General features: G+C 41.8%; 3 protein-coding genes and 2 long non-coding RNA genes across 16 annotated transcripts; 1 reads left to right on the forward strand and 4 right to left on the reverse strand.

Moving 5' to 3' along the window:
• The first annotated feature begins 7,137 nt into the window (after positions 1–7,137).
• Positions 7,138–36,372, forward strand: CD99L2 (CD99 molecule like 2). 3 transcript variants are annotated; one of them, XM_068204967.1, is made up of 11 exons: positions 7,138–7,294; positions 21,674–21,739; positions 23,750–23,788; positions 25,215–25,310; positions 25,520–25,600; positions 26,520–26,612; positions 28,254–28,316; positions 29,349–29,384; positions 29,460–29,573; positions 31,995–32,060; positions 34,266–36,372. In XM_068204967.1, the coding sequence occupies exons 1-11, from the start codon at positions 7,219–7,221 to the stop codon at positions 34,274–34,276; spliced, it is 741 nt and encodes a 246-aa protein (XP_068061068.1). In that variant the 5' UTR covers positions 7,138–7,218; the 3' UTR covers positions 34,277–36,372. The 3 variants fall into 3 exon arrangements, with proteins under 3 accessions (XP_068061068.1, XP_068061066.1, XP_068061067.1); XM_068204965.1 differs by having other exon boundaries at positions 7,139–7,294; positions 32,497–36,372; XM_068204966.1 differs by lacking the exon at positions 23,750–23,788 and having other exon boundaries at positions 7,139–7,294; positions 32,497–36,372.
• Positions 8,064–10,312, reverse strand: LOC137482561 (uncharacterized). Its single transcript, XR_011004136.1, has 3 exons — positions 10,142–10,312; positions 8,578–8,699; positions 8,064–8,202 (listed from the first exon to the last, which is right to left on the reverse strand). It is a non-coding gene; the product is annotated as an uncharacterized lncRNA (long non-coding RNA).
• LOC137482562 (uncharacterized) lies at positions 25,501–29,032 on the reverse strand. The gene is made up of 2 exons (XR_011004137.1): positions 25,930–29,032; positions 25,501–25,872 (listed from the first exon to the last, which is right to left on the reverse strand). It is a non-coding gene; the product is annotated as an uncharacterized lncRNA (long non-coding RNA).
• Positions 36,373–38,868: 2,496 nt separating the features above from the next.
• MTMR1 (myotubularin related protein 1) lies at positions 38,869–77,009 on the reverse strand. Of its 5 annotated transcripts, none has more exons than XM_068204960.1 (17): positions 76,780–77,009; positions 73,994–74,099; positions 71,476–71,499; positions 69,229–69,282; positions 67,783–67,858; positions 66,862–66,956; positions 66,548–66,655; positions 66,053–66,154; positions 65,279–65,362; positions 64,545–64,694; positions 63,623–63,811; positions 62,948–63,133; positions 59,704–59,910; positions 58,858–58,950; positions 53,826–53,939; positions 52,251–52,427; positions 38,869–40,150 (listed from the first exon to the last, which is right to left on the reverse strand). In XM_068204960.1, the coding sequence occupies exons 1-17, from the start codon at positions 76,908–76,910 to the stop codon at positions 39,986–39,988; spliced, it is 2,061 nt and encodes a 686-aa protein (XP_068061061.1). In that variant the 5' UTR covers positions 76,911–77,009; the 3' UTR covers positions 38,869–39,985. The 5 variants fall into 5 exon arrangements, with proteins under 5 accessions (XP_068061061.1, XP_068061062.1, XP_068061064.1 ...); XM_068204961.1 differs by having other exon boundaries at positions 69,229–69,279; positions 76,780–77,008; XM_068204963.1 differs by lacking the exon at positions 69,229–69,282.
• A 181-nt stretch (positions 77,010–77,190) lies between these two features.
• MTM1 (myotubularin 1) lies at positions 77,191–120,022 on the reverse strand. 6 transcript variants are annotated; one of them, XR_011004138.1, is made up of 17 exons: positions 119,901–120,022; positions 117,803–117,952; positions 109,492–109,563; positions 108,560–108,632; positions 106,992–107,086; positions 105,891–106,001; positions 104,882–104,983; positions 95,305–95,388; positions 94,001–94,150; positions 92,004–92,192; positions 88,743–88,928; positions 87,507–87,713; positions 84,047–84,139; positions 83,085–83,198; positions 82,589–82,765; positions 79,914–80,327; positions 77,191–77,422 (listed from the first exon to the last, which is right to left on the reverse strand). XR_011004138.1 is itself a non-coding variant. In XM_068204973.1 (16 exons), the coding sequence occupies exons 3-16, from the start codon at positions 109,552–109,554 to the stop codon at positions 77,390–77,392; spliced, it is 1,677 nt and encodes a 558-aa protein (XP_068061074.1). In that variant the 5' UTR covers positions 109,555–109,563; positions 117,803–117,952; positions 119,901–120,022; the 3' UTR covers positions 77,191–77,389. The 6 variants fall into 6 exon arrangements, 5 of the variants coding, with proteins under 5 accessions (XP_068061074.1, XP_068061072.1, XP_068061069.1 ...); XM_068204973.1 differs by lacking the exon at positions 79,914–80,327; XM_068204971.1 differs by having other exon boundaries at positions 77,191–80,324.
• Positions 120,023–121,896: the final 1,874 nt, after the last annotated feature.

Genomic DNA, 121,896 nt, shown 5'->3' on the forward strand with positions numbered 1-121,896 from the left:
TTAAATAGTACCAGAGACTTACACTTATAGTCACCCCTAAGTGTTTCACATGACAACAGCAGGGAAAACACAGTCCAGACTGTTGTTTTAATGTTGATAATATTCCAAAATCCACAGTGCTTACCAATTTCTCAGTGGAAATAAAACCTTTGACACCAGTGGGAATTCTGTCTGGGCATGAAAGCTGGTTGTTATATTATGATCCAGCAATAAGAGTCTGTTTTGATTGTCAGCTGTTTAGCACCATTCCCTTCTAAGCCTGCCCAGAGCACCTGGACTGACAAGCAGAGGACAAAACTTCAGTGGAATTGCATTAGACATGAATACATCCATGCACTCACGTGCTTTCTGCCAAGGCTTGTGCTGGTGAGGAGTTGATTCTGTTCTCCACTACAGGCAGGGTTTATTTATACTTTGCAATCACCCCCCAGCAGCTGGAGGGCTGCCTGATGTGTCAGCCTGCTCTGATGCAGAGTGTTGGCTTTTTGCATCTCAGCTGCTTTGTTACTGCTCGGATGCTGACCAGGACTGAGCTGCTAATTTCTCCCAAAATCATGAATATGTTAAGGAATATAGGGGGAGGGAAGGGGAGAAGGAAAGCATTATGAAACAGCAACAGTAAGAGGGAAAAGAGTTAAAATGAAGACAGGAACAAAATTAAAGGCGCACGAGTGTAAGACAGCATCACTTCAGGCATGTGTCAAAATAGTGTCAGATTTTTCTCTGTTCATTAAGTCAACAGTTAAACACCCACCAGCTCTGCTTTTTACTAGCCCTGGAGTTTTGCTGCACCTGAAGAATCTCTATGACATCAGCAGTAGAAACAACTGGCTTTGTCAGCAGACAAGCTCATTCATGAGTAGGCTGAGTAACCCCTTCCACTTGTGTCACCATGGGGGCCACAAACAGGGGTAAGGTCATAGACTCCATATGGTGAAGACCAGCCCAAGTACAACAGAAGCAGTGGAAAAATGGCCTGAATTTTAACAAATTTTCCTAGTTTTAAATTACACATAACAACACTGAGTATTTTTCCCCAGAGTTTGATAAAAAGAAAATTATCCCCAGAATACTAAATTAAAAGCATCAAATTCGTATCTATCCAGCTAAGGTGGTGGTGATCACCAGCCTGTGGTGAGGAATGGTCCCAGCAAGGGAACATCTGTGCATTCTGGGAAAAATCTCCCCTCTCCAGCACTTGGGGTTCTTAACTCCCTCTCATTTATAGAAGATTCACAGAGAAAGAACCTGACACGAGTGCTTTCCAACAGGACTTTGAACCTGTAACAATATTTGATATAAAATTACTGCCCAATTATAAAATTTTGTGCTGTGGTTAAAGAAAATCCAAACAATCCACATGCAATAACTTCAGAAAAAAAAATGGTAGCTTCCCTTTTTGTACTTTTCTTATACTCATTGGAACTTTTCCATTACAGGTAGAAGGATGAGTAAACAAGCAAACCCTTATTTACAAAAGAGGGCTAACATTGTCCAAGGGAGAGTGCATATTAGATTGAGACTATGGTAATTTCCTAGGACTGTATTTAGATGAAAGAGTCTGGGATTTTTAGTGGTTTTGGCCTCAAAAACCTTCCCAAGGGACATGTATAATTTAGCTGTGATAAGTCTCCCTTAAGTTTAGGAGCCAAGAAGACAGACTCATCTCTCTTCTGCAAGAGCCAGCATCCAGAATTTGGCAATAAACACACTTTCCTCCCAGGCAGTGTCAGCCCTGAATCGTACCTGCTCTTTGCCATTATACCAACCCAGGCACATAAATCACCCCTGCTCAGTCTGAGGGAAAAATCTCACACAGACACCTCAACTGCTCTGACACTACCTGTTCTGCACTCCAATTTCCACACTTCTCAGTCCAAATAAGGCTGCTTTATGCACTGTTTTATTACTTCAGGTAATACTGCACACTCTCAGCAACAGGAACAAAGACTTTGGTGAAAGCAAGCTTGTTTGTATGAAGGTTTTGGGGTTTTTCCCATTAAAAAAAAAAAAAAAAGTTCTCCCCATTTTTAACTATGAACATTCCTCAACAGTCCTCACCTCACTCAGCCAAAAATCACATGAGGTCTTTCTGAAAAACTAAGTTCTTTGCAATTAAGTTATTAACTGCTGGGAAAGGCAGAAAAAGCTTTTTTACAGCTGTTCATTGATGCACTGAATGTCACCTTACACTCTATAGCCCTTTTGGATTCTGCAGACTTCTGGAACAGGCTAAGAAAAAACAAAAATCTTGGCCAGAGCAGTTACGCTGCTTCTTGAGGCGTGTTTTTTTGGGTTCAGGCCTCAGATTCTCCGCCAGCAATTTCTGTCCCTGGTGGAAATTAAAAAAAAAACCAAAACAAAACGCCAAAAAAAAAAAAAAAAATCCAAACCAAAAAAATATCAAAAAACCCCAAAACAAAAAACACACAAAAATACCAACAGGCAAAAAAACCACACCACAAACCACCACCAAAACAAAACAAAAACCACCCGCAGAACACACCAGGTTTGTCTGCTTTTTAGGAATCCAGAGAACAAATATGAGTTCCTAAGGCATTTACAAGGGATGTGAATTGACCCTAGAGCCCCAGCATCCTTCCATGGAAGATCAGTCATTCTGACAAAAGCCAGCAGTGCCTGGCTCTGGACCAGAGAGCTCCCAGACACACAGTGCTGGCAAGTGGGAGAGGAGCAGCCTGGCCATGCCAGCTCCCATTTGGCATGCTGTGAGCCACATCCCTGTGCACACTCCAGTCGTGCTCCCACAGAAGGGGACAGCCTGGTCCACCTGCTGCTGAAGTCCCCATCACTGATGCTTGAGCCTGTCCATGCAAAAGCTTCAATGACTCTCAGAAACCTTTCACACAGGGACCACGGCTTTGTGCTGCTCACTTCAGTTTCAGACAGGTGCACAAACCCCTTGGTTTAACCAATTGGCTGTCATCCTGCAGTGAGTGAGGCCAGAATTAATTTTCTCTGTTTAATTTATGTTTCAACATTCTTATTCTAAAACTGTACAGGGATGCTTGGGTACCAGCAGGTGCATTTCACTGGTACATAAACCATACCCAAGCAGTCCTGTTCTCATCCCTGCTCCTGCAGGAATACACCGCTCCTCACACCCAGTCTGCTGCTGGGCTTCCTTTCCTCTTTCTCTTTTAAATGGCACAGACAGCAGATGAAGAGCCAGGCACTCACCTTGACCCAGACTTGAATCTCCACCAGACTTTCTCAGCAGGAACAACCGGGTTTGAAATGAGAGGAAATGCTTGGCAGGTGCTCCCAAGGGACTGGCCAAAAATAGCTGCACTCTCTAGTTAATGTCCATCTGAGTACCACTAACATTTCTCCTTTAAGAGTGCAGCTGAAGAATTTGATTTACACAAGGTGAGGCATTTGTTTGCAGTTGCCCGGCAGACCCAGCACACAACAGGGAACAGTCAACCCATTTTAATCACCTATGTAAGGTGCCGGTGCTCTCCATAAAGACAAGGCATCTTTTAGGGTGTGATTAACTGTAATTAGGAACCTACCTCTCACCTTTGATTATAGCAGTAGTCTAGACAGCTAGTGTTGGCAGAGAACTGACAGACTTAAAATTACCTCGTACAAATATTCCCCAATGCATCGGTTATGCAAGAAAACAGACCGGAGGCTCTCTGGGAAGAGGGTTATACCGACACTTGGCAGGCAGTGAGGAGCAGGTAAGGCTGTTTACAGGGAGCTCTACTCAGCCGTGACTTCCACGAGGCAGCTCCCTGCATCCAGCACAGAACGCCGCAGGCTGAGCGAAGCGGGTCCCGAAGCCCCCGAGCCGCTCCTTTCCGCTCAGCTGCTGGCGCTGGAGGAGAAAAGTCTGCTGGATGTCAGCTCTGGCGCAGGACCAGAGCCAGCAGCATGGCCAGCCGCCAGCCCATCGCTCAGGAAAACCTTCTGAAAACCCGCTCCTTCCTTGGCACGGGGATGCAGCTGTGGCTGAGGAGCCCGGCAATATCCTCAAGTCCTGTAGCCGCGGGCTGCTGGGTGGTGCAGGCTGACGGCTGCTTGTAGCTCTCATCTCCTACTACTACTTGCCTTTTTTCCTTTTTTTTTCATTTTTCTTTTTCTTTTTTTAAAGGAGCCTCTTGGATCATAACTTTAATCAAGACTTTAGAAAACAAGGCATTTAGGAAATTTGGCCAAATGCATTCCAGCTTCATTAAAGAATTTAAAAGCTGCCCCCAAATTAGCAAAATTTCTACTTGAAAAAGAATTGTTGTATTTGAAAATACTGCCATAAAACAATACCTCAGGCAGGAGATAGACTAAGGTCAAAACACAGTCCAGCCCCTGAAATTACTCGCTTTAAATTGCATATTTTCATTTTCCATCTCAGATAACTGTGTGGCAAGGCTGTGCATTGCTACATGACAGCTCGTTCAGCTTTTAAAACAGCAGCACTTCAGTGGTAGCTAAATTGATGCCTTTTATGGGTCCATCCCTTCCCGAAGGAAATTGATTAGTGCCTGTGAGGGGCTCTGAGATCTAACAGATTACATGTTCTGAGCCTGGAAAATTATTTTAATAGATTTAGGAAGAAAAAGATTCAGAATTTTCTGTGATCCAGTATTACCTTTCCCAATCAGCATTTCCCCTTCCCATATATTTGCTAAGTTAGAAAACAAGTGTGCTAAACCCACGGAGCAAGAAGAGTTGAGCATGACACCTGTTAAAATATAATAGAAAGCGAGTATATTTTCCCACTGAGAGTTTCTCTGATGACTGTTTATTCCGCTGTTTAAAGATTACAGCTTTAATCTAGCTCAGGAGAAGAAAATGGAAAGGTCACAGCTCCGTCGAGCTCGGAGCGATCTGCCGGGCAGACGGCACTGCAGCCCCAAACAACACGCTACGTTCGAGGCTCCAGCCTCGCAACACATCCTCTGTGGTGCAATTTGGAACCATTTGAGCTCAGCTGCCTTAAACACAGCCCGAACCAAGAATAGCCTCGGCTCCCGGGCACAGGTCAGGCGATGCTGAGTCACTTGCTGGCCGGGGCCCAGGCTTTCCAGCTGCCTTGGGCTCGGCCTCTTTAAAGACACAACTTGTGTCTGCCGCACACAGCTCCAGCTCCAGCTGGGCATGACCAGCCAGGGATGGCACCCTTGGACGCCGGGGGTTTAGCCAGGTGATTCCAATATGAATCCCTGGTTCGTACCTCCCTGTTTCCCTCCAGCTTCGGAGCGCAGCGCTGCTGCTGCCTTCCTGCTCATTCAAAGCTACACTCATACATCTCTTTGTAATTATGAATCAACTCCCAGGCATCGGTGCACACCCCAGGCTCACACAGAACGGCAAACAATATACTGTCACGGGTTGCATCAGCTGCACGATGCTCTCTCATGCCTTCAGGCTTGCTAAAGCTGATCCAACGCTAATGTAATAATAGCCTTTTTACCCGCCTCCTCCCCCAACAATTACCGGAGGCTTGGAAGGCCATTGAAATGCAAATAGCACACGGAGAGGTTATTGGGAATCAGGCTGGGAAGACACAAATGCTGTCCTGCTAGTTTCTTTTAGTTTGACACGAACGGGACTGTAGTCCTGAATTCCTCTCTGTAGAAACAGGGAGAGGGGCAATATCGTAGATGTACAGACGGCCAAGTGTAGAAGATGAAGCGCATCTTTTGCAGCACGGCTTCTCTTATCTGGGACCACTGTTACTGCCCTTAGCTGCTGCAGTAGCAGAGAACTGCACAGCACAGAAGTGTCTGTAGCTCCGATAATACGAGCGTGCCCAACTACACAAACTCACAGAAACGCGCTCAGTGTGGATTTGAAAGATCTTGCCCTCACAGGCAATGCACTGTGGAGCCTGCAGTTTGCTCTGTGGCCACCGATGGAAGTCAGAAATACAGCATCCCTCTCCCTGTTATCCCACCGCATCCTTCAGCCCAGGCGCTTGTACAGCGGACAGGACCCCCTCCCTCCTTCCCACCCCATCATGGTCTGTTTGCCTACTATATTTTCAGGTAATGTTTCCACCAAGAACAAAAAAGAGCTTTCTGGACCCAAGGCAGTCCTGACACTCGGCTGGAGCAGCCGCGAACAGCAGCGTGTACCAGCTGCTGTGTTGCGACATGGGACTACGATGACCCAGACACTTCTTCAGCCTCTCAGTCCCCAGTAAAGCTTCAGGAATACCTCCTAAAAATAGGCTGCATCCTCATCCCCTTTTCTGTAGCAAAACAACCTATAAATATCACAAAGAAGATGTTTACCCTGTTATTAACAAATTCCTACCCCCGTTCAAAAGAGCCATAGAGGAGAGAGTCCAGCACCCGGTGCACAAGGGGTAACTTCTTTGCTTTGGCGAGAAGGCAGCTGCGGCAAATCTAACGGCAGTGTACAGCTACTCAAGCGCGGTTAGTAACACGACAGAGCCAAGGCAGCTGCGGGTGATGGCTAATGGGTCAGTGGGAGGGGCAGACTGAACCCAGGAGAATCTTCCTGCCGAGTTAGTGAGACAGCACGGCCATGGGTCGTCTCTGGGGAGGTAGGGGAGCTTTCAGGCCTGGACGTATTCAGAGGTGGCTGTGGCCGATGTAACCTGGTGTCCACGGGTCCCGCTCCGATGGGGCCTTTGGGCTGGAGACCTCCAGAGGTCGCTTCCAGCCAACAATTCCATAGCTCCGTAACCTCCACGTTAAATACTTGGCAGTAAAGGGTGAAACTGCAGCAGCTCCTTCCCCTGTACTTCTGTACTTTCCCAGGAGCAGGGCCCAGCGCCCAGGCCGCACCACCGCCCCACGCCAGCACCTCGGCGGCCTCCCGGCGGGAAGGCGCGGCCGTCCCTGCCCGGGTGCGGGCACACGGGGCTCCCCCAGCGCCGGGGGTGACGGACGGCGGGGGCCCGGCAGCAGCAGTCCCCACCCCTCCCTCGTTCCCTCGTTCCCTCGTCTCCCCATCGCTGTTTGCCGCCCGCATCTCCGAGCGCGGAGATGCGGCAGAAGGATGCCCGCCGGGGCCACGTTTTCGGCGAGAGGAAAAGGCCGGCAGGTGCCGGGGCTCGGCCGTCCTCCGGGGGCCGCGGGGCTCCTCGCAGACACCCCCTCGGCTGCGCGGGGACGGGGCGGGGCGCGGCCCGGCGGGGAGGGCGGGGGGCGGTGGCGCGGAGCGCCCGCCCCTCACGGCCGCGTCCCGCCCCGGCGGAGACGGGAGCCGAGCCCGCGGCAGATGCAGCCGTGCCGCGCCATGGCCGGCCGTCGCCTCCTGGGGCTGCTGCTGGCCTTCGCCGCGCTGCTGGGCGCAGGTAGGGCGGCCCGGGCCGGGCCGGGCCCGGCGGGGCGGCGGCGGGAGGGGGCGGCCCAGGGCAGAGGGGCCCGGGGGGTGCGGTGCGCCGTGCGCTGTGCTGTGCGCATGATCGCGGCGCCGGGCTCGGCCCAGGAACGGCGGACCCCCGCCCCCGGCCGGGCTCCCCCCGCGGGGTGCTCCCCCCGCGGGATGCAGGCCTTGTGGCCCCCTCGCCGTGGGGGCTTCTCGAGCTGGATATTCTCCCGGTAGCACGGACCCTGCCCCGGGGGGGGCTCACGGGGCCGGAGAGATGCGCCCCGAGGAGGGGCCGCAGCTGGGAGGGTGCACCCCCGGGGGATCGCCTCGGGGAGGGGGCTGCACCCTTCGGGCCGCACCCTGCGCAGAGCACCCCGAGTCCGCAGCGGATGGCGGGGTGCCAGCCTGTGCATCAGGGCCGGGCCGCAGACGATCCTTGTCCCCCCTCCTTCTCCCGACCCCCACCCTGGGCTCTGCCCGCCTCCGTCCCCCTGGCGCTGCTCCCCCGCTGGCGATGGGGCCGGTCCCGCAGCGGTACCCACAGGTAGGGCGGCTGGAGCCCGCCTTAGGTGACAGTGCTGGTGACGGGCGCATCTCGGAGGGCAGCGTCTGCCTTCGGGTGACAGTGTTACAGCAACGCTTAAGAAGCGCGATGCTGCAGGTATAAAGCTCTGGAGCAGCCTGGGGCTCAGTTAATCCTAAACAGAGGTAGCCATGGAGTCTCCGCGAAAGGAGTTTCGGTTTGTCTGGCTGAACTGATGGATTAGCAGATTCTCTGTGTGACCCAAATTTGTCGGGCTGCTGGTTGTATTCTCACTCTTTTTTTGTCCCAGTGTTGTTTCTGCAGATCAGAACAGTCTAACCCAGAAATCGTTCCCAGATGAGCAGCAGCTAGGAAGGAAAAAATATAATCCTCGTTTTAGGAGGGTGGGGAGGAAGACATTAAGATCAATGCAAAGTTTACCACAACTCTTTGTCTCTTTAAAAAACCCAACAGTACTCTTAAAAAGCTGCGTATTTGAATTGCAAAGAAACGTCCTTCTAAAGGTTATACAGAGAAAATAGACAACAATTTCGTCAAAAGCCTCAGGAAAGTTTTTCGAAACAAAATCTGCTATTAACTAGGAGGCACCCAGCAAGCACAGACTGGTTAGAAGATATCAGCATCAAAGCAGATAGCGAACTGAAACCCAAGCAACTCTTGCTGTTGGAATTAGGTTTTCCATGAGTCAGCCTGGAATTAGTTTGTTTGTATTTGGTGCCTACCTGTTTGTGCACCTCGAATGGTAACAGCGTGGTACAGAGTTGCTTATGCTGTCCAGGTTAGGGCTGCATTTTTAATTGATGGATATCAGTTTGACAGGCTGAGCTGAGATGGTGCATAAAATCTTGATTTTAGGTTAAAAAAAAATTCTGATTAGTCAGTACTAAAGCTATTTGCATTTTGTGTTTTTCACAATGTGGGTAAACAAAAATGCTGTTCTGTTTCATTTTGGAGCTCTCGGGCTGCAGAGTCCACTCTTAAGTATCCTTGGCTGTGTTTGTATCAAAATGAATTTCACTGAAACATTCAGAAATCATTCCTGCCAGCGTGAGGCTTCACAGGTAATTGAACAACATTAAGTTCGTCTCCTCTCCGAACTGCTTTAAATTGCCTCTCCGTGGCAATCACTGTGTCAGGGGAAGCGGGCTCTGCTCTTGCCTCCCCTCCGGTGCAGAGCCTTGCCGACACGGGACACAGCGAACCGGGGTGTGCGGCACGGCCTTTCCACGTGGCCTCTGGTTCCTCCCCCGGTGTATTCGGGCAGTGGCTGTCCCATGGGTGGGTGCCTGCTCCTCCCCGCCCTCCTCTCCCAAATGTGTTGGAACAGTTTTGCAGCACCCTGAGAGAACCTTGGGAGCCCTTCCCCAGCTGAGCACTGAACTGGCCTTTTGGATACCAGCAGAGCCTCCCTGCCATTATCCTGTACCCACGGGAAAAGAACAGGTGGTGGCAAGGCAGTGGGTTTTCCAAGCAGGGCATTCTATGCCATTTCTTCAGAACAGCAGCAATAGAAATCACACTTCTTCATTGCCTCTATTCCCTGGGTGGATTTTTTTTTTTTTTTTTTTTTTTTTTTTTGCTTCTTGTTCTGAAACAGTTGCTCCAGTAGTGCTGAAGGCAGGCTGTGGACAGCCCAGTCTCTTGGAAGCTCAGAGATTTACAAATTAACAAGAACTAAGAATAACAAATAAATAATAAAATCAGTACCTAGCGTGATTCCTGCTATTGTGGTTCAGCTCCACTACTGACACAAGACTGATGTGTGTGTTGTCTGTGATTTTCCAGTAAAGTAGGAGCAAACTTCACTTTTTAATTGGAAAAAATGGCTTTGGGTTTTTTTTTATCAAATTCTAGCGCATTTCCCTTCATTTATGGCTGTGTCCTTCAGTGCCCTATCTGGGCTGTCAGATACAGCTGTGCCACATCTGTCTGTGCCTCCAAGCTGCCTCTGCCCACAGCCCGTCTGCCTGTGGCTGCAGTGCTGGAAACAGGCATTGCCTGTACGGCCCCGACCCACTGGCCAGTGCTGCTAAACTCTGCCCTATTCCCAGTGTGCTGGGGGGCAGAAGCATTAAAGTATTTTGAGACAGTGGAGAAAACCAAACACCCTGCAAAGCCTATTGGCTGTAGCCAGGGGCAAGCATTCCATGTGCCAGCAGGTTGTGTGGTTTTTTAGATTCACAGATCTGTGACTTTTCCAGAATGCAGGTATGTTTCATGTTTATGAGTCACCCAGGGTTAACCACATGCTCGTGGAAAACAGTAAGAGTCGAGCAAGAAACTTACCACTCTTGTTGTTTTCCCCTCTCCTGTCCTCAGTCTCATAAGCCAGTACAGAAATGCATTGATGGATTTTCTTAGAAATCTGGCATATTTGACATCTGAGGGCTTTTTGGAGGGAGCACAAGGTTTCCTCTCGCAGGCCAGGCAGAAGGGGCACTGCAGTTTTTGTGCTTTACGTTTTGTAAGAAAAGGCTGAAGAAAAACTTCACTCACGTACGGCGATAAGAGCAGTTGGGCTGTCCTCCAAAAGCTGCCATCGCAGCACTGACAAGCTGTGTTGTCACCCGTGTCTTCACAGGCAGCATCTCACAGATCACCTCTCCTCTCGAGTGTGACTACCAGCAGCAATAATTACTTCAGTGTGAAGGCAGTGTTGGACAGTACAATTAGCTCTATGTAACTGGTGCACAGGTGGCTGCACTCACTGCGGGCGGCTCCCCTGCACTGGCTCCACACCACAGTGCCCAATGGAGAGCACGGAGAAAGCAGAAAGGAGCCATCTCTTTTCCAGATGTTTTTAAGGTGTCTGGACTCTGTTTTGCACTGGGCAGCTGTGGATGCAGCTGGCAGAAAAGGGGTTGCCAGTGCCAAGTGACCATGTGTCTCTGTGTCCCATCACTTGCTAGGGTCACTTGCCATGGATGTTCCAGAAGAGTTGCAGGGGGGAATTATTTGGAGTAGAAGAGAAAGGCTGGGTTTGGCATTGTTGTCGAAACTAAAGGAGATAGCAGCAGTGTATAAAGCTGCTAAAAATCTTTGTTATAATACATTATTGTGTTATTAAAGTTATAATTACCAGGTATCAGTGGCGAGTCAAAGTAATACATTTAAAGAATAATTTTTACTTAGATAATGTCTTTAGTGTGTATGACAAAGCAGGAGACGCCAAATTGGTTTTCTTACAAATTATCTCTGATCTTTGAGCACATATGCATTAATTAAATGTGCCATGCTCAGATATTTATGTACATAGCTGTAGAAATAATTAATTTCCATGGTTCTGCTTGTATTTGAATTTTTTTCTTCTACCAGCCTAGTGATAAACATGCTTGGAAATGGCTGTTTAACTCTTGAGTCTTTTCCCCCTCTACAAAAATATGAATATTTCCTTACATCTGATGCAAACATTTCAGCCCTTAAAGCACATAAAATAGAAGTGTCTATTGATCTCCTGAGCTGACTAGAATAAACTTTTAAAACTACTTTGTTTAAACCCAAATTTATTTTCTTTTGGAAGACTATCCCCATGAGATTTAAGGCATTAACTTTACAATTAACTGAAGGAAAAACTGGGGTTTTATTAGACATTGCTTCTGAAGCCACTCTAATAACAAAACATATGCTTAATAAACTACATAACACTGATGGCAAAGAGAAAAACTTTGCAATAATTCCTTTGTAAGTTGATTGATACAATTCACAATCAGTGGAAGTGCTCAAATAGAGGAAAGTGGGAGAAGATGGCACATCAAAATGTAGAGCATGAAAGGACTTTGAAAAAGGAACTTCAAAGTTAAGGATTCAGATGCTGGAGTAACTAGCTGTGATTTAGGATGTGATCACAGGAACGTGACTGCTGAGGGAACAACGCTTTTGAGAAGAAAACAGAGTCCTGATACAAGCCCAGTAGCCATGGCAAAGAGAGAGGTGAGTGCTGCCTCTGCACTCACAGGGATTTCAGTGGAGCTGCTCAGGGTCAGCTTTGGGTTTGATCTTCTGTGAGCTCAGCCTGCTGGTGTGATGGAGGTGAAGTTAATGCTAATACATATTTATGAAACTGCCTTGCAGTCACTCCAAAATCTTTTTCCTTTACTTTTCAACCTTGTCTAGGAAATCCAGAAACTTACTGTGGGAGAAGAACTGGGGCCACAGGCAGAAAGCTGATGCTGAGTGTTAGCTTTGTTTCCCAACCACATGAGCAGCATCTCCAAGTAGGGTCAGAGAGAGCAAGAGACCTGTTGCTGGACTTCTCTTTGAACTCACTGAGCACCTAGTTTTATGTTTAAATTGTTTCATGCCACATTAATAGCACAAAATGCTCTGTTTATACAGCACCTGGTCCCCCGGTGATGGGGATGCAGCATGTGCTGGGCATGGGAAGTAGCAGAAGCTGGATACATACCCCAAACTCCCCTTTTCAGAGACTTTTCCAGATTCCTCTGTGAAAACAAGGAGCCAAACTCACCTTATTGAGAACAAGCTGTTGGAAAAGGCTTGTGAAGGATGTGACACAGCTTCCCTTGCTGTGGGTGAGCCAGGAGGGGTAGTCTCACAGCTGCCGGCTGGGTGGTTAAAAATCACCACCAGTTCCTGCACCACCTGCTCAAAATTATCTCCAGCAGGTCTCTGTTGCTGTTTCCTACTTGGAGGGTGCAGCCCCCCACCCTGCTGTCTCTCCGTGCTGGCTCCTTCCCATGGCAGCAGCACCTGGATCAGGGATGCTCCAGGAGCAGCAGAGCCGAATGACCCAGGGCACAGTGGGAGTGTGGGTGGGCGAGGAGGGTGCAGACAGTGAGCAGCACAGGCTGGAGTCTCAGCCTCTCCCCACCTGACCCGAATAGCCCACGTTTGCACGGGGAGGAGGGGCTGTGAGAAGGCGGGGACAGCAGTGGCCAGGGAGCCCTGCAGTGCAGCTGACAGGGCAGACAGATGCTCTCAGCCCGAGGAGCAGGCTGAGCCCCCCATGCTCTCCCAGAGCCCTGCTCCATTTGTCAGCATTACCCGAGTCTTCATTCCCACTACTGCTCTGCTTCTGATTTTAAATAGCACAGTATGACAGGAGCATCACATCCCAAGTGATGAACCAGCATTTTCACTGTGTAATTCCCTATTTACCTACTTTTAACTACAGCACCACCTCTTGTTCTTTATCTGATGAGAGCAGTCTTTTTCCACCGGGAATCAGGTGATAAGCATTTAATCTCCTGCTTCAGTTTTCTTTGGGCTCCTGCATCACTGACTTTGTCATCAGTTGTTCCTGCACTGAGTTATGAACAAAATGCTTTCATGCCACAATTTGTTGTCTAGTTGATGAACAGGCATCTTTGGCAATAGACAAATTCATAGCCATTACTTAATGTGTAAGTAGAAATCATATGGATAATGTGAATGTACGTTGTAATCTTTCTGGGTGGACAGCAGGCAGGAAAACATGGAAGCAGCTGTTACGGTGTAATCCCAGCTGGCAACTCAGCCCCACACAGCCATTTGCTCACTCCCCCCACGTTGGGATGGGGGAAAGAATTGGAAGGGTAAAAGTGAGAAAACTGAGTGGGTTGGATAAAGGCAGTTTAACAGGTAAAGCAAAAGCCACGTGCCCAAACAAGGCAAACCAAGGGCACCTCCCCAGCTCCCCTGGCAGGCAGTGCTCAGCCATGCCCAGGACAGCAGGGCTCCAGCACCTGTAACAGTGACTTGGGAAGACAAACACCATCACTCCAAACATCCCCCCTTCCTCCTTCTCCCCACATTTAAATGCTGAGCATGGTGCCATATTATGGGATATCCCCTGGGTCAGCTAGGGTCAGCTATACAGGCTGTGTCCCCTCCCAGCTCCTTGTGGAGCCTCTTGCTGGTGGGTGAGGAGCAGGAAGAGCCTTGGCTCTGTGTTAGTGCTGCTCATGATAATGAAAACAGCCCTGAATTATCAACACTGTTCTCAGCACAAATCCAAACTAGAGCCCCATACCAGCTTCTATGAAGAAGATTGACTCTACCCCCACCCAAACCACCACATGTCCCAATTTTCAGCCCTGCAACCACAGTTACAGGAGGAAAAGGAACTTGCTGTGCTTTTGGACCTTCACTAGGAGTCACAAACCAAGCGAGCTAGGGTCCATGTCTTCCTGTCTCTGCCTGGTAAGGCTGGGTGAGGGCTGGGGGCAGTACACTTGGGCACAGGGAGTGCCAGGTTTGCCTCTAGAGTGGTTCCAGCTCAGATCCTGCTCCTGTCCCCACCACCCTGCCCCTGACAGGGCTGGCTCTCAGCGGTGCTGCACCAGACCGTGTCTGTCTGGGGAAACCAGGCTGGTGCCTTCTGGGCAGTGATCATGGCACCCCCACATCTCCCCTTCCCTTGCTGCCAGGGCAGTAATCCAGTTCTCCAGCAGAGGCCTGCACACAGCATCTGGTGGGGCAAACCTGAGCCCAGGGTGACACTGTTGCTTTTTTCCATCACTGAAAAGTCATCTTTAACCATTCTCTGTCCCGTGCAGTTGATTCAGTGGTAATTTCCCCTTGGCCTTTTGCAAAGTGGTTGGGCTGGGAATAAAATAATGATGCTGTCCACATTCTTTACCTTGTTCTTCCTTAAAAAATTCCCAAGCATCAAGAAAGTGGAAAGGAAAACCAGCTCCCTTTCTTACAAGATACACCTTTAAGTTATTGAGGGCTACACCTGGGGCATTTTCCCATGTTCCAGGGAGAATCAGAGATTTGCAGAGCTCCTGTAAGGGTTGAGACAGGCTGAACTCTTCCTGCCCTCCTTAGTCCTTGGCTGCAATGTCCTGGTACCCACTCCAGGCACACAAAGTTGGGCCTCACCCCATCCTCATCACAGGTAGACAGCTGGGTTCAGGCATGCCCCAGAAGGGGAGGAACCTTAAATATTTCTGCTCTAAACCTTTCAGCCTTTTCCTCCGGGTGCAATTGATCTGGGACTAATTGAAAGCAGGTTTTGGCAGTGCTGTGGCAGAGCCCTCTTTGACACAAACCTCAAAGAACAGCTATCATATTAAAGTTTCTTAGAAAACATCACCTGCTCCATGCGCTGAGATGGCAGAGAGCCCTGGAAACCTGGAAAGCTTTGAGTGCTTTGTTTCACGTGGGGTCAGAGAGAGGATGCTGCTGTGGAGCCAGAGATGGGGCAGACCTGGCCAACAGCTGCCAGCCCAAGGCATTTCAAGGGAAGCCCCCATACAAAGCCTTTCCTGGCTTTGGTCCTGCTGACCTTGATGGGGCTTTGCTTTCCCTCAGAGCTGTTCAGGGTTGCTGCTGGCACCTGGAGGTGTTTGTCGGTCTGTGGTAGGGACCCTCAGCTTTCAAGGGTTCCTTGCAGCCTCTGTGCCAGCCCCTGGTAAATAGGGCAGGCTCTGTGAGAGCCAGTTACCAGATGCAGCTGTTGGCAAAGACAAGTCAAGGGCACTTCCCTCTGGGGTTTTAAATCTTGCTGTGGAGGAGTGGAAAGGCTGTTCAAGAGGGCAGCAGATGAAAAACTCCTCCCTGCTGTGTTTTTGTCTGGTATCTGCAGAAGGACCTCCTGGCATCTCCCTGTATGGCCATGTCAGCACAGACTGAGTGCCCAGCTGCTCCCCCGGGGCTGTGGGACATGGCAGGGCATGCAGGGTGGTGCTGCTTCTTTAGGTGCTTTGGAGGCAAGCTGTAGGACTGTCCTTCCACACCAGGTGGGGAGAAGATGCGTTCGGACCTTCATGCTGCCCTCAGCATGGTGCAGGCTGGATGGGCACTGCATCCCTTGAGCATCCAGTGTGTGGCCAGGCAGGTCCCAGTGAGGGCTCACCTTCTGCTCACCAAGACGCCCTTTTGACCCTGCCCTACATCGTGGTGCCAGTGATGTCTGCTGGGAAGGAGCCTGATGCAGGATGGTTTTGCTGGTCATGGAGCTGGTTTTCCTCACCAGCTCCACCACTCCTGCTGGGTGTAGAGCTTATTGGATACCACTGCCAAATAATTTATCTTATTCCTAGTAAGCCTTGAAATCAAATTGCAACAGACACCTGCTTCTCATGTGGCTGCTGTGGCGCACAGAACCACGGTGTTATCCTGTGGCTTAGAGCCCAAGTGAGGTGTTGCCTTGAGCTGCAGACTTCAGAGCTTGCACTGGGGCTGTGCTGCCTCTCCTGCTCTGTCCCGGAGCACTGGCTGGAGGGAAGGGCAGAGCTGGGGTTCTCGTGGGGCTGAGGTTCCCAGCAGGGGCCTGAGGGCAGCGTGGGTGCTGGAGCTGCACGGGTCAGGACAGCAGTGCCCTGGCTGTAGTGGAGGCTTTTAGGCATTTCCCTTAATAGGATTCAAACACAACTACCATCAGTCCCTCCACAAAGAGAAAGTCTTCATTATGCAAATTCTCATCTTAAAGCTTTATTCATGTGCTTCCTGGCAGGCTTTCCTTTAATCTCACGAGCGAGGTTGCTTGGAATTACCATACACCCTTGTTAATTGCATTAAAAAAAAATTCAGCAGAGGTTGTTTTTGCCATAATCAAGAGTGATTTTTGATTAGTACTTCTGAAAATCAAAATGTTTCACTGAGAATAGAAAGCAAGGACAGCAGCATTCCCTCATCCCCTGTAAGGAGTAGGGATCATCCCAGCTGGGGGAATGTGTCCCACTGCTCTTTACTGGTCATGCCCTGGGCTGGATTGCTGTATCCCCAAAATCATCTGTTGGTCTCACTGCTGTGGTGAATGAAAGGAGCTGTTTCTCTCACACTTTGCTTCCCAGCAGAGCTCTTCCACCCCTTGCCCTGGCAGGCTGCTGACAGCTTGTTTGTTCAGGGCAGCCAGTCTTCCCCAGCAGCAGCTGTGGAGATAAATTGGAAGTTCAAAGTCTGCTTTTGAAGGCAGAGCTACCTTGAGGAGGAGGTCTGTGCTGAGGAGGCAGCCTGGTCTCTCTGCAGGGAGCAGTGCAGCTGCACAGAAGCTGCCTTTAGCCACCTGCTCCACTCTGGTAGCACTGCTACCAGAGACTGTCTGTGACACCCCAGCTCTGAGGAGCACTGTTCTCCCTACACACAGGGAACTGTGCTTTGGCCTTAGCAGTCAGCAAGAATTTGGGATTTGCAAGTAAGTTTCCCACCTATTTGGCAGTGGCTGGGGCCAGTGCCCAGACAGCAGTGGAGGCATTGGTGGGTGTGAAGCTCTGCTCTGTCCTGGCTGGGATCTGCTCTGTTCTGGCCGGTGGTGTTGTGCTGTCACCTGCACCAGGAGAGGTCCCTGGGCATGGACACTCAGTGCTGCCCCAGGCACCCCAGCTGCTGCAGGGCAGACCCATGCCCATGGAGGAGCAGCTGTTTACTCCCCACAGACTTCTGGGGCTGTGTCTCTTCTGAGATAGCAGAAACCCCACTGCGAGGATGCAGCCCAGAGGTCCAGCAACACGGCTCTGCTCCCAAACCCCTCCTTCCCTAGTGCCCTGCCCAGAGGTCCCAGCACAGCTGTGGGTGCCCAGCCTCAGGCCCACCCACCCATGTGTGCCAACATCATAACGTGGAGCCAGAGAGATGAGGTTGGTCACTGGGGATACCCTTTTGGCTACCACAGTGCTTGCTTTCCTGCTTTCTTCCTGCTCCCCTACCTGCTGTGTTGCTCCTAAGGTGGATGCAGTGCCCATCCAGCCTGCACCATAAAAGTCAGACAGTTGGAATTACTTTCTGCTGCCCTTGTACCTGCTTTGCATTCTCCCGTAATCTCCCGGGCTGTCAATCTCGTACCGTCGCAGGCTCTCTACTCCCAGGGAAGCTAAACACATATATATTGCACAAAGAGATCCGTGGGCTGGCACTAAAAATGGAATACACCTCGCTCCGAGTGCTGCAGACAGCCTGGCAATATACTGGGTGTGAATTATGATACTGTAATTCAAGCTTTGTCAAACACAGGGGCTTAATTAGAATATATATATAATTGTAAAAACTAAAAAGCTGACGAGTACAATTGTGTGTTTGAGCTGCCTGCTACAGAAAATAATGAGGAGAGAATACATTAAGGCACAAAAACCTACCTTCAAAGAGCAGCTAGCTCTGATTAAAAATACCCCCAGCAAGGCGAGGGGATGCAGCAAGAGGTGGGGGAGTCTGCAGTGCTGGCTCGGCCATAACTCTCACCCCTGTTCTACAGCTTCTGCTGGACACAGCTGCTGTTTTGAGGTCCCCCACCTGCTGACTCTGGCTTTGGGGGATTCATATTGGGTGCCATGTGATGTCCCAGCTTGGTCTCTGTGGATTGCCAGATTAAATAAAAATATGGAAAACATATCTCATTTGCCTATCCCCCCCTCACCATAGAGCTGCAGTCCTATGGGTGCTCCTCTGCCCTTTTCTGGTGGCCCAACGGGGCTGGAATTGCCCCCAGTTGCCCCAGGGGATGTGCGTTTTCTCCTACCAGCCAAAGGGCAGAGTTCTTCCAAAGACTCAGTGCAAGAGTAGGGAAAAAATTGACCCAAACTAGCCTAGTCATCAGCCCCAACAAGGATCCCAATACTGCTCCCCAGCACTGAGCAACCAGCAAAGGGGGATTTTGGGTATCACTGCTGTTGTGGCCCTGTAACAGGTTGTAGGTGGGGATGTCCTATGGGGGAGGTGACATGTCAAGGCATGCACAAGCCTGACTCTGCTTCATGGGCATTATAGACAAAACTCTGCTGCAGCTCAGCAGCTTGTGAGTGCTGATGTATAGGAATGGGCCTCAAGGTCTCACGAAAAGTATAAACCCTTACTGTAAAGATACTCTGTGCTGTGCATGATTTCCCATCAGTGGGCTTTGGAAACTCCACTCCTGCAGTGACTGTGGAACAATGTTAAGGCCCCAGGAGCAAAGGGATTGCACAGGACACTGCAGGGACAGTGCCTCCAAAAAACTGCATGTGCCCGGTAAACACAAATACCAAGAGATGGTGGGTTTTTCAGTGTCTGGCCACAGAGTACCAGATTTGTTACCACTTAACAGAGTGAAAGAATGAGGAGAGCATTCCAGTCTTATCTGTTGAAGCAAGCAGGGGAGTTTGTGTGGCTGTGATGGCAGCACTCAGTTATTGATCTATAAAAGATCTAATACATCTCTGTAACACCCTTTGCATGAAATACAGATGTTGTCAGCTCCAATTAACTGGCAATCTATTATTAATCCTTGCTAACGCCTAGGGGAATCTGGAAAAGGATGTTGGTTTGCCATGGGCAGCGTCAGGAAAGCCCTGGGTAACGGGCTGTGCCAAGCACTGCTGATCCGTGGGAAGGTTTTACTGGGAAATTCAGTGCATCCACAGTTTTCCCATCCCTCACTTGGGCAACATTGCCTCCTCTCCCGCCAGGGCGGGGAAAGCCCCCAGGATGCAGCTACAGCCCGACTCTTCAGCAGTTGTTGTTTACCTCAGCCCCATGAGGATAGAGGGCCCTGAGCACCTTTCGTCCCCCCTTGGCCCCCTCATGTGCCAGCTGGCTCTTTGGAGAGTGGTTTTGGAAGGGGCATCCTCCTCTCGTCCTGTGGGGAAAATTGCCAAGGGAGCTGTCACCAAACGCAGGGAGGTTGTGCGTGCTTCTCAGCTGGCAGGTCCAGTGACCCCCTCAAAACCAGGTGGAGGGAGCCCATTTTTCGGGACACTGTGTTCCCTGCCAGGCCCATGTCCCCACTGGGGGGACATCTCTGTGCAGCCCCACAACCCCCGCAGCCCTTCATTAGAGCGTGTGAGCTGCACACACCCCGCAGCTCTCCACTCCTCCACTCGGAGTTTGGGCTCCTGCACTGAAGGCGAGCATGGGGAGGATGCACTAACACAGGGCTCAGCGTGCAGCAAGTCAGTGCCTTAATGTTGATTTAATCGTGGAGAGCAGAGGGAGAGGGAAGGGAGGGCTCCTGGCATGTTGATGCCAGTTGGTGCTGCCACCACATCCCTCCTGCCAGCTCACATGGTGATGGAACATTTTCCTTCGGGTTGGTAACGCTTCTCATCCCACCAGAGATGGAACATGGGCTTCCCCTTCTGGCTATTTTTAAGCATGCTTTTAAATAGAAAGACAAAAATGGTGGAGTCCTGTTAGTTCCTGGAAATCCAGTAAAGACTGGGGAAAGAGCCATTATGGCAAAGGAAGACTGCACAAAATTGTTAGACTGACAAGGCTGGGGCAGTTGGCCAGGACAGTGATGAGTGTGTTGAGTCTCAGCAGAGATGGTGGTGGTTTGGCAGCCCCCCATGCAAGCCCTGGAGCTGGGCAGGTGTTTTTCAGCACTGTGGATGGTCTTGCACATTTCTGACTTTGCTCCTTCACACTGACAGAGCACTTGTTAACCCTGCGGCTTCACCTAGGCTGTCAGAGCAGGAGAGCAATGCCTGTCTCACAGTGCCAGTATTTCACCAGCAGTAAGGCCCAAGAGGGAAGGATTTTGGGAAGGGAGGCGGGAGGCACGGAGGGAGGCTGAGGGTGGCAGACACAGCCCTGCCGTGCTGAGCAGGGGCTGTTCGCGTGCCTCTCCCTGTGGATTTCACACGGGTTTTCCTGCATCGCCTGCTGCTGGCCGTTCCTCCGGGCTCGCAGGGAAGTGCTGGCACCATTCAGCTCGATGAGAAGCACAGCGTGGGCTGGGACACTCATTCTTTACACACCCCCTCCAGCAGCGCCTAATGTGGAGCCTTTGCCGGGGGGAGAAGCCCGCGGCACTTGCCAGCCCCTGCCCCTGCACACAGATGACATCCATCGCCCTCGGGGCTGCTGAGTGTACGTTTCACAGACGGCAGATGAGATGGGAGGTGATGTGTGAGTAAGTGGAAAAGGAACTGCAGCTGTTGCAGTACTTAGTGACCACTCTCAGTGAAGTTTTTCACTGAAACGCTGATACCTGCTTTCTGATGGACTGGTGCCTTCCCATTGTTATTGTCCTTGTCAGTAAAGCTTTAAATTTATTCATGAAGCACGCTGGAGCTCAGGTGGCAATAGCTAAATCCATTTAGCAGTAGGAATAAGAGGAAAGCCATTTTAATGTTCTCTTGCAGTGCTGCAGTACTTAGCAAACCCAAAGGATATTAATTACTCAGCATGCTCCGAGATGTAAAAGCATGAATTTATCAAGACAAATACATTCAGAACTAGGGTAAGTCAACAGTAATTAATGCCATGCAAAAAAGAGACAGAGAAAGGAAGGATTAGCTGGCCCTGTTGCAGGAGAACATGATGTAGCCCTGAGTTATCCCTGGGATATGGGACTGGAGCTGTGGTGAGGCATCTCTAACAAAAAAATCTGCCTGTGCCTGTCACGTATATCCCTGGGATGGGGATGGGGGTTTCGTCCTGGTTCACATTTCCAAGGCACAATGATGCAGGCAGCCTCTGAAATGCTAAGTCGTGCTTGGCAGCCAGCAACAGCTTTTTTATGCAAAGCCTTTGATGTTGGAAGGCACTTGAGAAGAAGAGGGGCATAGGGCTTTTTTGTTTGCCACCGAATTTGTCTGCACTGTCCCAGTGTTTTCATGGTGTTTAGCAGTCATATAATCATGAGCACAGCCAGAGATGAGTGGCAGCTCAAGAGATGAATTGGTAGGTTGTCCTTGACAAATTTAAGCATAACATGTGTCTTTATACCACATCCATTAGGGCAGACAAATGGAAAATCCAGAGATGGCTGCTCTGCATTTAACAGTCACACCGTTTGGAGAGGGCTGATGTCTTCCTTATCACCAGTGTTGGGTCAGGCTTGGAAAAAAAAAGCAAAAAATGAAAGCAATTGGAGCAAACAAGTCTAGCCATGCCTTACTTAAAGGTGATTTACTCTGTGTGGAGCAAGTATAGCCAGTGCTGATTCTTTGTCTCCAGGTCATGGGGATGACACAGATGACTTCAACCTAGAAGATGCCCTGTTTGACCCCGTCACCAGGCGACGTAAGTCACATTTATGTATTGTTTTAAAGAGGAGAAAACAAATAGGTGTTAATAGATGCAGTTTGTCCTTTGGATCTGATGCTGGAGGGAGGGTGGTAGAGGATACAACTGTCTCATCCTCTCTGCCTGGGAGACACAAGGTCTGGGTTGCACAGGTGGAGCTGGGGGACAGTTCTGGAGAAGCTGCCTGCTGACCAGGTGCCCTTCACTTGCTGGCTCCTGTGAGGAACCACAGAGGCAGAGCACACCTGTGCTCTGAGGTAGCAATGAACTTGCCCTTTTGGCTTCCTTGCCTCCCTCAGTAATGCCTGCCAGCAGGCCTGGAACCAGTGCATCATGCCATCCCTCCCCCAGCTGGCAGAGCAGCTCGCTGTGCCCGGCCAGGCAGGGGCAGCGCCCGCCGGGCCCTTCCCTGCTGCCATTGCCGTGTGGTGCCCAGGGAAGCACACGGTGCCTGAGGTCACTGCTCTGCCTCACTGCAGTTCCAGTGTAGCCCATCAGTCCAAGGAAACTCACTTCCTCAGGGAGTGCCCCGCTGCTGGCATGCAGCGTTCAGTATTTTGGTGTTTTACACCCCAAGGACAAAACCTGACTGCCAGCACAGCCGCTGAGGGATGGGAGGAGGCTCATCTCCCTCCCTGGGAAATGTCACATGCCTTACCTCAGTGCCAAGGGCTGAGCTCAAGACCATTGTGCACCCACACACATCTCTGGCTGCATTTGCTACCCAGCCATGGAGATGCTGTGGCAGAGCTGCAAATGCCAGCACCCAGGAGCCCTCACTGCCCAGCACTCCCCATGCAGTTCATGGTGGCTGTCCCCAGGCCTAGCACCTGGCAGGGCGCCAGTGGGAATTGCTCCACGAGCGATGCCAGGCTCTGGGATCAGGCAGAATATACCCACATGTATGGAAGGGAAAGCTGTAACAGTGTTTGCAACCTCTTGTGCTGTAGTCTAACCAGACAGACACTGGTGCTGTGTTACTTTGGAGTTTATGTGGAATAGAGGGTGCTCTCTGCAGCTTTCCTGCATAGCATAGGCCATGGGGTATCAGACTTGGTCACAGGGCTGATGCAGCTCATCTAGGATTTTGCAAAAGCCCTTAAATACAGCATGTGAGGAGACCTGGTTAGAAATGACTAATGGCCACCTCAAGTGGAGGGAAAGTGGTGTTCTTCAGGCTGGAGTCCCTGCAGTGAGGGAAGGGAGAGGCAGCACTGTCCCCATGGCCTCCCCAAGTGCTGCATTCCACTCTGGATTCATGTCAGCCCCAGAAAAAAAGCAAACCAAGGGTCTGGAGTTGGGTCACATCAAACCATACCAGCATGCTGGAAATGAAGCCCAGCAACACAACTCCAGTCTAATGGATATTAATGGGAATGGAGCAGCCACAGCTCTTGCTCATAATTTATTCATATACTTGGTAATGCCAGCCACTATTAATAGTCAGTGGTTTCCATATTGCTGCCTCCCTCCCCCCTCAGTGGCTCTCCGTAGCTTGTTTTAGCCCAGGAGCAGCCAGGGGGGCTGGATCTGGGTATCAGGGTATCACTGAAAGCTGACAGGGAACCTCCTGTGCACACCACAGCAAGGGTAATTATCTGTCATTGGACTGACTGACCAGGCCAGGGACACCAAAACATTGGCACCTCACTGCTGTTTTCCACTCTGTTCTGTAGAGTGTCTGCCCTTCCCTGTGTGCTTCTGGATCCTGGAGCCTTAGAGCAGATTGTTGCAGCTCCCTGCTCTCCACCAGCTGGTGTGGGATGCTGGCTCAGCTCAAGGCAACAGTGCCCTGTGGAGCACTGGGCTCCATTTTCACTCCTGGGCTGTCCTGAGTCCTGGGGCCACACACTGTGTGCAGGGTGTTTATGACCCTGTGCCCTGAGTTTACAAATGCAGGTGTCAGAAAGCTGTGGTAAAATCTTTGCCATTCATTCTCAGTCCAGAGGTGACATTTTTGGTGATGCCTATGACTAACGCTTTCCCTCCCCATCTGTTTTGTCACAGCCACTCCCAAGAGTCCCAGAAAGCCAGCAGGTGGGACAGGTGAGACCTTGCATGCACATCATCTCCGCTCAGTGTGGGGTGCTTTCCTGTGGGATTGAACTGTGTGAGCCCCTGTGGGCTGCCTGTGTGGGGCTGAGTGCTGCTGCCTCAGCAGCTGCTTTGGGACCCCTTTACTTGCCCATGGGGAAGCTGGAGCTGGTGTGTGCACCTGCACTGATCCTGTGCAGCCAAAGAAATGCAATATTGATATTTCTGTCCATGCTGAAGGCGAGTGGCAGCGGAGCATTTACAACCAAGGCAGAATTTTGCACACTTTGCACTATCCTAATGGAGAAGGCACAAATCACTGCTCAGCTACACAAGAGCTTTTGTTCCTGTCTGCATGGCACCTACTAGCTTTCCTTCCAGGAGGAAGTCCAGAGAATATTTTCCTTCCTTTTTTAATTCTAAGCTATCCCTAGCCTCCATGGAAAGTGCCATCTTGGTGACACTTTCCCATCCAGGGGAGAATGGGTCTCTTGCTGTTGGTGCACATCAAATGTGCTGTCTGGCCAGCTCCCAGCAGTGCCACGGTTGAGGAAGCTTCCTTAAATTCACATGAGTTTTGTTGCCAGCAGCTCCTCTGGCTCAGTTTTGGCCAAAGAGACCCTGTTAAATATAGCATAGTAACAGGAGCCGAAGGGTTGCTCAGTCCCGCTGGAGAAGCCTGCAATAAATTGCATCAGAGGAGGGCTCAGAAGTGAATCCACTCACCCCTGTCCTGTATGAGGATCTTGGCACACATTTAAGCAAATTCAGCTGTCTGGCTCCTTGGCCACCATGGTCTTTGGTAGGGACAAGAAAAACCAAGTGCCAGAGGCACACGCAAGGCTTCGGTGCTTGGATCGCATTTCATACAAGAGGTTGTTCCAGCCAGTAAACTCCCCTTGGGAAAAGGACACATGTGGAGGCTGAGCCTTTGTCTCAGCCAGTTGCTTCTTCCCCAGGGAGTGTTTTTTGGATGAATGATAGCACTGAGAGGCTCCTGCAGTAGATTCCTGTGCCCTGGCCCCTCTCTGTGCATGCCCTGTTCAGCTCAAGGTCACTCACAGGCAGCTGCACAGGGAGCAGCATCCCAGCCACTGGCTTGGTTCCACAGCCCCTTCTCATCTCCCCAGCTCTCCGGAGATGCTGCAGGCACCAGCAGGACTCCCCCAAAAGTGAATTACTTCGGGATTGCTGGGGCTGGGCAGCAGCCACAGCTTGGATGGGGAGACTGGAGAGGTGGCCAGGCTTTTCTGAAGCTTTTGTGATAGGTCACGATTGAGCAGCAAAGTGGCTGGATGCCCTTTACAGCTCCAGCCTGATGTGGGAGGCCCTGGCAGTGGTGCAGCACCATTGCACAACACCCACAGAGCGGGATGTGTGCCAACAGCATTGTGCTGTCCCCACAAACGGGAGTGTAACAATCCCTTCTCTCCTGCAGACTTCGATTTGGCTGATTTCTTTGACACGCCCGTGGAGACTACCACCAAACCAGCCAAGCCAACTCCCAAGCCCTTCCCCAGGCCAGGGAAGCCAGGTAATGCAGAGTCCCTGCAGGCTTGAGCATCCCCAGGCACCTAGAGGGAGGGGTGCCCCCAGTATCAGCTGGACCTGTGTAAAGACTGAGCTGGCCCAGTGCAGCCCCAGACTCCCATCAGGGTGGGGGTTTCCCCACACAGCACTCACCTGAACCCACCTTTCAGAGGGTAACATCATTTTGATCTTGCTTTTTATTCCTCCCTTCAGACAACGGCTTTTGGGATGTCATTCGCACCACCACGACCAAGCAGCCAAAAACTACAAGAGCCCCTCCTAAGCGTAACCCAGGTGAGCGTCATCTCCACAGCCCCTGCTGCTTCACTCTGGCTCTGCTGCTGGCACAGGGCGAGGATTTGGGATGTGCCATGATGGTGGCACTGCCCTCGTCCTGGTATTTCCAACCTCTGGTTTGTTTGCTCACCTGAGACACCTTGAGAAAAAAAACGAATATCAAAAACCATGGAGAGGACAGGACATCTGAGCATTACCCTGTGTTTCCCAGGGGACCTTGGTGGTTTCTGGCCCATGTTTTGTACCCATGCTTGCTGGAAGGCTGTGAGCTGGTTGTGCTCCCTGTGATGGCACAGGTGTGTTGGACTCTGCTAGCAGATACCCACAGGCTCAGGGCACCCTGTTAGCTGAGCATTCTGCTGCCTGCCCAGGCAGGGTTTTGGTTTGAATCAGAATAAACTCAGGAGTGCATGGGTAGGAGGGCTGAGGAGCTCACTTGGCTCCCTACCAGGCTTTTAGCTGCTGTTTGTCAGAGACAGTATCCTCTGTCAGCCAGGCAGCTTGGGGGACCAACTGAGCACTCACAGAGGAAAATAGGTCCCAAGGAATCGAGTCACAGGCCATTCCAGCCAGCACGTGAGCATGGTACAGCTACTTCCCTCCCTTCCACTGTCTGGGCCCTCAGGGCACAGTTTGGCTCTGACTTTTCCTACTGGCCTCATTTATCTAATTGCCTGGCACTCCAGCCATGGGGACCCTGTTCCTGCAGGAAGGACATGGTATTTCCCACCACAGCAGTGTGGGGGTGTGGAACAGGATGGGTTTGGAAGATCTGCCATGAGGCCCCATAGCAGAATTGGGAAACGCTTGTGTCTGGAGCTTCATCTCTTTCAACAGTATTTTTCCCTGACTGATTAATTAATTGCAGAGTTCCTCAGCCTATCACCACATTGCTAACCCTGGGCTTGTTTTCTAGAAAAGGATCCTATGGATTTCGACTTGGCTGATGCCCTTGATGATAAGAATGATAGAAAAGATGCTGGGAGGCCGGATGTAAGGCCAGGTGAAGGTATGCTGACCTCTCCTCTCTGTCCTGTTTGCTACCAGCCCTGCTGTTCCCTGGGGCCTGCAGGAGATCCTTCTCAGCCTGACACCATTCTCCCCAAGAGATGGGATAAAGACAAACAGGTGCTGCCAAATCCAATGTCCTGCCTGCTGCCAGCATCCACTGCCCCTGTCCTGCCTGCTCAGAGTGGGGACATTTCCACAGGCAGCTTGATTGTGGGGAGGGAAGGAGCCTCTTCCTCAGTGGTCCCTAGCAGAGGGGAGCTCTTCCTAACAACTTGCTCCATGTCTGTGTGCAGGTTTTTTCCCCCAGGGTCTCTTCTGATCCATTAAGTTGCAGTGGTTGTGTTGAGTTCCCCCCATCCCCGACAGCTCTTTAACCGAGGGCATGGGCTGCTGGGGTTCACACTCACGGCCAAGGTGTAAATCTAGAGCAGGCTCAGGTCCTGGCCTAACACACCTTGTGGGCTGGGAAGCTTCTTTTTCCATCTCTGAAGGACTCCAGTGAATGAATCATTTGTCTGTGAGGATTGTTCCCCTGAGCACTTGAGCTGGGAAACAGACTTCGCACGGCTGGTTTATTGATGTTGGAATGGCTGTATACCCTGCTCACACACGTAATTAACAAGCAGGTATTTCATTACATTGTATTAACTAGGTGACTTGTCTGCACTTTGGTATTCTGGGCTTGCTGAGTTTTTGGGCTCCTGCAGGAAAGGTTGAGGTGTTGAACTGCTAGAACGTGGCACTGGCCACAAACCAGCACACATTTCCCCCAGTATCGCTGCTCCCTGGACTGCCTGGGACCTCTCCAAGCTCTGGCATAGTCAGGGCTTTCATTCTTTTCACACTCATTACTAAGCCCATAAATCTGTTTTTTGGGGTAAGCTGATGAATAAGGCAGTCTCTTTCAGTTAAGGCAAAGGAAATCCTTCCCAATGCAGGGCATCAGAGGAGGAGCCTTCTGCTGTCTCGCCGTAGGGTCTCTGCTCCCATCACTCACCTTGCTGCACCCCAGGGCTCCCTCTGGGACTGGAGCTGAGACGTTCAACAGCACCACTCATTCAGCTGCAGATTGACAGGCCCTGTTTCTCTGTACTTACCCTGCATTAATTAGATTTGCCCACTACAAGATAACTTTGTCATGTGTACCAAAACGTGCTGGTGCTCAATTTTTCCCCTGGACTGTTCTGTCCCTCTGAGAAGGATAAGGGTCAGCTCCTGCCTGCAGGACCCCAGGCCCAGCTGGTGCAGGCAGGGGCTCACTGATCCACAGCAGCATGGCCACAGCACACACAAACCACTTCTTCCTGCCTCCTCCACTCTCAGCCAAGGCTGACCACCAAAACATTTAATGAAATCTTAAATTATCAGTTATTTGTGATTATCAGTCATCATCACTCCTAAAAATCACTCATTTCAGTTAAAAAAAATAATACAGTAGCATTTAAACTAGTCAATTATTACCTCTTCTATGACCTTAAAGTAATTCAGGGTTAACATCTGGTAATTGTGAGAGAAGCAGTACTACTTTTTGACCAGTCCCAGTTCCCAAGGGGGGATGCAGCAGCCCATGATCCCAACCTCTGGCCCAGCTGTGGCTCCCTCAGGTGCCAACTGCTGTTTGTTCCTGTTCCTTTTAAAGGATTTTCAGATGATGACCTGGCCAGCATTGTGGACGGTGGCTACAGCCCAGACAAGAAGAAGGGTAAGTGGTGACTTACGTAGAGTTATTTTCTTTAGCAGTTGTAGCTTGGGGTTACCCCCAGCTCCTAGAAGGAGCCCTGTGCAGAGCAGTGCTCACCTCCATGGCAGGGGCAAAAGGGGTCTCAGCCTTGGAGCCAAGGGAAAAGTTCTTGTCTTCTGTGGTCACACCTGGTGCCAGCCATTGGAGATGCTTGGTTTTGAGTCCATGGAGGCTCTGCAGCTCCAGCTGCCACCAGGGCAGACGGGACCTGTGTCTCCCCATCGCCTCGAGGGCACCCTGGTGCCATGCATAGCTACATGCCTTCATTTGCTTTTCACCACATGACCACCAATGTCTGGAACAAGGGGGAAATCCAACAACAATCGGATAAGCTGTTCACAAGCATCCACAGCATTAAATATTAAAAGCAGTCACATAAAGAGCTGAACACCATGGGCCTAATCAACATTTAATAAATCCCTGTGCCAAGGACAAGATGCATCAGAGGCATTAATATAGTGCTGACCTGCTTCCATAAATCAGGATGTAAGTGACTCGGCAAGGACTGCAGTTTCCAGTGGGAGCAGCTTCTGCTCCCAGCCCAGTTTCTCCAGGGAAGGTGATGTCAGAATAGACTTCAAGCTGATTGAGGGTTCCCTGACGTGATGGAGCTCAGCCAGTCACCTCCCTGTGATGGTACCCATGTGCTGTGTAACACTCTGACAGCCCTTCAGGTGTTCCCTTGACACTAAGCAGTGGGGGCAAGGGTAATTGTCAGACACAGGCGGAGGTGTCCCATGCAGAGGATCCCATAAAACTCCCCCCACAGAGGGAGAGGAGCAGCTTCAAAGCCCTCAGAAGCAAAACCAAGCAGCCCAGTGGAGTCTGGGGCAGCAGAAATGCTGCAGCCCATGGAGGCATCTGCCCGCTCCCAGGCCAGGGCTGCCCTGCCACCCCTCTCCTCTGTGTCCCCTCCCTCCCTCCCAGCACAGCAGTGGGAGGAGCAGAGGGGCAGAGAGGTGCAGGGACACTGACAGGATTGTGTCTCTGCAGGTGCCAGTGGCAACACCGACAACGACTACAGCGGAGGTGGGTGTCCCGAGGACGGTGAGAGGGGAGGGGTGGTGTGAGTGCCCACCACAAAGCTCTCTCTGTGCCCCACAGTGGCAGAGACAGGGACGATCGCCGGCATCGCCAGCGGCCTGGCCATGGCGCTCATCGGGGCCGTCTCCAGCTACATCTCCTACCAGCAGAAGAAGTTCTGCTTCAGCATCCAGCGTAAGTCCTTCCCTGAGCACCCCAGGGCACACAAAGCACACAGCTGTTTCACCCTGAACCCCACTGCCATTCTCCACCCAGTGCCCCCCAGCTGGCAGAACAAAGCCCCAGCCACAGATGATTGAGCTCGCCCATGTCAGACTTTGCACAGACAGGAACCCACCAGCAGCGGCAGCCCCAGGACCCACTGCCACCCCCAGGGTTCACACTGCCCCTCACACGCCACACAAACACAGCCCAAGACCAAACCATCAATGCCAAACACAGTGAATATGATAAAAAAAATCCCACCCCAAAATAAACAAACCAAACCCCCCCAAATCTCAGCAAGCAGTAAAAACTGACTGGGCTGAAGGGAAGGAAGCAGAGGCAGTGTCTGCATCTGGGGCTTCAGCCCACTGCACCCTTAGCAGGTATGTGGCAATCATTGCAGTAAACTGCAAATTAAGTAGCAAAACTTACCATAAAACACCTTTGCACAAGCTGCTTGGTGCAAGAATTTAAGGAGAGTCCTCTCAGCCCACAACACTCACCTGACTGTGGTGGGCTCCTGCAGCTTTTTATGAGAGGGAAGTTACAAGCAGCTGAGTTACAAGCTCTTTTTTTAAATTAATCAATTGAAATCTCCTGTGAGTCCCATTTGCTCTAGGGAAAGGGTGTTTGGGGTTGGAAATTTCTATTGGGATCGTGCTATTTTCCCAGTTGTGCCTGAAACAAACAGCATTTTGGTAAATTAGATCAGCAGGAAAAGTCAAATGAATGTGATGGAATGAAACACTCTTGTATATTCCCCCCCACTTGAATGATATTTTGGCAAGAATAAATAATAAAAAAATGGAGTAAAGGCTTTGATGAGGAGGAAGCTGAGAGACACAAAGCCCCAGAAAGGCAGCAGGAAATTAAAGTTAATTATAAAGGAGGATTAATTTAAGCCATCAGACATGGCATGCTGGGCTAATGTCAGGCCTTAGATGCATTGCAGTGCATGACAGAAATCTAAGAGTCATCAGCTGCTGCTTTTTCCTGAAAAACATAAATTGCATTTGGTGTTATTCCAGCAAAACATGTCTGACCACTCACTTGATGCACGGAGGAACAGGATCACTTCTTTCTCTGTCCTTCAGCTTTGAGTCTCTTCTGAGGAGCATTTGCTGATAGTTCCTCTCAAGGATATGCACAGTGCTGCCTAGAACTCTTCATCCCACTTTCTGTTCTTACACCTCACCTCGTACTCGCCAGCCATGCCCTGGGCTGTGGCTCAGCCTCTCGCTGTGCCTGGGCAGGGTGGGAGCTGTACCTCTCCTGCCTCCTCAGCTGGGCCAGCCGCTGCCTGCACTGTCCCTGCTGGCCTGAGGGCTTTATGGGGGTTTTCTAGCCAGCTGCAGAACCCTTTTCTCCTGTGTCTTGGAGGCAGCAGCTGCCCCATTGCTGCGTAAGGCTCCCACCACACTCCTTTGGCTTGGCCCCAGGACCATTCCCAGCCTCCCTCCTTAGCTGGAAGATACCAATGAGCCCTATCCTGACCTGGTGGTGAGGCACAGCCACAGCCTGAGCTATGTTTAGATGTGCAAACAAGTTATAGATGCCTAAAAAGAGTGTGCTTCATGGCCCAATCTCCTCAGGCTTCATTTGCAGACCAGCACCCGAATCCCCTTCCCTGGTCCTTCTCCAATGGATGTAGTTAGCACAGCACTCCCGCCTCTGCCTTTCCCCACAGCTGTCCCTCAGAGGAGCTGCTGAGGAGGCCTGAGGTCCATGGCACACCCCAGACTGGCTTAATTCACCCCCAGCTCTGAGGTGGACCACCCCCTTTCTCCTGCCCACCCTCCTGCAGCCACCTCTGCCCACCAGTGCCCAGCCTTGCTCCATGGCCTCAGCTCCACTTGTTGATAACGGTGGAAACTTCTTTGCATTTAAAGAAGGGACTTATTCGGGATTTGACACCCCACTGGGACCCTGCTTCGTCACCACAGCCCTGCTCTGAACTGCTTCTTGAAGCTCTGCATAACTTAGCTTTTAATGAGGCTGTGGCGCATCTGTGTGCTGAGGCGCAGCCCCCACACACAGCAGTCCTGGCCGGGAAGCCTTCCTCCCTTCCCCTCCCGCTCCTCAGAGCTCAGCGCCTTAGACAGGAATTAGCTGGGCTGTCTCGCGTGATAAAGATGAAGCAGGAGCCTCAGACAAAAGAGCTGCTGCTGGAGCTGTGTCTGCCAGGAGCTCCGTGGGCTCCAGCAAGTCTCCGTGCTGGCTGTAAGTTACCTTACTGGCTGCAAGAGGCTTCTGTGCTGCTTCACTGCAGAGGTTTCAGAAAGGCGTCTGGCTGTTACAGCTCCGTGCCCATTACCAGAGTTTTTAAGGCCTCAAAGCAAATGATTTAACTTTCTACCCTTCCCATCTCACTCTGTTTATTGTACTTCTCAGAGGGACTGAACGCAGAGTACGTGAAAGGAGAAAACATGGAAGCTGTCGTAAGCGAGGAACCCCAGGGTGAGAGCCTTGTATCCCTTACCCCTGCCTGCATCCCTCCACAAAAACAGCTTTAACTGAGGGACTTCCTGAAAGTCCCCGGTGCTGCACGCAGCTGCTGTGTCCCTTTGATGATAGCACCGCTTAGGTGATGCTACAGCTTTTGTGAAACGCCCACCACCGTGCTTTGGCCCTTTACTGCACACAAAGGAAAGCCTGGTAAGAGCCCAAGGAGCTCGTGCTGCAAACGATGGCAGTTAACATTTAGCTTTATGTAACCAGCCACTGAGAGTCTTGCACAAGAGAAGCACGATCCTTCTTTCAGTGACAGACAATCAAAGCTGCTGCAAAGGCTTTTCCAGTGTCACATACAATCAGCCAGTGCTGGGGCCCTGTTGCTTGTGCCCTGGTTCCATCGTGTGCTATTGTACTCATGGGTTTTTTTCTTTCTCCCCAGTTAAATATTCAGTCCTGGAAACGCAGTCAGCAGAACCACCAAAACAAGACAGTGCGAAGATGTAAAGCGTGACCCAGGGCTAGAAAATAATCAGTCAGCAGCAACAGAGATCTTACATGCTTGTAATTTAGCTTTTAATTTAATTTGACTCCAAAGCTATTTAATGTGTATTTAGGCTTGAACTGGCTTTTTATTGCTCTAGGCTTTAGGGTTAGACTGGTAGCATGTGTTTATTTTTTTGTGAAGAGGTTTATGTTTACAGTCGAAGTAGTAGTGTAGGATTGGTGTGCAGCTGGATGGCAATCCACAGAACGTCCTTCAGCTGTGGTCAGTTTTCAAGAGCTTACAGGTATGAGGACAGTGAAGTGCCTGTAAATAGCAATCCAAAGCCAAACCCTGCAAAGCCCTCTGCAAAGCACCTCCAGCCACCTTCTGCCTTCAGCTCCAGGCAGTGTCACTTCCAGTGGTGGGGACAAAGCTGCACATTTCCTGAGGGTGGATTGCAGTCCTTCGTGTAGCTACACCTAGAAATGAAGTGCCTGTGGTGGGTCCTCGTGTGGGGCCTTGGGCTGAGCCAGGTGACTCCCTGCTCCCAAGCCAGGAGTTGAGGATGCTTCACCACCACTACCCAGCGCCTGGCTTCTAACCAAAGGACCTGATTTTCACACCAAGTTACTAATACAGTTGATAGTAGTGTGGGCAGTGTTCACTTTTACCAAATGCCATTTGAATGCTCCACTGTGCTGCAGATCAGAATGGAACTGAAATGATACAATTTGTCTTAAGCTGCGCCAGGGGAAGTTTGGGTTAGGCATGAGGAAAAAATTCTTCACTGAGTGATTGGGCACTGGAACTGTCTGCCCAGGGAGGTGGTGGAGTCATTGTCTCTGGACTTGTTTAAAAAAGACTGGACATGGCTTAGTTTGATGAGGTTTAGTTGATGAGGAGGTGTTGGGTCATAGGTTGGACTTAATGATCTCAAAGGTATTCTCCAACCTAGTTCATTCTGTGATTCTGTCATTCTGTCTCTGGGGCTTGAGATACCTACATTGTCACCACAGTTAAAGCTGTGTGCATATGGAGGCTTTCAAGGACAGGTTCAGATCTCAGTCACACTAGAACAAGTGACTGATTTAACCCAAAAGAACATAAACAAAGCAGGTATCTGTTAAGACCTGTAATGCTCAGTACAACAGAACTCAAGCTTAACAAGATACAGTCCATTCCTTCTTTTATCAGCAACTATCAGGAGTGCTCCCAGAGGCAGCAAAAGGATTTAAGCTTCACTCTTTGTGTCACTGGCTAACCTTTAAAATAGGCAGTACCTCCTGAGAGGGCAAATCCTCCATCACTGTCCTGCATGGGGTTCCTGCAGCTGCCTGGAAGCACTGGGCTGTGAATGGTGCTCAGCAGGACACCAGGCTGCACTGGGACAGTGCACACGCACCCCTGCCACGCTGCTGAACTGCGGCCTGCCTGCACCTGACCTTCTCTATCTTGCAGGAATTTCTGTTTCAATTTCTAATCTGTCCCCAGCAACCTTTTTGCTGCTAAAATATGGATAACTGCCACTTTCCAGTACATTTTTCCAAATCAATGATTGCTTAAAAAGCATGCCTTCAAGTGAAGGAAATTTCACTTTACATGGTGTAAGAGGTACTCGCTGTTTAGATATAAACCTGAAATGTGAGCATTTTGTATGGGTTTGCAAATTCCGTATTTTATGAGCGTGTATTGAAAAAATGTACAAATGGTGTACAAATTCACAGTTTTCAGGTAGAGATGACTTCCAGAAGGCCTTGCCAGGAGGTGAATGAGCCCAGGAGCATTGCTGTCTTAACAGCTCCATTTGGAATGAAATTGCCTAGTAACTTGGTTAAGTATTTTGCAATAGCTGCACAATTCTTTATGCTCTTTTTAACACTTGCATTTTTAAAGCCTTATACTAGCTCTGGCAGAACAGCTACACTGGTTTATAAGGTGCCTCACAACCATTCAGAATGCTTAGGCTACAACAATACTGCTCTGAACTACTGCTGCTTTGTTTTATGAATGTCTGGAATAGGAAAGAAATATTAATTATTGGCTTAGATAATGGAAGCACAGGAAAGAGATGGGATACACTGTTTGCTTACTCCCAGTGAAGGGTTTTCATGGAGGAAGTGTGCTCTGCAGAACTGGCAGCAGGAGCTCAGATGCCAGCTAAGCCACACAGCTGAGTTTGTGTATCTCCAGTCCCAAGCACCAGCACTTGTTTTTTGTTCTTACCCAAACACATTTGAAAGCTGTAGCATGAAATGTGTTTTCTCTAAGTTATTGTAGATGAAGTGTTACAACAAGGCACTGATGATCACTAGAAGCTGTTTTCCCAGCTTAGATCTAGTGCCATAATGCCTCCTCTCTCTTTTCCAATGACGGTGTCAATAGTCAGTGTGGTTTAAAGAGTACAGCACCTACCCCTCCTCTGGGAACTCTTCCACTAGGGTACAGAGGGAGCACAAGTCTAATTCAAAATCCTACAGGTCACAGATTTAACAAGGAAAGGCAGCAAGCTGTTTCACTGGAAAACCTACCCCAGTTTTTGGGACTCAGAGGCTGCTGCTTTGCTCGAGGCTCTTCTGTAACGTTGGTGCCTACTTAAAACTTAGTGCAGTGTGTAGATATGTGGAAATCCATAAATGCACTGTGAAAGAAGTGTTCCAAAGTGAATAGTGACAGAATTCAAGACTTCTTTCTCTAGGATTTCAAGTAGGAAAATACTTGCAAATTCTGCAGTAGAGAAATTAGGCTTGGCCTTCTCTTCAAAACTGAACAAAAGTCAGAGTCTTAGTGATAAATGTCAGCAAAGGCGCACGTGATTTTTTATTGCTGTTTGTCCTCTCTTCCATCTGAACTGCCACCAGTCTCTGAAAAACAATGAGTTTGTATCATCTATATTTTAGGCATTATAGCAACTGAGAGGTTTCCTGTGTATTTTCCTAGTAGTGATCCAAGTTCTGGAACAGCTGACACAGCACTGACCTCTACTTTCACTTAATTATTATTTATTCACTTTAAATTGGGATATGGATTTTTAAAAACTCCTGCATTTAAGTTCTGTATACATGGCATGAACTTTCTTGTCCTTTATTAAAAAAGGCAATAAACCACTAGAAAATTGGTTTGCTTTTTTTTTTTAAGGAGTCCAAAATCTATATATACGGATGTCCTGAGAGTTTTTGTGCTATGTATGCTGTGAGCTCTTTTTCTTATGACACCTCACTTCTAAAACTATTTTAAATGGCAATAAAATGATTCAGAAAAGGTTTGTCAGAGGTTTGACAGAGAAAAAAGAGAATTGAAAGAACTCAGCTGGCTCTTTTCATGTTTATTCTTTCAATTACTTGCATTTTACTTTGGCAGTACTTTGTTTCGGATTCCTCAGCTGAGAATACTCTGACACAAATTTCAGATCTTTTTGGCACTATAAACTCAGTCATTTTCAAGCAATCCCACTAACGAACCCTTACAAGTGCTCCACTGTCATCCTTAACTGCTCATTTGTTGTGATAAAAGTGGAATTAGTCCATAATACGGTTTCAGATTCTGAAAAAGAAGGATGAGTCGGCAGGCTGAGGCTTTAAAAATTGCTTCTCTAACAGATGAGGCTGAGGAACAAATGAAGTTCAGAAATAACAGGGTTGTGAAACTGGAGAACTCCTCCTTTTGAGTGCAGATTCCTTGCTGCTGAACAAGTGACCTGTACCAAATTAAAGTTCAATGTTAAGCTGTAACAAAATACATTTTGTTAATGTGTGTGTAAGGGTCACGGGGGTAAAAAACAGAATTTAACTACCTTTGGAAAACACCAAATAAACCAAGTTGACTAAAAAGACATTTTAGTCTTGATTTTTTGTGGTTTTTTTTTTTTTTAACATTGGAATTAAGCTGCAAGTGTTTGGCTATATCCTTATGGTACATCACCTCTTCTCTAACTACACTGAAGACTTCATTTAAAAAAACAATCGAAATTGGATTTGTAAGAAAACAAATACCACTATGAAAACTTTAATGTTAAAAATGGAGTATTTGCACGCACACACACACACACTCTCTCTCCTCAGGTCATCAGCAGCTGAACTTCAGGCAGTGCCCTAGGTTTCCTGCAGTTTTCTTACATTTTCACACCCAGTAGGATTAATCTCCTGTGCAGTGCAAGCTAAGCTTTGTATAATGATACGATGCTCAGTCTCAAAGTCAAAAAAGGTGGTTTATATTTCAAATGAACTATTTCTGACTCATGTTTCTTAACTCTTTCCTCCCAACTGTCCAAGATATGGCAGTTAAAAGCTATCAATACCCTCTTAGTTCAGCAGATAGAGTCTCAGCAAATGGGCATTCCTTTTTGCTTTTTACCAGAAATGTTTCACCTGGGGAATAGTCTGAATTGCCCATTTTACTGTGTCCTCTGTTGTGAGGCTTAGTGCACATGAATGAGAGCTCTTGATTCCTTGTTTTCAGCTTCCAGAGAACCAGCTGTTCTTGGTGTTACTACATACAGCCCATGAATTAGTACAGCTTCTCTTGGAAAATGAAAGCAATGAAACACTTCTTGTTTAAAGCTCCAACTCCTTGAGAAGACTGCCTCTGCAGGGAACAGAACCAGGCAGTTAGGAGTGTTTACTGGCTTTAAAAGCCTTCTTCCATTTTAATGAAACAACAAAACAATTACTTATCTACAAAGGGGAAAGAAGTGTAAATTCAGCTCTGAAACAGGACTTAAAATGGCATAGTCTCTGATGCTGATGATTCACTTAACTCACTTTACAAGTAAAAAATGTGTCAGCTGGTTACCAAGGCTTCATCCCCTTCTGGGACACTGGATTCAGGATGTACCCCTCTCATATGCCATTGACAATAGGAAAATCCTGCAAGCCAAATGTAACTGCATTGCACGTTCCCTTTATACTGAGCAGTCAAAACCAAAAACCAAAGCAGAAGATCTAGTGTTTGAACCAGAAGTTAATAGCTCTGTCCAAGGTGCAGACAGGGAACAGGATTCTGCTTATCCCTTGCCTAGTGCAATACTGCCTTATTGAAAAAGGAAAAAAAAAAGGGACAGAATTAGTTGTAAAATCAATAGGAAAAAATCTGATTATCAGGAAGCAGACTGAGTACAACAGTCATCTCTTCAGTGTGAAGCTATGCTCTAACTAACCCAAATGAGCTACAGAATACCTCTGAATATTTCTGTGCTAAGAATGTACAAATGCATCCATTGTGCTGACACATGGGACAGCAGGACCCTCCCCCAGAGCTCTCCCTGCACATCAGAGACTCACTGAGCTGTGTTGAAACTGGTGGATACGCAGCCAGTCAGCTGAAAAAACTGATATTCTTCCATGGAAAACCAAATTCTCAGAGTTTAGCTTTAAAAATCTCAGAATGCCCAAGCTAATCCAGTCATCACTTTTGCAATAATTATAGAGAAAATGTTGTGATTATTAGTACAAATATAGAGAAAAACTTCAAAAGATTTTCTTTAGCACTGCATTTTGGAGATAATGTGCTTTACTTTAATATACAGTTGAAATGTCAAGGAAATCTGAAGTATGGAAGAGTTTAATTCAACACCAGCTCAACATATTTTGGCAATGTAAAATGCACTGCTGGCACACTGTTCAGCAGAACCATTTTAACAAGAAAACATCTTTAATCTATTTATAAAAACCTTGAGGTTGATTAAGAGATGCAACATTGCAAGCCTTCCCAAACTGTGTTTGTGTAGGTGAATATTTATTATAAAAAGCAGTCACTACAGTAAAAAGGACATGCTGAAATATCCTGCACTGCACAGTGAATGTGTAAGACTGGATACAGCACTTCAGCCTCTCCAGCTGAAGTCAGGAAGGTGCTCAGCAGCTCACTTGACTCATTAAATGTGCTGGGTAGAGTTAATGCAGAGAACGAGACACAGAAAGGCGCCGTCGTGCACTGGGAAATGTGCAGCAGCAAATGAATACTCACAGTCAGTAAAACCCACAATCACCTAGAGAAACAACTGGCTCTTAAAAATGGGGCTTCATTCCCGCCAGCAGAACCCAGAGCAATACAAGCACGAGTCAAAAAGCAGAGCTGCAATATTTAAGTTTCCTAAGGAGAAGAATCAGATTTTCATGAAACACAGCAGGAAAACAATCCAGGGAAAATTTGCAGCATGCACCATTTCTAGGCCTTCCAAGAAGGCCAGTGATTAATTTTCTAAAAGGAGGAGTGTTACAGTAATCAAATCTCTCCAATATGAGTATTTCTGGGGGGAGATGCAAGAAAGTTGGGAATGTATATTTAACATATAACACAGTTAAATTATTACAGAAAAAATGCTAGTAGGAATTTAAAAAACAAAAAGCCAAGAGGCTTTATTTCAAGAAAAACAATTAACAGCATATTATTCAAAAAACTTTGTCAAACAAAGTCATTGCAAGTTAAGGTCCTCAGAAGGGTTTGGACAGGCAGGATCCATTTTCTGAATGTACAGCTTAAACCCACGGGAGGATGCATGTGTTTAACATCACATACACATGGGTATAAACGCACACAGCTTTGCATTTTGTGTGTACACTTAGAAACAAAACACACTTCACAATGTGGAGCTATACAGACTATACAATTTACACAGCTGGGTGTCATTCCAACCCCAAATATTACCATTTGCTAGAAAACAAACTTTTACTTTGTACAAGACCTTGACATGAGCAAGTTTACCCCTTGCTCAGGAGGCTGAAACTGAACAATAAGCTAAACAGTCAAAAGACTTTATTTCAACTTGTACAAAAGGCATTAAAAAAACCTAAAATACATGCTTTACCAAATATATTACATCATACAAGTCGGTGTGGTGTACTTGATAAACCCAGCTCAACTTCATCCACTTTTAATGGCATATTTAGTTCAAAATGTAAAACTGACTACACTGGAACATTTATTTTAAAATCAATTTCCAAGTGCATTACCTACAAAAAATAAATTGCTCTAGCAAAAAAAAAAAAAAAAAAAAAATAGAAATATATATATATATATATTACTGAGAGAAATAAGGAGCTCCCATTCAGAAAAACATTTTGTGTTCTGTGTAAGCATCATGTGGCATTTCATCTGATTCTCTCAACCAGGCATAGTACTCTAGACAATGTGTGAGGCATTCTTCTGTCTGCTTGGCAGATGGATTCCTTTTTAGAATGGTTAAATTGTTAGTTGCTCAAAACAAAGTTTAATTTCACGATTGGTGACTTAGCTAGAGTGTCAAAACACATGTGGGAACTGCCAACAACAAAATACATCACATCTATTGAAGCTCTTTTTGGCCTCATAGTGATAGTATCAGACACAGAGTAAGGCATGTAGATCATAGCAAGCACAAGTCACTCACAATCCTTTTGAGATGGGAAAAGCATTTCACCCTCCTCTGTGTTACCTGACACTGATTTTTCCCCATGGCTTTCGCTCCACATCACACAGAGGTGTGCACCGGTGTGGCCGAATGGGAAGGAGATGAACCTCTGTCAGAGGAGGAGGAAATGGAACGCGTGGCAGCTTCCCGCTGCAAATCCTCAACCTTCTTCTGAAGCTCTGTCCGGATGGCCAGCAGTTCTTTAAGATTTTGGTGGATTGGAACCTGCCAGGTAAAGAAACAAAAGGCTTACTTTGACTCTCACAGTGAGTTACCTTTTCCAGCAATGCGTCTGCTGCTGCTTTCAATAACAAGGAATTCAGCACTTCTGAATTTCAGTATGTCAGTATTTAGGGAACGTGTTTCTTTAGTCATTTGAAATGAAACATTGCAGGAAACTGTCCCTTTCTAACAACACAACTGGCAGAGAACTACTAAAAAGTGCTTGCAAATGGTTTTGATGGGATACCAAATATACTCCAATAAATGTACCTGAATCCCTTATCAATACCACTGTCAACTAAACTTAAAATGCCTTTCCTGGGAATGATTTCTCTGGCCTGTTGGGACAGGATTTACTTTATACATAGAGTTTAAAAAGCTGGTTCCATACGGAGCATCTTGTTACTCTTCTAACCAGGCATCTTTCCAGGAGTCTGACCCCTTCCAGTGAGAAAAGTGCAGCAGCCAAGTGAATGGTGCCTGGACCTCCCAGAGTCTTGCTCCAATAAATCTTTCACAGAAGTGAATTGTACAGGTTTCTGCTTGTGACATTACCCAACAAACATCAGAGATGCACCAGAGCCTTTTCATATTCATCTGAAACATTCAAATATATTGTGGCCAAAGGAAGATTCAAGCCATACTGGATTTTGCAGCTGGATTTGTTATCTCAGACAAGCAGAGAGAACCCTCCCCTTCCAAATTCCACAACAAGGCCAAAAAAGTTTTACTGTAAGTTGCTTTTAATTTATTTTATCCTGTACAAACTCTAATTGTTTATAGCTTTTGGAAAGAGCAAGATGGGAAAAGAATTTAATTGCACTGATGCAACAGTCATGGGGAAATGCAGCACTGGGAGACCCATGGATTGCTAAGTGAGTAATTTATACCCTGGGATGCACTCCTGAGCCTGCCATCTGCACATGGTGCCATGTGAAGGAAATAGCAAAAACCAGAAAGGGTTTTACTTGTTATCAATACACAACTGAGTCACAACTTACATTTTTCTGAATTCTCACTTTTTAAAGAACATACATACAAAATCCATGCATTTGATAGTGGTATTTTCAAAACCTAACACAGAAAAATACAATTTAATTTTTAACTCTTGTTCTAACTTAAAACAATGAAATAGTACAAAAGGTCTTTTTAGGTCTACAGTTTTTTGGCCATATAGTTTTTTTCTTGTTTGTGGCTTAGCCCATAAACAGAACGTCAGTGTATTGAGAAAGTGCTGCTCCCAGTACCCTGGGAGTCATCAGTTCATCCAGCATGTCATCTACAGCAATTTTAAAAGCATAACTTTTGGAGTCTTCAGCAGAACAACTGCTGCACACCACCAGCTCCCAATGACCCTGGAGCCCTGCCCTCACTGTGCAATGAATTCCCTCTCCTGCAATTTTACCCTCCATCCTCTATACAAATTCTTCAGCAATTGAGGCCACAAATCTACAGATCTCCCTCAATAATCAAACACAAAGCACACCCTCCAGAAAGCCAATCTCATTTTTCTGAGGTAGACTACAGAAAGTAGAACACCTAGAAACATGGCAAAACTGAGCCTGCTGATGAAGATTGTCCAAGATGCTGTAATACACACTGTGGAAGCTTCAAATTTTAGTAAATATTGAGATTTCTGGAATTGGCAACCCCTGTATTTGTTTTCCCCCTCAATAAGATATCCCTTTCTCACAGACTCCTAGTTTAGATCTCTTTAGGAAGACATTTTTCTGAAACATTTAGGTCCCTAACAGAATGATTTACCATTGGAATCATCAGTCACACAATGGCTCCCTGGGTCATGGGAGATCTGTACACCTGATTTCTGCACAGCTTAACCATGACTCAGTAAACCAGGCCAATTTCTCTCAGCCAGATTTCACATGGCATCAGCTGCTGGCTTCCCCTGCAGAGCTCAAACACTCAAAAGGCAGCTCCACACAAATGGCTTTCAGGGAACCTACTACAAATCCTTCCAGACACAGCACACAAAAGCTGCTGCAGGACTTGGCATGCTCTGGAAAGTGCTTTGAGGAAGAGAAGTGTGGCTGCACCTCTCAGTCCCTCTGCATGCCCAGAGCCTAATTCAACAGGCACCTGCTCCAACTTTGACGCAAGTGCTGTTCTCCCCACAGGTCCATCCTGAAGAGCAGAGCTGCCTTTCCATAAATTGGCTAAATAACAAGAATGACATTTAAAAACCCTGTGTATATTCAAATCACACACTAAACTCTTCAACATTAAGATTGCAAAATTATGCTCTCAAAGAATTAGGAGGTGTCAGAATGAAGATTACTTCTCCAACCTCAATTCAGCCTACCAGTACATCTGTATAAAATCATTGGTCAAATAAATATTAAAATGCTAGCTTCCCCCTTGTATTCCTCATTTACTTGGTGCACAGGCTGATGCAACTTAATTAATGAGAAATTATTCAATATTTAGTTTTCTTTGCAGTGTCTGACCCCATCTTTTATTTATTGTTCTGAACTTGAAACGCTAAAGTTTCCTTTTCTGTTCTTTCATCTCACGTCAAGAAACAAATTTATTTCTGCAGCACCCTAATGAGATATGGGAGTATTAACACTCTACTTTTACAAACAAGGATCTGAAGCCAGCACCTCCTAATTTTGTGTACTTTGGATCTCAAATTGATTTAACAGAGAACTTGGGAATTCTGCAGCTGGGGCATGTGGGTATCAAGCAGGACACCCAGAAAATAAGGACACACAGAGGAACCATTCTGTTCCAGGTGAGCTCCCTTACAACAGAGGAATCCTGTGGCAAAGGCAGGGAGAAACTTAATTTCTCTCAGGGGACAACTCTTTCTCTGCCTGCAGCCATGTCCCCTCCAGCCATACTTTCCTAGACTCTGTTCCATGGGTTGCATAGAAAGAAAAACACCTCCAGCACCCAGAGAATTATTCACTCCTAGCTCCTATTCCCAGCAAGCCACAGCTCTCTCATAGACCCCCTATAAAATCTATCTCTCAGTCCTTTGATTTATTCTCAGTTCTTGAGAATTCATTAAGATTATTTCAGCCTCAGACCTCCACACTGGAAGAATTTCCTTCAGGATATGAGCAGGACAGTTTCTGAAATATAATCTTACTAAAACCTCATGTTTTCCCTAGAGATGGAACATTTATAGAAAAACAGCCCCTTGCCCCAACAGAAGTCCCATAAGTTTCCCAATATTTTCATATGGGAAAACATTTTTCTTAGTCACATTATCATAAGCAACTGAGCCTTCTTGGATTAAGTTTTACAAAACAATTCGGTCAGACACACAAACTTGGGGACTCAATGCAAACCACTAGAGCCCAGCTAAGCTGTAAGAAAGGCAGAGTAAGGTCTTATAGCAGGGAAAAAAAGGGGTCACCTTCAAAATATTGGCCATCTCTTAGTAAGGGCATGTTACACTGCATGTAAACACTGCAAGAGAGTTCCACACACGTCTCATCATGCCATTTCATCTGGTAGTGTAAACACAAAGGGTTTTCTGATACGATGCCTTTCCCAGGAAAAGATTCTTTTTGACTGCCATTAACACAACATCAGGTAGATGCACACAATATTAAACAATAAAATTCCACAAATAGGTTTTACATATTGAACTTCCAAAACACACTTTAATTTCATGAAATAACACGCCAAATTCAGTCTAGAAAAATGTCAAGCAGCTCAATTTTCAAGCAGCTGACAATAGCTGATTTTTTAGTAATAAAGGTTCGTGTTCAAATTACATTATCACAGGGTAAGGAAAAGGTGGTATAGGCAGGTGAAGTATCACTGAAGTTCCTACAAAAAGACCTGAAAAGCAGCCTGGGATGAGGAGCCATGTTTTCCTCCAGATGTCTTCAGTTCTGTTACTGTAACTGCCTTTATTGGAAAAAAAAGCAGCAAATTCAAATGTGTAAGAAGGAAAATACAGAGTGAAAAGGGGGGGAAATGCCCAAAACAAAGCTTCAACTTCAAGTTACGTGTTTTGGGGTCTTTTTTTTTTTAACAAAACCCTTAAGAGAACCATGGAATTATGCCGCTTTCTGGAAGCCTCCTTCCATCTTAGATGGAGGAGGAAGAACAAAAAGATGAAACATCATGAATTCAATTCTGTCATGAAAAACATTAAAATGTCAGTTCATTTTTACACTTCCTAAAGACTTATTCCCATGCAGACCTGTTGCTGTCAGTGTCTCCTCAAACCATCCCGCACAAATTCTTCAGATAACCATCTCCATTTTTGTCACTTCACCCTGTTCTATTTCATCATGAGATTCCTCTCTCAAAACAAAACCTTCTTCAGAAGGAAATGGATCCAACAACCTTCACAGTAACACCTGTAATGGCTTGCTGTGAACAAGGCTCTCCTTCACTTTGCCACTGTTTAGAATGAAAGAAGTGGAAGAGTGACAGATTCTGTAAGGAAGAAGTTTGAAGAACATTGTTTATTACAAGATCTTGTTACCACCTTAACCCTAGAACTGTGTACTTGCACAGCACAAGTAGCATCTCCAAGGCAAGCTTTTATTACTGTCTTGTTAAGAAATCATGTAATTGGTTTGCCTGAGATGAATTTGTTGGGAAGCTGACAGCAGATGTACTGTCTTCTACTCTCTCATTTTGCCTCTCAAATTAGGAGTGGAAGCTCAAAGGATGACTCTGGACCTTTCACCCAGCTGCATTCAACTTATTTTTGCTGCTCGAGTCCACAAATTTTCAGCAGAGTATGCATCCTTTCCTTTGTCACACCAGTGTCCCCACAGTGATGCTGCCAGGCAACACTCTACAGCCATCATTTCTGTCCATAACCCAGCTAAAAGCACAGAACTACTGCTGCATGAGAGGAGCCTACACAGATGAAACTCTATCCAGCAGTGCATCTACAGTTTGGCTGGGCTGGAAAAATTCCTGGGCCATTGCTCTTCAGGATGTTTTTCATATGCTATTTAAACTATTATCTCAATGTGCTGAAAAACAATACATTTCATTTCTGTCATTTAACACAACAGTCCAGTAAAAATGAAGTAGAAACATGAAGTGGACAGGTGAATGTACAACATACCTTTTAATGATTTTGGGAGAGTGAACTTCATTAAAAAAATCTGCTATGTACTATTTACAAGAAATAGAAATAGATTTCTCTAGTCACATAAAATTTACTATGAATTGTTAGAAGCTGATCGCCCCCCAAAAAAATTGGCACTTGCATCTAATATAGCTAGCAGCAGAACGAAACAGGGACAAGAATATGGAGTTTGACAGCAGCACTAAGTAGTGGGGAAAAGGGCCTGGATCCTTGGGAAGTCTGACCTCACTCCAGGCATTAGCCAAAAAGCTGGCCCAGTAAAAGCTGCAGAAGAATCTACTTGCAACGCTTCAAAAAGACTTTTCAGTGCTGGGGCTTTTTTTGTTTTGTTCCCCTCCTCCTTTTTGTTTTTGTTTTGTGGGTATTTTTTTTTCAATTGTTACTATAATATCGACTCAGGAAGTCAGACTACACGCCACTCCCTTACCTCATAACTAATTTTTCCCACCACTTATCCAAACCCTGTGCCCCAAGTCCTTTTACCTGTCCTGAGCAATACCCTCAGCGTTAAATATAAGCTTTATAGACTTCTCCCTGTTGTCCATGGTTGTGGCATCTTTCTGTTTGGCTTTAAACTCTAACCAAATTTTGTACCATCACATTCAAATCCCTAGTTTTATTCCATTACCTCTCTTTCACTGAGTTATCTTAAGGAACTATTTTTCTTTTTTTTTTTTTTTTGTAAACAGAAAGTAAAAAGAATATTAACTCACCAGGAAGATTTTATTTAGAGAAGTTCACATTTTTTCCAGTTTCTTCCCATTTCAACGTTTCTCTAAGTTTTTAGTTCAACTTCTCTCCACCAAGCCACAATTCAATATAGGACCTGATTCCCTCCTCATACAACCTATTCAATCACTGTAGCTACTTTCAACTTCTGCAATTCTTCCCTGTGACTTGCTTCTTCTCCCTTCCCCTTCCCAGGATAATGCCAGTTGCCCCATCCCCCCAAAGAGTTTCTCCTGTGTGGTACATGCAGTCTCTCTCCCCTGCCAGTCACGAGGATTCTCACACTGCTAATGGTACCTGCAATATCTGAAACCCCATTCCCAACCAGTGAAAAGCAGTAAAATGCTGCGAGCCAAGTAACATTCTTCACTAAGGAAGAACTGATTGTAGGTTTCTGCAAAGTAACCAGTTAAAATGGGTGGTGCTTGTTTTCCTACTTTAGCTTCCTTTGCTGCCTATTTCATTCAAAAGCAGGTACTTTTTCTCCACCTTAATGGGAGGGTACCTACTGCCTACGTTTACCAGAAAAATATTTACAACACTGCTAGAAACAGTCTTTATTACTAAAAGAACCATTGATATGAAACCATTTTTTAAACTGAATTATCCACATATATCAAAAGCAGAACCTGGTTCAGTGTAATGCTGAGCACAAGCCACTCCACAGTTATGATGAATTATTCCTGCTAGGGAAGGATTTGAGGAAAAATAAAGTTTTTTTAAAACTATGCCCACTAGAGAAACCACAGTTATGCTATACCATATACATACTACATCCCAATAAAAACCATCTAGACATAAGACAGCTTCATTTCCTCAGAAATTCAAGCCTTCCTCTTCACAGAATTATTACAGTTCACTTTCAGTATTGATTTTCAGGTTTTCATTTCCAAGGAATCCTTCAGGATCCTGAAGTGCTTTTGGATAGCAAAATTTGTCAACACAAGGATAGATATAAGAGAAATTATAATAGTTATTCACTTATAGTACCACCAAGTCTTAATTGGACGGATATCTACCGTGTGTTACTCTACTAGCTCAAGGACAGCCATTCACATGAAAATTGCTCAACAGTGAATGCATTTTGTCTTGCTCAGTGAGCACACTTTATCTATTTTAGCAACAGGGAAGAAAAGCTGCATAAGAAAATGGTTATTTTAAATTCATTGCTCAACTTAAGGCTGTGAGTTTTCCAAAAACCTACTCTGTGCATTGGAAAGACAACAATATCTTTCACTTGAGCTTTTTTGTTCCTCTCTGTAAAGAACTGGAACTCTGACAGCCTAGTTAACAGGACACATGTAGCAAAAGGCAATCTCAAATGATGAAGACAGCATTTTTCAATAATAGTCAGTATTTCCACACTTCTCGCAGAGGTGTGCTCCTGAGGAATCAAGGAAAAAGCCCTGGCCTCCTGGAAAAGCAAGGACAGAAATTATGGATGCTACCAGGTGGGAACTGGAACAACTGATAGATTTCCAGACTCAGAAAACTGTACATGCTACAAGCTGATGCCATTGCTTGTTAAAACCTACAGCCCACTTCAGATTTAGGTATCTGAGACGTGAGAGAAATGGAGTGCTTACCCTTCAAAATGTGTTAGAAACTCCCAAAAATGAAGATTATTTGCACAGTACTAGCTTCTCCCATTCTGAGCACATTCTGATGCTCACTATAGGATACCAGTTTCTTTTTCTTGGGTAATTACAGTTTCTTTCAGCATCCAGGATAAGCAGTTAGTTTCTATTTTATTCTATACTGATCGAATACTGAGACTTTTATCTGTAGATGAAAACTTATCTGCAGTAAACTAGACTCAGGAAATCTTTACTTGACACTCAACTAGACAGAAACTACCAAGTACTGGTCAATACCTGCCTCCTCTCACAAGAAACTTTTTGTTAATTGCAGGGATGAAATCTGCTTTGTTAAGGTAACACCCAGCTGTCTGACCCACAAGGCAATTCCTTGTCCTGACATCTCCTGCCTCACTCTTTCATTCAAAGACAGGGACTCAGGACCAGCAATGCCAAGAAGTTCCAGAGCTGTATGATAGCTCTGTCCTGCCACAAAATGGTAGTAAATCAAATGTGTGGACTTTCAAAAATATCCCAATGTCAACTTGCTTGGAGGGGAACATACCAGGCAGTGTGACTGAAGGCAGGGATAAGTACATGAGCACTCCATGTGCCAGACAGTAAGTTCTAAGCAGTGAGTTACACGTTATCCTGTTACATGCAGGATAAAGCATTTCAGTAATTATGTTTTCCAGCTTATTGTCAGCAATTTTCCCAGTGACACTGAGGATCTTATTTGTTGTTTTCACTATACAATATTCTGTGTTTATTGACACTGAAGCTCAGCTAACATCTGATAGCTCAACTGTTCAACACATCAAATCCTTCAGCAATAGCATCAAATAAAAGCAGCAATTGTAAGCTATTTATATACTTTACAGCCATTTCTTTATATACTGAACAAACAGCTTTACTTATTCCTACCTTTCCTTTCATGTCTTTAAGTGAGCTGCTAACCAGCCAACAGAATTCCCCTGACAGAAGTCAGGGAAGAAGTTTTTAGATTGCCTTTATCAGATGATCCCATCACAGTAGCTGAATTGAATTTCTAGGTGATGGATGGTGCTAGCCTTTTACTCTGGATGACAGTCCACACACACAAAGAAAAGAATGAATTTGAAAAATCACAGGGATTTCTATGGTATTAACATGAGCACTGTGGCCAAATTCACAGAACCGACTGAAGAAAAATTACCAGGCATAGAAAAATGAAAGAAACCCACATAAAACCAAAATTAAACTAAGCCCTGTCCTCAAAGGGTTAAAACATAATTTCCAAGAAAGCATAAAAAGAACTAAATATATCCTAATGGACTTGCAAAGTTTGGTGACTAAAATGCATTCTTTTCCTTGCCTCTCACATCTTGACTTGAAAGGACTGGAACTTTTACTCATGCTCTGCATATATGAATGATGGGGTATATTAGTTCAAAAATACTGCCTCTGCAGAGAACATATGCATTGTTGTGTCCTCCCCACCTTCCAGAGATTCCCAAGGAGACACCTAATGACATCAGGCAGCCAGGACTCCTCAAATCAGTGTCAAGAAGAGGATGAAATGACTACATAGAAAAGGGAAAAATATGTATCAACTGAAAAAATTCAGAAGCATCATATTATCTAATGTATTCCAGACTAGAAGGGTCATCTGTAAGACCATACCCACAGATCCCACACCGCTGTATGACAGAATGGAAGAGCTTCTCTTCCACATGCCACATACAAATACACATTTCTTCAACTCAAAGAAAGGGCAAATCTGAAAAAAGTCTTCTCAGTCAATGAACTCAAGTAAGACAGAACTTAAATCTCTCTAATTTTCTTGGGATAAGAAGCAATAATGGTGTAACGCCTCCAAACTCAAACCAAAGAACATTTTATTTCACTTAAGAATTAGAATGACCTTGTTGAAGCACAATTTATCAACAAGAGATGTCCACATTTAACCTAGAATTTTCCACAATGCTCACTTCTCAGATTCCTGAGCTTTGAACCATATGGCAAGGGGGTGTGTGTCCTTAAGTGCACAAGATCTATTGCAATACAAAATAAACAAGGTTCTTGATGCAAATAAACATGATCAAAACCACCATCTCAGGCTTCCACAAAGCTTAGACAGAACTGAAGTTATATCATTCCAAGCAATCTTTATAGAACATAAAAATAATGCTAAACTCTGCATGTCCCTGAGCAATGAAGAATACGCTCAGACCGTACCACACTGGCAAAGGCTGAGACACAGATATTTGAAGACAAAGTACAATAACACAAAAACAAATAAACAGTTACATCAAGTTAGCATTCAGTAATTTTCAAATTAAAAAAAATTACCTGTCATATATGCTCATTTCCAATAGAAAAGGGAATGAAGTGCAATAAAACTTCTCTCAGTCCGTTTGAAAATCAAGCTCACTAATCAAATGGAAATGAGAAAACCAAAAATACTGCCTCCAACCAAAACCTGCCCTTCTGCTCCTGTGAGATTTCTCTCCCATAACACCTAGTTGGTTGAAAACAGGAATCAAAGATCCATTCTGATTATACTCAAATTACTATTATTCACCTTCCCTTAAATTCACCTGTTGGACTTTTCCTCCTTTTTGGTGAGCTCATCAAAAACAATAAACATGGTTTCATTTTCTAAAGACGTTTTTGCAGCTGATAAAACTGCACAAGGTTGCCTTGAACTCATTATCAGAGAACTTATTCATGTTAAATATTTAATTTTCTCTTATATTTAGTTGAAAATCATGATAACACATTAAAAGGTATTCAACTAAATCACCTTTTATTAGTAGGCAGGGATGCCCCTTATTTTAATAAATCCACTGATTAAGATATTTTTTCACTGAAGATATGTGAAGACCTGCTGGGTGTCACAAGGGTCATTGCCTTTTTTTCTGTCACTGAATGCATCTGAATGTTACTGAATTGGTTAAGAGGGTGTGACACCAGACAATGCAAACACAGAGGAAAGCAAACTGTACAGTGTGATTGCAGAAACTGTTTATTTACTTGCTTGTATGAGTTTGTGCTTTCATAATTAGATTGGCAGATGCAATTCTACAACAAAAAATTTTAATTTCTGCTGCTAATTTATTCAAGTAGATGTGAAACACTCCCAAATGCTGGTCATAAACATAAATTCATGCCAGAAACAAGAGGAAAGGGATGTATCAAGACAAAACTTACATGGCAGAATTAAAAGTTCAAACACTTTTTTAAGTACTTCAAGAAAAGCAGGTGGCTGGAAAGTTAAGGCAGTTACCAGGACCACCACATTTTGCTCCCTTCAGCTGCTGATGGAGGATGCTGCTCTCACACAGTGAATGAGCATCATGTGCCAAAGTGACTGAGGAGCATCTCCCAGAGAAGCAGGCAGAGCACTGAGCAGTGAGCAGAGCTTTCACTAAGAGATGACAGCTCTGGTATTTCCTCATTATGTCATCTCTTCCCCACCCTCCCTCTTTTGGACCACGACTGGCTTTCATGTGGTTCACAAAGCCTGCTTGCTCTCAGGGCCTGGAGATCTTAATCAAACATAAGTCATAAACCAACACTACTGCAGCTAGTGCAAACACTACCCAAATGGTATTCAGCAAACAGGCTGAAGGAAAGATGGTATTTTGCTAAAAAGCAGCTGACAATTTCACTTGAAAATTATATAACCTAAAATACACCATCTTTCAAAGTTTTAACACGTAAGAGAAACAAAGCAGCTCAGAGGAAACACCTCAGTGAGAAAGGCAAACAATCCAGACTTTTCCAGGACCTTAAAAGGTATTTCTCAGAAACACGGACTTCTACCAGTGTAGTGGCCTTCAAACTTACCTTGGAAAATCATCTTTTACAACAGCCTCTGATTTGTGGATGTCTAATAAATCTGACACTCACACCTCATTCTAACTGCCAGAAGATGAAAGCAGCTTTTGAGCAATCACTTAATACAGGTAATTGATCATAATATGCTTGGAGGTACCTTGGAATGTTACCTTAATAAAGAGATGGTGTAGCACACTCAGATATATTATGGTTGTGACACAGTCTGAATGTTCTTTCTTCAGACTTCTAAGCATGAGAACATATGGAGCATTTGTCTGATGAGATTTAGAGATTTATCTCAATAGCAGATATAATAAAAACAAATACTGGATGAATCAAGGAGCATGTATAGGGAGCGTTTAATCTTTAGTGTGCCAGCTTAAAACTATAAAAGTCAATTGAAAACAAGCATCCATGGGATGCTTAGTTTAGAGAGCCTGCAAAATGAGTTGGTATAGTCCAGTTCTTTCAGAAACTGCTGCTGTATTTTATGTCAGTGCTGGAGAAAGGGCAAAACATGATTAAATACAAAGGTACACAAAAACTAGGAGAAGGTTAAGGCAATAAAAGTATTAAAAAGTGTCACAAAGTATTATAAAAGTATTATAAAAGTAATCTTCTGACAAAAAAATACTGTTAATCATTACAAGCCAATACAGTGATACTGTAAACTCCCTAATCTGTGGGTGACTGTAGAAAAAGGAAAACATCCTTTTTCCAAGTTTGACCACATCCTGCATTATCTTCACGACAAACACCTTTTTCCCTATCAGCTGAAATATGTGCAACAGATGAGCACTTTTGTATTAAATGCTGCATTTGACACTAGGAAAAATAAAAATTTCTCTTAATCTCTGTAACACTGAAGACATGTGAGAGCTCATACCTGAGGCCGCATCCTGGGGTTCCACCTGATGTAGTAGTTCACCCACAGCTCCAAATGGTTCAGACTGGCAACAGGATACAGGACATGGTTTTCATAGTTTACATAGAAGGGATTTGTGAATTCCTCTAACTGGCTGTTTATATAGGACCACAGAGATACAGTCTTTGTGCTCACCTCCTGATTGAAAAAAGTTAAAATAATAAATTAATGACGTGGATTGCAAAATTTTAAAATGTGATGTTAATATCTACATATTACTAATTCTGTCAGAATTTTACCTTATCTTCTAGAAAATTACATGCAGTCTGAGAACACTTCCAGTAGCTGCTCACTGAACAGCCTTAAACTTTAGCAAAACATCTGGACACTTATTTTGGTCCAAGGCCAATAGATAAAAGGAAATTTAGACATATTATCTTCAGAGACACTAAAGTCTAGTTGAGCAAAAGCAACCTGTACTGCTCATAATTTACAGCAATATATACAGCTACTTAAATACATGGTTACACACTGACCAACTAAACTAAAAATATTAGCTTTAACAAGAATATCAGAGAAGAGACAGGGAGTTTGAAAGATCCAAAACAGTGTCTGTGAAAAATAATTATTCCATCTTCCCACTCATAGTATTTGCTCCTAACAAATAATTGATATTATGCTTTAAACTGACTACTTGTACCTTTATTTTATACTTCTGAAAGTTGTATTATTTTAAATGTAATCAGCATAATATTGGTTAGCTCAAAGATTGGAAATCTGAACTTACATCAGATTCATCTTGCAAATTTAAACTCCTTCAGTGTTGCAAAGCATGTGTTTCTACTACCGCTGTGTCTTAAATTGCATTTCTCTATTGAGAATTACATCTGACTATTTATTTATGAAAGAAAGCTGTCTGGAAACCCTGCATTTGCTGAGAACATGTTATTCAGCTCCATCTTGTGGTATTTACATGCAACTTTTCCCCTACAGAAGCAGTGGAGACAAATAAAAAAAGAAAAAAGCAGAACTAAGTATAACAAGGAATTGCAACTTGCTCAAAAAAATGGCACAGTAAAAACAACAAAGCCACAAGTAAGCAAAAGTGCACTTGGAATAGCAATGAACTTCTATTTTTAATTCACAAACACATAATATTTCTTTGAATCCTAACTTCATTTAGATCATTTTAATTTCTGTACTCCTCAACCACAAGTTCCATCCAGTTATGTCCTATAGTAACCTGCCAGATCATCCATAGGAGTTCCTTTGGAAATAGTGAAAGAAATGCTAATATAATTTGATAATTATTATTATTTTAAATTTTGTATTTTGGCTAAAAATACCTGCAAGAGGACTTATTAAAACCCTCAACCCCCCAAACAGATGATAACTAAAGAAACCTAAGTGCCACCTCACTTAATAGCAGGGCATTCAGTATATATTTCTCACCATGAAATTTAATGTCTGCACTTTTTTTTAAGACTATGTGACAAATGTATTTAAAAACACACCTCAGACATTCTTAAGTTGTTTTCTAAGCATTGTAATATAACAATTAGAAAACCAAGAATGTGCATTATACTAATTATTTACCTCTTTTAATCTCTCTTTTTCACAGTTGCATAAGAAAGTCCCGAAGAGACAACTATAAAGGTGATCCAGAATGGTGATCAAAAATAGCTCATTGAATTCAAAGGCTGCAGGAAACTGTTATTAAAAAAAAGGGTAAAATTACTTTAAGTGTTATTTTAGGCAGCATAGAAAGGAAGAAAGTCAGACATAAAAAGTAACCAAATAATCCAGGTAAGATTTTTGTCCTATTTAAAGATTATTTGCAGGAAAACTCAGCAAATTTCAGTAACTCCCCCTTCAATAATTAATTTCACCGACGTACTTCTCTACAAATACTTCTCAGAGCTATACTTTACATTGATTATCCAAGTATACCAGAATACAAACATTAGCTGATGTGAAACTGGTGATATAAAGCAATCCATTTTAAGAAGCTCTAACAGTGTTCTGTTCTACCCCAAGCCCTCTTAAACATATGCTTTATATTTCTTATTACAGAACAAGAAAACATTTTGAGGAAAAAAAAGAAAGAAAAAATAAGATAATGGCATTTAAGAGTTTTATTTCCTATTTCAAACATGCAATTAATTGAACAATAAAACCAGCCACTACACATACATTGTACTTAACATTTAACCAAAACTTTTCTTTCACTTTCTACTCAAGTTACTTTTCTCCATTTCACCCCGAGTTTACCATCAGCTATATACAATGAGCCTTTAATCCCTCTTCTTCTGTATGGGAAAGTAAATCCTCTACATCTGAAATGCAAGAACTCTTATTCCCCTGAGCACCATAAGGTATTTTATTCACAAGCAGAGGTTACCTGATATATTCTAAGACCAACAGTCAGAAATCTAAAAATATTTCTCCTAATCTGTAGAGCTATAAAAATTCATAAAGAAATTACTGCAAAATGCATGGGCTGCTGCCCATTCAGATGGAAAAAGTCCTTCCTCAACCAAATTTTATGGTAGGACTGCACGTGGCAACTGCTTGATGTGCCAAAACAACTTTGTGTCCAGTATGACAAGGGTAGCAAATACAGACATGGAATGATAGACATTTAGAAGAATAAAAAATTGAGAAGACTTATGGAAAACTTAAGAGGCAGCATTTCTCTCATTAACAATAAAGAGCATGTAATAAGAGAATAATGTTCAGGACAAACAAAACAAACTTTGTGCATTCCCTCTAAAAGAGTACATCTTCACAGAAGTCTAAAAGGCAAAGTTTCAGATTCATAAGGCAGAATTTCCTGCTATATGGAGAAATCTTAAGTCAATATTTCAGATGTGCAGAAAGCAGAGGACTGGTTTCTGTTTCGTGCTACTAAAGAACACTGAATACCTTGGCAAGTGAATCAAGAGCTACTTAAAATAAAGATGACTCCTATAGTTAGGAGGAATAACAGCAATTGGGACTGCAGGTGAACTAGCTGATCCAGAAATTCCTCTTCAGTGTCAGCTGTGATTTATGAAGGGCAAATGTTTATTCATAATTAAAATAAAGGGCTGAATAACACACAATGGGTGTGCTTGTATTAAACCCAGAAATACCTTGTTTTAAACAATGTTTTATAAAAAAGAAGACTGATCAAAGCCAAACATTGAAAAGCATTCTCTTTCCAAGACTTCTCAAGCTAATGCATACCACCTTTCGACTGAAAATTTTGAGTAAGGAGATTATCAGCACCATGACACAGAAAATGAATGGGAGCCTTCTTATGACTCTGCTATAGATTGTGCACTGTTCACCAGCACAGTGTGCTCACACTGGGGCTTCTCTTGCAAATCATGGGTTGTTTTCAACCTCCTCACCATTTGTTTTCATAAGGCATAGAGGAAACTAAGATTATCAAAACCTCTTTTTCAGTCATGTTCATAAGTTAACTACTTTTAAACTTCCTTCTCTCTAGGAAATCATGCCAAAATTTAATTACAAAACAATGATGTAAAAAACACAGCTATTACTTTAAGGAAGTATGAACAGAATTTGACAAGCAGGTGTGCTGAACCAAGTCAGGAGAAAATTCGATGGGTCTTAGATCTCAGCCTGCTGTGTCCAGCTCAAAGTAGCAATCAGATACAGAGAGCAAAATAATTTGCAAAGCATCAAAATGATATTTGGAAAAAACTTTGAAGACAAAGTGTCTCCTAATGGGACTCTCTTTAACTGAAAGCATTTAATGAGCCTTGTCACATCAGGGTTCTGTGTTGTGACAGGTCTATACTAATCAGAACGATGCCGACATGGCCACTGTTCCAATCCAGTGAAGCATACTCAAAATCCCATACATCAGTGGTTGCTTTCCAACTAGTTTATTAATAAGTGATAGCACTTTATTGAAACCCAGTCTTTGGATACAAGAGTTGTACTGTTGGAGCTGATGTATCAAGACTGTAGAGCTTCTATTACTGCTGCTGAAAAATCACTGACCTAAAAATGCCTTTCTTTGTAGTTCCAAGCCTATTAGCGTCTGCTTGAAGATTCAGGTGGAAAAATTCCCCAAATGGAAATTTACTTCTTCTCAAATCCACTAATTATGAGAAAACACACGGGTCACTAAAGTCTCCCACTTGTTGCTGTGGAAGTTATTGAGAGTTTTTGTAAAGTGGCATTTAAAAAAAGAAATTATCTTGTTTTAGTCTGATGATGACAAGCGGCATTTAATTCAGAGACATGCAAAATACACTTGCTTTTAATCAATGAACTCGTTCTGTACTACAGTAACACTGAAACACTTGGCAGAACAACTGTGCAATGGACAATAATGTTAACTGAACAGAGGAACAGTGCACTGCTGAATCCAGTGAAAAATGCATCTACAGCAACAGCTGGCACCCAGTAACAAAACAGGATGAAACGTTCTGCTGACTTTCTGCAGACCTTCCTTCTGTGAGGGCTCAGTGCATGAAAGGTAGGAAGTTAAACTGCAGTGCTACATGCAAATTTTACAGTTCTGTTTCATTTTTAACCAGGCATCAGTATTTCATCAGCTCACATGTGGCCTCTCCAATTTGACATCTGCTACTCAGTATGACCAGAATTTACTAACAGAGGAGGGAAATCACTTCACCAAGAAGTTTTTTATTAAAATCTGATGTCAGTGTACTTCTGTCAAGTTCTCCGTTGTTTCATTTGTGTGTCGTGAAGACCATAAACCCAAGGGAAAATATAAGGCTGTCAAGGCCTAAATTTCATTGCCTGAAGCTATCTGGAAATTTGTATCTTAGTGGGAAGTTAGAGATTCTCTCACTGTTTTAAGGTGACTGTTTTAAGAATGCAACTCTTAGACCCCAAAGAGTCTATTTGCTTGCTTTAGCCCATGCCCAAACCAGAGCCCTTACACCCTCCTCCAGTCACTGAGCTTTGGAACATTTCATATATGTTTACCATGAATTCTAAAGCAGAAAACTATCACTGTTTTATGAGCAAATGATCTGCACAGTGATAAAAAGAATCCTGTTTTTCAAAGGTGTGTGTCAAGGTAATCACAGTCTCCACATCTATTCTCTAAGTGTTCAAGTCAACTGAAAAATTAAAATAAGTGGGCAAGAACTGTTCAAGAATAAGTTTTTCTATTTTTTTTTCCTGTGCAACATTAATGATTTTTCAATGTTACTGCTGTTCATGAATTTCAGAACAATTTCTGGATCCAGGTTTTGAACAGATGTGGTATTGGCAAAATGTTTCACAGATTCCTCCTCTTCCCCCATCCCTTTCTCTTTTTTAAACTAGAGGCAACTAAACTGTTTATAGCAAGAAATAGGAAGCAGCAAGGGAGATCACAAAAACAGAAGAGGCTGCTTTCAATTAAGGATCTCCCCAGAGGACTTTTGTTCCTACCAGGTGTTTAGAACTGCTCCTCTTTGCTATTGTTATTAGCTTTCCTCTGAAAGAGGGAAAGAATTTTTCACTTATTTTCTCCAGCCACACTAAACAGCACATTAATGCTGAAATATAGATACACAGAAAGTCCACACGACCCCCTGGACAAGGGCCCAGTATAACAGCAGGCAACTTTCATAACTTTCATCTTTCACCAAAGATGACTGTTTTGAATACAAGTTTTGGAAACTATGATGTAAGTTTTAAGAACCTCAGAACAAGAAGACTAAGGTAAGAGATCTGGGAATGCTAGGATCATATGGAACCAGACTGCTACCCTCCTCCCTTCAAAACAAATCACATACTAGAGAGATTTCAGTATAACAGCTTTTACCATAAAATCACAGACCCATGTTAGGCTTCAAGGAGGTAAAAAAAAAAAGGAAAGAAAAAAAATAGAGGGGAAGGTAAAAATCAAAGGAGTCAAGCACCAAGAACTTCTAAATCACTTGGAAATAAAGCCTTCAGGTGGCCAACCCATTTCAATAACACCATGAAAGAATGCCAATATAAAACAACAAAAAAAAAAGCTTAGGTTTTTGCTCATGGAGGCACAAATAAGGGAAATGAAGACTAAATCCATCCGATAACATTTCAGAACAAAAATGAGAATCTGAGTATTTTGGTATCTTAAGAATCACTAATTTCAGACATCTCCCCTGATCTAGAGGTAAGAGCAGTGATGAAGTAAGAAAACTTATCAGAGAAGAGGCTTGTGTGGTATAAATGCTGTCCTGTATACATAAGGATGAAAATGTTCACATTTGAGACATATAAAAGAACTCTCTACTACCCTCAGTTCACAATCAGCCCAGATTTTTGCTGTTTCTTAAGGGTAATATAAATCCATACAAACATTTACTCCACCAGTGAACATGCAACACAAATAATTTATTTCATCAACAACTCTTATTTATGCAAACCCCTTGTAAGCCTATTTTAAACAGAAAAAAATTGCTGGTATTTTGGTTTCAAGACAAAATCTCTACTCTAGCTCCTTGTACCTTTCAACAGAAATTTCCCTCTGTGTACATAGTGCAGCCACAGAGCAACCAATGTCAGCTAAACATGCTACTACTCTGTAAAGGAATGTATTCTACACAAATCATGTTTCCAAGATAAAGACTGATACCTCACAGAAATACACTCTTCAGCATCTTACCTGCTTTGTCATTTGCCAAACACAGTCAATGAACTGCAGGAAGATGGGAGATCTGTCAGCATCGGCATGATCATCATCTCCATGTCCCACTCGCTGGAAGTCAGAGCACAAAACACTGATTTCAGTCTCCATCCCAGCATTGCAAAGCTCAGGAACTCTTATATATGTTCTAGCAGTGAACAAGACAAGCAAGTAGTTTTTAACTACTAAAATGCATCCCAACATTAACTTATGGACGTGCCTTCAGTGCTGAGCAGAGCTGGAAAGCTCTACCAGTTGCTTCCCCACCTTCTACTGCACAGCCACTGATTTCTACCAGTGGGTGAAACAGGTAGTAATTTATTAGGACTGGACTGAAAAAATGGCTATTTCATATCCAACTGTCATAACTACATGCCATTTCTACTAAATAATCTTAAGAGTCAGACCCCACAGAATGTCATAACAATTTATTCTAATTCCCCACTAGCCCATGTGTTAAATAAACACTTCAACATTAAATCAGAGTAATAACTCCAGTCATTTTACACTTTAGAAACCTTAATTGTTTTCCTTGGTTCTCCATTTATAAGCTCCATAACATAAGTTACAACCCCTCATTCTCATAAAAAAGCCACATGACTTTTTCTCACCATTGTATTCAAACCACTTCATTTTTATTTACTTTATATGTCACATAGAGGTTTCTTGTTAAAAATGAATGGATCACAGATCTCTGACACACTCAGACCATTAAAAGGACACCAGAGACAATAACTAAGATCTAGCAGAGTACTGTGAAAAAACATGATATTCAAAGCAAAAGCTCTGAAGGTGACAAACTGCACACCAAATTTTCCAGCTTACCATTGCAAAGCGATGTCCAAAACTTATCCATTCTTTCTCTACAAGAACTTCAAAGCCCTTGATGGTTCTGTAATAGCTGTCCAGCATAAGCATGGCCAGTGCAGTGAGCTGTGCAGTTCGATCCCAGCCATCACTGCAGTGCACCACTACAGAGGTTTTACCAGATTCAATTTTATCTGCAATTCTTACTGCTCCAGCAAGAAGCATCTTAAACAGAAATGAAGAAACAAGCATATTAAATACTACCAAAACTTTACCAAAAAAAAAGAGGTTAAGATTTTATACTCTTTACATCGTTATGTTTTAAAATTTCAGATTAATTACATAATCATCCTGATGACAATGCTTTAAATTAGAGATTTCCAAACAGTGGTGTCCATGTTCCTAGAGGTACAAAGACTGTGTGCACTCTCTTGTCCAGAGATCTTACCAGCTCTCCATTACTAGCAGCACATAACAAATGAATCTGGGAATCCTTTCCCTAAATTAATTGATATTCTGTATTATGATGAAAACACACATACTGTAATCTATTCCAAAGAGTGAAGTTTTGAGGTTTTCAAAAGTTCATTTCACATTAATCAATCACTCTTTCTTGCTCTACTTTCAAGTTCAACTGAAACTACTGAGTTTAGAGAAAGGGACAAATCATACAGCTAGTCTGTACCAAAACACAACCCAAACACAGCCAGAAACCCCTGGCTGGGAGCCAGTTCTGATTTGTGGCTGCATGAAGTGTACATTGTATTCAGCTTCTGAGCTGACCATCCATAGCCTGGATTCCAGAGCAATGCAGGAGAGCACAGGACAGAGATGGCACAGGACTGAGGTCACCAGTGTGAACTTGTTACTCTTCTCCTCACTCAAAACCCCACCTGATGTCACTCTCTGATTTTTAAAAAACTTAAATAATCTGTCTCCTGTGAAGACTTGTCTCTAACATGACCTATCATGGCGCTGAAAAATATGTGGAAAAAAACCCCTATGACTAGAAATGGGACCACAGAAGAAATCCTATACTGCATTCCATCATCAGAAAATGGAATCTTGCAAAATATTTGCACTTTTCCCTTCCCAGGCATGCAAAAACATTTTCTGGGAAGTAGGAAAGCCAGCATTTGCTGGAGAAGCTGTGCACGAGAGCAGTCTTCAAACTTATTTCAAGAACCCTGTTTTAGAGACAGTTTCCATTGATTCTCTCTTTCATTGAACCTATCTTTTATGGTAGAACTGAAGGATCCCAGAGGGGAAATATCAAGAAACAATACAGAAGTGTCTATGAGAGAACAGAGTTTGTGGTATGAACTAGTTAACTGCCAATCATTTCAGTTAGAAAGCTCTATTGCATTAATATTAAAACAGTTTGGTCTTCAATAAAAGCAGAATATGAATCTATTTAACATACAGGTATGCACTAGCTTGCTTTAAAGAGAACACAGATGCCTCTGAAGGAAAACAGCTGGAAATAAACAACACAACAGGTACAGGAAATGACCAGGGAATAGGAGACAGAAAACACATTTACTATTACTTCAGCAGATATCTGTGGAGTATGTGAAGCACTTTATTCCACTTCAGACAACAGCCTTTAGAAAACAGCTTCCTCTAGAAATTTAATATTCTTTACAGATTTTTCAAAACTTGGTAACCATCACAGTATTTCAGTTAGGGCTCCTAGCGAATAACTGCCTTTGGACTGGTTTACAAAATGAGAATTGAAAAATAGTTAATAGCACAAGTTCTACCCTCAGACAGAAAATACTCCGGGTTTGCAATAAGCACCAAGTGTCTCATGTTGTTATCACTGTCTTCACACAGAGAGTTCTGGTGCCTTCACTCCTAGACCACCTCTGAAGCACTGTGGGTGCCAGGGGCTGGAAGGTGAGTTTCCAGTAATGCATTGCATTCAACTGGGACATGTCCACACGTTTGAGCCCAGAAAACCACAGATGTGTTCAGAGTAAAGCTGTGGATTGTTAGTGATACTGCAAGCCAAATCAAAAGCCAAGGAACTCTTGGAAGAAATCTCAGAGAGATACTATCAACACTGTTAACACAATAACGGCAGCCTTTAAGAAATCAGCCTGCAGTTTCTGCTGTCAGTACCATTAAAGTGAAGTAGCATGTAAGGGACAGATCCATGAAGAATGTCACACGTGCATCAACTCTTCAAAATCATTTAAATGAAATTTCCAATTGCTATGCTATTGTCACCTATCTGACAGCGGTATGAAAGTTCACTCCTGACACTGCCTAATCCAGGAACCCCACCAGAGCCAGTGGCAATGAAAGGTGACCACAAACACAATAAAAAACAACTGTATAAGGCCAGGCTGATAAGAAAAGCTTTTGAGATGCTTAGATTCACAAAGCTGTTTCAAATAGCTCAAATTCAAGCTAACATGAAAATTACACTGTTCAAAAAATAGCATTAAATTTGGCTCTTAATTTCGCGTTTGCTCCCTCTACTGGCTCTGCTGCAGTTGTCAGCAGGCACTGCTTAACAGAGTGTCAAACTAATGAACAATCCCAAACATGTTTTGCATGAGTGACAATTGAGCCAGCTGCTAATCAAACAAATTACACTCCATCCATATTATTCATAAACAGGGGATTGAATGTGGTAATGAAATAATCCACTCTATAATAATTTCAAAGGTTAGTGAAACTGACTGTAAAACTGAGTGTGGTAGTGATTTATTTTAATATTATGTTAAATAATAGGGCAGATGAAAGCCTGATAGATCACTGGTTACCAACAGCTCATGAAAATGTAGGTGCCCATCACAAGAACTGTAACTCTGCACTGAAGGAGGGAAGGATGAGAAAGACTGTGGAATTCACAGTCAAGTTCTTTTGGCAGTGGCTCAAATATACTCTGAAGTTCCCAGTGCATTCTTCCAAACAAGAGGGATAACCCTGGAAGCCCACAAACATTCCTTCTCAAGAAAATAAAACAGTGCAGTAAATATGATACTGTATTATTGGGAATTAACTCACTATCTGCCAGCACATAAAACTAGAAATACTAAGTTATTATAGAATTCTTAAAATGCTGCATTCTAAGTGATTATTTAAAAATAATTTCACAAGGTGAACTAATTTAAAAATAACTTTTTCACAAGGTTATGCTGATTAAAGCAACATGCTTTAGTTTCAGCATTATTTTAGCAATATTTTCAGAAGTGCAAGTTAAAAACATGATTTAAAAAGTAATTGATTTTCCACATCAAAAGCATTTTACCCTTATATATTCCAGCCAGTGTGTGGAGTCCACGTTTGACAGCCACCGAGTCTCATCAATAGTAGGGTAAACAATTTCTTTAAGTTTCCGCAGGGATTCTCTCATGACGTGTATGTTATGAATCTCCAGAAAGACCAGCTCTGCATTTGGGTAGGCACTTTCACTTTCATATCCTCCACCTTTAGCCTGTCATTCAAAAGGTAAAAACAGACAATGAGGAGGACATGTACAAGACTTCAGTATAAGGGGAAGAGAGTTATTTTACTCAAGTTACAGCATTTTCTCAGAGAAGTGATTATTTTAGTGCTGATAAAAACGTATTTTTGGCTTCTATTTTTCAAAAAAATCTGGATTTTTTTTTTTAGGTGAAAGAAATTCTAATTATAAGAGGCTACATTTGATAATACATCCACATATCCTCCCCTTTTTATTAATGAAAGTTTTGGTCTTCTGTGAGCTTTACTGCATAATTTCTCAGCTATATCTTCATGATGCCTTTAATTCCTGCCAGCCTTTCCAAAATGCTACAAGCAACTTACCTTCCTTCCCCTGTCCTCTTTAGGCACCCTTTTGTATCTCTTTTCAACATCAGATTCTCCACATTCTGATATCTGGCTCAAGCTTCAGCCTTGTAATAAGGCTGATGAACCAATGCCAGTTATGATACAAACCTACCTTGTTTGTATCTGCAACACTGTTTTGCCTGGCATCAAAGATGATAAGTTTATGTGACTGAGCATTGGCATCCATAATTGTCTGCAAATATTTTTCATCTTCCTTGCAACGTTTATCATTTGGGCCAACTGATGGCTGGCTGCATCGTGTTATTGTTGCTTGACTCTCAGGATGAATCCAGGATAACACCTGGAATAAGAGAAAACTATTTCATTTACTACACTACTATAAAAGCAGCAGGCCAGAGAAAACTAGACAATCACATTGCCTATCTGGCATTATCTCCTGGCAAATCAACAAATGCAAGTTTAAGGACAGGCTGATGCAAAAGCATATTGACAGCACACTAGCACTGACTGCTCATCCCAAATCTGAGCCTGAAATACAGAGTGATTCTAAACATCTTAGCTTTTACTTCTAACAGCAACTAAGCCTGTATTATTCTACTTGGGAAAAAAAGGGCAATGGAGGAATAAAAATTGCTTCCATGTGGAAAACTATAGACCTATACACTACCTTGCTAAGCATGAAAACCAACACAATCTAACATATTTAAAGGGGTTCTAATGCTACCTTGTCTATTCTCAAGCAAAGCACTATGGCTATGACACATTCTACTCTAAATCAGAACACAAGCTAATACATGCCAGAGCATGACAGACCATTGTGGCCTAGAAGTGCTAATCCAAACAAAAAACTTACCACATAGCACAACAGTTGTGCAATTAAACTCACACTTGAGTTGCTCCCTTCAGTTCTAAACCCATTGAGTCTAATTCTTCTTTCTTTGCCCCCCACCCCAATTCAGGAAGGAAGCCATCCCACTGTTGTTTAAAAAACAAACCCTAAAAGAACACTAATAATTTCTTAAAAGCTACAAATTTCTAAAACACTTCTATTCTCTTGTACAAATTTCACTTACAGGAACTCTCCCTTTTGCTCTAAATGCTGCCACTTTTGAGAGGTCATCATCCTTTACACTGGTTGGCACAACAAGAACAGCAGGGTATGTATCACAGAGCTCATAGCTGCTGTTAATTTTGGATATCTTCCAACTCTCATTGGGCAAGCCCTGTATGGAAACAAAACAATTTTGTATTTTTCAGGTTAGGCCTTTACATATCTGAGTTTAGGGCAATGAAAAATTTTCTGTGCTGCATACTTAAAAAAAAAAAAAAGGCATGCCCACATTTTTTTAAAATAAACTATAAACTTATGTCTTCATACTGAATCATAATCCAACAGAAGTCTTTCCTACTAAACTGATAAGGAAAATAACCATATGGAAAATGTAGATTTAAAATTACAAACTACAGTTACTCTTCTCTATAGTGATGCTTATTCAAATCAAAGTTTTTATAAAGCCTGTGTTTTGTAGAAACAGCACTTGAAAAATGTGGATTTCAGAACCATGTTAAGTTAGACCAATATGCTCAAGTACTCAGCACCTGTATCTCCACTAACTTTAGCAGGTGCTCAACACACTCAACTCAGGCCACTTACATTTTATTATCTAAACATGAGATACAGACAGTCAGTCTATGTAGCAAGAGCTGAAAATGATGAGTTTTCTGTAACATTTGTGATATTTTTTACTTGTTTAAATGCCTCTGGGGGCGATGGAGAAAAAAGTTCACCAAGTATTCTATAACTTACCTGCCTCTTATATTCTGCCATTGGATCATACACTTTCCAGCCATTAACAGCAAACTTTTCTTTATAGCTGAATGCAAAAAGAGGCTAAAAACAACAAAACAAAATCATAAATTACTGCCTAACAGTTTGTAATCACAGTAACTCCAAAACTGTCAACACTTCAGAAGGTATTTCAAATCTAAAGCAGACATAACACCTTCAGTCAAGACTGGAAAACACTGAGCTAGAAGGAAGATAGTTTTTTCCATTAAGTATGAGTTCCATTAAGTATGAGTTTGAAGTTAAAAAAACCAAGATAGGAAACAGAAAATTGAAGTTACTTGCCTCTGATCACATAATATATCAAGGGCAATGCGAAGATGAGAAAATTGGTGTCCCACTTCCCAACCAGTTCCTTACACAAGCAAATGAAATATAATTCTGCAGCAACTAATAACAAGACTAATTGTACCTATTTGTTGTATTAGATAGAACTTCTATATTTAATGATCTACTGCAGAAAATAAGAGACAATACATACATATTTTTAATCAGCAACATTAGGCAAACCTAGATCTCAAGGGTTACATAGAAATTAACTTCACCAACAGCAGGACACAGAGGTGTTTGATGAATTAATGCAAAAAGCACAAAGGGTCAGAGTGGCCTGCCTGCTCTGCAACAGATTTTATGAATCAACACTTCAAAGTTTGTTACACAGCCCTTGTATTTCCTCCCTACACATTCCCAAAAGAGGAGAGCCAGTGACAGCCTCCTCTCCATCTCAAGACTTACCAGCCCATTAGAAACAGGAAATGCACGTGTTACAAGGTTTTCAAAGATCTCCAGTCTGTTCTGCTCTTCCTGTTTATAGGCCAGCCGCAAATTTCTCATATCCTGTCAAAAATAAGTTACAGTTTTACTCTATGATAAATTTAAAAAAAAGAAAAAGCAGTTATAAGACATTTGATTGAATGAAGGCATAGCAACACTAAGTCACTGACATCACCTAACCCCCAAAAGAACAGAGTTCTGTAAGCATTCATATGAGATAACCAGGACTGTCATTAGAGATGCTTGATATAAAAACTGCCACTTTTCCTTTGAATTCACTCTCAGACAAAAGGCAGAAGTGTTTAAGACTGCTAGTATCATAGAGGAATTGAAATAAATGAAGCACGATTCAAATACAGGGAACTATCAGACAGAAAAACAGCACATGGGCTGGCAGATTCTTCTTACAGAAAAATGAAATGAAAACACTATTAATAAATCTCTACCATGGCTTACCTTGCAAACTATTTCTATACCACATGAATTATCTCCATGGCTCTGAACTCCAATTTTTTCAACCCTACTTATAACTCCAAGGGGAACATCAACAACAAAAGGCGGATCCTGAAATTTGTATATAAAACAAATAGATTTTATTACATTAGAAGAAATACAAATTAATATTATTCATGTGTGTTTCATTAGAGCCAACAGTAATTCCTGTTTAGTAAACTGCTGTGAAACACCACACTTCACTGAATTTGTCACTTTCTGAAATCTACTTCAGCAACATTCCTACCTGGAACAATAGGCAGACAGATAGTGCTTACCCTCTCAACACTTTTGATAAACATTCTGAAGTCCGTCACTGTGAGCGTACCACTGACTGCTCCCATGAATGGACAGATATACATAACATCCTTAGCTGGAAAACAGATCAATTAAAGCTTTGTTTTACTATTACAGACATTTGTTGCATAACAATCTATTTTGACTTGAAACTCACAACATTTTGGCAGCTCTGTAAGATTTTGATGCTTGACCTCTACAGTAAAGTCTATTCTTGCAGAGTTGTCTTTATCTCAACAATGACAGCAATCAAATTCCTCAGCCCCACTGCTGCTCAGCAGCTCCTGAGCACTTGGGCAGGGCTGCAGCAAGGGCAGACAGGTCCCCAGTATCTGCAGGTACCCCCAGGTGCAGGCAGCTCTGCTCCCTGCCCTGAGGTGCAGAGCACCCACACTCACCCCAAAGTGGCAATTACTGATCCACATGCACCCAATCTCCAAGTAATTCAGTTCTGTGCCCATATCTTTGGTTTCACTCCTTTTCACTGGTATTCTTTCTTAGCCAAATACTGCACTGCTAGCACGGAGCTTGCTGTCACATGCCAGAGTGAAATAAATCCCACTAAGTACTGGAAACTAAGTTTACCATAACTTCATCTTTTTTTCTGTAAGAATTTTGAATCTATGACCTATTCTTGCACCCCCAAGTAGAAATACAATACATACACCTCTATGGAACAAAAAAATCCTTAGGAGAAGAAATATTATCTACATGGAGCAAGTCATCCTCTGGATCTAATTTCTCCTTCCTACACCTGGACTTACAAGACAAAGAAAAGAAATCCACATCTAATCTTAAGTGGCATTAAATTAAGTAACAAAGGTCATAAGGAAGTAATATTCTGTTTTTAAATAAAGCAGCAATTTAATAGTATTCAGTGCAGCACTCAGTGGTACACTTACCAATAACTTTGATTGATTCTCCAGGAAAAAGTGGAGCCTCTTCCATCTGTGCCAGTTTGTTTCCATCCCGCAGTGCCTGGCAAAAATCCAAAATCATGAGTAAATCTCACTCTCCATCTGTACCACATCGATATATTTTGATGCAAAGTGCTTTTACTACCAGATTACTGGAAGACAAGTATGTCTTTTTTAAAATCACACAACTGTACTAAACAGTACCACAGTAAAAGAAAAAAAAAACCAAAAAAAAAACAACCAAACACAAAACTAAGAATTATAAATTTAACACAGACATACATGTTAGTAACATATTAGTAAGAAGCATTCATGCAATTAGTTTCACATGCTAGCTATATATAGCATACAAAAATAAGAATAAAATCAGCCCAAATTAGTAATTAATAATTTGTTAGTTTTGCTGAATGCAGGTATTATCTGGGGTATTTTATCTATTTGAGAACATTTTAAAGCTCTTTTGTTTTTTTTTCTTAATTCTAACGCTGCTTATTTAATATTTGAGTATTTTAATCTGAGAGAATTATGTGGTAGAAACTTTATTTATTTAACATTTTAACTTTGTGATTTTGATAGCAGGAAGCATCCCATGAAGCTCTATTTCAATCAATACCTTACTAAGAGTAATACAGGTTATGGAATAGGTTCACTATAGGAATTTTGGATCCAGATGGTCAGATTAAGAATGAAGTAATAACAAAATATAGAAGAACAATTAGCAATATTAACATAAGAGTCAGTTTAATAAATTTTCATTAAGGTAAATGGCTTCATTGCTGAATGATACTCGATGGATTCTTAGGGTCCTTTGTTGGCAACTGAGATTTACAATGTACTGAAGATTGCAATAAAACATAAAACAGTTTGTGGGCCTGTTAAGGACCATGTAAGAAAGTGATCTGTCTGAGGTCAAAATTATGAGATATTAGGGTCTCAATTTTTTACATCCTGAATAAATATCATGGGGTAACTTGTTACAACAAAAACTAATCCTCCCCTTCTATTGCAGCTCTGATCCACACAGAAATAACTGGCAGGATCTCTCTGCTTCCACACAGACTACCCCAAGCTCTCACTAACAAATAATTTCTAAAAATATTTCAGCTGATCTCTGGCTTCAGATTTCCTTGGAAAATTTTGGAATTTTACACTCAGCAGCCAATCACAAAAAATAATGTGCAGAGAAATGGCCAGTGCTTACAAACTGAGGGTGGATGTGCTCTGTTAGATGGGGCTTATGTTCAGTATTATATTTTAGACTACAGGACCTTACAAGAGAACTCTGCCTGGCATATAGCCAGTTACACACTAAATGCTTTCTAGGGCTTCTCTCTTGAGTGAGAAAAGTAAGATTTGTATGCACTGTATGAGTACTACTTTATAGTACCTTGCTACATAGTTAATGAATGAAAGATGAGTAAAACTTGCCACCTGATCAGGTTCTGCTTCAGAATGATAGCCATTGTGTCCATCCTGAATCTCCTGCTTTGCATGAGGCAGCAGTAGGGTAAGAGAGAAGTAACAGCAAAAAAAATTGCAGACAACAGGTGAAAGGACGGAATCTTATCTTTTTTTTGTTTCCCTTTTTAAAATTTCCTTAAAAAGACAGCATATACTTTAACTCCAGTTTAGCTTTCCAAAGTCTTCTACTCCTGGCACAAACTACTTTCCACAGCAGGGAATCCAAGCTATTAGCACCACCCTTTGAATGTTACTTGGCACAACACAAAATGAAAAATTTACTCCCTTTTTCACAAAAGAGTCAGTGCTGGTAGATAAGAACATGAAAGTATGTACTGTCTTTTTAAGACAAATAACCTCACAATGAAGAAAATTAATTTCAGTATGCCACATGCTTATCAAGAGAAGAACTTGAGTACAACTTGCAAGGGCAGCATTATGGAAAACTCATGCAATCTTTCACAGAAAAAAATAGGTCGACATCAAATAAAAGTACCTAGACACTTAAAAAAAAACTTTGCTGTGTAAAACATTGTAATTGAACTCTCAATCTTACAGTTTTACATATCTTTCTCGCAACTTCTATGTTGTTGTTTGAAACTTGGCCAGTAACTTTACAGAATCTAAAATTACTACTCATAGCAAAATATGCAAACAATTCACATTTTCATGGTAATTTATTTTTGCATCATTGGCAGCAAATCCTGAACATTAGTTCAATTTCTTTAATAAACATAAGGTCCTTCTGCACACCAGAGAGAAGCACAAATGTCATCGGGTCAGCTGAAGGAATTATTTTAACATGTTCAGCCAAAAATGTTCTTCCGTCTTCTTTCTTTAACAACTGGAGAGAAGTTGTGCTCATGACAATCTCTTACTCCCAGTTCAAATGCAATGAACTTCTCACTTGGTCAGACTGTAAAACCAGCTTCAGTCTAAATTTGCAAGTGTTTCTTAGAAGTCAATTTTTCTTTTTACAGTATTTCTACAGAACCCTCAAGAAACAGCTTAGAAGGAGAATTTCAGGTATCTTCAGATAATTTGAACTCTACATGAGTTAAAAAAGTTGCAAGTAATTAAAAAACCTTTTCAAGTTATAAAGTTATAATGTTACTAACATTTACGTATGGGTAGAATTCTGTCATCTAGAAATTACTTAAATTTCAGATCATAATTATGTTGTTTCTGAAATTAAAGAAAAGTAGACATTGTGATCTCTGGAAGAAAACCAGCAGGATAATGAGCGAATACACCAAAAACTTGAAATATATGAAAGACAAAACAGGCAGAGCAGACCATTCAAATATCAAAGCCTTTACACACAACTGGGAACAACTGAACAAAACCAGTTTTTGTTACTCAACTCAGAGCAATAATTTGAAGTGCTATCTCTTCAAAAGAAAAACTAAGATCAATTTGTGGATTTGTATGATTGGACTAAACACATCATTTTTAAATAGGTAAAAACAGATGAGAAAAAGAAACCATTCAGACTTCATCTCTTGGTTTCAGACTGAACAAGAGGTCTTTGTTTGAATAAGAGTGTTGGACGCATTTCATGAACAATGTCAGAACACTATCCAGATCATTTCTCACTCCATAAATGTTACTAAGAGAGAGGGGCAAGAAAACAAGGCATGCCCTTTTTAATCTTCAATGAACAATGGGCAAGTCCTAGACTCTAAATTATCATTAAAAAGATGTAGGTCATTGCACTAGTGCCTAACTTCAAACCTAACTCTCAATCCTATTACAGCTTGGTTAAAACTAATTTAAAACAAGCACAAAGGCAAGCATGAATTTGGAACTTATTTAAATAGGACAGACACAGACATAATGCTTTTACCACTGGTGTTCTTTAGCACAGACATGTTAGAGCTGCTAACACAGTACTCTGCAGTCTGAAGCACGTAAACCTGAATTGCAAGCATCCATTTTGTCAAAATTAATGTAACAAAACTGAAGTTAGTATTGCACATTCATAACAATTTTAAAATATTGCTCTCTTACATACTGACTTTCATTGCTCATGAAAACACTGTAATGTATATAAAGCATTTCTGTGGCAAAGAAGCTGCTGCACTGCATAGCAAAATGGTCTGACTGGTTCATAAAACCCATTAATGAGGTAAAGAACGCTTGACACACCAAGATCTCACACAGCACAAGAGACACACAGGTAGGAGGCTGTTCACTGCTAGCCAAAGGTAATCTTACCCGTATAACTGGCCTCCTGTACACCTGTTAGTTAAAATATAAAATATTATCCAATGAAACACATGGATTTGATTTGTTAAAGATACTATATCTTATTTCACCAGATTTTTGAAAGAACTTGACTCCCAAGCATTTTAATTCTAGCTGGATTTTGAAAGAACAAAACAAAACTATGCAGAACTAGTTATTCTCATTTGCAGAATTGATTTGGTCTAAAAAAAATCTCAGCCACTTCATTTTAGTGATGTAACAAATTCCAAGCTCTTTGGAAACATTCATTCTTAATCACCCTTTTATCCTGCTACACTGTGCTATTGTTAAAGAGAAGAAAGAGCCTGGTAATCCTTCTAGGTGGAAGACAATAAGCCTGCACTAACCATGAAGGAGAGGAACCGGACCTTTCAGAAAAAGATAACTCTTCTCAACTTCTGCAGGTGTTTGTAGTCAGCAATCTGAGCCATTTTCATTTATATGAGCCCCTCATTCAAGAACACTCTGCAGGCAGAGCATGTGTCTGAGAAGACACACAGAGCAGAGCTCAACTCAGACTGAGATCACTGCTGCTGTAGGGTTCAGCAAGCAAGAGCTCCCCCAGTGCTCTCCAGTTCTGACCATTCCATTAGCTGCCCCTTTGCTTCCCTACTCCCTGGTAAGGTAAATCACATAAGAGTAACATGACTAATGCTGTTAGATACAAGAATCAATATATTTACCTGGTTTTCCAAGCATATTAATTTAAACAATAAAAAGGAAAGAATAAAGCAACAAGTTCCTGGTAAATCCAGCACAAACTAACAGAACTGCCTGACCAGTTCCAGAAGAAAACACACCCATCTGACCCCATCTGAAGGCTCTGAGTTGCAAGATAGTCGCTAAATGCAGCAATTCGAGGTAACCAAAGGTATTGAAGAGCCAGGAAAGTGCATCAAAAGAGAAAGATGTCTCAAAGGAAAACTGAACTCATATGGGCAGTGTCTTTTCATGTGTGGATTCCACAGTAATAATGAACGAACACAACCTGTTAGTGGTACTGAGTAAGCAACTATAAAAAACTCCATCACGTTATATACCAATATGGGATTTTAAATCACAGCAATGCGATGATGCCAAATACTATTTATCCACAAAAATTCTTAATTTAAACCATCAGGCTTAAACCCTTTTCTTTCATTTCTCAGAGATAGAGAATGAAGTAGAATTTTAATTAGGCCTTGAAAGATTTATTCCTGTTAAATAATACCTGAGATGAGTTTGGTATAGAGATGAAAGTTATTCAAAATTAAACAGTGCTCTTCATTCCAGAGGAATGCATTTTACTCAGAGATGAACTGAACACCAAGCTTACATACATGGATTTTACTAAAATGAAATCCTTGGCAAATACATCATCAACAGATGAAATGCAAGGTTTTCCACAGTATTTTACCAAAAATGATGGCCTTGACCTGAAGCAAGCATTTGCAATTCAGCTGCTGTAGTATGGGAGAGCCACTCTTTACAAACTGCTGACTGTGCCAACAGTGTGAAACTCTGTTGAGGCTGAACTTTTAAACACACTACAGCCAAAAATATTTTGTGGACTCATCTCAGACTCAGGCTGAATCTTACCTGCTGTCACTCAATCTAAAATATGCTGTTTCCAGACAACATACTTTGTAATCATAGAGCATATGTGAATTATAATCTAGTTAAAAGAAAAAAAGAAAAAGAGATAAAAACCTTCCTGTGGCCACTCTCGATGAAGACAATAAAACTGTTACAAATCTAGGAAGAAAAAGGGTTCTAGACAGCAGCAAGTTGGGCTTCTTAAAGGGAATTGAAACATGGGTAAGTTTTGTCATGTTGTGAGAGGAGAAAAACTGCCCATGCTCCATTCTTGTCAGCTGAGCTGAGTGGCTGCCTGAAGGGACAGCCAGTCAGTGTGAAAGAACAGGGGCACAAAAGCACAGTGGAACTCAGAGGAACCATACTGTGCAGTCATTACCTTAGTGACAAAAATGTTGCTGCGAGGGAATGAAAAAGGTGACTTGTTTGTTTGATGTTAAATTCTGTGTCTCTGGAGAAACCCCATAAAAATTATACTCAATTCTGTTCCCAGCACAGTAGCAAAGACATTCATTTATTTTTCTGTGGAATCTGAGGAGTTCAATTCTGTACTCTGAATAACACACACTAGAAACCATTTCAACCTGTAACTATAATCTGCTTTACTAATTATTTTATGTAGCAATCAAAAGAAAACTCACTTTTGATGTTTTATTCAAAACGTTGACTTTTAAAATTTCCTTTCACTTCTCTGTTAATTTTTATTCTGTAGACTTCAATGGCACTATTATAAATATGTAGGAAAACAGGAAGCAAATTCAAGAGACTCCTATGCATAATAAGATGTTTCTAGCTCTGAAACACTCAGTGATCACTCAAGTACTTACCACTGGCTAACCAAGATAGAAAGGACCTTCCCCATCTTCCACTCTTGTATCTTAAAACAAATCAATGCATTCCTCAAGTCACTTACCCTGTAGTCTCTGGACACACCCTCTGATGGGACAGACCCTGAAATCTGACTCGAAATGGTTGCAGCTATCAGCTGTTTACACCATTCCACGTGGGATCCTGTCGGGCTACAAAACCAGAAATTTCAAATTATTTAGCAGTAATTCAAAATGTGTATTTTGAACAGCACAGATCCAGAAAGCAACACTGTAAATGATCACTAACATCATAAAATTTAGTTTGCTTTGTGGGCAGAACACAACTGTTTTATTGATCAAATTACATAAAAGAATTTTACTAGATCATGTCAGAGACACAGAGCTGTCAGGAGGTTAAAAGTGAGGTTAAGGTCCTAAGAACTTAGAAAATGTTCTGTTCCTTACCCAGTGTAATTTCTACCATTCACATGCTTTTTTCTTAAAGCCATCCATGGAATGAGTTTGGCCAAGTAATAGGAACCTCCTTATGCTGTCCTTATTAATATGTCCTGATCATTCTGTAAATCCTAAGAATTGAGTTACTTCGTGCTAGCATTAAAAAATTTAAACTATGCTAATATTGTATTCTGTATTAAATGTTGAAAATACATGTTTTCTAAAGGGTAACTTCTAGTTAGCTGCAGTTTTTTCCAATTCATGAAATAACCCTGGATAATCTTCAGGCTGGGCTTTCACATGCCACAGCACTGAACTGTACAGCACAGGGTGTTTACAAGAAGCCCAAAGCACCTGAAACGCACTAAAGCCCAGGTGATGCAATTTCAGAACAGTCCTCTGAACCAGCGCTGCTCACAAGTAATGCAGTACTGGGAGGGAGAAGCAATGACAGTCTTAAGTGCACTAGGTCTGCTTCAACACACGCTGGTATCCAAGGAAAAACTGGGAATGCCAGAGGGAACTGTTCCCTGAGTGTTACCGCAGCCCCAGACGGTATCTTAGGTAACTGCCTCTTTTTCTTCAAACCATTCAGCTGTGCTCATCTACAGACTGAATGCTTATTCAGAAGTCAAATACAGAAAGAAAATGTCAATTTTTTTGTTTTAGTTAATTCATAAAGTAGCTTTGGATTCTATGAATGCTCCATGACATTGAAGTGAACATGCATACATATACCCAGCACCCAGCAGGTGCACCACACCTTGGTCATTAAGAGGGTGGGGTAACAACCTTGGATGACCAATTCCTACTGAAAAAGGGGTCTTTCCTCACATTAACTCTGCCACTATAGTTAGGTGTAAGGCACAGATGCATGCAACAATGTCACACCTGAAATGGAAGGCCTTTCAAAACTTTTCTGATAAATTTCAACACCTTTCTCCCCACCTGCACATTCTACACAAGACTAGATCTCACAATCTTGTTTTGCAACTAAAACACATCTATGACAGTCCTGCTTGAACTATAAAGACAACTCTCAGGTCAGTGCTGAACTTCAACCCAGATTTACTTAGAGAACTCCTCACTGAAGTTCTGCAAAAGAGCCCAACACTAAATCTTACAGAAATCCTTTTCTTACCTCATTTATTTCTCCTTCTCTCACATCTCTTTAATTTCCAGTGTAGCTCTTCAGGGCTTGCCTAAGTTATTTTCAAATAAGCACTCACTTGTTAATTAAGAAAAGGATTTATTTTTCTATGGCTTATCTTCCCAAGGAATCACTACATCAACAGAGCTAATAACAGCAGGAAAACGAATATGAATGCAGGACCATCCCCTGAGACCAGTGTAGGGGATGTGTCAGTGTTCCACAGAACACTGGTCACACCAAATGCCTTCTCCCATGCACCAGTGGGACACAGAGCAGTACTGACTGCCTTTGCATTCTATCTCCTCTGCAGTCACACACGTTAGCCTGGCCTGGTACAACCGTACTGGAAAATAAGTGAACTCTATGACATATGGACATAGAACTGGCCCAGGAAAGAGCAAGATCAAAAGAAGGGAAAATGAAAATTAGGATAAGAAAGTGCACTAATAAGGAATACAAAGGTGTACATTTTTATGACAGAAAATATACATTTGATTTCCATCCTCACTAGAATGATGTAAACCCCCAGGTTTCTACTAGGAGAAAAAAGAGAGAATGCAGAGACTGGAACCTAGCACTGATTTTAAATATTCCTTTTTATTTAGTTTTCATCAGGGTGAAATTTCCGTTCGATTCTACTCCATGTTAAAGGATTTTTAAGCTCAGTTCTGAAGCCCACTTTCAGCTGGAAACTTCTGAGTGAAGTTGCCAGAGGAGATGTGGTCCCACTCGGCACCGCTCTGGTGAGAGCCTGCGGACCCACCGCACACACTTACGGACACACACCAGGGACACACCGCACACCGAGGGGGCACAGCGGTGTCTGGGGCCAGTCCCCCCTCTGCAGATTAAATACACGCACGGAAAAAAACCCCCAAACCAACCGGGAAGAGACTCAAAACCCACGGAGCTCGGCTCGCTGTCTCAGCTCAGGTTTGCAGGGCGCTGCCCCAAACGCCCGGGCCAAAGCCCCGCGGCCGCCTCAGCCTCGGCCGAGCAGGCGGCGGCACTGCCGGCACACGGCAAGCGCGGTGGGAAACTTTGACAACAGCCGGTTCCCGCCGCGGACCATCCGCCGCTGCACAGCAGCCGCCTTCAGACTGCAGCCTCTCGGGCCGGAGGGGTCTGGGGAGGCCGCCCCGAGGCCGGGGGACCGCGCTCGGCCGAGGCTCGGGCCGAGGGGCGCCCGCCGCCTCCCCCGGCCGGCCCCGCAGGCCGCGGCGCCCCCTCTCCCGCCGGCCGCTCCGCCCGGGGCCGTCCCCGGCCGCCGGCCCCGCTCACCTGTCCAGGGTCTCGGTGCTGGGCTGCCGCGACCCCGCGCCCGCCGCCGCGGCGCCCCCCGCGCGCACGGCTCGCCGGCTCACGCCGCCGCCCTCCACCGCCGGCCCTGCCGCCGCCGCCGCCCGCTCCATGGCTCCGGCCGCGCCGCCGGGATGGCGGGCGGTCTCCCGCCTCTCCGCGGCGCCCCGGCCCGGCCGCCACAGCCCAGCCCGCTGGGGCCCCGGCCGCGCCGAGGGCTGTCACCTGGCGGCGGCGCCTTCCCAGAGGCCTCCGCGCCGCCAGGGTGGGCGGGCGGCGGGGCCGGGCCGGGCGGCGGGGGAGGGCCGGGCCGAGGGACGGCAGCTCCCGCCCCAGCCCATTCCCGCCCCAGCACGGAGACGCGCCAGGAAAAGGGCTGTTGGAGGCAGAGAGTTCAGCACGCACATCTTTATTTTCCCCTCCCCGCACATACACGGCAGACGGATGATCACTGCTCTCCCTCCGACCCAAGGCCTGACACATAGGGCCCGGCTCCAGAGCAGTCCCGCGGCATCCAAGGAGAGCGGCCGACATGGTTAGTGAGGAAGCGGCAGTACTGAGGAGATCCTGCGCTGTTACAGATCATGTTTTCTCATGCATGACAATGCTCGCTGCGACACAACACCTGAACTCGAGGCAGAGGTTAACAACAAATCAAAAGGAGGTAGCACACAAGTCATGTCTTAGGTACAGCCATAACTGATGCTGGGGGAAAGGGTAAGGCATGAGCAAATAAAGAAGGCATTCAACAAAAACCTTTCTAAATAAGTAACAGAAGCCCAGCACAAAACTTAGCTTATTCTCCTCATGTCTGTGGAAGGAAGAATACAAAAAACCTAAACTAGCATTCCAAGACTGACATTTCTTAAGGGATATTGGGCATTCATTGCTGGTGATGCTGACACCCCAGCTCTGCTTTTTCATCCCTCCTAGAAAAGGCACTCAGCACCTGCAAGTCTTGTCTTCACAACCTCAGAAGCTTCCCCTGGTGTGTTCCTGGCAGGGAAGAGTGTGCACAGAGGACAGGAGGTCTGTGCAGAACAACAGCCCAGAGCACACAGTTAGAGGGGAAGGAGAGAGATGTTCTGCTAGCATCGATAAGTTTGTATGCCTACATTCACAAGTAGTATTTTCCAGAACATACTGAATTAAAATCACCTTTATGTTGGTCTCATATGTAAAAACAACTCAAACATGTATCTTATCTGCTGGCTTGAAAACTTCCAAGCCCGCACAGAGCCATGTTAGAGAGCTTCAAAGACAAATTCAGCTGAAGAGTAATAGGAACAAAGTAATATGTAATGAAGTAAGTGCAAAAAGATCCTTTCCATTACATTACACTTTCCCAAATGTAACAGGTTATCATGTAGTGTTTACACAGTAAAAACTATTAGATTTTCAGAACTTTTTTACACCACTCAGAGATGTCACCAATATGTTAAACTCAAATACAGAAATTTTAAATATTCTAATAAAAATAGCGTTTTTTTTTTTCTTTAAATAAACCACAAGTAAGTAGAAGGCAAATATACCAGAGTATGCATAGCTTTCAAAATGTAAAATACATCATGAACAACTGAGTATCCTTCTTCATTTATCTGATGTAATGAATCTTAACAAGTCAAGACTGGGGGACAACATTGTTATTTTGGATACACGTACTGGAGAGCATAGATGGGAGAATGAAATTTAGAGGACAAAAGTCATATAATTCTGCATATTTAGAACACACATGCTGTATGCTCAGAACTTCCCTGAAAATATAGTACAACTCAGTGCATATATTGAATTAAATCCAGAGGCGGTATATTTTTATTCCTTTGAAAAAAATACTGTTTTAAATATTCTATGTCCTCTAAATTTTGACTTATTTTATGCAACTATACCTTTAAATTTAGTTTTCATATACAAAATATTTACACTTTATAAACTTGCAGAATTTCTAATAAACTATATTATATACACTTACACAAAACTTAATTTATATATAATCCTATTATATCCTGCAGATTAAAACTCACCACATGTACAATAATTTACAATGACAGAAGCCTCAAGCATCAAAATATCTCCTTTAAAATAACAATATTAGAGTCCTTTACAGATTCTGATGTGTAGTATTTCCTGGATTGCTTGAATATCATTAAACTTCTGAGAATATGCAAAATTTTAATTAAATATCAAGAGCAAAGTTTGTACTGTCATAAGAAATGCTTGCAACTATTTAAAAATTACCCAAAAGGAACAAATTAAAGATTTATAAAAAGCCTCTGAAAGGCAGGCTTGAAACTAGAACTCACTCAATGTTCAATATAAGTGCACACACTATATGCAAATCTTGGATACTGAAGCCCCTTAAATACTTTAGAATAAATTTGCTGAACAGGAGTTAAATTAAACAGTAATGTATAAATGTACAAGTTTTCAAAATTATTTATAACTGAGAATTTTTGTCTACTTTGGTATAAAAGCTCCTTTGAACAGGCACATTTATGTTTAGAAGACAAAGAGAAGCTTTAATACTATGGCTATTGCTGGATATGTAAGAAATGTCTCTGTGGTTCTGTTTTTCATTTCATAAACCTTCTTTTGCAAACATTTAATTCTATAATAATCTAAGATAGTGATAATTTTTACTGTACTTTAGTGCTGAACAGCTAGCCCAAAAAGAACTTCTCAGAAAACAGTACAACTTTCATTTGTTTTTAAAAAAACTAAAATCAATTTACAATAAAAGAAGTTTCTTTTATTTTTATATCCACTGAGCTATTTGATTTTTTTTATTTAGAAGCATATCAGTGAAATGCCTTCCACATTTCTATTTAAAAAAAGGAAGATTTGCAATTCTTGGGTAATCAAAGTTTCAACACTTCTCTCTGACATCTTGCAATAGAATTTATTTTTCTCTCCTGAACTCCATGAATGTATTCCTACCAGGAATACAGACATACCTAATTTTATACAACGTCAATATTCCTATTGCCATTATTATGTTTATTCATGACATGTAAGACTGAGCACAAATTTCCTTACAGAAACATGACCTACAATGTAATAAATTAAAGCATTCTTATGAAAACAATAAATCAATTTAACTTCAATTGTACCAGACCTACCAAAATAACTCTTAAAGCCCTCCATAGCTATGAGTTGATTAATAATGTTCCCAGTCCACAGGTTCTGAAAGGCACGTAATCGAAGAGTTGGGTTTGTTTGCTTTGAAGTCCTCCTCAAATGACGACAGTCTAAAATAATTTGTGTTAGGACAGTCTAGTGTAAGGCATTAGAATATTCCTCTTTATGCTATCCATCTATGTTAAGCACCGCTTGCTATTACAGTATAAAAGAAGCCAATATTTTCTTCAAAAATGTGTTTGTACTTGGGACACCATTTGTGAGGGAGATGTTGATGAGGCTGATGAATTGGATATCTTAGAATTATTTGTGATCTGAAGCTCTTCAAGTCTCCTGATATAATCATCACGCAAGGCAAGGAGCTCCATGTAACGCTGCTCCACGGGGTTTGGCTGCTAGGAAGAGATCCATGTTAGTCTTAGCACTTCACCTCCAACTACTTGTACCCAGGCTGCTCGAGTATCCAGGGCTTCCTGGCAGGTGTAGCAAGTCAGAGCTAAACAGAAATACTCATTGCTGTAAGCTAAGAGCCCTCTGCCTTCCAGCTGTCTCCCCCAAAGTCCATCTTTGCACAAATTGTTTGTCCTAACTCAGTAAAATCAGCCACCACTTCCTGGAACATACAGATTTTATTTTCTTGTTAGCTAATATTGTGTGCATGATAGTTACTTTTATACCTTGACCAGAGCTTTTTTCTTGACTTTCTAAAAGGTTTTAGAGCCCAGAAGCCAAATGTCTCAGCATCTGCCCTAAAACACAGTGTTTAGCCAGATTATTTTAGCTACACTTATCAGATTAAGATCTATGTCTTCATCTTAAATAACTTCTCTCACTGATTAAATTTACTTGAGTTTTTAATAGTTAATTTGCAATTAATTTAGTGTAAATAAACAGGTGAAATAAAAAAAATTATTAGTGAGTTCTCTAAGTAAACTTGCGCATGTTTCAAATCAACTGCTCTGGCTTTCAGGAGATTATTCAGAATGAGCCTTTCAACTGTTTCCACTTTGAGCTTAATTTCCTTTTCAGACTAATGAAACAAATGGAGAAGAATGATTACAAATGTCCAAAGCAGAGAGAGAGCCTAAAGTTACCTTCAGCTGAATATACCTGTCTAGAAGTTGTTGGTGTTTCACAGTTAACTGCCTGTAATTCAAAGCTGTCAGCAGTGGAGTTTCAGCAGCAAATGGTTGAACACCTCACCAGTTCAAGACCAGTTGAACCAGCAGTCTGAGATGCACCACTCACTATGCACCCATCTGAAGATCACGATGAGTGCTTGGGAACTGTGGAAGTTGGATCAATGCTGAATGTAGGTACTAAGATGACTGGTGATGTAGGATTATAGTTTTGCTAACAGAACATAATTCTAAGGAATGACACTAAGAAAGGTCATCCAAAAAATGGTTCAGGCCACATGTTCATTATTCAGTTGCTTAATTGAAGATGAAGCATAAATTTCATGTCCAGACAAAAAAGTTGCATTTTGTGTACAAAAATGGTGACAATTAGGGACCAGTAATAGCATACTGCTGTAGGAATACTGTCACTTTGGTTTGCATTTCTGAGGAGAAAATCCTGCCAAAAAGCTTTCCTGAATAATGGCAAACTGCATTTTTAAGTAGATCTACAGCTAATTTGCACATCTTACAATCCTTCACTTTCTAAATAAACTCTTTACGTTCACCTTTTGCAAAACACTCTCATCTTTCACAACAAGCAACAAAAGCTTTAAGACTACGACCTTCAAAATTCCAATAGGCAATGTACTTGTAAAAAGGCATAGCAAACTGTCAGGCTTTCCTGAAGCCTCTAAAGTGCTGTAAATAATACAGGAGATCAGCTGTGGAAAAGGAAGGGTATTGCTTGAAAACTACTGACTCATTCCAAGGGCTGGACTGTGAAGACTGCTTCTGTCAAACAAATTGCTCCTCTATCTTCTCCTATTCAAATCTCCACAAGCTGTTAAAAAGGACAAAACAGTCTCTATACTAAATCTTTATGTGCCACATGGCTGAGATTTCCAGCACGACTTAGTGTCCAGCCATATGGATTAAAACCACAGAACTGAACTATGTGTCATTTGATAAAAGCTCTTCTGGACTTCCAATCTGATCTACTTGTACAATTTTCAATAACAGCTTTCATCCACAGCATAAACAATGCTGGGTCGTCAACACTGCATAAAAAAATTAAATCTTACCATTGATACATAGAGCTTTGAAAGAGAAAGGCTCAATGACTCAATGGTCATTTAATTTGTAAATTGTTTCATACCCTCCCTCAGCAAAAGGAGAAAGACCAAGCAAATGCAACTGTGTTTGTGTTGCTAATGCCCCAACTCTTCAGGGATCAGCAAGCCCCATTTCTAAGCATTGTCATTCAGGATTTAGTAGCATCAAATGCCCTTAGACATGTGTCTAAGAAATAGGGCTAGAAAGAACTCAGGGATGACTTGCTACTAAACAGAGAAATAAGTTCAATGAGCTAAGAGAGAGCTAAAATAATTACTTACACTTTTTTTCTCCATCTTTACAAATATAACATTAAAAACCTGAACAGATTACAGGTACTGCTTTACAATTCAGTTATGACACAAAATCCTTTTTCCCAATGTCTAACAGCATCTTCTGTACGTTACAGAGAATTCACTTACTTGTTGCCGAATCCTGGGGTTCCACCTGATGTAGTAATTAACCCAGAGCTCTAAATGCCGCATGCTGGCTACTGGATAGAGTGCTCGATTTAGCTCTTTACTATAAAAAGGATTGGTGTATTTAGATTTTTCACTGTTTATCAAAGACCATAAGGATAAAGTTTTCTCTGTCACTTTCTAAAATGAAATCAAAATAAGAAAAGTAAATATTTACATAAAATCAAGAAATCCATCATAGAAATCCATCATTGTTACAGTCTAAAATTAGTACACTTCTGGTTTACTTAGAAGCATAATACATTACTGTATTAGAAAAAATCCAAACCCAGTGCTTGACAAGTATTTTAGTGACTGCATGGCACTACTGTATAAGAAGAAAGCCAGTTCAAAATCACTGTCTGCAAGGACCATAGCCAAATACAATACAACTAAAAATTTTGCCATCACCTAAGAGTAAAGACAGCAATGCAATGACACAATCAGTGGTATGACTAACCTCTTTTTCTCTGAGGAACTCGCTGTTATACAGGAAAGTGCCAAACCGGCAGCTGTACAAGTGATCCAGGATTGTAATCAGGAACTGCTCATTGAATTCAAAGGCCGTAGGAAACTAAAACCAGGAAAGACAAACTCATTGTTTGCATGGAAAATGCAGGGGAATATGCACATGCCCTGGTTAAAAGGCTGAAGGTAACGTTTAGAAGTGTGGATACCGCTAAAAATAATTTTTAAGGTAATACTTTCATGTACTTTATAGCAGACTAAGTGTTCCAATGACACAAGGTCTTCAATTTTCTCAAACTAGCCACTGAAAAATCTCTTCTCAAAATGTTCTACCTATCTTTAATTTATAAGAAGAATAAAGTACAGAATGGTTACACATACACTTTTACTAGCAAGACAGAATAAGATCTCTTCAGTGCACTCTTACAGTGCAGCACCATACAGGAAAATAAAGATCCTGATCCTTAGCCCTAAGTGGACTAAGTTCACTGCTTTGTTTCATTACTTACTGACATTATAATGTTTAAATCACAGCACTCAAAAGCTCCCTAGCTTCCTTTTTAAGCATAGATAAAACAACACGTGTCCTTGCAGTTCAAGGGACAGCTTCACAAAATGGTCAAACAAAACAACAGACCCCATTAAGACAGTTGGGTGCAATTCCTGTAAAAGCTTTCTGCCGGGTATGAAACATCCCTCAAAATGTGTGTGAGAATCCTGTATCCAGGAACACCAGCCATGCCTGCACAGCCAGTGCCATGTCCAGCAACATAACCACAGCCTGTGTATCACTTTCACAAAGGTAAATGCACTTTTTTTACTACAGGTCAGAGCAGAGGGGTATGCTGTCCTCTTCAAATACTTAAAAAAAAAAAAAAAAAAAAAAAAAAGATGTAGGGTTTTAGTTCAGTAATCTCTTCACACTGTTACCCTCTGAAGAACAACACCACTTACCTGTTTAGACATCTGCCACACACAGTCAATAAACTGGAGAAAGATGGGCGATCTGTCTGTATCAGCATGATTTTTATCACCGTGGCCTATTCTCTGAAATGAAGCAAAGCAGCCTCCTGTTAACTGAAACATGCTATTTTATGGCAACAGACATGGTTTCTTATTTTGTACTAGAGCATTTATCCTTTTGCAATAAAGCAACCCACTGTTATAATTTCAAAAGTAGTTACTGCACCAAGGTGGAGAGATTCAGATACAAAAATACTGCAAAGCTGTTCCAAAGGTATCTGAAAAAAATTCCAAACTGATAACTGGTGCTGTTATAAAAACCTGCTGATTTTTAGACAAGAAGAACTGTTGAAGCATCCATTACTTAAATAATCAGGACACATTCTGAACTACATTTACATGGTAAGTCTGTCAAAAGCCAAGTTGCATACTTTGTCTTCTTTTTTATTTTAAGCCACTGCAGGACCTAGATCATCCAAAAAACGTGCATGTTCTTGACACAAAATTAACAGATCGCTAAAGTTCCGATGAGTCCCTTATTCTGAAGTGTCCAAAGTAACAATCAAAGGAATTTGTCCCACTGACGAAAAGTAGATTTGGTAAAAGCTGTTTTACTTCCTTTTTGTATTTGATAGCTGAGAAACAGGTAAGAGATTCAGGGAAAAAGAGTTCCTTTCATTCCATAATTCTTTTTGAATGTACTTGCTGGAGGAGACAAAAGAAAAGCAGGTATGTTGACCTAAGATGTCGTCTATCTGGCTGTAAGATAGCAAGCTTAATGCCTCAAAGACATGAAAAATCATAAGAGCAGTACACTGCTCTGTACAGTGGCTCGCAAGATAGTTTAAAATAATAGAATTGAATGGGAGGAAATAGAGGGAGATGAGGAATTGCAGCTGAACTCAGTCAATAGTAACAAATGACTAGAAAAGGACTATAAAGAAGAAAACCAAATTGGCTTCCTTGCTCTTCAGTTTTCATGGTTTGAAATACTTGTTATCTATTAAGCATCATATATGTGTTTAGTAAGGAGTGAAAGTCTGTCCACTTCCATTACAGTTAGCAGTTTCACAATGTCTGACTATTTTCCGTCTATAATTACGTCTCATATTTGAATGCATAATTAGAATTAAATTCCACATAAGCAAATTTATCTGGAGAGTGCACAAAATTCAGCACACATAGAAAGCTGGGGTAGGGAATTCCTCTAGCATAAGGAAACTTATTGCTCACCTCATTTGATATAAAATATGGAGAGGAACTATTAAGTAGTCTACTATTTGGTTATTTGATATTAAATAATCCAAACTGCAACCCTGGTATCATAAAAACATGAAGCTTGCACCAACCCAGGCAATGTAAGTAATGCTCTACTCTTCAACTCTCTACTAAAGGGAAAATGAGACAACAACAGTTTCAGAGATGAGGTTCAGGAACTGCTCTAACTGCACTGTCTAGTTATCACTATTCAAAGTCACAATTCTATCACATAATTACCAAGCTAAAAAGGAGTATGAATTATCATAATATTTTCTGCTTGCATTATGATTTTTTAATCATAGAATAGTTAAGGTTGGAAAAGACCTTTGAGATCATGGGGTCCAACTGTTAAAGCAGAACTGACGAGTCCGCCACTAACCCACATCCCCAAGCAACACATCACATGTCTTTTAAATCTCTGCAGGGATGGTGACTCCACTACTTCTACAGAACACTCCAGAAAAGACTGACCTTCATTATAAGCTAAATAACCTATCAAATAAAAATTTACAGTACTCTCAGATTACAGCAGATGGCTAAAGAGTGGCTTCAGCCATTTCCAAATATTGCTACTTGACTGAGCAAGTTGGGAAAATAGCAGTTTAAGCAAAAGCAACTACTTAAATCACTCTTATTGCTGCTACATTGTCAGACATGAACCAATGAACTGAGTGAATCATCTGGAAGGGATGCCAAGTCCTGTCTCACTATTTGGGAAAAAACATCTGTTGAGGGAGAACAAAATCCTTTGATTATCCAACTAAAATGAATGGTTTAACAAAAAGAAATATAGATTATTTGAATTTATTAATAATGATGAAGAACACACAGATCTCTCTTTTTAAGCTCTGTGGTAAGCAATAACACATGTGTTTGACTACAAGTGCCCTAGTTTTACCATCTAATTTTATCTGCATCCTGACTCTTAACTTTTTGAAGTACAAAATAAAACATGAGAATAAAAAGTCAAGCCACTGGCTTCACATTTTCCTGTGGCTGTACCAAGACAGAATACTTAAAGGTTTATAAAACATATCACTGCTAAAAGACCACAAGTAAGTACACAAAAAACCAGACTATATCAGCTATCACTCCGAACACCCAAAACACAAACCTCCTAAGCCTCAAAACAACTTTTGAATGTCAGATCAAAAACGGCCACAGCCTACAAGCACATGGTGATTTATGCTGAGTAGCTATACATGGATTTCCAAATGACTACAACACACTTACACGTTTGCAAATGTAAAATGGGCATGAAACACAACAGGTAGGTATATTTTTCCATGTCTTGATTTTTTCCAGATTGCCTGTTTTCTGAATTTTAGCAATATTAATATCTTTGGAATATTCCACTAGGGACAAAATATCCACACAAGTAACTACTGAAGTTGTAGAAACTTCTTACTGTGAATTACAGGGTTCAGCTCCAACAAGCAACACTGTTGTAATGTTTATAGTAAGTAACAGCACAGTCTCCAAGGCAACCTAGTCTGCTCCTCCAGGCTCCTCATATAGATTTCCTGGTTAAATGGTTCGCTGCCACATTTAGAAAAAGTTCCACTAAGACTTTGAAAAGTTTTCTAACACAAAAAGGATGAACAGGGTCCCTTCCAGCTCAGAATATTCTGTGAATTATCAGTGAAAATTATTCACATACCTGTGAAATATTAAGGACTTCCTATGGAAGCAACTACTTGAACCTTCTGAGTTTCTAACCTTCTGCCCAGAAGACAACTGAACAGAAGATGAGCCAGCACTACCAATGACAGCCTCTTGGGAGCTATTCTGAGAAGTTCAGAATATTTGGGAATCAGCACATAAAATCTCTCTTAGAAGACACCGGCCAGACTCGTTCATCTGCTCCTTGTGACAGATGAATGACTCATTTTCTTTGCTCATTAACCACAGTGACCCTAGCAATTCCATACTTTTAAAAGGATGCAAAGGACAACATATGAGTTCTCAGAGAAAGAATAGCAAGAAAAAGGAATAGCAAAAAAAGAATAATATCAAACAGGTCCAAACCCTAAAGTTCTGCTCAGTTTACCTGGAAATGCTTTAAATCTAAGTTAAAAAATAATGAAAGAAATTATCAAACCCTGACGCAACGTGAGCAGTTTAACACTGGAAGCTTTCTTTCCAGAAAGTTAATACTGCACAGTGTTTGCAATTATCTTCTAATTCTTACCGATGCAAACTTGTGTCCAAAGCTTATCCACTCTTTTTGCACCAGAACTTCGAAGCCTTCTATGGTTCTGTAGTAGCTGTCCAGCATGAGCATGGCCAGGGAGGTGAGCTGAGCCGTGCGGTCCCAGCCGTCGCTGCAGTGAACCAGCACCGAGCTCCGGCCCGAGGACACCTTGTCTGCCACCTGAATGGCTCCTGTCAGAACGAGCTGGCAGGAGCAACACACACCAAACAAACAACACAGCTTATTTCTGTTCAAATGATAACACTAAGTTGATTTCTTTGTATCTCAAATAATGCTGTTTCCATTAAAAGACCTGAAAAGAGCAGTGTAGTTAATTGGAAAAGAATTTTCTAGGAGATCAAGTGAATTTCTTGCATAAAAATAGAGAAACAGATTGGTTCCCTAATCCCTTAGTAAGATCAAATTCATCTCGCAACAAATTCTTAAAAAATGGGGCAGAAAACAGTAACCTTGATAAGCCAAAGAACATAAGCTTCTTTTTCAAAGAAAGAGGAGATTTACCATAGAATATACTCTCTAAAAATTCAGTGTTATTTCATTTGACTCCTTTCTTTGAACTAAATGTCTGAATTATCTCAGTTGTTGAAAAAAGGAGCTTGTACCCTTCTAATATACTTATTTTCCAAATATTAAATTAAGATGAAAATTTTATTTAGTAGGATTCATTACATAATACTCTAATTACTTTTGCACAGCTGTACTTGAGGCAAAAGATCTAAAGGTCAACTAGTAACAACATTGGTGAATTACCAGCTTAACTATTTTATTTGTGCTACCAGATGAAAATTACAAAATTTACAAATAAATTTACAAGATTTATTTACAAAACCATAATTCACAAAATGAAGTCACATACACATGGACATCTAAAGTATTTACTAATATCTCACAGTCATCTGCAGGCCTCTATTGCAAGAAACCAAAATAAACCAGTTCTCATGCATGTAAAGCCAATCAGACTAAGAATGCATTCTTCTACTGAAGAATCTTGAGGCATGCAACAAACATGCAGTTTCACCTACTCTTGCTTAGTTATGAGTCTCATAACATACTCTAAGATTAGTTGGCAAATAAAGTCAACACTCAGGGATGTTGTTTTTGTAGTCCAAGTAGTTTGATGTGTTCTAGGACTATTTCAAAGCTTAGCAAAGAAAGCTAGTATGATATGACAGACTTGGACAAACATCTTCCAAACAATCAAGGAAAAGTTACCTTTATATGTTCTAACCAATGGGTTGATTCCAGACTTGACAACCAGTGTGATTCTTCCACATTAGGATAAACAATGTCCTTCAGCTTCTTCAAAGATTCCCGCATGACATGAATATTATGAATGTCCAAGAAGAAAAGTTCTGCATTGGGATATGCATCTTCACCTTCATATCCTCCCCCAGTTGCCTACAAACAAGAGATCTGAAATTAACTTTAGTCATATATGCTCTCTTTTCAACAGAACAAGAAAGGAATGAATGTCATTTGAAATGGAAATAGACAAAAGTGATAAAATGTTTGGCCAAATAAATTTAAATTTAAAAGTTCAGTTAAGAATAAGATACCTTTAATTTAAAAATTATGTTCAAGAATCTTAGATTCTGTCTTTAAGAAGTAAATTAGCAACAACATTAATGCTTACTTTAACTTTTCTAAAACTAAATTTTAGTGCTGAAGACTAAACACATATTGAGACTGTTAAGATAATAAAGAGCCACATAAGTAAAAAGTCTGTTCTGCTGCTGCTCTTTCAAAACATTTCACCATCACCACTACAGAGGATGTGCCTGGTCACAAAAGGAAGCAGAAAACCCACACATATTTTAGGATACAAAGCCACCAATGAGATTTTCTAAAGATAAACATGAAATTGTTTGGGTTGGAAAAGACCTTTAAGATCATTGAGTCCAACCATTAATCCAGCAGTGCCAAGCCCACCACTAAACCACACCCAAGTACCCCATCTTTTAAATACTTCCAGGGACAGAGATTCAACCACTTCTTCCCTGGACAGCTTTTCCACAAATAAAACTTTCCTGATAGCCAATTTAAACCTCTCCTGGTGCAACTTGAGGCCATTTCCTCTTGCTACTCGGGAGAAGGGACCGACCCCACCTGCTACAACCTCCTTCAGGCAGTTGTATAACGTGATAAGGTCCCCCCTGAGCCTCCTTTTCTCCAGACTAAACATCACCAGCTCCCTCAAGCTCAGAGTGCTGCAAAATCACTGCATTCCTTGAAGACAGCAAAAACATGCCATAAATTTGGCTAAATAAATTTTGCCTTTATATGCCATTGCAGCCACCAGCTATACATCAGACAAGAGCCTAGAGCACTGTGTAGCCTTTCCCCATGAGTGCCACCTACACTGCTGTACAGCAGCAAAGTATCTCTATTCTGTGCTCTCTTTTCTCAGATGTGGGGTTATTATCAGAGCTGTCAGGCTCTGCAGTGAAAGAAGCAATGAGTATATTTTTCTCTTTCCTTTGATTGTTATGAAGTCTTTGTGAGGAATGACTGTAATTTCAGCATCAGGGCTGCTGCAGCTCCTTACTATCTTGACCAATGTACAAGGAACACAGCAGTGCATGAGTAGCACAGCCCAAGACTTTGCTTAAACCAATCTTCACAGAAGTTCACAAAATATTTTCAGTGCTGATCAACACTGATTTGCACTTTTTATGTCATTCTTCCTCAGACCCTGAAATGTACCCAACTGTGTCTACTAGTCTGACTGAGCATTTCATATATAGATATATGAAGAGTTAATTAAAACATGTACATATCAAGTTTGTCTATAAGACATTACCTTAAATTTTTCTGCAGTTCTTGGACAAACTCAATTTTTACCCCTTTTCTTTCAAAGATGTAACTGACAATCTTTCCACAAGGCAAACAGAAAGATAACGATATGTTGTGCTCACCCGTAAAAATTCAGTGTGCAAAGGATAATAGGATATCTACAGTCAAATGCAAACAATTGAGGCAGACCCTCAAAATACAAACCATGAGGTTAAAACAGCCCCTAGGACAGAGTCTCTGAAAGAATGTGCGCTATACACACAAACATAGTAACAAAGCTTAACAAACTACATTCTGTATCATAGAGAAGGCTGTACAGATACAAATACCTAACTTGCACAGAGCAAACTGCCAGTATTATTATCCCCCTTGAATTATTATTTTTATTCTAGAAAGCAACTTAACATTTGTTACACATAAACTTCTTAGATGCAACCAAGTTTTGCCATTTCATATTCCTTTCAGCACAAACACTAAAGAGGACTCATTTCACTAAACTGGTGTTTGTTTTGTTCCACAAAACTATTCGGAAGCTAGAATTCCTTCTCTCCAGATAAGCACACTTATCATTTCACTCAGGTCTCAAACCCTCTTGAGCTCAGCTCTCATGCTCTTTGCTGTGCAGACACACACCTTCACCAGAAAGTACTGAAGAGCACCTCCCCTTCATGTGTATTTGAAGTTCCATGACTAAGGGACATATCCACAGGCATGGCACGTTATGACAAAAGCATTCAACTTGTCCCCTTCACCACCACTCCCTAACATGGTTTTTGCATATAAAGATGGAGCACATCCATGTCTACTGCGTTCCATGCCAAAAACAACACTGACACAGTATACTGGCATTATCTGAGCTTGCCTAAATAATCTAATCCTCAACAGAGCTGAAGGGGAAGCAGAGGAGAAAGTAATCCACAGGCATACCTTTTCTTCCTGAAAGGTTAGAGGAGATGATTTTTCAAGATCTGTTCCAGCCTGGGCTGGTGTACAAGATTCTGATGCCATTTAGGTTTCGATCCCAGATAACAAAGAAACGATCCCTTTACCCAATGAAAACAGTGTTTCTGTACTTACCACCTGCAAGCACCTGGGAAAGAACAACAGGTACCAAGGTATCCAAGATCATACCCATGCCGCTGTTTAGACTGCAAGCACCCAAATTAACTTATTTATCACTTTCTCTTTATTTGCTGGATGCCAGGATAGGTCTGAAGTAGTCCATGTAATGGTTAAGAAGACCCAAACAAAGGATGCCTGTTAGTGGGCTTGGCTTTATGTACAGATCCTTTCTGGGACAGAATTTTCCTGCAGCATCTGGAGGTTGCACAGAGGTGGCCTGTCATTCCAACAGGGGACATGCTCTACAGATCAGCCTACAGCTACCTCCCAGTGCAGACTGGAGTCATGCCCAACTTCAGTCCCATGCTAAGATCTGTGCTTGGCTGAGAACAGACACAGTAAAGCATGTCTGGAAATCCACATATGGTCCTGAAACTCTGCTTAGGGACCAACTTTAGACACTCATATCCTTTCATGGCCTTGAGGCTCAGTAGTTGATTTTGTAAATTTATCTATATTAAAATTACTACTATTCCCCAAAACCACCTCACAGAAAACTTCAAAGTAAGTCTCTTCTTCATTCTCTTCAAAACTAAGACACTAGAAGCATCTGTTTACCTTGTTTGCAACTGCATTGACATTGGGCCTTGCATCATAGATGGTCAGTTTGGAGATCTGCCCGTTGGCCTCCCTGATGATATCAAGGTATCTTTCATCATCTTTATTCCGCTTGCCACTCATTCCAACCAGGGGCTGACTGCAGCGCATGATTACAGCTTGGGTCTCCGGATGAATCCATGAGAGAACCTGGTCACATGGCAAACACACAGCAGAGGAAAATCATATCTTAAAGCCATATTCTTTAAAACACACAGTATGAAAATTAACACCTTTCTTTTTATTTCTTCAAAATATAATGCCTTGACATCTCAACTGCTTATAGTCTCATAAGATTTAGTAATAATCTTCAAAAGAGCTGTCTTACATATTTAATGCTTACTGAAATCATACTTACCTATATAATCCAATGTATTTTAATATTTTCCTATAAGTCTTAGGTTACATAAATATCCTGAAAAGTAAACTACTAACAAACACGGCAATCTCTACTGAAACTAAAAAACAACTCAGGAGAATGAACTGATTGTAGAAATGGTAATTAAGATGCTCCAATTCTACAAGAACAACTTTTCCTTTTTTTTTGGATACGGAAGGGAACCTTCCTGCAGTATCTTGAATGTTTAATCTTTTCTTTAAAGCACATTTTGTTCCTCAGCCCTCTTTACAAAGAGAAGGCACTGGAGCAAAGCACATGCTGTCTTTGTTGTTCTAAGCCAGAGAGGACTTGCCACAAAAGGCAGTGAGCTGCCCAGGGAACAGAAGCAGTGCCAGAAATCAAAGATAAGCAAGAAACCCTAGAAGCAGGCAAAAAATGCAACTTCATTGTTTAAAAATATTATGAAACAGTATTCTCACACACTCCATAGGTTGTGGATTAATAAAAAAAATCAGCGTTAAAACAAACAAACAAACAAAAAAAAAATCCAAAATCCAATCCTCAGGAAGTGTCCGTTCCTGAGGTGTGGATCAGAAACAAGATCTGTCGGGGGGAAGGGGGGCAGGGCATGCGGATGAGTGGCTATTTCATGACAAGAATTAAATTGCCATTTAAAACTATTATTTTAATAAAATTACTACTGCCAAGGAAATTACTCTCACTGTACAGGCATACCAAAAGGCCTGTCATGAATTTTGAGGTAACAGGGATGACACTGTTAGGTTATTAGAACTATATGCACAGGCTATACATTACATACTTGTATTCTATACACATTATATATTATATTATATATTATATGTGTGTGTATATCTAGTAAATTTATAATTATAGACCTAGTCTGTCAGTAAATACCATATCTAATAAATATCTGTCATATTGAATTGTGCATCTGTTTGAAACTGAGATTCAAGGCAGCCTTCCAATAGTGTCTAAGAATCCAGCACATCTTCCATGTTTGCCAAAGGGAAATACCAGTTAAAATAAGTACTGGGATAGAAATTAGTAATTTCTATAGTGCTGTAAAAAGCTGATACATAAAAATTCTCTTACCTCACAGAATTTTCCTTACAGAAACTCAAGAAGTCAAACTGGTTTCTCTTATTCTACAGACTAAAAAGCCTAAGAATTCACTGAAGAGACTATGCATGAGGTCTTATTTTAGGACTGACCAGTGGAACTATGTTTAAATGCCATGTCATTTGCTCGCAGGACATCAGTAATTATTTTATGGGTATTCAGCAATAGTAACCAGTGCATATGGCAGTAAGGCTCATTCCTCATCAAGGGAAACTGCACTGCTGGCCGCTGTTACTGGGCAAGTCGAGTTAAAACCAATGACGCCGTTGTGGGTGATTGTTATGGTGGAAAAACAGAAGTGTGGTTTGTAACCAAGACATCAGTTTCAAGCAGTGAAACCACCAGCCAATCAAAACTATTTTGCCACAACCATTTCCAAAAAAAAGCATCCTCTGCCTTGTGTTCAGCAAGAAGTTGTCTGGATGCAACTTAAAAAACTAGCTACACTATCAGGCAAGTTCCATCACCTAATACTCACCGGGATTCTATTTCGGGACCTAAAGGCAGCAACTTTCTTGAGCTCATCATCTGTTGCATTGTACGGCACGACCAAGAGCGATGGGTACGTGTCACACAGCCCGTAATGCTCGTTAATGAAAGTCACTCGCCACCGTTCGTTAGGCAGCCCCTAAAACATAGCATGAAGTTATTCAATGTATTTTTGGCTGAACAAGTAATAATTCTGCTTCTGAGTTTTACATGACATTATGGACTCATAGCAACAATTTAACTAAGTACCGTTTCAAAGCAATAGAAGCAAAAAAAGATCACAAGACCACACAAACCAGCTCATTGCAGATGGATTCACAGCTTAAACTGCTGCAGAGCCATCTCATACCCTTATGTACACAATTCTAGCCTTAGAGCAAGTTACAAAGCAATGACTGAAACTAGGAGATCTATTTCTTTAACTGTGAGTTTGAGGAAAGAAAATTACCTTCTCTCCTTCCCTAAAGCTCTGCTTTTCCACCTTCCCTGGTGAAGAGAAACTGTGAAGGAGAAAAGTCTCACTATAACATTTCTTCCCTGTAGCCTGGTACTAACATCAGGTTAAAAGTAAGATTCAGGGTAACTTTCTTATAGAAAAAGAACATCTCCTAGTTGCACTCTGACCAGTAAGGCATTTCCAGGAGAAATACTGGTAAGTCCTCCACACATGCACAGTGGGTTTTGTGTGGGTGTTTGTATTTTACCTTTTTTGGGCCTTAGGCTTCTAAACCATGAATCAAAAAAACTACAGCTGGTAAAAAAAATTAAGGAAGTTCTTATTGTTCACTATTTAATTTTTTTTAATGTCATACTTTAATTACCTAACAGACATTTAAAAATGAAATATCCTCTTTCATTGATATTTTTCCAAGACCACATAAAGAGCAAGGAAGAATACTGATAGATGTGCATAATTACTGTAAATCAATGCTGTTTCTAAAACAAGCTGCCTTTTTTTCCCCCCCACTTCATTTTGTGAAGAAGAACAAATCCAGTCTATGTTTAGGACACTACAGTTACAAATTTGGCACCTTCTCCCCACCTGTGCTCACTTAGCAGTGGCACATTGTAAGAGGCATCAATAACTTCCTTCAAAGAGCAAAGATTACCTTCCTGTGACATTCTAGTTTTTTTTTTAAAGGCTCAAGTGTTTTATTTCTTTCCTTTACTTTTCTTCAAATTGCAATTCCATCCTCTCCCAACAGTTGATAAGAGAAATGTACAAACAGTAATTCCTCTATGCAAGTTGGGGAGATGTGAAAGCATCAGGCAATGACAACTGCAATAACTCACCTGTCTCCTGTATTCAGACATTGGGTTGTACACCATCCATCCATTCTCAGAAAACTTTTCTTCATTTACAAAGGCAAAAAAAAGCTGTAAGATATAAAGACGCTTATTATACCGAACTCTGACTACAAATAGCAAATATGAGGGCTCATCATCAGTTATACCCTAATGCTCGCTCCAAAATAGGGCTGACTTCTCCATGGTAGCCCCACTCTCGCCATTTGTACCTGGTATGTGAAAGACTATGAACCAAAGAGCAACAAGTAACAAAAAATACAGATCTGTTAATGAAAATAATGAAAATATGACAACAGTTACCAGGTAACAAAAGAATAGAAATTATAAAGGTTAACTGGTTGGATTTTTTCCTTTTTAGTGTCAGGAGACTGAAATGTTTTAGAATGGTTTATTCCCCATATTTCACAATATTACTAAAACTACTGCCTTCTCACCAAATTTCTCCAATAGGCACAGCCTCAATTACAACATACAACATTAGATGCTAAATTCAAAGTGGAAAAAGGTTTTAATTGCTATTCATTGTCATTAGGAAGCAGCTGCCTTTCTGCATCCCCTTCCCAACTGATACTTACTAAGAGATATCCCAATTACTACAAAACTCCATCAAAGTGAGAAAGCTGCCATTGAAAATGAAATCGTTAGCTGCTTACACTATTTACTTTTTACTTGCTTTGTTGCTTGCTCTCACAATTCATATATACAGCAAAGCAGCCTTACTGAGCATTCCAGCAAGTTCTTCATACGTTTTATCGTCCTTCTCCTTCCAACAAATTCCAAGTGGGCTGTATTACCTAACTAACCCCCCTCCTCCTCCCTTGGTTTGTTTCTACAGTTTAGGATGAAAGCAAAAGTAATGTTTATTTTAAGAATCTTCCTCACTGAGAAAACTGATTTTGGTGGCCTAAAAACTCCTCAAATACCAAAAGAAGCATGAAACAAAGTTGTTTCAAATAATAAAAAAACCAAAACAAAACAAAAGAAAACACAAAAGAGAATGTGTTGTCTTGACCTAACTGAGCAACAGCATACAGAACAGAAACACTCCAGAACCCATCACATATGGCTCATCTGTCACAAAACAGCTGAAAGTCCTCTAGCTATTAAAAAACCTTAAAAGAAGAAATTGAATGCTAAACTGAACATCCCACACATGCAGAAAATCCAGTAAGCAAGAAAAAAACTTGTGGTCTAAGGTGCTGTGATTCCACCTACAAAGGTCCAGAAAAAAGGCAATTCTTCAAACCTGCAGCACCCCCAGCCCTGTGAAGGAGGCTTTGAATCTTAGGAAGGCTCTGGGCAATTCTGCTCAGCCCAGTAAGTTACACTGCTTTAAACACTGAACAGCTCGTATCAAAACACAAAACTGAATCCCCCTCAAAAGGAGAAGTTTTTCCTCACACAGTTCAAGCTAACAAATATTTTAAAAGTATGTTACTACTTACTCAAGATGCTTCATGTCACTAGTTTTGAAACTAGAATTTTAAATTAAATCATTATTTTTGAGCAAGTGCACTCATTGGCAAGTTTGCAGAAGTAAACAATGCATTCCCTGGTTTTATTTTCTGAATGCCTTTACCATTTTTAAAGAGGCAGACCTGCAATGCAAGTAGATATTACAAATTCTTTTTACTAAGTAAACTGCCATCAAGTGGTACAGAGGGAAGAGATGAAGAGGTGGACATCTACTCTACCAGAAAAAAAACCCATTCCATTAAAAGTAGATGCAAGTATCAAAAGTTACTTTAAAACCTGAAAAAGGTTGTTCAATTGCAAACAAGGAATACAGCAAAACAGGAATATCACTATCTGAAACAGTAGATGCAACTGATTTGCTGAACTATTAATAAACAGCTACACACAAGAACCATCCCCTCCTCCCAAAGGAATTTGCTCTATCCCAAAGAGCAACTATGCCAAGAATTCACCAAGGACCCGGAGACAAAGGAGAATCTTAGAACAGTACAAAACAGAAATACTGGCATCCTAACAGGTCATTTAAAAGATGTCTTGAAGGCAGGAATAGGTCTTTTATTTAAGTTCCTACTTACTGCAAGTTTCCTCATGAGAAAGTAAAAATTACCCATCTGAAGCCTTGGTAAGTAAAACTCATGAGTTTATTACTGTGCACTGTTATAGCTGGTACGTGGAACAGGTCTTTGCTGACAAAAATAAAAAAAAAGTGTTGTTCTTGACTAAAAATAAATGGCAGCTATGCTGCTCATGTCACCCACAAAAAAATCCACAAGACAGAGGGACAAGTGCATTTTGTTTTCATCTTTTAAAAACCAGGGTTAAATTTATTATGCATGAGGGGATGGATTGAATCCTTTCTGAAAGAACAATGTCCTACTATGTACAGCATGACTCATTTAAAACGCTTGGCTACAGCAGCTTTACCACATCTGCTACCAAAGCTTACAGTCATACAGCCCTTAACTATTTAAGTGGACAATTATGCTTCATCAGTTTTGTTGATATTTCAGGTAGCAAAAATTCTTCCTATGTTGCTCAATAGAAAGAAATTCATTAGTAGAATAGATCAACTAGCAAAAACCTGAAGTCTTAACAAATCACAGAACACTACAATGCAAAAGCATATGGAGCAAAATTTGGACTCATTTTTATGTGAACAATTCAGAGAAAACTCTTCCATTATTCTACACAAGAACAGTATTTAAAAATTATCAGTCTCTAAAATCCTGAAGACTAAAAATTATTTTTCTTCTGCAAGCATTGACTAAATTATAGCAAAAGGTTTACATACACACACACTTGGAGATGCACAATCATGTACAGACTGCAGAGTTAATCTGGTGACTACTGAAATTCTTGCTGTACCAAAAGATTGAAGATCTGAATTCCATTCCCACCACCCCAATAGCTTCTCAGATATGACGTGAAACACTCTGTGCAGACGGCCTGAGTTTCAGTCCCGCCTAACTGCTGGAGTCTAAAATACAGTAACATCCCCACCCTACCTTAGGCCCCCTTCTCCCAACAAAATACACAATTATTGCTGTGTTAAGCTGTCATTAAAACAGAGTAGGAGATACACAAATGCAACCCTCTACATACAGTTATACTCAATTCACATAGGTCTATTTAATTTCTAACTACAGTTTACCTTACTTGACTAGAACAAGCAACCCACACTTATAACCATTTTATTAGAATCATAAACTTAACATAAGATATATGCTTGGGTACAGTTGCCTTTTCTGACCTGTTCAGTACAGGCCTTACTTAGCACATGTTTGGACATTACTTATTTTTGTTTGAAACAAAATGTGATAATGAACAATATGAAGTAATTTCTACTGGATAACATTATTTGTTGAATTGGGTATTTTATTATTCTAATGCAACCAAACTGATAAATCACATTAGAGTGAACAGGTAAAGGTGATAAATACATATTTAGATCCCAGAAGGGTTTGCTATAGTTCAGGTTAGCTTCATATCTACACTAATGACCCATATTTCTACTTTTGTCCTGAATAATCCAAGATTACAGATTGAATGTAGTATGTTTGCATATTTATGTCTCGATTAACTCAATACTGCTGAAGCTTTCACCTCATAGTGCACAAAATCTGAATGCAAGTCTACAGTGCAGCAGGCAAACGGAACAGAAATAAACAGGAAGGAGAAATTATGCCATTCACAATATAACGTGCACAGTTTCTCTTTATCACCTGATTTAAGATTTGAGAAGGGCTATCTTAGTAAAATTACATGGCTTAGCTTTTTGTGGCTACAGGCTCCTTCACATGAGAGCCCCTGACAGACACACATTTGCATGTGGGGAGGGAAGCAGGGAGGTCTCAGCACTGAGTACAGACCAGCTGGGTGGGTATTTATAGCCTTCAGATGCAGAGGGCACAGCAAGGTCGGAGACGAGCGACATGAGCAGCGCGGGATCGCCCGGCCCCGCAAGGCAGAAAAGTCCTGCCAGCCTCTCTCAGTGCACCGTTATTCACACAGGAAAGCCTTTCAAATACCATAATAATAAAAGGTTGGCCAGTTCTATGCTTTTGTTACACATCTTCCCTTCAAATCTATGGTACATCCCTCCTAGATCCTCCTTCTCCCCAAACAATACTTAAGGTACTCAGAGTCTCCACCCTGATCTCCAGCCATTTTTTCTTCCTTCCACACACACAAAATTCCATTCCTTTCTCTCACTGTTAATCCTGCCTCTCCAACAAAAAGCTCTTCTCCGCATCTCCTGCTGCACACAGTCTATCTTCCCAGGAATTAAATGAACTGCAGCTTCATCAGATGTGTCCAGATTTTAGTGGAAATTTAAAAAAAAATAAAACCTAAATATAAGAGATATTCAGGTTCAGAAGAATATTGCAGTAAAATAAAAGTGCGTTTCACTGTGGATTTTTTGAGATCAAGATTAGGTTTTTCAAAATCAAGAACATATAATCAAAAAACAGAACTATGGTTTTGCCCAGGTGCACCTGAAACATCTCTGCAGTAATTTGGTTGGATACTAAGGACAAACAGCAGCCCAAGTTTCAGGCAGACTACCTGCTCAACACGTCAGTGTTTCAGGCAGCAAGCCTGAGCTGGCATCCCTCCTCTCAGCACTGAGACTGGCTTGCTGAAAGCTACTTAAATAAAACACAGATTTCCTTCAAGTTATACTGATTATTTATCTCACATCTTGAGTTCAAGGTAGGATAATCTGCAGTCACTTCCAATGCACTAATCATGTCTGTTCTAAGTTTGATGGAGATTAATACTACATGTCTGATGGAAGCCAATCAACTCTGATTAGTCTATCAACTAATTAAAAATAAGTTTCAAATTCTTTTTAGCTACCATGGGAAACAGAGAGAAGAAATCAAAGAAAACATTGAACAAGTAAGGAATCAAGAAAGCACAGTAAATCACCACTCAGAAAACTTTTTGGGTGCAAAGTTTGTGACTTCTTAGTACCTATAGTTGGCAAAACCAAGAAAGACTCACCATGCATCAGCTAAGATTTTTTCCAAAACCAAATTAAAGCCCCTGCACAAAATGGAAGTAGGGATTTCACGGCAGATCCACAGTCTAAAAGCAGATGACTACTGCTTCACTTGAACCAGAAGGCCACTACATGTCAAAAAAAAAAATCTTTCAAATCATCACATTTTTGGTAAGCTTCTTTTTATGCTTCACTGTGCAAATAATAGTTTACTTCCTTGCAGGTGTTAACCAACAATTCCAATAGTCTCATTTTTAAGCCTCCTACAGACAGAGTGCTTGTCTTTAACATTCAATATCTCCTTCCCATTTAGTTCATAAAAATAATATGTAATACACTGGTTGCTCAAAACACAACATAGCTCTGTGAGGTAAAAGAGAAAGCATCTGCAATCTGACAATTACAGTTTAGCAAGCAGTCTATTTAGCAGTATAAATGTAAATAAATATCAATATAAATACAATAGCTACATATTTACTCTTTATAGAATCACAGCACATGAATACATAATGTAGACACAGTCTGTGAAATATTTGACCAATCTATGCATTGCAAAAGAAGAAAGCAGCAAAACTAGAATAAGAAGGTACCACACACACCTGTGAAGAAAATCAGTTGCATTTTCTATTTCTAACTCACTGATATATGCTTTTTACATATAATAAATTACTAAGTTTTTACTCACTGTAAAGGCTGACAGTTTCTCAGTGTTTTTTAAAAATAAACATATCATTATCCTTGCCATTATTAATGGCATTTAGTATGTCATTACTACAACCTAGCCAGTTATATCTTACCTGTTGATCTAAAAACTTAAGGTCAGACACTGTAGTGTTGGTATAACTTTGTGAACACAGTCACCTCACACCACTGCTGCCCTGGCTCTGATGTGTCATGGGGAATAAAGCCTCAAGGCAAGGGGTTCTTTGCAAATTCAGGTGCTTTGCCAGCCTTGCTCCATCTGAAGTCATCTCAGCAGATCCAGCAGCAACACTGGCGTGAGCCAACCCTCAGACATTTTAAATGGCCAGGATAAGCAGTGACATCAGGAGCAGTTCCAGTCAGCCAGCACAGCCACCACTCTCTCATCAAAATGGGCATTCCCACAGACCTACTGGGGTTAGGAATAAATACAGACTGGGCAGATACCATGGTGCTGAACAATCATATAAAAATGATGAAGTGTACCTTCATGGTAAAATCAGGAAGTGAAGCAGCTGCTATGTAGAAACTAAACTACAGAGACCAAATATATCTCATCTTTTGTGGTGTACTAAAACATCTCATTTGGGTTTGGCTATTTTGGTTTTATTTTTTCCTATGTTAAAAAAAAAAGCAAACACTTTCAGCAACAATTTTCTTTCAATTAGCACAAGTTTGCAAATGCAACAGAGGATTAGCAACAGCAGCTGCTTGCTCCCCATCAACTATGCTGTCAGTCAGACAAGCTATCAGATTTTACTTTGTTACTGATTCAAGGACATCTGAACCCAACCTATGCTCAAACTGGAGACAAACAACAATTAGCTTCTGCAAGTAAGCACCAAGGACAATGCTGAGGCACAGAGGAACAGCTGTGAACAGGCCTGTGATTTATTATAGGCTCTCAAACACTGCTCTTGGGATGGTGATGGAGACAAATCTTGAAAACAGTAAGTACACTCCACTCACAACATCTTTTGGGGTTTATTTACCATCCATTTGTATGAGAATGCAACAGCATGAAGAAAACAGAAGCAAGGCATCTCTACCAGTTCCTGTTCAGGATCAGCTCTTAGGACATAGTTCTACTACAGCTGAAAATCAATCACATAAAAATCTGATATAAACTATAAAAATACAGATAAAAATCAGGACAGTAAAGCATTAGAACTTTATTGTCCTGATGGTGTCTTCTTTCTACTGCAAAGCTGTACAAGCATCAGTGCTGCTGAACCAGCTAAACATGAAGGATGCAGTTCACATGATGGTCAAAGCTAAATTAACATTTAATCATTGCTAAAAACAGGACATCCCCCTCTTTTCTCTCCTGCCTTCTACCTGCTCCACTCACATTCCACTGGTTCTGATGAATACTGATTTCAAACCAGGTCTCCCCAAATTATTCAAAGCAGCACAGGACTAACCAGAATATTTTGTACTGGATAAGTGAGTTATGCTGGCTTAGTGATTATACATATATCAGTTTGGTATTAAAAGAATAATCAACCACACAACTGAAAGGTGGAGAGGAGATCAGAGAAGAACAAGAGCTCAGCGTTTGAGTATCAGAGGGCTTCCATCTCCACTCAGCTGTCATGGGGAACTACATTCTTTGTAAAACATCTCCCTGAGTGAGCTGGCTACACGGCCAGAGTGTTAGAGAGCACTCCAAGGGGAAGGCAGGCGTGCACAGTCCCAACACACTGCCACATCCACACAGTGAAACCTTGATCTAAACCAGACACTGAAAGGAGCAGTGCCATCATCCCTCCTCATTTACATCCATCCACAGATGCTTTGACCTCACTCTCACTTTGGACTAACAAGACAGGAAATAACACAGAGTACAGCTTTTATTTGTATCTCCTTGTTAACTTTAGTTCCTTTGAGTTCCCCATCTGGTTCATCATGCAGCCTCAAACTCATGCAGCAAAAAACAAGACAGGAATGGAAAACTGGGCAGAAACACTCACCTTTGGCAGGATTGGTTTAGACTGCTTGCCAAAATACAATGAAAGCACACCAAAAAAATCACAAACTTGCTTAGCTCATGTTAAAGTTAAGGGCTCATCCACACTGTGACATTAGAAAATACAGACAGCTGCAACTTCAGATGGAACACAGGCTCACTTTATTTCCCTCCAAAACAATCCTGATTTCTAACAGGCATACCCTGCTTCAGACATAGTTATGAGACAAAGTACAGCCACTCTCCCTGCACATTATCACTATCTCCCCAACTTCTGTGTTTTACTGAATCTAAGGGCCAAATTACTACTGCCTCAACCAAGACTTTTGTTATTAAGCTTAACTTCTGTTGGAAAGTGGTCTTCACACGGGCCATACAATGATGAGTGTTATTAGGTTCAACAGGTCCAGCAAATAAAGCAGGAAGTGGCCAACTCCACACATTACTCACTGCCATCACTAGACAGCATCTCTGGGTCTTTTTGGATGACGAACCTACTACAAGTCCACGTCTCATCACCAAGGTATTCACGCTCCATAGCTGGATTATTCCACAAGACACTCTAAGTCAGTTACAATTTGATTTGCCCATATTTACTACATACAATCCTCAAAAAAAAAAAATTCTTCTTCATGGTAATGTGGATGGGATTGCATGGGCATGACGGAATCTACAATACAGCATATATTCAAGAACACACTTGACTGTGCCCTGGATATCCTCTTGCAACAGAAGCCCATGATGCCTAGAAGACACTTTTGACCTGAACCTCTCCATAGCTTGGTATTTCTATGTACAGGTTCTTCTTTTCCATCATACTTTCATGACCTATCCTGTCATCCTTTCAATCATTCCCTATTTTAAAATTGATAAAATGACAACAGAATAATTAGATATATTCACTTCTTTAACGACTATCTTATTTGTGATTACAACTCCTCACACCTACCCAAATATAAAAATCTGTTTCATTTCTGAAGGCCTATTCGTTAACAATACAAAATATTCTAAGCAAAAGCATTTATTTTCTCTTATGCTTTCACTCCACAGTTTGTATATACAGTGAAAATTTCTGCAGAAAAGTTTTAAAGAATCAAATGTTTATAAAGTCCACTCCATTGATTGACACATACATTCCTGGAAAGAAGCAAGATTCTTACTGCAGCCTTGTATACTCAACAATTATTTGAATAAAGTTCTTAAAATTCAGAGCAGATGCTCCCAATACTTTGTGAACAGTGCTCTTATACAATTATCTCAAAGCACACCAATAAAGTGTAAATTCAATATTACAATGGACAAAATAAAGCATTTACTAAAGAGATGTCAAATGACTCACAATAAGGACAGTGCACAGATTTCAAAAAAATGGAAGATAGTGATTAGCTTGCATCATTGCTGCTCAATTCCTTCCATAAGGCACTTTTTAACCTGAAATAATCTTTGCAAATTCATAAATGAATTCCTGTTATATTTTTCATTTATTTCATCAATAAAACAAGTGTTGTCTTACCATATCTTCTTCTCCTGAAGTAAAACTCTTGGTAATTTATACTTATGATTGCTTTGGAGACTGCTTGATTAATTAATGTTTTCAAGAAATCAAGTAAGGTATGTATTCCCCATATTCCCAAATTAGGGAGAATAACTTGCAGTTTCTAAGCAATGAAATCTATGGAGTAGAGGTGCTCAGTAGTGTATCTGGAGTACATCCATAATTTTACAAAATATATAGATTTAAGTATTGTAAATATAAAAAATAAAAGCTGCTGTCTAGTTTATGCTGACACCAGATTCTGTGGTTATACTTTTTAAGCAGCCATGATGTAGCCATTACTAGGTCAAATAGGTAGTTAATTGGCAAGAGCTCTGCATTAATACAACTCAGCAACAGAAATTATGTAACTTACCAAGTTATGTGACTGGGGAAAAGCATATTTTGTGAGGACTTCAAATATATCTCTTCTGCTGTGCCCTTCTTGTTTTAATGCAAACCGTAAATTCCTCATATCCTAAAAAAAGCCATTATCTGTTAGGTGAACCAAAGCTGTAAGATGCTCCTCTCTGTACAAGTGCTATATTATACACTAAACATGATTTAGAATCTGCTTGTAACACACCTCAAACCCTTGTGAATGTTTCGTTTTATTTTTTATCCCATAAAATAGAATAGAGTGTAAGAATTGTACAAATACAGCAGATGCACACTCCGCATGCTGCAAATGGCCCTTTGGCATGAAGCCATCAGAAATGGCTCTATTTGATTCACTAAATTCTCACAAGCTATTGAAAGTTTGCAGGATGGGAATAACTGTTTTTGAAAGAAAGATTTGTCAATAATCTGTGTAGAATACATTGTTCCTATGTTCTCATCACTGGTGTCAAAAATAAGCAATCTGTCCATTAACTGCTAACAATCAAATGGGCACATACTCAAAGAATCTAGCAAAGGACCCTGAGTTATCCACTGGGAACTCCCCTATGACCACAGTTTTCCATGGTGACAATTTTTTGTAAGACTATAGATATTTTTTACATAAACGTTTCACTGGCTTTATAGTTTACAAAGACCCTGTTTGATATGTACTTGAAAGATATCAGAATTATTTAAAATAGTCCTTTTAGAACAGATGAAATAACAAAGTGGTGCAGGAATAATGCCCTAAAACACAACTGATTTGCAAAACCTTGTCAATTAGTGATCTGGAACGCAAGACCAATCCCTCTTCTTGCATGCAGGGAGGACAGTTAAAACAGCCCTTTATAGAAAAGCTATTTCCTTGTCCAGTTTCAAAAAGCTCTTTTTAAATTCATCCATAAGCATGTACTTTTCCTTTCCTATAAATAGGTTATCAGTGAAAAAAAAAAAAAAACAAACCTCTAGATTTCATTTCCTACTGAATTATCAGAAAGTCTTACTTTACAGGTTATATCTAATCCATAAGAATTCTCTCCTCTGCTTGAAGCTCCTCCCATTTTTTCAATCCTTGAAATTACACCCAATGGAACATTCAATATCACAACCGGATCCTGCAAGAAAAGTTTGAGTAAGGAAAAGATTAATGTGAAAAGAAGACAAATGTTCTTATACATTCCAGAACAGAAAGCAGACATGAAATACATACAGGAAACAAAAGCATGTTTCTGCCTTTGAGTCTCCTCTCCCAGCCTGTTATGAAATCTACAGTCACTCTACAGCCTGGAGCATCATCCAGTTTAACATGCTACAAAAATATTTCATGCATTGTTCAGTATGCACAGAAAACTAAGAGATGCCTTCCGCTACATACTGGTTGCCCCTGCTTGCTAATACTGCTTTATTGATGTACAGCATAAAGCAGAACTAAATAAAAAAGACATTACTAGTACAGTTAGCTACAGCCAGAAAGGCCATAGTTCAATAGTCCCAAGTCCTTATTTTTTTTTTTAAAAAACATATTATGAAAGAGATCACAAGCACATTTTACTCTCTTCCATGTCACTGCTTATCAAACACATTACCACTCCCCTCACCCATATAAGGTTCCACTGATCAAAGTATTTTTGTTTTCTAACAGCAAGGACAATCAAAGTCTTGGTTTACTGACAGCCATTTTAAAAACTATTGCACATCATTAGCTACTGCCCTTGATCTATCACAGATTAAAGTGTAAAGGGAACAGCTATCAAAAAAGCTCTGACAAAAGATAATGGTATCAGTTCAGTGTAAGTGATTAAACTGTAACTTCACCAGGCAAAAATCACACTTTTATAACACAATTAATTTTAAAGAACTTATATTTTAATACAGATATCTCAGTGGCACAATGGCAATTACTATTTAGTCATTACAGAATTAAGATATGGTCATCACAAACATTACAGACCATTTCAAGCAAAAAGCCTCCCATGCAATCCCACAATCATATGTGTGCCGAAACAAAAACAAATTAACTGGTCACAAAATAAAGGCAGTGGGGGTGAACAGAAGGGAGTTTAAAGCCAACTCATCCCATGAAGTAATTATAGCATATTACTCACATTTTCCACACTTCTTAGGTACAGCCTGTAGTTTGTGATGTACACTCTTCCTTTAACGGGGCCATTAAATGGACACATATAAATAACATCCTTGTCTGTAAGAAATGTGGTACTTTAAAGATTGTGAAAAGATAAAATGAGAGCTGAGGACAGTATTACTTAAGTAGCAGTGAAATAAAACAAGAGCTGTACTCAGAGGTGAATTCATCTAGAAAGTAATGCATCTGAGTTTTATCTACTTGAATTATTAAGAAAATGTGAAAGACTAATATACTAAACTTGTCCAAATTAACTGCACAGATTTCAGTAGCCTTCCCTAGTTATATTTGTGTTTTCTTTCTCAGCACTACACAGGAGAGGGGAGGACATAGAACAGGGACTACTGTTATTACTGTACCACAGTCTATTCACCATCCCAGAACAAATACATTGTTGATACTATTACACCATTCTGTAAACAATTCTCTACTGAAGTAGTAATTCAAGTTGAAGAGTGTTTAGGGAACTCACCATGCTGCAGAGAAACATTACATTTCAATTTGAGGCAATCAAACAGAGTAGGGCCATTAGCAGTGTTTCAGGAAGGACAGTAACAGAACAAATACTAACACGTAGCACTCAAAAATCTTTAAGTGAAGCAATGCAAGCAGAATTACAGAATTGTTAAGACTGGAAAAGATATCTCAAGATTATTGAGTCAAACCATGACATTAAAGACTTCCATTTATTTCTTCCTGTCCACTAATTTCTTTAGCCCAATCTACTTATCTGTCTGCCACAAAAAGTGTCCTATTCCAGTGCAGTGCCCCAAAGCACAGACAATTTCCATAAAGATCACACCACACATCCATCTTAGTCCCACACCCTCTCCCTAACACCTTCTTCATTAAAAACAAAACTACTTCCTCTGAATCACCACTTTGTTTTCAACTAAGCCAATCTTGTTTACAAATCCACCCAACAAATCTGGGCATAGGGGAGGAGAAGCTGCACAAGTAAAAGACAGACTCCAACAGAGACTTCCATTTCAGGAAGAGCCTCCATCAAGAAAGAAAACTACACAGTATATTTATCTCCCTCATGCTACAGCATTTGTGTATGTAAAAACCAACAAGAGCAGAGAAGCCCTGTTTGTGCCCTCTTGTGTTAAGGAAGAATAAGATGGTACTTTGGGAATTCACATTTAGGCTTAAATTCCACACCATTCTACAAGGTATCAATGCATAATGAGTGGAACAGAATTCTCTTGACTTCAGAAAGCTTGGAGGAGCTCTCACCACTCAACATGTGCTGTTTAATCTGTAGATACAATTAGGATGCAACTTGAAACTTCTTTCTATGGCAAGATCTGGCATGTGTAGAAACCAAGATAACCAAGATTTTAAACACTTAAAAGTTATTTGTGATAAGTGATAAAAGGAATCTTTCACGATTTCTTTGAAAAACTCATGACATTTCAGCATGACTCACCTTTGCCCCCAGACCAAACTACAAAACAATTCAGTAAGATACAAGTGTCTGCCAGACTGCTGAATATCACTGCATCAGGCACCTATTGAGCTTCATACCTGTAACCCTGGTCTCCCCTGGCAGACGAGGTATTTCTTCATTTTGTTCCCAATTAGTTCCATCTTTAAGAGTCTAAAGAAGAGAAGCACAACAGCACAACACAGTTTATTTACAATTTCAATTTACAGATTAAAAATAAAAACAACCGAACAAAGGTAATTACTGCATGGGAAAGAACGGTAGGAATTCACAGACTGAACCAAAACAGGAACACACACCACTATCTTACAATGCAACTATGAAACATTTAAAGGTTGAACAGATCTGAAACATAAGCAGGTTTTAATCTTTCTCCTAAAAGAATAGTCAGTTATTTGTATTAAATTGGAATTAAACCTCTATACTCAAAGTTCTCTGGAAGTTGTGTGCATTTATTTTTCCAAGTACGTTGGGCTTGGAAGAACAAATCAACTGCAATTACTTAAGCAATGTACTCACAACTATCACACACAATCTACTGTTTGCTTGCACCCTGGTTACATTTTCTTCAGCTGCATAGCATTAGAAAGCAGAGGGGCATAGCATTTAGATTGTTTCAATATATTTTTCATTCTAGATGAACATCTCAAAAATCAGCTAGACAAACATAGCAAGGTATAACTTAGCAACTGCAATACAGAATCAAAGGAAACAAAGTGTCAAAAATTTTCAAGAATGTCACAGAATATTTTAAGGTAGAAAGCAAGGGTAAAAGTAAGTTAGAACTGATTTTAAGGAACCTATCGTTAGCTACGGTACAAAATACTTTGCCCATCCACTCCAAAAGATATTTAAATAATCTCAGTTCATTGCATCAGAATTTTAGTAATAAAAGTAAGTATATACATTCAAGAAGACATTTAAATACTTATTTTTCTAACCAAATATGCAAGACAATGCTCTCTGGGAACTCTGATGCAGAAAACCAGAACATGAAAAAAGTTACCCTTACCTGTTTACTTGAGGAGTTCTCCAAGGAGTTTGAATTATATTTAGGTGTTGATGATGAGGCCATGCTGGGTATCTGACAAGTAAACACAAATTGAAGATTTAGACTACCTCATGAGCTACAAGACTATTTCCAGGAGAGATTTTAAACTTTTGAGGCCAACAGGTAGAAATCAAGAACTTAAAAGAATGTTTTGCAAGCTACTAGTAATTCAAAAGATTACACAATCCCTCGTAATTGAAGGCTACTATTCAAAAACATCCAAATCTTACAAGAAATTCATTACTAGCTTTGCAATTGGGTATTATTATAAGGAATATTTTGACTCAAGCTCTCTAATGGAATTCAGATGTTGGAATAAAAGTATTGTTTCAGTAAACAGACATTAGAGTGCTTAAGTCACTGTATACACACATTATGAAATGCTACCTACTTGGAGTATTATTGCACAGCTCTTGAAGTCACAAGCATGTCAATACACTCATGTGGTTCAAGTTTAAAAAACACAAGAAAAAGAAGGGCTTCCACAGTATTTCTCTGTTTAAAAGCAATCCCCCATTTCCTAAATGAAGTGTTAGCACACCAAAAAAATGAGTGTCCAGCCTTCTGGTCTGAACAACCTTCACGTATTTAAAGGAAAAGGATGTTTTTTATTTTTCAAATGGTAGTAATTAAAGTCGGAATCTTGTGTGACAAAGGATTAATCATCTTAATTTCCCAACACTGCACGAGGGAATTTTAAAACTAACACTGAGGAAACACCTCCCTTTCACTACTCACACACCTTTCTATCTGTCATCACACAGCAGTATTGAAGAGATTCTGATTGTTTGGGGGGGAGGAAAGATGATTACAGACTACACAGTCTTTGTTTCTATTGCACAAATTTGTAGTCTTTAAAAAACACTGTCTCTCCCCTCTCAACGCTGGAAAGTTTGGCCAAATCTCTGCACTATGAAAGGCAGCCCATGCTCCTGTGTCACAGGAGGGCTGACAGTGACACTGCAACAATCCTGTGACAGCAATACATTAAACTGCAAGAGGAAAAATGCTCTGACATTACTTTAACAGTACACAAATGTGTCTGTGCAGGAATAAAATGGAAAACCACATCCTGAAGTTCTACATGGTTGTTACCCAAATCCTTCATATCTCATTAAGAACACAGGAAACTTGACATTGTGTTTAAAACTGAAATATTCAGTGATACAGTTTATGAGTAAAAAAAATGACATCCCTCCACAAAAACAAACAAACAAACAAAAATTAAAAAGGAACACACATTCAGTTGAAGAAATGAAGGCAAAAAAAGCTTTGAATGCCACAGAGCCTGTGTGACCCGGCACACAGAGGTTACTGCCTCCCTTCTGGGTGTCCAGCTATCTTAACTTTCTCCAAACACTGAAACTGAACTGAACTACTTATAGTGCAATGCCAACAATTTAAATGAAAAGCTATTTAGCAATCAAAATTTCAAAATTAAATCATTATCCTTTCAAACTACCCTACACAGAAATACTGTTGCAACACTGGAGTCTAATATTTTAACCATAGAATATTAAGAGAAGATATTTTCACAGCTTTTCCTTCCTTGCAATATCTTATCTACTATAAACTTAAGGTAGATTCACTTTTGCTATATTGCCATGCCAACTTGTCAACATCCAATACTTGCTCAGGTAAGATTCTTCAATTTATAAAAGTTTAAGATTTTATAAAGGTAAAAGGCATATTTACTCAGAAGATTTTTTTAAATTTCTATATGAAGTGTTCTTTTTGCATATCTTAAATGAGATATGCCAGGTGAGACAAAGGCACAGCAGCCCCAGTTTTTCTATGTCAGCAGAGACTAAGTAACAGCAGCTTTCAACTGGAGTTCACATAAATTTAAATTAAGGCTGCACCAACCACAAGAGACAAGTGAGCGCAAACAAGCCTTAGAAAAGTGACTTTTAAGTGATGTGACAACCCTGAATAGATCTGCACTGCAAAATGGAAATTCTGACTGCAGCAGGTACCAGCACACCCGAGCTGACTGTTGATCTTGCAACCACAGCTACTCCAGCAGCGAAGCCACAGGGAGAGCTCAGCAGAGGCCACAGGAGCCCAGCCAGGACCCTGGGCACTCACCTCAGAGCCAGCCCACTGCCAAAGCTCAGGAAAACAAAAGCTTCTTTGGACACTCCTTATGCCTTGCAGTGCACTCCTGCTGCTCGCATAGGGAACAGCACCAAGTGTTTCAAAAGCCTTCTGTTTGCTCCTTTGCTTTCTGTATTATTTCCTTCCCTTACTGCACATTCACTAAGTTTGGGCTGAACGGTAGCATTACATGAGGTGAGTTAAGATTCTGAAATAATCCAGAACACTGACTATAATTCACACTGAGATGTGGAAAAGTTAAAAAAAAAAACAAACAGGCAGAGATCCTGTCAGGTTCTCAGAAAAAAATTCTCTTTGAGGAACTTGACAATACAGCAGGACAGAGCTTCCCTTCCCCCCATGCTGCCACCCCACCAGACCACTTCAAACAAACAAGATGTGTGTGGTCTTGTAGCAGATGTTTATGGTCCTGTGTACGCAAGTTTACTTTGTGTAAGATTCCCCCAACTCTCCCCAGACTCATTTCTTTAAACATACTTTACAGTGAAAATAAATTCATTATCTGACTTCAATTTCTATAGAAAACTTCACTCTAGAATTACAACCAACTACACTGTTTCATTTCCAAGTCTTCAGTGATGCAAATTAGACTTATTCAGAGCTAATCAAGTTGAATAAATATGTAATGATGATAAGGTGTTATCTGTGACAGTATTTTTTAAATCCATCAAACATTTTCACTAAAATTAATGTGAGTTAATTTCATCAGTATGCAAGTGGAAGAATACTTCTAATGCTAAAATAGTTTGCTTTGAAATCTAGTCGTATCTAAAAACCCCAAATACTAATAAGCATATTTATAATCACTCACATTTCCATAAATAAACTAACTCCCAGCAATTAATTATAGAGCACTCATTAGACAGCATTTAGAACAGTGTCCACTTTTGGACCCCAGTACAAGACAGGCATTGATAAATTGCAACGAGATCAGCGGAGGCTCCCCAAGAGGAGCAGAACACAGAGCACCTGCCCTCCTACAGTGAGAGGCTGAAGGAGCTGGGAATTGTTCAGCCTGAAGAAGAGACATCTTCCGTGGGACCTCACAGCTGCTCACAGCTGTCTTTGAGGTAGCTGCTAAGAAGGCAGAGCCAGGGTTTTCAAAGTGGTGAGTGACAAGACACAACAGAAATCAAAACAAACTAGATTCCAGCTTGATTTCTGGGGGAAAAAAAAGAACAATAGCCCTTCTTTTGCACTGTAAGGCAGTCAGGCTGTGAAAACAGGTCCCAAGGAAGTTGCAGTCTTCATGCAACTTCAGAGGTTTCTAAGACCCAGCTGGATAGAGCTGTGAGCAACTGGTTCTGATCCTGCTTTGAGCCACAGGTTGAACTGGAGGCCTCCTGAAGTCCCTACCAAACTGAATTATGTGTCTGTAACCTTCAGACAACAGAAAAGATTAAATTCTCATTAAAAGTATCCATCAAACAAGGACCTACCCTTGAGGAAGCGGACTGCCCGCTATCAAGAGAAAACAGGTTTTCAAAAACATTTAAAACAAATATGAAATATGTCCTTTTAAAAATATTATTTCTTAATCTAATTGTAGAAGCAGCTTCTGGCAGCCACCCAAAGTAATATTGCCATGAACAATTAAAAAAAACATACTCCACCACAGTCTTAAAATAGCTACAACTTTCTCATTATCATCGAGCAGCAGCAGTCCTTCCACACAGGGAGAAATCTTTCAAGTAGTTTTCCACTGCAATCACATTTTATTCCCCAGTATCACTCATGTGTACTTCTAGACTTGCACAAAAATTGATAACCATACAAAGCTCACACTTGTGAGCAGCTGAACAGAAAGAGAATTACTCTGCAAATTTAAAACACATGAGACAACTTTGTTTGTGATATTCTGCAGTTAGCCATAGTTGAACATTCATTCCTGAATGCAGAATAGCAAGGAGACAAAGCAATTTTACTGGATTTAACTTGAGCTGATAAACAAAGCTTTGTTAAAGTTATCAGAACTTAATATAGTAACACTATCAAGAAATGGAGACTCCAGTGATCTTACAATAACAAACTACTTGAAATCTGTGTTTTCATTAAACATGATATTTATATTTGTATTTCCTAGGATTCATGGGAATGGAGACACACAGCAATGTTTGAAACGTATGCTGGTAGTTTTCCTTGCTATAGTAATAACATGCAGAGCCAGTATCAATATACTGCCTTGTGTTTCCCATACAAAATTAAAAACATAAAATACAAAGTCCTAAAGCCAAAGGCATGTCTGTCAGAACCACAACTGCACAGATGAGATAATACATAATATGTAGGATTTTAGAAATAACATACAGAATAGGCATTTCTAAGACAGTATCAAAGTTAAGCTAGGACAACCACGAAGGAAAAAGGCCAAAAAAAAGTATTTCACTCTAAGTATTAAGCAGAAAAGAATATAAATCCTTTACAAAACACATATGGAAAAGCAGCAGTCCTGAAATGTCAAGCCAACAGCAGCATCTAAGTTATCAGAGTCACCATAGTAAGCACCTGCAACTTAACACTAGTAAATACATATTTAATCTAATTAAGTCAAGAGTAGACATTCATCCTGCTAAAGCTTAACAAAATTTTAGGACAAGATATGAGGATATACAGGGGTACAAAATAAGACAAGAATGATCTAAGGCAATGAAGGCAATTTTCCAGACATCAGCTGTCCCTAACCAAACAGCACCAACCAAACAAAATGAAACACAGTAAGACAACAGTGCCACAACCAACTAACCAAGTCCACAAAAATAAATACATCTCTTTCACTTAACCAGCTGTATTTTAGCACAAAGGAACTATACTCAGAAACAAAGATAAGGTAGCAGAAATCTCCAAAGTTACAATGCTACAAAAAAAAGTAGCATAAAGCAGAGCATTCCAATTTCAAAGAAGTTAAAATAAAAAACTAAAACCCCACAGAAAACCTACACCAGAGAAATACTTGCTGATATATATTTCCAAAGGATAGAAACCCAACAACAATTTCTTGCAATAGTGAAAGATACCAGTGCAGGGGGGATTTAGAAGCAAAACTACTTGGGCTGGAAGGGACCTCTCTAAGTCATCTGGTCCAATCCCCCTGCAATGAGCAGGGGCATCTTTAAGTAGATCAGGCCACTCAGAGCCCTGTCCAACCTCACCTCAAATGTTTCCAGGGATGAGGCATCCTCTTTGAGCAACCTGTGACAGTGTTTCACCATCCTCATGAAAAGCTTTTTCCTTTAACTAGTCTAAAGTGACCCTCTTTTACATTATATCATCACCCTTGTCCTATCAAAATAGACCCTGATAAAAAGCTTGTGCCCATCTTTCATTTAGACTCCATTTAGGTACTGCAAAGTGCTATAAGGTCTTCCTGGAGCCTTCTCTTCTCCAGGCTGAACATCCCTGACTCTCAGCCTCTCTTCACAGGATATTCCAGTCCAAGATCATTAACCATAACGATGTTGTTTGTGCTCTCTTATCTCAATTGGTAGATCACAGAATCTCCTATTTCTGCTTTACCATCACCACTACAGGGTCTAAAAATCTTTCCAAGCAAAACCTCTTAGTAATGGAAGTCACAGCCTTCACCTTTCCTCAAGTGGATCCTCGTGATTCCAACTGATCTGAGACTGGATTATGCCACTAGTGGGTCTTCTCCCTTAATATCTAAATAACAGTACCTATTCACATGTACTTACTAAATCTACATTTTCCAGGGAAGCCATATGAGCTTTCAAGTCTCTCTGAAAGCTTTATCAAATCAAGTTGTAACCAGAACACACAAAGCAACCCAGCAGTGCAAGTCTCAATGGAATACTGTTCATGCAGAATCCATCTGCCCTTTTGCACCAAGGTTTCTAAGTCAGTTAAATCAAATTCATCAATAATCACTAGATAAAAAAATCGGTATCCTACAAAAACAGTATATCACAAAAACTCTTTCAATCTGAAAGTGTTTTTTCAGCACCAATTCTACAACAGGTTTCCCATCCCTAAGAAAAATGCACTCCAGAATTGTTGCCAATTCTCTACTGTACTGTACAGCAGCTGCACAACTCAACACAGACTGCTGAATTTGTTTGTGAACAGCCAGAAACACTCCCTCTCCCAGAAAAAGCATTCTCTTGTTCCCTAATGAGCCCTGCATTTGACAGGTCAAGTCATTGTCCCCAAAGGACTCAACACAAACAAATACAAACAAACAAAATTTGCAACAGTCAAGTGACTACTAATTCACCAAACCAATTACAAGTGTGTCAGCTGCCTGCCCACTCAGATTTTACAGGCTCACTACAGTAGGGAGTTTTCAAGATACTAGAAAGAAGACCTTACGCTAACAAAAACTGGTATCTTGACAATGGAAATCTACAAATGGCAGAAAAAAAAACCCAACCAAACAAAACAAAAACAAAAACCTCAGCAGAAAGTTTGGCAGAAAATTTCTCAGTGCCACCAGATCCTACACACTTCTATGTATAGGTTCGTATAAGTTCTTAAAAAGAAAAACCTCTTGTAGCCTGTACATGGAAAGCAGGTATTGAATAAGAAATGGAGAAATGGCTGGAGGAAGTAAAAAAAAAAAAAAAAAACCAAACCTCAATTCTGTCTTGATTGATATTTCTCCTATCTGCATTTGAAGTTTTCTGTTTTACAGTCTTAACGTGGAATTTAACTCCCACCCTGTTTTCAAAGTAAATCACAACTTTCAACAAGACCTAACATAAAGGTCTGTAATGTTACTTTTTCTAATTATCAACCCAATTGCTTACACCTTTCATATTATATTGAAAATATAGCTTAGGGTGATATCCTAGCTTTTATCCTGGCAAGGGTTCTTTTAAAAGAATTACAAGTCATCTCACAAAGAGAGGTGACAGAGTAGAACATTTGCCATTATGGATCTGATAGTTAAGATAATTTTCGTGCTTTCTATCACCATTACAAATAAAAGCAGCAACTTCATTAGTAGTGATATATATAATTATTTTCTAAGGCCTGTTTACCAGCAATTGTTCTATTCCTTACAATTTATGCTAACAATCATTTCTGTCCACTTGTACTCACTTACTGCTTATCTTGTATTTGTTCTATGTGTACTACCTTTCCCTCATCATGATTATCTTTTTCCCTGGGCTGCTCCTTAATATTCAGTCTGGTAGCTGAGTTCTAAAGTGGAAGTTCAGTCCCATGAGTGGATCAAAGAAGCAGTGGTTTTCTCTCTAACAGCTAAATCTACCTAGATTAGGTGGCATGACAGAAGTGAGTAGGTTTTTTAAGGAATCATTTGTCAGATTACCTCTAGAATCAACATTACATCCGTAGGAAAACTATGCCTGAAGGCTGATCCATGGCTTTCTAAACCCACCCAGTCTATTTTCACTACTTCATATCCCTGCAGGGAATGCATACCTCCCACACTGTCAAAAGCTGATGCAGTTAATAGGAAAGCCTATGGAACAGCAAACACAGCTTCCCAGTTTTTTATTAAGAAAGCCTTCAGTTGCTCCTTGCTCATTCTTCTTTACAGACATCCCCTTAGGCCACTGTAGTTGTGCTGCTAAAAATTTAAGTGTTGATTCCACCTGAGAAATGGAAATTGCATCTGTTATGCAATGATATACTGTATTAAAAAAATGACACTGTAACACTTAAAATTACATCCCCCTACTCAGACTTTCTTCCCAACTTTCCTTTAAGAACATGTACAACCCATCAGACTCATCCTCTGCCATCTGCTGTTTAGTTCCATCTTCCACTACATGAATAGACATCATGCAGAAGAGAAAGTACCATTCTGAGCTGGTCTGTACTTTGAAAAGTAGATTATGATTTCATAGACTATGACGAAGTCATTTACAAATCATTGTTTGTTTCCATCTCTAAGAAAGGAGACATTGGGACTACCCTGCCTAAGTCATTCACGGGGCAGCACCACACTTCTGGAGGTGCTCTCTTTCAAGCAAAAGGCAGGGTCTTTGCTGGGCATAGAAACTTGGATACTTTCCACACTGGAGGGTCCAGTCACATCCCAGTCTCTGCTGTACAGCCTTTCCACTCACTACATGCAATAATGTTGCATATGAGTTACTTAGATATGGTTGGGGAAAACCACATTCTGTCTTACATAAAAGTGTACTCCAGTCTACTAAAAGGCACTTACTTTTGTTCTGTCTTGCTCAGAAGTCTCCAGATTCAACCAGTCATTTCAGTTGTATAATATAGATGCCCACTTCAGTGTCAGACGACAGGAAACTTGTGTTCATTCCTTCAACTTTACAACAACATTTGACTTTTGTGCTGTATCTGGCCCCTAACAGGAATAGAACAGGTAGGAAGACATTGTTAGCACTGCCAGAAAATTTCAATTGACATTACCTTTGAAAGCTTCAGAAAGGAAGCAAAAGCCCAGAATAGTTGCTATTAAAAACATCCTGGAGAAAGGAAACAAACAGTACTAGTTCTTTTTATGTTTTACCTCATGTCAGGAGGTTTGGCACCAAGTAGGTGAAATTGAGAAGTTTCTCTTCTAAAATTCTAAGAATTGGTTTTAAAATGTTGCTAAGTCAGTTTCTTTTCCCAAATACACTTAGGAATGACTTTCATATGAAAAGCTCTGTAACTTGGCAAAGTCAGAAGCAATAGACCATGAAAAAAAAGCTTATTCTATCCAATTCAGATTCTTAGAGAAACTACTATTTTGTGTCCTTTGAAACAACTCACACAATATCTACAGTTTTATAGTTACTTCTCACTAAATCAGTCGTGCATTCTAAATTAACTACTGGTAATTAACTCTGTAACTCTACAATAGCACAGGGTTTGATCAACCCTGATGATGCTACATGCCCATGTCTTCGGTGAGAGTGTTTTCTGCAAGGTTCCTTCTGACCCAGTACAGAATGATAAAGAGTGCAAAGAGGGAGAATTCTACATTTTATTGAAAACAGCTCTATAGTTCATCTCCTGGAACACTTGCCACACAATGAAGTCACAAACAAAGCCAGAAATTCCGTGTGTTAAGACTCTGTTCATAACTATACAGCCTAACCTTTTTAACCACCTAAATACAAATTAACTTTACAAAGAAAACTGTAGCAAGGAAGAGGTTCCCGTTTTACATCATACTATTCCTGTACCATCAGATACCTGGTCCTTTGAATATGGCTAATGATAAACAAATGTATGACCACTAACAAGCAGTGGGCACAACTCCTGCCCCAGAAAAGAAGTTGTGCCATAGAATCAAGCTACTTTTTAAACATCCAGTTTTTGTCAGTGCCTATTGTGGCAAGCCAATCTACAGACCCATAACAAAAGTCTCACAATTTTAACACTGAGTTTGCCTATGGGTGCTTTTACAGTACTAAGAAAAACGGGGGTTTCTGTGAAAAAATCTAATACCCTTCTTATGCTCTTAAAACACACACATCTGAAAAAAGTCCACACCAACAAAACAAAATCCACCAACCACACAAAGTAGAAAACATGCCTTTTGACTGTCATAACACAAAAACCAGCAAGAAGAAGACCTGTTATCTTCAAGAACATTTTCTTGCTTTAAATCAACTAAAAAGATGATTTAAACACTACAACGGCTTAAAGGTCTGAAAGCGAGTCAAGAGCACTCGGGATATTTTCACATCACAGAGAGCACTGAACAGGAAAGATAAAAATTACACTTCAGAGGTGTCTTTGCTGAGCCACACTTCAGCAACGTCTCGCTCCCAGATGGATGCTGCACATCGGGGTGGGAATCAGGAGAAGCCGGAGCCGAGCGGCCACAAACAGCCCGGGCAACCGAGTCCCGCCAGCCGCTGGGCCCCACCGACACTCCCCACACCCACGGACACTCCCGAGCCCCGCACCGACAGTCCCGGGCCCCAAGGACACACAGCGCTCCCGCACCGGCACCCACCGGCACTCCCCGGCCCCACACCGGCACTCCCCAGCCCCGGTGACACTCCCCGGCCCCACACGGGCAACCACCGACACTCCCGGGCGCCAGTGACACTCCCCGGCCCCACACCGGCAACCACCGGCACCCCCCGGCCCCGGTGACACTCCCCGGCCCCACACCGGCACTCCCCAGCCCCGGTGACACTTCCCAGCCCCACATCGGCAACCACCGACACTCCCGGGCGCCAGTGACACTCCCTAGTCCCACACCGACACTCGCGGGCCTCACACCGGCACTCCCCGGCCCCACACCGGCACTCCCGGGCCCCAGTGACACTCCCCGGCCCCTCACCGGCACTCACCGACTCTTCCCGTGCCGCCGCCGCCGCCGCCACGGGCCCGAACGCGGCGCTCACGTGACGGGCCCGCGCCCCTCCCACACCGCGGGGGCTGCCGGGAGCTGCGGCCGAGGGGCGGGGCTGTGGGCAGATGGGCGGGGCTCCGCGGAGGGGCGGGGCCGGGACACATCCTGGGGGCGGGGCTTCGCCGCGGGGCGGGGCGGGAGCGGCCCCCTCAGGCCGTGAGGGCGGGCGGGGCTCAATGGCGCCCTGAGGCGCTCGGGCCGGAGGCCGCCCCCGTGGCCGCCACCGTCCCCGTCCCCGCCCCGCAGAGCGGTCCCGAAGGAAATACCCAGGGAAGAGGGGGGGGGGAACGGGACGTGCGGCCAGTGTGAAGTGGATCAAGCTGGTGGAGTAATGAGGCACCCCAAGCCTTCTGGATACCCACTGGACGCCAATGAACACTATAATAAAAGGAGTAAACTATAAGAGTGAACACTATGCTAAAAGAAGTAAAAGAATTGGTGATGCAAATGGCAGGGGTATCATTCATGTAACATTAAAATGAAATAAAAATTGTCCATAAAATGGCTTGTTGGCCCTGTACAGGGAGCAGCTGTGTGTGTCTGGAGGACAGGGTGGAGATCGGGGCACTCTCTGGGTTTGATCATCTCTGCTCTCAGGGAAAGGGGATTTCTGATATTGTCAAGCCTTTTTAATGTCAAAAAGCATATTTTTGAGCTACAAAACAACAGTGTCCAGCTTCTCCAGTGGTGGGACCGACCCTAACTTGATCCCCATGAGTGGAAGGACAATTCCTCCCTGCTTGCAGGACAGGATACCACAGAAGAGCTGATCAAAGAAAAAAATTTTAAAAAGCATAACACAAAAAGTAACTTGGGTTCCTTTGTGAGCAATTAAGAGCTCCACACTCAGTTCAAGCAGATCTCACAGACGCAGCAGTGCTCCCCTCACACCTGCGCGGGGCCAGCACTGGCCCTGCCTCCTCTGGGGGAAGACCATCCCCTGCCAGTTCATGAGCATTGTACAAACAACTACCTCAAAGACACCATATCACCTCTGCTTTTCCATGTCTTCTTGGAAAAGTCTTTGTCCAGTTTAATTTTGGCAGTTATTTCTTCTCCATGAACAAACAGTGGCACCATCTGAAGAGCTGACTCTGACCTAAAGGCTCTTTGAAGTGAACCATGCATTTGTACAAGGCAAGAAGTACTTTCAGAAGAAGCCACAAGACCAATTTTAACAATAATTTTATGCATTACTTTTAGATGTCACCTTTACTATCAATAATTTACATCTGGAATTCCAAAAACTTTAGAAAACCAAAACCAGAAAAGCACAAGAGAACTGGGCTGGTGCCTCTTATGACAGAAAAAAAAAGGTTTCCGGAGTGAAAAGTATTTTCCTACAATAAGCATGGAACTGTGTGTTTTATATTAATAAGCAGCAGGAATAAGCAGTGAGCAAAAGGAGGTGAAGTGTTCACCTCCCTCACACGAGTAGTCTTGTCTGTTTTCTTCTGGTATGATATGTCTTTGCCTCTGACATTATCCTCTCAGCAAAGATTAGCTAAAAAATCCACTGATGCAGTTTGGAAGCCTTGCTTTGATGTATTCCAGTGTGGTGTATATATATACATTTATGTATGTACTTATGTATGTGCAGGTCTACATACATTTGTGTGTGTACACACAGAGGATCCTTTACTTGATCGTTCTTTCAAGGTTTCATTCAAATCACGTTTTAAAGGTTTTTCTCTGTCATCATGAGAACTAGAACTCATTTCTGACACTTCATGACTCAGACCACCAAAAGTGCTCTCCCTAAATGTTCTCATAAATTTATTTCCATCAGTTTTGTCCTAGATTTTTTCCAGCCTGGCTTATGCCCTTTGCATTTCTTTCAGAAGACAAAATCTCAAACAGCCTCTTGCTCATATGACCTTTAATGATCACAACTATTATTCCACCTGAATCTGTCAAGTGAAATACTCACCCTT

This window comes from Anomalospiza imberbis, chromosome 14 (assembly GCF_031753505.1).
Source record: "Anomalospiza imberbis isolate Cuckoo-Finch-1a 21T00152 chromosome 14, ASM3175350v1, whole genome shotgun sequence".
Classification (NCBI taxonomy): Eukaryota; Metazoa; Chordata; class Aves; order Passeriformes; family Viduidae; genus Anomalospiza; species Anomalospiza imberbis.

Coding starts and splice junctions, on each gene's coding strand:
- CD99L2 (XM_068204965.1), top strand. CDS start 7,219: ATGCAGCCGTGCCGCGCCATGGCCGGCCGTCGCCTCCTGGGGCTGCTG. Junction 7,295..21,673: donor CGCCGCGCTGCTGGGCGCAG/GTAGGGCGGCCC, acceptor CTTTGTCTCCAG/GTCATGGGGATGACACAGAT. Junction 23,789..25,214: donor AAAGCCAGCAGGTGGGACAG/GTGAGACCTTGC, acceptor TCTCTCCTGCAG/ACTTCGATTTGGCTGATTTC.
- MTM1 (XM_068204968.1), bottom strand. CDS start 109,554: ATGGCCTCATCATCAACACCTAAATATAATTCAAACTCCTTGGAGAAC. Junction 106,002..106,991: donor ACCTAAGAAGTGTGGAAAAT/GTGAGTAATATG, acceptor CTTTTCTTGCAG/GATCCGGTTGTGATATTGAA. Junction 94,151..95,304: donor TGTCTGAATACAGGAGACAG/GTGAGTTATTGC, acceptor GCTATGTTTTAG/GGGCTGCCTAACGAACGGTG.
- MTMR1 (XM_068204960.1), bottom strand. CDS start 76,910: ATGGAGCGGGCGGCGGCGGCGGCAGGGCCGGCGGTGGAGGGCGGCGGC. Junction 66,155..66,547: donor GTATAGAAATAGTTTGCAAG/GTAAGCCATGGT, acceptor TATTTTTGACAG/GATATGAGAAATTTGCGGCT. Junction 52,428..53,825: donor AAAAAGAGAGATTAAAAGAG/GTAAATAATTAG, acceptor TTTTTCAATCAG/GAGGTGAGCACAAAGACTGT.